The sequence below is a fragment of the Ovis aries genome, chromosome 12 (genome assembly GCF_016772045.2).
Source record: "Ovis aries strain OAR_USU_Benz2616 breed Rambouillet chromosome 12, ARS-UI_Ramb_v3.0, whole genome shotgun sequence".
NCBI lineage: Eukaryota > Metazoa > Chordata > Mammalia > Artiodactyla > Bovidae > Ovis > Ovis aries.
Genome location: NC_056065.1, coordinates 44,845,819 through 44,967,714, shown reverse-complemented (window position 1 = coordinate 44,967,714; position 121,896 = coordinate 44,845,819). Strand labels below are relative to the sequence as shown.

The 121,896-nt window shown below is 42.9% G+C and overlaps 2 protein-coding genes across 30 annotated transcripts; one reads left to right on the top strand and one right to left on the bottom strand.

Annotated features, from left to right (window-relative positions):
- The first annotated feature begins 315 nt into the window (after positions 1–315).
- PER3 (period circadian regulator 3) lies at positions 316–71,607 on the top strand. Of its 29 annotated transcripts, none has more exons than XR_009595711.1 (23): positions 316–369; positions 1,440–1,585; positions 2,619–2,734; positions 4,679–4,880; positions 11,284–11,335; positions 15,893–16,035; positions 21,541–21,619; positions 24,135–24,241; positions 24,715–24,871; positions 32,852–32,957; positions 34,583–34,711; positions 35,281–35,407; positions 45,214–45,346; positions 45,800–45,924; positions 46,506–46,673; positions 52,801–53,046; positions 53,720–54,375; positions 55,754–55,862; positions 66,216–66,399; positions 66,976–67,126; positions 68,556–68,916; positions 69,922–69,984; positions 70,302–71,607. XR_009595711.1 is itself a non-coding variant. In XM_060396123.1 (21 exons), the coding sequence occupies exons 1-21, from the start codon at positions 835–837 to the stop codon at positions 68,706–68,708; spliced, it is 3,468 nt and encodes a 1,155-aa protein (XP_060252106.1). In that variant the 5' UTR covers positions 316–834; the 3' UTR covers positions 68,709–71,607. The 29 variants fall into 29 exon arrangements, 3 of the variants coding, with proteins under 3 accessions (XP_060252106.1, XP_060252108.1, XP_060252107.1); XR_009595709.1 differs by adding an exon at positions 627–1,013 and having other exon boundaries at positions 32,852–32,894; positions 52,804–53,046; positions 68,556–69,984; XR_009595707.1 differs by adding an exon at positions 627–1,013 and having other exon boundaries at positions 32,852–32,894; positions 68,556–69,984.
- Positions 71,608–74,982: 3,375 nt separating this feature from the next.
- On the bottom strand, positions 74,983–81,121 carry UTS2 (urotensin 2). The gene is made up of 4 exons (XM_015099238.4): positions 80,869–81,121; positions 77,952–78,059; positions 77,129–77,170; positions 74,983–75,210 (listed from the first exon to the last, which is right to left on the bottom strand). The coding sequence occupies exons 1-4, from the start codon at positions 80,969–80,971 to the stop codon at positions 75,089–75,091; spliced, it is 375 nt and encodes a 124-aa protein (XP_014954724.2). The 5' UTR covers positions 80,972–81,121; the 3' UTR covers positions 74,983–75,088.
- Positions 81,122–121,896: the final 40,775 nt, after the last annotated feature.

The window sequence follows — 121,896 nt, the reverse complement described above, 5'->3', positions numbered from 1 at the left end:
GACGCCATAAAGGGGCGGGGACTAGGGCCTCCTCAGGGTCCCTCCGCCCCCTGTGTACACGCCGACCAGTAGGATTAGTCATGTGCAGTCCTCAGGCTGAATCTCCGACGTTACGTAACGGACTCTGGGGCCTTTGCCCTCGCTCCCTCCCCTCCCCTTATGTAACCCGGGCGCCCGGCGCGGACCCCGCCCCCGGGCCAATGGGGACCCGTAGAGCTGGCGGCGGCGGCCAATCGCGCGCCCCGGGGGCGGAGCCGTGTCACGTGGCGCGCGGGGGGCGTGGTGCCGGCGGTCGCCTGGCACGCGGCTGACCTCGAGACCGCGCGGGGTCCGGTCCTCTGGGCTGAGCAGCGCCGGCGGCGGCGGCGGGTGAGTGCTCGTCCCGGGCAGGGTGGGCTCGGAGCCCGCCGCCCGCGGTCGCCTCAAGCCTGTACTGCGCTGTGGGAACTTTGTGCTTCAAGTGGCTTCTTGCTCGGTCCTGTTCCTGGGTGCGCCGCGATCACTGGGGCTGCCGGGGCCGGGGTCTCCCCCAGGGCTGCCCACCACAGGAGCCACAGCCGGGCTTCCGCAATCGAATTGTGTTTCTCTTGACACTTGTCACTTTTATTTCTACCCTCCCCCTTCAGGGTGGATCTCCGGTGAGCGGAGACATCCCAAATTGCAGGGAAATACTGGGGAGAAAAGTCCCCCCGGAGGAGCAGGGTCAGTAATTGTCCGCTAATGATGACTGACATGTGTAAGGCGTTGGCATGGACCACAATGAGAAATACGGTTCGGTCGCCGATTACAAAGTAGCAAAGAGCAGGCGACTGACTGAGGGCTGCTGGGCGAAAGATGGATCCCTGTGAAGATGTAGAAAGGTCCAGTGGTAAATCTGAGAACCCCAGGGGGAACCAGCGTCATGAACTTGAAGGACAACAGGCCAGTGGTCCTGAGGCCCCCGAGAATGATGCTGCTGAGATATGGAGCCAGAAATGCGAGCTGCGGAGCAAATTTGTGCAGACCAGCAACAGGTGAAATGACCTGATGTGTTTGTTGTTCTTTGCTGGGGCAGTAGAAGGGAAAGACGGGCTTCCATCTTTTTGCATTTTGTTTATAAGCCTAGGAAAAAGTTTACTGGGAGTTTCCAGCAGCTTGGAATGAAATACCCTGGAGACACTGAAGGAAATTAACCATATAAGTAGGTAAAAAGTGGTTAGGGAATTGCTGACTCTAGGCTGAAGTGGGAATCAAACAGTAGAAAAGGTTTGATGTTTACCAGTTTCTTGACCTGTGATACCCCACATGTAAAAAGGGGTTAATAAATCTATGAACTGAATGACCTGATTCATGTTAAGTGCTCAGAAAGCAGGCATGGCCCGGAAATACACCGTTCAATGAAAGTTGACCTATTGTAATCGAAAATGTGAATTTAGAATTTTTTTTTTTAAATCTTACAGTGAACAGCAGAATCGAAACAGAGTTTCTGATGAACTTATAACGGTTGTCCAAGAAATGAAAAAATACTTCCCATCGGAAAGACATGGTAAACCAAACACACTGGATGCCCTTAACTATGCCCTTCTCTGCGTACACAGTGTACAAGGTAAATGGTGCCCAGAAAATACAGTCTTGCACACACATCACTGCTCGTAAACGGCAGCCAGGCCAGAAGCATTGTCTGCCTGGTTTTAGGCACAGAAATGTTCTCCGTTTTTTATGTTGTTCTATGTGAGATGAGTAAATCTACACTGATGCCATTGGCATCTTAGTTTTTCAAATTAGCACTGTGTGCATGCGCTTCAGTCGTGTCTGATTCTTTGCAATTCCTAGTGCCTCTGCCAGGCGCCTCTGTCCATGTGATTCTCTAGGCAAGAATACTGGATTGGGTTGCCGTGCCCATCTCCAGGGAATCTTCCCAACCCACGCATCGAATCTGCGTCTCGTGCTTGGCAGGTGGATTCTTTACCACAGAGCCATCTAGAAAGCCCTATTTGTGTAATAGTTTAGTATTTTTGTTGCAATATTTTGCACGTTTATTTCGGGAGAGTAAGAGTTTGGCATACCACATTTTGGAGATTCACTTTTTAAAGGAATATTGTCTTCTATGATTATTGGTGGGGGGAATAGTTGGACTAGATACATTTATATTTCCCTGTCATAGACATACTTTTAAAATGCCATCATGTCATGTCAGGAATTTACCAAATTAAAATGGAATGGGTGTAAACACTTTCTTTTGACAACTTTCTTCTCAAAGGATTTTAAAAGTGCACATTCTGCAGCACAAACCTCTGTGGCTTCATAGATGATATATAATTCCTGAATACTGGAGTAATGTTTCTGCTATACAAATCCCCTCTGTGTTTGTTGAGAATTTTTGGTCTCGGTACCTTGTTTTGGTACTTTAAATTTATCTCGTTCCCTATGAACGAGAACATGCCAATTTCATAAATTCAAAATCTTAAGTATATACAACTGTCAGTGTTTTAGGTGAAAGAAAAAACTGATCTTTCAAGGAAAATATTCCGAGGTGTCCTTATCCTAAAAAAATTAGCCAACTGTAATCGTGATGAAAATGACTTCCTAAAGATACTGTTGTGAAACAGACTACCTATCTATTTTCCTGTGTTTCTTAGCAAACAATGAGTCTTTCCAGATTCTCAGTCAGAATGGAGCACCTCAAGGTGATGTGACCTTGTGCAGTCTGGAGGAGCTGGCCACTATTGCTTCAGGTCACACTTCCAAAACCACAGTAAGAATTCACCGATTTTGCCATATCAGCCGGGGTGGTTCTTCTTAGGGACCTTATCTTGATGTAGATTCTTAAAAGTGACAACTGAGCATTTCAGTAACCACAGTTTGAGGTAAACAACTAGAGAAAACTGCTAATGAGGCATCTTGAGTTTCTCCTGCCCTTGACAAAGAAAACATCTGAAAACAGGAAGCAGCACATGAGTGTTAGTCGGCTTTGCTTTGGTTCTGGGGTACCTCTCTCTCCTAGCAACCCTGAGTTCTCCCAAATTAAGAAAAAGAAAAAAAAGCAACACTGCAGAGTAATTTCCTGCATCGAATTCTAATCTCCAAATGTTGATTTCTATTTATATCATTCTTAGTTCCAATACCTACTACTCCAGGTTGTAACAACTTGATTTTATAGAGCAGGTGAGTTGAGATGATGTCATCTTTTGTAAAATTTTGAAAGACTTATTTAGTATTTATCTTTTCTTCATGTGGACAGAATAATTGAGGTTCATGTTTTGCTGACATGATGGAGATTACTTAATTTATGTGTAGTGCATGCATGCTAAGTCGCTTCAGTCCGACTCTTTGTGACCCGATGGATTATAGCCCACCAGGCTCCTCTACCCATGGGGATCTCCAGTCAAGAATGCTGGAGTGGATTGCCATGCCCTTCACCAGGGAATCTTCCTGATCCAGGGACTGAACCTGCATCTCTTATGTCTCTTGCGTTGGCCATCAGGTTCTTTACCACTGGCACCATCTGGGAAGCCCAGTTTTTGTGTAGACCTCAACATAATCAGTCCTGAATACTCATTGGAAGGACCAATGCTGAAGCACCAATACTTTGGCCACCTGATGTGAAGAACTGACTCACTGGAAAAGACCCTGATTCTGAGAAGGACTGAGGGTAGGAGGAAAAGGGGACAACAGAGGATGAGATGGTTGTATGGCATCACCGAGTAGATGGAACAAGACTTTGAACAAGCTCTGGGTGTTGTTGATGGACAGGGAAGCCTGGCGTGCTGCAGCCCATGGGGTTGCAAAGAGTTGGACACAACTGAGCGACCGAACTAAACAACATAATTGTAACTTAAAGATTTTATAATACTGGAGAACGAGATATCCCTAATGTTACATGCTTGTTTTACTATTAATAACTAGGGTGTTTACAGTATTGTAGTAAGTGCTATGGAGATTTAAGAAAAAAAGCTTTAGAAAAACATTTTCCTTTTAAGATCTTCAAATTAACACTAGAGAGGAAAACATATGCCAGTGCTAGACAGTACGAACCGTGACTGATTATAAGTAGATTATGTTTATGTCTGATGAAACGAATTAGAGAAATGATTCTTACGAGGTATGTCAAAGACAGCATCTTGGAACGAGTAAATCTAGAGCTTGATCTTGAAGCCTAGATATGTACAGACAAAGGGAAGACCGTCCTGTGAGGTATACAGCACAGTTTGCGAAGAAGGAATCAAGTGAACACAGTCTGTAGTGTGAAAGTGAAACTGTTAGTCACTCTCAGTCATGTCCAACTCTTTCTGACCCCATGGACTGTAGCCCGCTAGGAATTCTCCATGGAATTCTCCAAGCAAGAATACTGGAGTGGGTGGCCATTCCCTTTTCCAGGGGATCTTCCTGACCCAAGGATTGAACTCAGGTCTCCTGCATTGCAGACAGACTCTTTACCGTCTGAGCCACCAGGGATTCGCTGTTTAATAGGTATAGAATGAGCTGGTGTATCGTTTGGCAGAGCTTACTTCAGAAGGAAAAATTCCGGTTTTACAGTGATAACTAAGAAGTATGTTGGAGAGTTTTGTTACCTTTGCCAGATGTATGTGTGTGTACGTTTTAAGTTATTGATCATAATAGACATCTAGATGAAATTTATTCAGGAAATGTTGCTAGTCATATCTGAAAACTGTGCATTTATTTTGCATGTTTTTCATAGGGTACCTTTGTGGCAGTGTTTTCATTTCTCTCTGGAAGGTTAGTGCACATTTCTGAACAGGCTCCTTCGATCCTGAATTGTCAGAAAGAGTTCTTGGAGTCTTGTCATTTTGTTGAACTGCTTGCCCCCCAAGACATGAGGGTGTTCTACACGCACGCTGCCCATGCTCAGCTTCTGTTCTGGAACAACTGGACACAAAGAGGTAATGGGACCAATATTCAGATGTTTATCTCGCCTGGTTAAGATCAGTTTCATTCTACCAGAAATAGTACACAAGTGAATGCATTACTCAGCGATGCAAATTATATGGTTTTTCTTATTTATTTTTAAAAGGCAAAGTGTGATGAAAATCACATTTTAAATGCTTCTAATGACATAAAGGTCCAATAAATTTGCTTTCATTCAGTCAACTTAATTTCACAGATTATATGCTATAAATATGGTTCGATTACAGCATGCTATATAGCAGGTTAATTGCTACAAAGGCTCTGTTTCCTTCACGTGAATACAGTTGTGTTTTTCCTCTTACACTGACTTCATTATCTCTCTCTCTAGAGATGAGCTTCTCAAAGTTAGATCCCTTTCCAGTTTTTCTTCTCCTTAAAAGTTTTGATTCCCATCATTTTGTTTTCCTTTGGAAATGCTGCTTTGCCTGAACTGGGGGATGGGGGATGGATTCCTACTCGAAATTTTCTTTGTGATCTTCTATCCCATGTCATGAATATTCCATGTATTCATTCATCCTTTCTCAGTTAGGTAGTTCAGTCACTCCATCATGTCTGACTCTCTGTGACCCCATGGACTGCAGCACGCCAGACTTCCCTGTCCTTCACTGTCTCCCAGAGCATGCTCAAACTTATGTCCATCAAGTCAGTGATGCCATCCAACCATCTCATCCTGTGTTCTCCCCTTCTCCTCCTGCCTTCAGTCTTTCCCAGCATCAGGGTCTTTTCCAGTGAGTCAGTTCTTCACATCAGGTGCCCAAAATATTGGGACTTTAGCTTCACATTAGTTTTTGAATGTTGAGTTTTAAGCCAGCTTTTTCACTCTCCTCTTTCACTTTCATCAAGAGGCTCTTCAGTTCCTCTTCTCTTTCTGCCATAAGGGTGGTGTCATCTGCATATCTTGAGGTTACAGACACTTCTCCCAGCAGTCTTGATTCCAGCTTGTGCTTCATCCGGCCCAGTATTTCGCATGTTGTATTCTGCATATAACTTACATAAGCAGAGTGACAATATACATCTGGTTCTAACTGTTGCTTCTTGATCTGCATGCAGATTTCTCAGGAGGGAGGTAAGTTCAGTTCAGTCGCTCAGTCATGTTCGACTCTCTGTGACCCCATGGACTGCAGCACACCGGGCTTCCCTGTCCATCACCAATTCCCAGAGCTTGTTCAAGCTCATGTCCATCAAGTCGGTGATGCTATCCAACCATCTCATCCTGTGTTCTCCCCTTCTCCTCCTGCCCTCAGTCTTTCCCAGCATCAGGGTCTTTTCCAATGAGTCAGTTCTTTGCATTAGGTGGTCAAAGTATTGGAGTTTCAGCTTCAGCGTTAGTCCTTCCAATGAATATTCAGGACTGATTTCCTTTAGGATTGACTGGCTTGATCTCCTTGCAGTCCAAGGGACTCTCAAGAGGCAGGTAAGGTGGTCTGGAATTCCTATCTCTTGAAGAATTTCCCACAGTTTTTTGTGATCCACGCAGTCAAAGGCTTTGGCATAGTCAATAAAGCAGAAGTAGATGTTTTTTCTGGAACTGACAGAAATCCTTTCTCAAGTTACCCTTTATATCTTATTTCATATTTTTCATAAAACATCTTTTAAAAATTTTAGTATAGATCAGTTTTCTTTTTGATCCCAAACCCTTTTCTCTCGTTTTGATTATTTTATTATGGTAAAAAAAAAAACACATTCACAAAATTTACCATCATAAGAGCTGACTCATTAGGAAAGACCCTAATGGCTAGAAAAGATTGAAGTCAGGAGGAGAAGTGGGTGGCAGAGAATGAGACGGTTGGATGGCATCACTGACTTTATGGACATGAGTTTGAACAAACTCCAGGAGATGGTAAGGACAGGGAAGCCTGGCATGCTGCAGTCCATGGAATTGCAGAGTCAGACATGACTTAACAACTGAACAACAGCCATTTTGAGTGTACGGTTCAGCAGCGTGAAGTCCGTTCACACTGTTGTGAGGTGGATCCCCAGAACTTCATCCTGCAGATCCAGATTTCTGTACTTTTTTTCTGGTTTTCAGTCCACTGCCCAGCCCAGTGAAGATCAGTTTTACGGGCTTTTTTTTTTTTTTTTAACCACAGACCCTCTCTCTGTCCTCTGTACACGTTTTGTAGACGCTTCGGAAAAGACACCTGTCACTCCTGCTTTTCTTCCAGCTCCTCTCCTGTTTTGTTGTTGTTCATTCGCTCAGTCACATACTACTGTTTGTTACTACATGGACTGCAGCATGCCAGGCTTCCCTGTCCTTGACGATATCCCAGAGTTTGCTCAAACTAATGTCCATTGAGTCATTGATGCCATCCAACCATGTCATCCTCTGTCGTCCCCTTCTCCTCCTACCTTCAATCTTTCCCAGCAACAGGATCTTTTCCAATGAATCAGCTCTTCACATTAGGTGCCCGAAGTATTGGAGCTTCAGCATCAGTCCTTCCAGTGACTGTTCAGGGTTGATTTCCTTTAGGATTGACTGGTGTGATCGCCTTGCAGTCTAAGGGACTCTTAAGAGTCTTCTCCAGCACCACAATTCAAACTCATCAGTTCTTCAGCACTCAGCTTCTTTATGGTCCAACTCTCACATCCGTACGTGACTGGAAAAACCATAGCTTTGAATATATAGACCTTTGTGGGAAAAGTGATGTCTCTGCTTTTTAGTATTGCTCTCTGGATTTGTCATAGCTTTCCTTCTTTCCCCTTCTCCTCATTCAAAAACACTGATTTCATTTTTCTTCCTCTTTCCTAAATATGTGTTGTCAAACTTTAACTGTCCATATTTGTTTTTCTGCTTTTGTTTGCCGTGTATTCATCCTGGGGACATTTATGCAGCTGTCTCTGTGTGCTGAGAGCTGTTCTAGATGCTGAGGTACAACTGTGGACAGAACACACACGTGGGACTGTTCACCAGCTCTTTTCTCATTTACCTTTCAGTATCGCCCTACCGTCTCTGTCTGATTTTTTCACCTTCTTATCTTTGCTAATTATTTAATATTTTCCCTACTTGCAAAAACATACTAGTCTCTGAAATTGTTGTCTTTCAGACCTAAACGTTAACTTGCTCCACAAAGTCAGTGTCCATCTCGTTCACTCCTAACACTGTACTTTTGCCTTAGGAACCCCAAGGATCCAGATTCTCCCCAAGAGCCATTTTTTAGCCCCCACACTGTTCCTGGCTTATGCACGTGTTACCTCCTTCTGTGCCTTCCTTTGAGTTCAGAGAACATTAAGAGGACACAGGAAGCTGTATAAACTCAGTGGTTGTCAGGTCTGGCCCAGAGTTAGAGCACGTTTCCACTTAGGTTTGTCATACAGACCTCTGAGAAGGAGCTGACCACTCTTTCTTTAGAACACAGCTTCAGCAACAAGAACTTGCACACTCTAGCCCAGGTGTGGAAGTGACTGTGGGCACCCATCTACTGTTTGAGATCCCATAGGCTGACGTTCTGTGTTTGCGGACTCCTGGGGAATGCAGCTGAATTCAGATGCCTGATGTGTAAATAGTGCAGGCGCGTTCACCTTACAGTAGAGTTGCAGTATCTTTTATGTGCAAGGAATTTTAGGCCTGGAATCTGAAGGTCTGAATTTCAAATTGAATTATGTCCCTTTGTGAACCTTGGACTCTTTCAAAATCCTTTGGGCTACAAGGAAGTCAAACCAGTCAACCTTAAAGGAAATCAGTCCTGAATATGCACTGGAAGGACTAATGCTGAAGCTGAAGCTCCAATACTTTGGCCACCTGATACGAAGAGCCGACTCATTGGAAAAGACCTTGATCTTGGGAAAGATTGAAGGCAGAAGGAGAAGGGGGTGACAGAGGACTAGATGGTTGGATGGCATCGCCGACTCAATGGACATGAATTTGAGCACACTCTGGGATATGGTGAAGGACAGGGAAGCCTGGCATGCTGCAGCTCATGGGGTCGCAAAGAGGCGACCTAGCGACCGAACACGTGAACCTTGGAGGCCACCTGGCTTCTCATCATAAAATGAGAATCTTAGTTTCTGATGTGCCTGTTAATACAGGGTTGCCGAGAGGACCTAGCAGTCAGTGGGTAAGTGAAGCCCTGGGGGTGTTTGGAGCATCCACAGCATAAAGGCTTATCTTTACTGCTATCATCTATTGAGTGGTTACTGGTTGTCAGGATCCCTTCTTGATGCTTTAGTGGAGTAACCCAGTTAACCTTCACAAAGACTTCTCCGGTGGACCGACACAGTAACTGTGTTGATTTAGGTCTGCTTAGAAGCAGGGCACTTATGATTATGGAGTAGGGGTTGAGAGGAGCTCTCAACCCCCATCATGGGCCTGGCCAAAAGGAGCACGGCCAAAGGAGGGCTGGGGGCAGGAGCTTGGGCTGCAGCGCAGCTTAGAGAGCTGGGCCAGGCACCTAAAGGGGGTCCAAGCTCCACATGCTAGAGGATCCTGGCATCTGGATGAAGTGGTCCTATCTTAGAGCCCCTCAGTGCACGATCTGGGGATTTGGGTGGCAATCAGGTCCCCCACAGTCAAGAGCTGAGCTGTTTCTGAGCTGCCACGGTCACAGAGGTGCCAGTGTCACACTGCCTGTCAGTATGGAGCTGGCCTTCACCTTGGCAACGTGAATCCAGAGCCCCTTCGACAGCTTGGCTGCTGGGACTGCACCTGAAAGCAGGAAGCCTCGCCCCAGACAAAGCTAAGCACTTGAAAGTGGCTCCATGGGATGGCTCCCATCTGAGCCTGGCTCCCCCCATCTGATCTGAAAGTCAGATCAGAAAACTAAGGATGTTTTTGAAACATCCTTCTCTTGCCTTAATTCCTCCATGATTTATATGAGCCTTGAGTGAAACAGTTTTTATGTTGAGACAACAGGACATCTTAGAGAAATGAATTTCTTTACCTTATTATTTTCACTTCTTTTTCTCGCTGTGCTCAGTTGTGTCCGACTCTGTGACACTTTTAACTGTTCCCCGCCAGGTTCCTCTGTTCATGGAATTCTCCAGGCAGGAATACTGGAGTGGGTAGCCATTCCCTTCTCCAGGGGATCTTCCCGACCCAGGGATCGAATCCGCGTCTTGTCTTCTGCATCACAGGCAGATTCTTTACCTCTGAGCCATCCGGGCAGCTCACTTTGTCAAGTTCTTTCATTTATTTCTCATGGATATTCTGTAACAACTTCTGGTTTCAGAATTCTGGGACTGCAACTCTTATAGTTTCATGAATTATGATAGTTTGGTCATCGGTCCATTTACTTTTAAACTGGAGGTTTTTTTAAAAGTCATAAACATTTTTCTTGATTATTCGGAAGTCCAGTTTCTGACTCTGGCTAATGATCCTTCCCTCAGGGATATAAATGCCTGGACTATATTTGGTATTTTGGGTCTTTAGAATTCTCATTGTAAATGCTCCTTCAGTGTATTAAAAAAAAAAAAAAACATTTCCTTGGTTCTGTAACTGGGGACTGTTCAGTGAACAGATGTTCAAGATAGATAACTAGGGAGACTCACCAGGCAAAAGCAATCAGAAATACTTGAGAATAGACTGAGTGTCCTACTGTGTCCTAAGGTGGGCAAGTTTACCCCCTTGTAAATCAGGAAAACAAAGGCAAAAGTTTATAAAACTGAAGCAGCACCTTTGGCATGAGAGTTGTGAGGGAAAAAATTTCTTTCTTTCTTTCCATCATGCTGGGTCCTCGTTATGGCTCGAAGGCTCTCTAGTCCAGAGCACAGGCTCTAAAGCACATGGGCTCAGTATTTGCAGCGAATAGAATCCTATTTCCCTGACCAGGGATCAAACCCAACTCCCCTGCATTGGAAACTGGATTCTCAACCCCTGGATCACCAGGGAAATCCCGAGAAAATGTTATTAATGACACTGAATTGGTACCACTTTCCGGAACTTAGCTTGCCAACATATTATGAGAGTCATGAAATGATCATATCGCTTAGGTACACAGCTCTGGGAAATTTATCCAAGGAAAGAAAACACAATGAAAAAAAAATGTATTATATATCCTACACCCAAAGGCTCTATGTAGTCTAAATTCCAAGTTTTTGAGATGTGTCCAAACTGTTAGCATGGCATGGAATATCACCAGCAAAATACTTGTGTCACAGGGTGACTATGTTGACGTTTAAAGCAGTGAGTGCAGGCAGGTGTAGAAACACAGAACTGCAGGAGATGACAGGGAAAGGCCATCATCAGTGGCTCTCAGGGCCTCTCCTGAGGGCTGCTGATCAGCAGGAAAGCCCGGGTAAATCCTGGATGGGATGAGATCTTGGTAAAGGGGAGAGGAGTCCCATTTTGAGTAGCTCTGTCTCTTAAGAGTGTCCTGTTTGGTTAGTGATGCTTTGAGGGGGAGCCACCCAGGGCAGGACACTGATGGGCGTCTTTGTTTCTAGAGGCCTCACAGTACGAATTGGCACCAGTGAAGTCCTTCTTCTGCAGGATCGGGTGAGTATGGAGGCTCCCCGAGGCCAGGAGCAGTGGGTTAGGCTCTGATTATATTTTAATTTTTTCTTGACATATAGCTTGTCCCTGGGTTGGGAAGATTGCCTGGAGTAGGAAATGGCAACCCACTCCAGTATTCTTGCCTGGAGAATCCCATGGACAGAGGAGCCTGGTGGGCTACATACAATCCATGGCATCACAAAGACATGAGCACGCACATGAAAAAACGATAGCTGATTTACAGTATTTCAGGTGTGCAGCAAAGTGACTCAGTTATATACATGCATACTAAGTCACTTCAGTTGTGTCAGACTCTTTGCAACCCTGTGGACTGTAGCCCTTCAGGCTCCTCCCTCCATGGATTCTCCAGGCAAGGATAACTGGAGTGGGTTGCCATGCCGTCCTCTAGGGGATCTTCTGACCCAGGGACCAAACTCATGTCTCTTAGATCTCCTGCATTGGCAGGTGAGTGCTTTACCCCTTGTGCCATCGTTCACATGTGCATGCTGGTGCTAAGTCGCTCCAGTCGTGTTTGACTTTCTGCAACCCTAACTGTAGCCCGCCAGGCTCCTCTGTCCATGGGGTTCCCCAGACAAGAATTCTGGAGTGGGTTGCCATGCCTTCCTCCCGAGATCTCCCCCACCCAAGGATCCAACCCCCATCTCCTGTGTCTCCTGCCTTGGCAGTCGGTTTCTTTACCACTAGCGCCACTGTTCACATATATATTCTTTTCCAGGTTCTTTTTCAGTACTGGTTATTACATGATAATTGAATATAGCTCCTCGTGCTGTGTAGGAGGTCTTTGTTGTTTATCTGTTTTATATATAGTCGTCTGTATCTGTTAATCCCAAATTCCAAGTTTACCCCTCTGATTTTATTTAGCACTTATTTTGATTCTTCTGTATTCAGCTAGGACTTCCATGGATACAAAAGATAAGACCTGGTTCTTGCTACAAGGAGTTCTTATGTTTTGACTGAGAAGATACATGTGCCTGTGAGAAAAGTAGATAGTAATGCAATAGGAGAAAAGACCGGAAAGATCACTCGGGTCTGAAGCCCACTGTTGTCTGGGGCTTTTTTGGTTTGGTTTGGTTTTTGGTTTTCAGTCACATTTAAAATTAATTTTTGCAACTTTGAACAACCTTAAAGTAAGATAGGTATATTTATGAGAAGACTTAAAGACTTCCCTAGTGGCTCAGCTGATAAAGAGTCCACCTACAATGCAGGAGACCTGGGTTCGATCCCTGGGTTGGGAAGATCTCTTGGAGTACGGAACAGCTACCCCACTCCAGGATTCTGGCCTGGAGAATTCCATAGACTGTATAGTCCGTGGGGTCACAAAGAGTCAGACACGACTGAGCGACTTTCACTAAAAGGTCCAGAGACAGAGAACTAGGAAAAAAAGAGATCAAAAGTTTAATTGTAATTGATTTCTAGTGGAATTTATTACTGATATTTTTTCTGCTTTAAGTTTACTATGACATGTTGATGTTTGTTGTTGTTTGATGAGAGTTGTGTCTGACTCTCTTGCCACCCCATGGACTGCAGCCTGCCAGCTCTTCTGTCTGTGGGATTTTCCAGGCAAGAATACTGGGGTGGGTTGCCATTTCCTCCTGCAGGGCATCTTCCCTTCCCAGGGATCAAACCCGTGTCTCCTGCATTGGCAGGCAGATTCTTTACCACTGAGCCGCTGGGAGAGCCCTTCATAGTAAAATAAAAAAAATTTTAAAATGACATTGCGATCACCAACATTAGTGTTGAAGTTACTATTAATAATTAGCCTTGATATTTAGATAAGAGAAATCCTTGTAATAGATCATTCAGACACTCCATGGACTTGTGGGGAGACCTGAGCTAATAGTATTTGCATGTTTGGGGTGGGATAACCTGGAATGGTGTAGGAGAGAAGGCCCATGCCGGTTCCTTTTGTCACTCACCGCTGAGTTGTTCATGAAGATCTGAGAGCGGTGCCTGCCAAATAGTAAGCATTGTACGTGTTTGTTACTCTAGTAAAAGACAGGTGCCTTTCAGGTGGTTTTTCTGAGCTGAGCACTGTGGTGCTAGGATCAAAACAAAGTTCTGCCCTCATGGACTTTGTGTTCTATAGGGATGGGGGCTAATAGTAAACAGCTGTGTAAATAGACATGTGTCAGCTGTATTAAGTTCCGTGTAGAAGCGTGAGCTGAGTAAGGGGGTTCCGGGCAGTGGAGAGGTTGCCAGTGTATCCACGGTGGTCAAGGAACTCTTCTCTAGTTCGAAGCCTAGCTGGCCAGAGCCCTGAAGGAGGTGAGGAAGCAGCATGTTTGAGAGAAGACGTTCTGGGCGAGTGCAGAGGCCCTGGGCAGAGCACGCCTGGCTCCGGGGAAGATAGGGATGGGGAGGGTGGAGAAGACAGGGAAGCAGGGGCAGAGACCATAGGGCACGCTGACTGCTGGATGAAACGTTTGTTCAGGGAAGCCACTTAATTATTTTTAAAACTCCAAGAATTTTCAAAATAATATAAAAACTAGTATAATGAACTGATATGTACTGATCATTTGGCATAAATAACTTTAACTGTGGCCAGGCCTGTGTCATCTGTTCCACCTCATGCCCCTCTCCCTGTTATTTTGAACCAAATCTCAGCTCTCTTTGTCCTTTCCTTCATTGTTATTTCAGAGTCTCATCCTAACAGTAAGGTACGTGTCAAGCCTCCAGGTGTTCCTGCTGTTCCTCTGTGGCCCGCAGGAGCTGCTGGTTAACTAGGCTAAGGAAGTTAGCTCCTGGCCTGGCGAGTCCCCAGTGGTTTTGACACTTCCTTTTTGGCAGACTTGTCATCCCAGGCTCAGCAGAGATGATTGCTCTCCAGATCCAGGTCCTTGGGCAGTGGCTGCTACAGGGTCACCAGTGCTTCAGGAATGTCCAGTGGGTAGAGACAGGGCATTTTCATTTCTTAGAAGGAAATATTGTTGATGGTATGAAAGGCTTGTGATAGGTGCTGTGCTGGGTGGGGGTTGGAGCAGGGGGTTTGCAGAAGTGGTATAGCCAGGAGGTGGTGGGTCCCGGACCAGGCAGTGCGGGTAGACGTGGAGATACTGTGGATCTCCTGGATGTTTCTGTAGGGGAGGCTTACAGAAACAGTGTATGCTGATGGGTTAGTTTGGGGTGTGAGACAGAGAGTTAAGGAGATGTGGGGGTCTTTGGCTCAGAGTGCCGTGTATGAGGTGGAAGAAATTGCAGGATGAGCAGCTGCCTGGAGAGTTGGAGCGGGGGGAACATGTGATGAGTTGTGGATGAGTGTGTAATGTCGACCAGAAATCTGCCCTGTGATGCTGCCAAGGTGTCAGTCCAGGAGCCCAGGATTCAGGGGGCTAGAGACGGATGCACAGGTCATCGATGGATCACTGGTGATGAGAAGCCCAGGACCAGATGACCCCGGAAAAGCGCTCACGGAAGGAGAGCCACGTGCAGAAGTACGGGTGCTGGCAGGTCCGTGTCAGCAGAGGGCGCTCTTCTGAGCGGTGACCTAGGAAGCAGGGTCACGACTGAGTAGAGAGGTGGCAGGAGATGCTGGAGTTTGAGGAGAGCGGAGCGCACGAGAGGGGGTGGGTCTGCTGGGCGAGCAGATACCCCGCCTGAGCATCCGGGCTCATGATGGTCAGAGAGGAGAGGCATGATGACAAACAGCATGAACCTCAGTCTGGGATGTTTGGTCAGAACCAGGTGGAAACCCCTTCCCGGTAGCTGGGCAATCAAACCGGATGGACCTCTCGGGGGCTGTTGTAGAGCCTCCCCGCCCTCAGGAGCCTCCGTGCTGGGTGGCGGAGGGGGTTGTGCTGTCACCCGCCAGGCACTGTGGGTGTTGCTGAGCCGAATCCCAGGCCTGCACCCGTCAGGGGAGCAACTTTAAGTGGTGCTGCTGGATCTGTCCTTTGAACAAGAATGTAGAAAGGAGGGGGTTCCTGGGGGCTGGCTTGGGGGCACTGGTCCCAAGGGACCCTGTTAAATGATGCTTGGTTTAGACACATGAAATGAGATGGGCAGCTCTGCCTGTCCCTCTTCCCAGCATTAGTGGACAGTCACGCTGGAATCAGTGACCAGTTCACGCTCAGAGTGATGAGCCAGGTCTCCAGAAAACCTCTTACTCATCAAATAACAAACAAGTATCATTGCCTTGGGTACTAAACATTTAAACTAACATTTCCCTTCTTTTAAAAATAAATACGTTTAACACTGCTGTGTTTATAATGGATATACCAAGAAGGTCCTACTGTATAGAACAGGGAGCGCTGCTCAATGTTGTGTGGCAGCCTGGATGGGAGAGGAGTCTGGGGAAGAATGGATACATGTATGTGTGTGGCCAAGTCCCTTTGCTGTTCACGTGAAACTGTCTGTCACAACATTGTTAATCAGCTATACCCGACTACAAAATAAAAGTTTTAAAAAGTAAATAAATATGTTTAGACGTTTTAGACTTGGACGTGTCTCCCTTGAAAATTTCTGAACATTTTCCCCGGCCTTGTTTCACCTTAGACTAAGTGACGCTTCATGACCAGCACTAACCACTTTTTTCTTCTTCAGCGGAGGTGAAGCCGGGGAGCTACAGCGGCCTTACTGCCCATTCCGGATCACCCCCAACTTGATTCACGTGCACAGCTCGGCCCTCATGGAGCCTGAGCCCTGCTGTCTCTTGCTGGCGGAGAAGATTCACTCGGGTTACCAAGGTAAGTCGGGAGTATCTGCGTTCAGCTCAGATGTGACGCGTCCGTGCATCAGAAAGGAGCCCGTGAAAGCCCGCCTCTTCCCTGAGCCCGGTCTCCCTGACATCTCTGTCTGCCGGCCTTGACTTCTGGTGCTGGTGTCTCCTTCAAGGACAGCAGGGCCACCGGGTCCAAGCATAGACTTGGCCACAGATGCACAGACTTGTGTCCTTTCTCTGCTGATGACCATCCTGTGGACTTTCGCTTCTGTCTTGTGTGGCATAGGAGCACTGAAACTGTTGCACAGAGAAGTCACAAGAATGAGTTTAGGTTTTTTAAGTGTTTTGAAAGCCCCCCCCCCCACCCCGAGTAAACAGTGTAGTTTGTTTTCTGATGGCGTAATTACATTGATAAATTCACATATCAGCATAGAAGCAGCTTCCGTTCATTACATTTTGAAATTATGGTTGATTCTGCTTGTAACGTGACACATGCTTTTTGGAATTTATCATCCTGTGCAAAAAAATTCACACAAATCACAGGACTTAGGGAAAAGTCCTATGAGTTTAGGGGCACAACACTCAACACATTAAAAATTTAAAAACAAAATACGATGGGAGTCTCATAAGATGATAACACAGCGTTACATAATAAATGACTAACAAATGCACAGATGTCACGGTAAATGCAGCTCTTCACCATGGAAGAGCCTTGCAGTTTGCTGTGGACACAGGTGTTGCAAGGGCCACAGCTTGTGCATTACCATGAGTGCTGGAATGGAAGTCATCTGAAATCAGACGGAGAGTTCCATCACCAGGTTGGACAGGCATGGCTCAAGGCATACCTGGTGCACAGAGGCAGCAGCTAGATACTTCAAGTGTGTGCATGTTTCTCTGTGTTCCTAAATGACTCCATTCAACTAGGTGCTGTTTTCTACATTCACTCTGTGTTCCTTAAAAATGAAACTGTGCCTAAGCACATGCAGATTGCGGCATGCCCAAATCATTCCCTAATGTTTTACCACTGCATTTTCCAAGAGGGCAATAGCAGAACTGACCACGCCAACTTTATTACAGATTAAAAATATCCATGTTGTACTGATATCTTGATAACTTATGGTTAGCAATGTCAGATTTGTGATCTCCAAAGAAGATTTTGCTTCAGGATCAGGGACCAGGCTTTTGTGTAGCAGGGATCAGGAACTTTTATGTAGCAGAAGCTTTGTTACAGTGAAAAGGACAGAGAAAGCTTCTGACATAGACATCAGAAGAGATGACGTAATCAGAGAGTGCTCCACTTGCTAGACTTACCGAGGCCTTAAGTGCTTTTACCAGACCCAATCCCACAGCATACATCTTAAATTAATAAGATCAGAACAATAGAAAGGTCTTACCAGACCCACTCATACAACATACATCTTAAGATAACAAGATTAGTCAAAAGGTGCTTGTTAAGAAGGAGGAACATGTCATGGAGCAAGACACATTGTTGTTATATAATCATTAGTACAGAATTTAAGGAAAGACCTACCCATGAGCAAGACGAGTTGTTTTGTTGTGTAATCAATAGCTCTGGGCTTGAGGAAAGTTAGTCTTAAAGACTGTTGTCATAACAACTCAGAATTTAAGAAAAAACATCTTATGTGACTAAGACAAAGCAGTGTAGAGAAAAATGTTTGTCCCTTTCTCTTCTTCAAGGGCCCTGGACTCCTTTCTCGTGCTGGGGGCTGGGGAGAGGCAGACTCCTTGTCAATCTACCTAAGAATTAACTCTCTCAATCTACATCCTATTTGTTGGCTTAGTTACATGCAACCTCTCAGTTCAGTCGCTCAGTCATGTCCGACTCTCTGTAACCCCATGGACAGCAGCACGCCAGGCCTCCCTGTCCATCACCAACTCCTGGAGTTTACCCAAACTCATATCCATTGAGTCGGTGATGCCATCCAACCATCTCATCCTCTGTCGTCCCCTTCTCCTCCTGCCTTCAATCTTTCCCAACATCAAGGTCTTTTCAGATGAGTCACCTCTTCGCATCAGGTGGCCACAATATTGGAGTCTCAGCTTCAACATCAGTCCTTCCAATGAACACCCAGAACTGATCTCCTTTAGGATGGACTGGCTGGATCTCCTTGCAGTCCAAGGGACTCTCAAGAGTCTTCTCCAATACCACAGTTCAAAAGCATCAATTCTTTGGCGCTAAGCTTTCTTTATAGTCCAACTCTCACATCCATACATGACTATTGGAAAACCATAGCCTTGACTAGATGGACCTTGTTGACAAAGTAATGTCTCTGCTTTTGAATATGCTATCTAGGTTGGTCATAACTTTCCTTCCAAGGAGTAAGCGTCTTTTAATTTCATGGCTGCAATCACCATCTGCAGTGATTTTGTAGCCCCCCAAGATAAAGTCAGCTACTGTTTCCCCATCTATTTGCTATGAAGTGATGGGACTGGATGCCATGATCTTAGTTTTCTGAATGTTGAGCTTTAAGCCAACTTTTTCACTCTCCTCTTTCACTTTCATCAAGAGGCTCTTGAGTTCTTCACTTTCTGCCAGAAGGGTGTCATCTGCATATCTGAGGTTATTGATATTTCTCCTGGCAATCTTGATTCCAGCCTGTGCTTCCTTCAGCCCAGCATTGCTCATGATGTACTCTGCATATAAGTTAAATAAGCAGGGTGACAATATGCAGCCTTGACGTACTCCTTTTCCTGTTTGGAACCAGTCAGTTGTTCCATGTCCAGTTCTAACTGTTGCTTCCTGACCTGCATACAGATTTCTCAGGAGGCAGGTCAGGTGGTCTGGGATTCCCATCTCTTTCAGAATTTTCCACAGTTATTATGATCCACGCAGTCAAAGAAAGCAGAAATAGATGTTTGGCATAGTCAAGAAAGCAGAAATAGATGTTTTTCTGGAACTCTCTTGCTTTTTCCATGATCCGGCAGCTGTTGGCAATTTGATCTCCAGTTCCTCTGCCTTTTCTAAAACCAGCTTGAACATCTGCAAGTTCATGGTTCATATATTGCTGAAGGCTGGCTTGGAGAATTTTGAGCATTACTTTACTAGCATGTGAGATGTGTGCAATTGTGTGGTAGAATTGAGCATTCTTGGCATTGCCTTTCTTTGGGATTGGAATGAAAACTGACCTTTTCCAGTCCTGTGGCCACTGCTGAGTTTTCCAAATTTGCTGACATATTGAGTGCAGCACTTTCACAACATCATCTTTTAGGATTTGAAATAGCTCAACTGGAATTCCATCACCTCCACTAGCTTTGTTCGTCGTGATACTTCCTAAGGCCCACTTGACTTCACATTCTAGGATGTCTGGCTCTAGGTGAGTGATCACACCATCGTGATTATCTGGGTTGTGAAGATCTTTTCTGTACAGTTCTTCTGTGTATTCTTGCCACTTCTTCTTAATATCTTCTGCTTCTGTTAGGTCCATACCATTTCTGTCCTTTATTGAGCCCATCTTTGTGTGAAATCTTCCCTTGATATCTCTAATTTTCTTGAAGAGATCTCTAGTCTGTCCCAACCTATAGTTTTCCTCTATTTCTTTGCATTGATCGCTGAGGAAGGCTTTCTTATCTCTCCTTGCTGTTCTTTGGAACTCTGCATTCCAATGCTTATATCTTTCCTTTTCTCCTTTGCTTTTCACTTCTCTTCTTTTCACAGCCATTTGTAAGGCCTCCTCAGACAGCCATTTTGCTTTTTTGCATTTCTTTTCCATGGGGATGGTCTTGATCCCTGTCTCCTGTACAGTGTCATGAACCTCCATCCATAGTTCATCAGGCACTCTATCACATCTAGTCCCTTAAATCTATTTCTCACTTCCACTGTATAATCATAAGGAATTTGATTTAGGTCATACCTGAATGGTCTAGTGGTTTTCCCTACTTTCTTCAATTTAAGTCTGAATTTGGCAATAAGGAGTTCATGATCTGAGCCACAGTCAGCTGCTGGTCTTGTTTTTACTGACATAGAGCTTCTCCATCTTTGGCTGCAAAGAATATAATCAATCTGATTTCAGTGTTGGCCATCTGGTGATGTCCATATGTAGAATCTTCTCTTGGGTTGTTGGAAGAGGGTGTTTGCTGTGACCAGTGCATTCTCTTGGCAAGACTCTATTAGCCTTTGCCCTGCTTCATTCTGTACTCCAAGGCCAAATTTGCCTGTTACTCCAGGTGTTTCTTGACTTCCTCCTTTTACATTCCAGTCCCCTATAACGGAAAGGACATCTTTTTTGGGTGTTAGTTCTAAAAGATCTTGTAGGTGTTCATAGAACCATTCAACTTCAGCTTCTTCAGTGTTATTGGTCGGGGCATAGACTTGGATTACTGTGATATTGAATGGTTTGCCTTGGAAACGAACAGAGATCATTCTGTCATTTTTGAGATTGCATCCAAGTACTGCATTTTGGACTCTTCTCGTTGACTATGATGGCTACTCCATTTCTTCTAAGGGATTCCTGCCCACAGTAGTAGATATAATGATCATCTGAGTTAAATTCACCCATTCCAGTCTGTTTTAGTTTGCTGATTCCTAGAATGTCAGTGTTCACTCCTGCCATCTTCTGTTTGACCACTTCCAATTTGCCTTGATTCACGGACCTAACATTCCAGGTTCCTATGCAATATTACAGCATTGGACCTTGCCTCTATCACCAGTCTCAAGCACAACTGGGTGTTGTTTTTGCTTTGACTCCATCTCTTCATTCTTTCTGGAGTTATTTCTCCACTGATCTCCAGTAGCATATCGGGCATCTTCCGACCTGAGGAGTTCATCTTTCAGTGTCCTATCTTTTTGCTTTTTTATGCTGTTCATGGGGTTCTCAAGGCAAGAATACTGAAGTGATTTGCCATTCCCTTCTCCAGTGGACCACATTTTGTAACCTCTAAGTATAATAAAACATTTCCATCCTGAATTCTAAATTACTCTGGGTTTGACTATTGGATTGCTTGGGATGAATAAAGTAGTCAGTGTACACAGACTTTCTCTGTATTTAACTTGAGTAGGTATTACTTTTTAAAAATCATTATTTTTGGCTTCACTGGGTCTCTGTTGCTGTGAGGGCTTTCTCTGGTTTTGGCAAGTGGGGCTCCTCTCTAGTTGCGGTGAGAGGGCTTCTCATTCTGGTGGTTTCTTGCTGCAGAACATAGGCTCCAGGTGAGTGGGCTTCAGCAGTTGTAGCACATGGACTGGCTCTCAATTGAGGGCTCAGTAGTTATGGCTCCTGGGTTTAGTTGCTCTGAAGCATATGGGCTCTTCCTGGACCAGCGGTTAAACCCATGTCCCCTGAACTTAAGGCAGATTCGCAACCTCTGGGCCATCAGAGAAGCCCATGGGTTTTACCTTTTGACCTAATTAAAATGTAGTTAATAATGGAAAGTATTAGATTTGGCTGCTCAAAGGCCTGCCCCTTAAGTGAGATTTCTGCCATATCATATAGAGTTTGTTGCCTTTTTAATATGTTAAGTGGATAATTAATTAGATATTTGCCTCTAAAACGAGTCTTTCTATTCTTCATAGCTCCTCAAATCCCAGCAGATAAAAGAATTTTTACCACAACACATACTCCTGGTTGTATTTTTCTTGAAATAGATGAAAGGTAAGCACTTTTTTAAGCCTAAAAGAAATTTGTTTTGGAAAATACATTGAAATATTTAAAACTTTATGTTTAACATAACATCTACATAATGACATCTGTCCATTAGCCCATTTGATGTTTGTTAGTTTGAAATTTGTGTTGTCTAAAATTTTATCGTATCTTGCTTGTTACACTTCTAAGATTTACAGGTTATCGTGTTTTATTTCAAAGCTTTAGGTAGGTCAGAAATTATTTTTCTGTGCTGCTCAAGAGGACAGTGAACCTTGGACACACAGTATATCAGTGTTAGTCCCCGAATTGTGTCCAACTCTTTGCAATCTCATGGACTATATATAGCCCGCCAGGCTCCACTGTCAGTGGGATTCTCCAGGCAAGAATATTGAAGTGGGTAGCCATTCCCTTCTCCTGGGGATCTTCTTGACCCAGGGATTGAAGCCGGGTCTCCTGCATTGTATTTACCATCTGCGGCACCAGGGAAGCCCCCATAGTGTATAATTATGGTCAAAATGAGACCTAGACACTGGCCTCTGAGTCCTGTGCCCATGCATTGCCTGCTCTAGGCAAGTGCTTCCCAGTTTATGATGAATTTTTATTCGTTTGAAGTGAAGGGGGAAAGGAGCAAGAAAAATAAGGCAGATTTCTTTTTTTTAAAAGCTAAGTTTATTTAAAGAATTGTTACTTGTTTTGAACTTATGTCCTACCTACTTTTTTTAGTTATCAAAATAGTCTTTGTTATTCAACAAGTAGTGATAGTAGATAGTCATCATTGCTTATTGTTGTTTTTTTTAATACCTTTATTTGGAAAAATGAAACATTGTTATCCCCTGATTGTACCCTTCCTCTTCCCCCATGCTTGTGTAAAAATTTTACTTTATTTGTGAAATCTGAAAATCTGAGAACTAATACATCAATCATATTATAGGTGAGCATAAAGCAAAAATGTGAAAAAATCTGACACAGTTATGATAGGTATTAATTTTGGTTTTTTAAATTTTTTTAACATCCAGGGAATTCCCTGGTGATCCAGTGGTTAGGACTCAGTACTTCCACTGCTGAGAGCCTATGTTCAATCTCTGATCAGGAAACTAAGATCCCACAAACTGTGCATTGAGGCCAAAAAAAAGAAAGCTTTAAAAAAGGTTTTTTTAACATCCGGAAATGGATTTATTACTCATTTATTACCATTTAGTTATCATGAAACTAAACAGTAATAGTGAGTTACTTTGCATAATATAATCTGTACAAGGTAAGAAAATTTAGCTAAAGATATTCTAAAAATAGCTTAAGTTTATTGCATTAGAAAGTATGGTTAAAACTCCAGGCTTCCACTGCAGGGAGTGTGGATTCAATCCCTGGATGAGAAACTTTAGATCCTGAATATCATGAGGATGTGGCAAAAAATAACAAAGATTATATATACATGAGCTTCCCTGGTAGTTCAGACGGTAAAGCGTCTGCCTGCAATGCCGAAGACCTGGGTTCGATCCTTGGGTCAGGAAGATCCCTTGGAAAAGGAAATGGCAACCTACTCCAGTACTCTTGCCTGGAAAATCCCATGGATGGAGGAGCCTGGCAGGGTACAGTCCATGGGGTTGCAAAGAGTTGAACATGACTGAGCAACTTCATTTTCTTTCTTTCTTATATATACGTGAAAAAAAGAAACTATTTGTGAATTTGTACACATAGAAAATGTTTTACAGAGTCAGTTTTTTTCCTAAGTCATCTTGAATGTCTGGTCATTAGAATTTTCTTACGAACATTTATCCTACAAATGTCTTTGTGACTGGTCCTCTATTTGATACTACTGTTTGAGAGACATTGTTTTTGTATATTTTTAAATACTCTGTATAAATTTGTAGCCTGCTTTTTTCATTTAACACCATAAGCATTCTTCTTGTTATAATATGATCTTTGTAGACTTTTTAAAAGGCAGTGCAATTGAGGGCCTCAAGAGACCACTGAAAAAATGAAAAATGTTAGTTGCTCAGTCGTGTCTGACTCTTTGTGACCCCACGGACTGTAGCCCGCCACTCCTCTGTCCATGGGGATTCTCCAGGCAAGAATACCAGAGTGGGCTGCCATTCCCTTCTTCAGGGGATCTTCCTGACCCAGGGACCAAACCCAGTTCTCCTGCGTTGCAGGCAGGTTCTTTACTGTCTGACCACCAGGGAAGCCCTCTGAGACCTCTACAGAACTTGGGAAAAGTATAGACTCCTAGTCTTTCCCAGAAACGCTGATTTAGGAAGCGGTGAGCCTGCAAATCTGGCCTTTGGAAGTTTGGCAGGTGATTCTGATGCAACACCTCCAGTGACCAACGCGTCTTAGATTATGTTAACTCTTTCCCCACAGTGAAGGCACTCGGGTTGCTTGCTGCTTTTATAAATGCTGTAATGAACATCTCTGCATACCTTTTCTTCATATTTAGAGTTTATCTGAAAAGTACTGTTGAGAGTGTGTGAGGTGCAACAGGCACTCGGTGCGAGTGATGTGCTGCCTGTGCTGTGTCTGTGCTCAGGGCCGTGCCTTTCCTGGGTTACCTACCTCAGGACCTGATCGGGACATCCATCCTAGCATACCTACACCCAGAAGATCGCCCTCTGATGCTTGCCATGCACCAAAAAGGTAAGCACCTGCTTCTTTACAGGAGGGCTTTTCTTTTCTTTTTTTCACTGATCTTCTTAAATTTTTCACTTCATTTCTCACTAGAGCTTCTCTCAAGCTGTAATCATTGGAAGTGCTCAGTCACTCCACCCTGTGCAGCCCCTGGACTGCAGCCCACCCCCATGGAATTTTTCCAGGCAGGAATGCTGGAGTGGGTTGCCGTTTCCTCCCCCAGGGGATCCCCCAGGTGATCTTCCTGACCCAGGAATCGAACCCATCTCTCGTGCACTGGCAAGCAGTGCTGCTAGTGCCACCCGGGAAGCCCCTTAATCATTAGAGTGTTACCTTTAATCAAGAAAGTAGTGCATTCAAACCATTGAAACAATATTTTTTTCTATTTTGATATTTTAAAACATTTACAAATAAGTGCCTTAAGAGAGGCGTTTGTAATAAACATTCATGTTAAATAAATTCTGTCTTATTGCTTTGTGTAGTCTTGAAGTATGCAGGCCATCCTCCCTTTGAGCACCTGCCCATTAGATTTTGTTGTCAAAATGGGGATTACGTCATACTGGACTCCAGTTGGTCCAGCTTCATGAACCCATGGAGCCGGAAGGTTTCTTTCATCATTGGTCGCCATAAAGTGCGAACGTAAGTCAATCAGTTTTCATATTTTCTAAAACATGTTTTTTCAAATAATATTCTCAGGCCCATTGACACCCCTTTGAATCAGTTGATACATGAACTCAACAAAAAATAGGTTTTTGACAGTGCTTCTGGAAGACAGTTTGGCCTTTAAATATTAAGAGCCTTATAATATTTCTACTTCTACTTCCTTGGCCTAGTAACTCTATTATGGGAGTATTCTAAAGAAATGTCTAAATACAGAGAGCTTTATAAAAAAAGACAGATTCTGCAATGTTATTTAATTGTAATAGCTTATTGTTGTTCAGTGCCTAAGTCATGTCAGATACTTCTTGATCCCGTGGATTGCAACACACCAGGCTTTTCTGTCCTTCACTGCCTCCTAGAATTTGCTCACACTCCTGTCCATTGAGTCAATGATGCTATCTAATCATCTCATCCTCTGCTTTCCCCTCCTCCTTCTGCCTTTAGTCTTTCCTAGCATCAGCATCTTTTCCAGTGAGTCAGCTCTTTGCATCAGGTGGCCAAAATATTGGAGCTTCAGCTTTACATTAGTCCTTCCAATGAATATTCAGGGTTGATTTCCTTTAGGATTGACTAATACTAGCTTTAATGTCATCATTAAGGAAGTTCTGAAATATTTGTTTGACATGTTATTATATTGATCCAATGAAAATTTGTATAGAAAGTATGTATCATGGGAAATTGATATATTAGGTGATAGGAAAAGCAGCCTGCAGAATTTTTTTACAGCCTAATTATGTTTAAAACAAACACTATGAAATAGGAAAAAGAAGATTAGAAAGAAATAAAATATAAATTTTGATTATGTGTGGATAGTGGATTTGGAGTAAGGGGTTTTTTTTCTCTTCTTTTCCTTTTCTCAACTTAACATTCTCTTTAATGAGCCTATAAGATTTTTTTTTCTTTTTTCTATTTTTTTTCTTTTCTTCTACTGTCGAATTCCACTTATTTGTCTCAATTTTGTTACATCTTTATTTTTTTTAAATAGATTATTTCATATTTATTTGCCTGCCGGCACTTCTAATTCAAGCCTGCTTCATTATTGTTTCCTGTCTGTGTAGCAACCTTACAAATGAATCCCAAGCAACCTGGACCATTGTTCTTATAGTCTGATATCCTGTTGGTCTCTGGGCTTTGTGGTCCATATAAAATTGACCTGAAGGTTTCTCAGCCAGCCCATAAGTTTCCCTTTGATGTCTGTTTCTATTAGGAATGGGAATTATATCTAACTCTTAAGTATTAAATTGAAGAAAGTGGGGAAAACCACTAGACCATTCAGGTATGACCTAAATCAAATTCCTTATGATTATACAGTGGAAGTGAGCAATAGATTTAAGGGACTAGATCTGATAGACAGAGTGCCTGATGAACTATGGATGGAGGTTCATGACATTGTATAGGAGACAGGGATCAAGATCATCCCCAAGAAAAAGAAATGCAAAAAAGCAAAATGGCTGTCTGAGGAGGCTTTACAAATGGCTGTGAAAAGAAGAGAAGCAAAAAGCAAAGGAGAAAAGGAAAGATGTAAGCATCTGAATGCAGAGTTCCAAAGAATAGCAAGAAGAGATAAGAAAGCCTTCCTCAGTGATCAATGCAAAGAAATAGAGGAAAGCAATAGGATGGGAAAGACTAGAGATCTCTTCAAGAAAATTAGAGATACCAAGGGAACATTTTATGCAAAGATGGGCTCAATAAAGGACAGAAATGGAATAGACCTAACAGAAGCAGAAGATACTAAGAAGAGGTGGCAAGAATACACAAAAGAATTATACAAAAAAGATCTTCATGACCCTGATAATCATGATGGTGTGATCACTGGCCTAGAGCCAGACATCCTGGAATGCAAAGTCAAGTGGGCCTTAAGAAGCATCACTATGAACAAAGCTAGTGGAGGTGATGGAATTCCAGTTGAGCTATTTCAAATCCTAAAAGATGATGTTGTGAAAATGTTGCACTCAATATGTCAGCAAATTGGGAAAATTCAGCAGTGGCCATGGGACTGGAAAAGGTCAGTTTTCATTCCAATCCCAAAGAAAGGTGATGCCAAAGAATGCTCAAAGTGAAGTGAAGTGAAGTCGCTCAGTCATGTCTGACTCTTTGTGACCCCATGGGATTTTCTAGGCAAGAATACTGGAGTGGGTTGCCGTTTCCTTCTCCAGGGGATCTTCCCCACCCAGGGATTGAAACCGGGTCTCCCGCATTGTAGGCAGATGCTCTACTGTCTGAGCCACCAGGGAAGTTCCACACAATTGCATTCATCTCACACACTAGTAAAGTAATACTCAAAATTCTCCAAGCCAGCCTTCAGCAATACTTGAACCATGAACATCAAGCATCAACATCAAGCATGCGTTTTCTTTTTAGAAAAGGCAGAGGAACTGGAGATCAAATTGCCAACATCTGCTGCATCATCGAAAAAGCGAGAGAGTTCCAGAAAAACGTCTATTTCTGCTTTCTTGACTATGCCAAAGCCTTTGACTGTGTGGATCACAATAAACTGTGGAAAATTCTGAAAGAGATGGGAATACCAGACCACCTGACCTGCCTTTTGAGAAACCTGTATGCAGGTCAGGAAGCAACAGTTAGAACTGGACATGGAACAACACACTGGTTCAGAATAAGAAAAGGAGTACGTCACGGCTGCATATTGTCACCCTGCTTATTTAACTTATATGCAGAGTACATCATGAGAAACACTGGGCTGGAGGAAGCATAAGCTGGAATTAAGATTGCCAGGAGAAATATCAATAACCTCAGATATGCAGATGACACCACCCTTATGGCAGAAAGTGAAGAACTCAAGAGCCTCTTGATGAAAGTGAAAGAGGAGAGCGAAAAAGTTGGCTTAAAGCTCAACATTCAGAAAACTAAGATCATGGCATCCAGTCCCATCACTTCATAGCAAATAGATGGGGAAACAGTGGAAACAATGGCTGACTTTATCTTTGGGTGCTCCAAAATCACTACAGATGGTGATTGCAGCCATGAAATTAAAAGATACTTACTCCTTGGAAGGAAAGTTATGAATAACCTAGACAGCATATTAAAAAGCAGAGACATTACTTTGCTAACAAAGGTCTGTCTAGTCAAGGCTATGGTTTTCCAGTAGTCATGTATGGATGTGAGAGTTGGACTATAAGGAAAGCTTAGCGCCAAAGAATTGATGCTTTTGAACTGTGGTATTGGAGAAGACTCTTGAGAGTCCCTTGGACTTCAAGGAGATCCAACCAGTCCATCCTAAAGGAGATCAGTCCTGGGTGTTCATTGGAAGGACTGATGTTGAAGCTGAAACTCCAATATTGTGGCCACCTGATGCGAAGAGGTGACTCATTGGAAAAGACCCTGATGCTGGGAAAAATTGAGGGCAGGAGGAGAAGGGACGACAGAGGATGAGATGGTTGGATGGCATCACTGACTCAGTGGATATGAGTTTGGGTAAACTCCGGGAGTTGGTGATGGACAGGGAGGCCTGGCGTGCTGTGGGTCATGGGGTTACAAAGTCAGACAGGACTGAGCAACTGAACTGAACTTCAGTATTATGCTGCTGCTGTTGTTCTTTTTCAGCTGCTAAATTGTATCCAATTCTTAGCAACCCCGTGGACTACAGCAGGCCAGACTTCTGTGTCTTCCACTTTCTCCCAGGGTTTGTCAGTTTCTGTTGAGATGGCCATTCTATCTAATAATCTCATCCTCTGCAATCCCCTTCTCGTTTTGCCTTCAGTTTTTCCCAGTATCAGCTTCATTTCCAATGAGTGAGCTCTTTGCATCAGTTGGCCAAAGTATTGGAGCTTCAGCTTCAGTATCAGTCCTTCCAATGGCTATTCAGGGTTGATTTCCTTTAGGATTGACTGGTTTGATTTCCTTGCGGTCCAAGGGACTCTCGAAAGTCTTCTCCAACACCACAGTTCGAAAGCATCAGGTCAAAAACACTCAGCCCTCCTTATGGTCTAACTCTCACATCTGTACACGAACACTGGAAAAAACATAGGTTGATAAATTGTCTTTTGTATTTTTTTGTGCAACTAAGAACAGTAGATCTCCCAGTCAGGCTTATTCTATCCTGTGTTAATATTGTGCTGGAGTGATGCTGGACCATGGTGAGATAGGCCTCAGGTTGCTCTGACCTGACTGTGCTCCAGGGTTCAGCCTCTCAGCAGAGTCTGCAGCCTTAGTGGAAGCATGAGGCTCCCTGCAGCCCTGACTCATAAGACTGATTTGTGGTAGAAGACTAATCTGATAATTAAGGTAGCTAATATGACTGCCAAAGAAGAGCTATTCATGTTGATCAGCCCAATAGGGAAACCTGTTGGAAAATGAAGATAAAATTAGATGGTTGCTTAGAAAGAATATAGGAAACTCCACTTCCTCTGATGAGGTGTCCATCTGGGTGTCTGTTGACTGGTCTGAGCACCTCTCCATCAGCACCAGAGGAACGTCCTAGATTTTTTCTCCAACTGTCTCTGTTCTTTGATTTTAAAATGTATGGAATAGGGGCTTTCAATGGCTAATAAGTCAAAAATCTCTCTTGGTATATGTCACATTGCACTTGAAAATATGTGAGTTATTTTCAAATATCTTTTGATACGGATTTCTAGCATAGTTCCAAAGTGATAAGAGAACAGACTTTGCAGGCTTTCAGTACCTTTAGACCATGAAATTTTTGCACCTTGTTTCATGTCCCTGGATATGTTCCAGTGTCTCCTAGTTTAGACTCTGTGGGAGCTTGAATAGAATTTGGATCCTACTGTTGCGTGAAAACTGTATAAATCTTAATTATGTTGAATTGGTTCACAGTGCTTCTCGGGTTTACTATATCCTTCTACTTCTCTGTATATTCATTCCACTAATTTTTGAGAGTTTGATATTGAGTGTGTGTATGTTAGTCACTCAGTTGTGCCTGGCGCTTTGTGACCCCCATGGACTATAGGTAGCTAGGCTCCTCAGTCCATGAAATTCTTCAGGCAAGAATATTGGAGTGGGTAGCCATTTCCTTCTCCAGAGGATCTTCCCAACCCAGGAATCGAACCCAGGTCTCCTGCACTGTAGGCAGGTTCTTTACCATCTGAGCCACCAGAGAAACCCTTTGATATTGAAACCTCAACTAAGAATCTTAATTTATCTACTTAAAAAAATTATATATATATATATATATAGTGGAGCTATATGTAACTCTCCTCTATTTTCCAAGTCTTCTGTAAATACCATACTTTCATAATTTATAAAAAGGAAAGAGGAAAGAATTACTTTAAAAATATATATATGGAGTAGGGACTTCCCTGGTGGTCCAGTGGTTAAAAATTTGAGTTCCATTGCAGAGGGTGCAGGTGTGATCCCCGGTTGGGTAGCTAAGACCCCACATACATTGAGGCTAAAAAGCCAACACATAAAACAGAAACAGTATTGTAACAAATTCAATAAAGACGTTGAAAATGGTCCACATTAAAAAAAATCTTAAAAATATGTGGAATAAATTGACATATTAATACTTAGTGTTTTCAGTGTTTTTTCAAGATTATACCAATATTTGCATCTCCACATGCAGGATTATGTGAGGGAAAGCATTTAGAGTCTAGTAGGTAGTGTTCTTGGAGAAGGCAATGGCACCCCACTCCAGTACTCTTGCCTGGAAAATCCCATGGACGGAGGGACCTGGTGGGCTGCAGTCCATGAGGTCGCTAAGAGTCAGACACGACTGAGCGACTTCACTTTCACTTCTCACTTTCATGCACTGGAGGAGGAAATGGCACCCCACTCCAGTGTTCTTGCCTGGAGAATCCCAGGGACGGGGGAGCCTGGTGGGCTGTCGTCTGTGGGGTCGCACAGAGTCGGACACGACTGAAGCAACTTAGCAGCAGCAGCAGCAGGTAGCGTTCTTGCCTGGAGAATCCCAGGGACAGGGGAGCCTGGTGGGGAGCAGAGTCGGACACGACTGAAGCGACTCAGCAGCAGCAGCAGCAGGTAATAATAATCATCTGTTACGTTTGTGTAGTTACTTTAATGCATCTATTCCTTCAATAAGTATTAATGAAGTACCTGCTGAGTCAGGCGTTGTGCTGGACCCTGAGGATGAGGTTGTAAACAGAACAGACATTCTCTTTGCCTCCATGTAGCCCAGCACGCACGGGAAAACAGAAACTACTCATGTGCTGTGACACAAGAGTAGAGTTTTGGAAAGGTGACTGTTGAGGTGGGAGGGGGGCCGTGAGAGTGTTCAGTGAGGGACCCTAACCTTAATTATCTCTTTGATATTAAGCAGCTCTGTGGGCAGGAAGGCTAGGTGCTTGTTACCTCTCACATTACAGAAGGAAAAAAAATCCGCATTTGGTGAAAGAGTCACTTTCTCAGCGATCTCTGAGGGTGGAAGTTGCAAAAAGGAGATGAAAACCAAATTTCCTTCCTTAGCCCTCAACCAATTTCCTGATGAGCACCACAGCCGACTCTTCTTGCTGAATTGATAGCATTTGTTGAAAGTGGTGTCACTCTTGCGATGTGAATATTTTTTTTTTGGCTGAGTGATGCAGTTTGTGGTATTTTAGTTGATCTTAGTTCCTTACAGGTGCATGCTCAGTCATATCTGCCTCTTGGCGATCCTATGGATTGTAGCCCACCAGGCTCCTCTGTCCGTGGGATTCTCCAGGCAAGAATACTGGAGTGGGTTGCATTCCCTTCTCCAGGGGATCTTCCCATCCCAGGGGTCAAACCTGAATCTCCTGCATCTCTTACACTGCAGACAGATTCTTTGCCACTGAGCCACCGAGGAAGCCTTAGTTCCTTGACCAGGGGTTGAACCTGAGCTCTTGGCGGTGAAAGCTCTGAGTCCTCATGGCTAGACCAGCAGGGAATCCTCTCATGTAAATCCTTTGAGTGATGTAATTGGTGATTAAATGTACAACTCCGTTTTGTAGAAAGGGTCCCACCGGGAATATCCCAGTCTCATTGCACAAAGCTGGGTGTCCTATTTTCACTCGAACTTGCACTTGACCAGCAGCCCAGACACCTCTGGATGACACTCAGGCTCATGGTGCATGGGGCAGGGGGAGGGGGACGTGGTGGAGCAGTTGAAATGGTGCTCACATATTGTGAGAGTTTAGAAAATGAGGCTTATTCTTGATGTATGTCTTGAAGCAAGGCTACTTCCTGTCACATAGAGGGTCCTGAGTCATTGTCAGTTCCTTCTCTTTGTTGATATTCAGCTAGTAGATTTCAGATGCTCTAGAATTTGAATATGAAGAAGACTGAAGGTTTTGTGACAGCCGCATGTTCACCATGAGGATGGGAGCAGAGTCATCTTTATTACGTAGCTCAAGTGATTAGATACATTAAGCATTGAATATTGTTTGACAAACTTAAGGTCTTAAAATTTCTTAGAAAAAAAGTGAAAAGTGAAATTGTTAGTTACTCAGTCGTATCTGACTCTGCGACTCCATGGACTGTAGCCCACCAGGCTCCTCTGTTCATGGGATTCTCCAGGCAAGAATACTGGAGTGGGTTGCCATTTCCTCCTCAAGGGAATCTTCCTGACGCAGGGATCAAATCCAGGTCTCTTTCATTGAAGGCGGATTCTTTACTGTCTGAACCACCAAGGAAGGCCTCAGTTTCAGAACCAGTAGGTTACTCAGTTCAGGTTAAATTTTGAGACCAGTAGTTGTTGAACATGCTTCAGTAGCTGAGGAGGTTACTTGTCACTGTTTTAAATTTATACAGATACAGTGCTGAAATGATTATGGAAAGATCAGAGCTATGAAGAGACTAAACTAAAATCTGTTAACGTCTCCCCTGTTTCTTAGAATTTTCTCTGCTTCCATAAATAGAATATGAGCTTTATATTTTCTGTATTTGGAGTTGAAGAGTTACTTTGTAAAGATATAGCTTTATTGTTTGAATATTCTATTAAAGATCACTTTAGACTTCATTGAATGAATCTTAAATTGCTTGACTCAGTCTTTCCCTTGGCATTTGTAGGAGTCCACTAAACAAGGATGTTTTTGCCACCAGAGTGAAAAAGGTGAGCAATGATGACAAAGACACCACAGAATTACAAGAACAGATTCAAAAACTTCTCTTACAGGTAAAGTGAGAGATAAAAAAAAACAAAACACAAAATTCTCACAGTTGTGTTTAATTTTAACATTCAGTCTTAGTAAAGTCATTTCACAGAAATAAACTGCCAGCCTTACCCTCTACATTCCAGAAATTTTTGTCTTCTTCTTTTTGTTTTTAAGTTAAATTTCATTAATCTTGTTTTCCTTTATCTGTGTTAAATACACAGGACATTTTTGTAAGAAACTTTTTGAAGACAGCATAAGGAGTCACAGGAAGCAATTAGACAAAGAAGTTATTTCTAAACGGGAGAATTCTTGTCTTTCAAACGCTGCCAGTGTTTTAGCTTTGCTATTCTTTGAAATAATTAATTTTAAAAGTTGAGGGAGGAGTGGCGGGTCTCACTATCTCTAATCATTATGAGGCATAAATATGAAAAACAACTACCTGTTGAAAACAAGTACCAAAAGGATTTCTCCTAGAGATTCAATTAGTAACCTTGTTGAGTGTTTATTGATGGTGAAAGAGGAGAGGAGCAGGTTGCCCTCACTGGACTGACTCCATTTTTAAAAGAAAAGGAACTCCATCTTACAGTCTTGGTGAACTTTTGGACTGTATATCTAGGAGGCCATGAAGATAAAATACCAGCAGCCGAGTAGGCCTCCCGGGCGGATAAAAACCAGGCCAGGCAGACCCCATACCTAGCTAGACCCCCCAGAGCCAGAAGGAATGCAGTGTCCCCTATGTAATTAATCACTATCTATAATCTTAATAATACCTATTGCTGTTGGCCAAGCTGTATGTCCAGATAGCTTTAGAATGTGAATTTATGGCTGTAACCTGATTGTATCTTTTAATAACATTGTCCAGAGTGGGTTTTAAAGAATTTGGGGATACGGGCTTGGGTACCTACACTTTGGATATAAAAGGTTGTCACAAAAATCGGTCAGAGCCTCTGGGTCAAGAGGAAACTCTGCCTTGGACCCGCTGATGTAATAAACTGCGCTCCACTATTTACACTGTCCTTCTGAGTGAGTTAGCTTCCCGGAGCGTTTGGCCACAACAGTGGTACCACTAAAACTGTTGGTCAGTAATTTTCAAAAGGTTGTTCATAAAATCTCTGTTGTTCAGTTGCTGAGTCGTGTCCGACTCTTTGCAACCCCATGGACTACAGCATACCAGGCTTCCTTGTCCTTCACTGTCTTCCAGACTTTGCTCCAACTCATGTCCTTTGAGTCAATGAAGCTATCCAGCCATCTCTAGGGTTCATGAAGTATCTGTTAGGTTTGGGGGATAGTATGGTATGTATTGGTATTTTGTTTGTTCTGCCTGTTTTAAACTCAGCATCAAGAGCTAGAGTTTATTTTCATGTTGTGTTAAATTTATTAACCACAGCTTTTAAAAAAATCGCTGTACTCTAAATACCGCCCCCCCGCCAGACTAGAAAAGTAAACTCTGCCCTTGAGAATTACTGAGATGAGAGAGAAATGTCCTCTATGTCAGCATCACCCTTCACATGCCGCCATTAGGATTCCAAAATTTTTCGCTTTAATTTAGTGATTACTGCAGGTGAGCACAGGGCCAGGTAACGCAGGTCTCCCCTCTAACTTGCCGTGTAACCCGAGGCTGCATGGGCCTCCCTCTCTCTCACAGCCTGTTCACGGGAGCAAGTCCAGCGGCTACGGGAGCCTGGGGAGCAGCGGGTCACAGGAGCCTCAGGTCAGCCTTGCGTCCTCCAGTGAGTCCAGCGGGCACAGCGTGGATGAGGTGCCGGAGGCACCGGTGAGCAGGCACGAGTGCACTTCTGAGCCCATGGCCTTTTCTCCATGTGTTGCTACCCATGACGCGTCAGTGCCGGTTCTGAACCTCGACGTGTGTGGCTTCTCAGTATATGCTCTTGACTTGAAGACCTCATTTGGTCGTAGACTTTCTGATCTACTTAAAGAAAATACCACCTTTAAGAAGGTGGCATTTGGGCTACTTGTGTGCTTTCTAAAAATTAGCCTGGGGGCTTCCCTGGCAGTCCAGTGGTTAAGACTCAGCACTTTCACTGCAGAGGGCATGGGTTCAATCCCTGGTTTGGGAACTAAGGTCCCACAGGCCACAGGGTACAGCCAAAAAAATAAATAAATAAAATTAAAATAAAAACTAGCATGTTGTGGACAGGTTGATGCAAAGCCTCCTTGGTACCCCTGTGCTGTGGCTCCGAGGAAGACTGAACTAATGCTGTTAATGGTGATTTCAGTTATTCTATCCTCAGAGAACCAAAAGTTCCATGTATTTGGTTTATGTATCTCTTGATGCGCATTGTTACAATCTTTGAAACACTGGTCATCACTCTTTGCCCTAAGTTGACTTTGCAGCAGATCTGTGCCAGTATGAACAAGATCAAGAATCTAGGTCAGCAGCTCTACGTCGAGTCAAGGGCCAAGTCAGCAAACAAGCCAGTGTCGGGAACCCGCTCAGGACGGCCTGGGGGTGAGTCATCACGGCAGTTCCCCACTCTTGTGAAGCCATGACCCCTGGGTGTTGCTATTCAGGTTTACATACCCAGATGACAGAAGTAATAGTAATCATAATAATGACAACAGCAGCAGCACATGCTATCCTGAAAGCTAAATGGTGGCAGAATGTAGTCACAGAATACTTCTACTAAAGAATTGACTTTTCTGCTAATTCCAACTGATTTGTTGATTTCCTCTATATGCTGTTCAGTCTCTAAATCACATCTGACTCTTTGTGACCTCATGGACTGCACTCTGGTGATACCACCCAACTATTTGTCCGTCTCGTCCCCTTCTTCTCCTGCCATCAATCTTCACCAGCATCAGGGTCTTTTCCAGTGAGTTGTCTCATTACACCAGGTGTCCAAAGTATTGGAGCTTCAGCTTCAACATCAGTCCTTACAATGAACACTCGGGGTTGATTTCCTTTAAGATTCACTGGTTTGATCTCCTTGAATCCAAGGGTCTCTCCAGCACCACAGTTCCTCTGTATGAGCAATTTATAAACCAAACTTGTTAATTTTAGAATGGATTTCAGATAATCAAATATTATTAAAATGATAATCCCTTCCTATCATTTCAAACAAATGGAGAATGTCAGTGACCTAAATTGAATGAAAAACTTGGTCTTGTTCTTGCTTACATGCTTTTCTTTTCTCAATACGAGGTAAGGAGCATTTCAGAAGAATTGGATCAGTCATGATAGTTGACATTATTTTGAGAAGTTAGTCTGTATGCGTTATAGGTCCACTGGAGGAGGGAATGGCAAATCACTTCAGTATTCTTGCCTTAAGAACCCCATGAGCAGTATGAAAAGGCAAAAAGATAGGACACTGAAAGATGAACTCCCCAGATCCACAGGTGCCCAGTATGCTACTGGAGATCAGTGGAGAAATAACTCCAGAAAGAATGAAGAGATGGAGCCAGAGCAAAAACAACACTCAGCTGTGCTTGTGACTGGTGATAGAAGCAAGGTCCGATGCTGTAAAGAGCAATATTGCATAGGAACCTGGAATGTCAGGTCCATGAATCACGGCAAATTGGAAGTGATCAAACAGGAGATGGCAAGAGTGAATGTTGACATTCTAGAAATCAGAAAACTAAAATGGACCAGAATGGGTGAATTTAACTCAGATGACCATTATATCTACTACTGTGGGCAAGAATCCCTTAGAAGAAATGGAGTAGCCATCATAGTCAACAAAAGAGTCCAAAATGCAGTATTTGGATGCAATCTCAAAAACGACAGAATGATCTCTGTTCATTTCCAAGGCAATCCATTCAATATCACAGTAATCCAAGTCTATGCCCTGACCAGTAATGCTGGAAAAGCTGACGTTGAACGTTTTCTATGAAGACCTACAAGACCTTCTGGAACTAACACCCAAAAAAAGATGTCCTTTTCATTATAGGGGACTGGAATGCAAAAGTAAGAAGTCAAGAAACATCTGGGGTAACAGGCAAATTTGGCCTTGGAATACGGAATGAAGCAGGGCAAAGGCTAATAGAGTTTTGCCAAGAGAACGCACTGGTCACAGCAAACACCCTCTTCCAACAACACAAGAGAAGACTCTACACATGGACATAACCAGATGGTCAACACCGAAATCAGATTGATTATATTCTTTGCAGCCAAAGATGGAGAAGCTCTATACAGTCAGCAAAAACAAGACTGGGAGCTGACTGTGGCTCAAATCATAATCTCCTTATTGCCAAATTCAGACTTAAGTTGAAGAAAGTGGAGAAAACCACTAGACCATTCAGGTATGACCTAAATCAAATCCCTTATGATTATACAGTGGCAGTGAGAAATAGATTTAAGGGACTAGATCTGATAGACAGAGTGCCTGATGAACTATGGATGAAAGTTCGTGACATTATACAGGAGACAGGGATCAAGATCATCCTCAAGAAAAAGAAATGCAAAAAGGCAAAGTGGCTGTCTGAGGAGGCCTTACAAATGGCTGTGAAAAGAAGAGAAGTGAAAAGCAAAGGAGAAAAGGAAAGACATAAGCATTGGAATGCAGAGTTCCAAAGAACAGCAAGGAGAGATAAGAAAGCCTTCCTCAGCGATCAATGCAAAGAAATAGAGGAAAACAATAGGATGGGAAAGACTAGAGATCTCTTCAATAAAATTAGAGATACCAAGCAAACATTTCACGCAAAGATGGGCTCAATAAAGGACAGAAATGGAATGGACCTAACAGAAGCAGAAGATATTAAGAAGAGGTGGCAAGAATACACAAAAGAACTGTACAAAAAAGATCTTCACAACCCAAATAATCACAATGGTGTGATCACTCACCTAGAGCCAGACATCCTGGAATGTGAAGTCAAGTGGGCCTTAGGAAGCATCACTATGAACAAAGCTGGTGGAGGTGATGAAATTCCAGTTGAGCTATTTCAAATCCTAAAAGATGATGTTGTGAAAGTGCTGCACTCAATATGTCAGCAAATTTGGAAAACTCAGCAGTGGCCACAGGACTGGAAAAGGTCAGTTTTCATTCCAGTCCCAAAGAAAGGCAATGCCAAAGAATGCTCAAACTACCGCACAATTGCACTCATCTCACGCTAGTAAAGTAGTGCTCAAAATTCTCCAAGCCAGGCTTCAGCAATATGTGAACATGAACTCCCTGATGTTCAAGCTGGTTTTAGAAAAGGCAGAGGAACTGGAGATCAAATTGCCAACATCCACTGAATCATCAAAAATGCAAAAGAGTTCCAGAAAAACACCTATTTCTGCTTTCTTGACTATGCCAAAGCCTTTGTACAGGAGGCTTTGTACAGGATCATAATAACTGTGGAAAATTCTGAAAGAGATGGGAATACAGACCACCTGACCTGCCTCTTGAGAAACCTATATGCAGGTCAGGAAGCAACAGTTAGAACTGGACGTGGAACAACAGACTGGTTCCAAATAGGAAAAGGAGTCTGTCAAGGCTGTATATTGTCACCCTGCTTATTTAACTTATATGCAGAGTACATCATGAGAAGAGCTGAGCTGGAGGAAGCACAAGCTGGAATGAAGATTGCTGGGAGAAATATCAATAACCTCAGATATGCAGATGACACCACCCTTATGGCAGAAAGTGAAGAGGAGCTAAAAAGCCTCTTGATGAAAGTGAAAGAGGAGAGTGAAAAAGTTGTCTTAAAGCTCAGCGTTCAGAAAACTAAGACCATGGCATCTGGTCCCATCACTTCATAGCAAATAGACGGAAAAACAGTAGCTGACTTTATTTTGGGGGGCTCCAAAATCACTGCAGATGTTGACTGCAGCCATGAAATTAGAAGATGCTTACTCCTTGGAAGGAAAGTTATGACCAACCTGAAAGTGAAAGTGAAGTCGCTCAGTCGTGTCCGACTCGTAGTGACCCCGTGGACTGTAGCCCATCAGGCTCCTCCATCCATGGGATTTTCCAGGCAAGAATACTGGAGTGGGTTGCCATTTCCTTCTCCAGGGGATCTTCCCATCCTAGGGATCGAACCCTGGTCTCCTGCGTTTTAGGTAGACGCTTTACCGCCTGAGCCACCAGGGAAATCCAACCTAGACAGCATATTAAAAAGCAGAGACATTACTTTGTAAACAGAGGTCTGTCTAGTCAAGGCTATGGTTTTTCAGTAGTCATGTATGGATGTGAGAGTTGGACTATAAAGAAAGTTAAGTGCCAAAGAATTGATGTTTTTGAACTGTGGTGTTGGAGAAGACTCTTGAGAATCCCTTGGACTGCAAGGAGATTCAACCAGTCCATCCTAAAAGAGATCAGTCCTGGGTGTTCATTGGAAGGACTGATGTTGAAGCTGAGACTCCAATACTTTGTCCACCTGACACAAAGAGCCGACTCATTTGAAAAGACCCTGATGCTGGGAAAGATTGAGGGCAGGAAGAGAAGAGGATGACGGGATGAGATGATTGGATGGCATCACCGATCAATGGACATGAGTTTGGGTGAACTCCGGGAGTTGGTGATGGACAAGGAGGCCTGGCATGCTACAGTTCATTGGGTTGCAAAGAGTCAGACATGACTGAGCAACTCACCCGAAACTGATATATCTATACACACAGAGACACACACACACAAGCTTCCCTGGTGGCTCAGATGGTAAAGAATCTGGGAGACTTGGGTTCGAACCCTGGGCTGGAAAGATCCCCTGGAGGAGGGAACAGCTACCCACTCCAGTATTCTGGCCTGGAGAATATCATGGATGGAAGAGCCTGGCAGGCTACAGTCCATGTGGTCACAAAAAATCAGATATAACTGAGTGACTTTCACTTCACCTCACTTCACATATATATGTTTCATAACTTCTTTACTTACATAAATTTCTCTTCTAATTTTTCTCCCCAAATATTAATATAATGTTGGAAGCAATTGTAGATTTGGGTCACCTAAATGTTACTGACGGTCTCTACCATTGTCAAATGGGTGTTTTACACAATAGGGTGAAATCTTACCTAAAGTCAGTAATAATAAAGTAGCTGTGTTTTTTGGGACTTGACATGATTTCCACAAGAAAAATATCAAACTGTGGCTCCTACTAGTGGTATCACTGGGAGCCCATAGGATGCCCTCTGGATACAGAAAGTCCTTTACTTTGGGTTTTTGTACTTTTTCTTCACCTGGACAGAAGGATTCATGTTTCTGTGTGTTTCTTTTGCTGTAGACGTAAGGGCACAAGATAGAAATGACAACACTTTTTGTCGCTTGAGACCACCCGATCTCCTCCACAAAAGGATTTATCTTAAATATCTTTTTTGCTCTTTATCATTATTCCATGTCTTGGCAGATAAAAATTCTTTGGGGAGATTTTAAATCTAAAATCTCTAAATATTTTCTTCATTGTCTGATCCAGGTAGTGCTACCTGCTGCTGCCTTGACCTCTGATCTCATGTTCATGAGATTTTTGTGTCCTGACCTCTGGAATTTCTTCTCAGAGTAGAAATTCTTTCTAAGCTTCTGCTTTATCCAGTTTCTTATTATCTACCATTGGTCTGGCAATACCACCAGTACTGTTGTTTGAAGCTGTATATCTAAGCAGACATCAGTACTTTGTTCACCATTTTATAAAATTTAAGCTATAGGTAACTCTGTGTACTTATGCTGCTATTAGAAACTTACGTTTTCTAACATATGTGTTATATTTAGTGAGCACACCTGGGATGTGACTCTGGGGAAAAATCTGTTGCCATTTGGAATAACCTCAGAGAACTGATATTACTTGGGCACCTTGATTTTATTAACATTTTAAGACCTACAAGTTTAAAGAGCTAGTTAAAAAAAATATCTTTATTACTCAAGAGAACAGGGATACAACTTAAAGATGGAAAATGTTATAGTTTCAGTATTAGAAATTGAGTAGAAACATACACCAATGAAAAGGAAAATAATGGTCATTGTATACATGTTTTGTAGACAGGGTGCTGCAGCACACAAGAACACAAGGTTTTAAGTATACATGTTGACCCTTTTTGTAAAGGCAGGTCATGCTTTAGAAAAGAATAAGAAAGAATAATAGGGCATCCCAGGTGGCACAGTGGTAAAGAATCCACCTGCCCATGAAGGAGACACAAGAGACATGGGTTCAATCCCTGGGAGAAGGAAGGTCCCCTGAAGAAGGAAATGGCAATCCACTCTACCATTCTTGCCTGGGAAACCCCATGGACAGGGGAGCCTGGTGGGCTACAGTCCATGGGGTAGCAGAGTCAGACGCAACTGAGCACTCAGACACACTTAAGAAGGGAAACTTTTAAGTGTATTATGACAGGACAAAGAACAACAGAGACACGTAAAGTCCCTTCATCAGCTGTACATACTGATCAATAACCTGCTGCCAGACAATTGGGGAAATTAGGGGAACTTGAATGTTCCGCTGCAGGGGTGACACAAAGCCCAGGTAAAAGATGACTCATAAACTGAACTAACTCATTCCAAACTTAACAGGGAAAAAGCCCAGACAGGCATTAAGTTCATGATCTTTCTTGAACCCATCAGAGTGCTGAGGGTATAGGACAGCCAGCAGACCTGTAATCTGAGGAGAGGCACACGCTTACATGAAGTGGACTAAGTGCTAGATCCTGTAACCGACTGAATCTTGTCACCTGCAAGAGGCGGGCCTTCTCCGAGGCACAGTGTTAAGGGAAGCCCAAGACTGAAAGTGGAGCAGACGTTGGAAAAGAGGAGCTCTCAGGAGACCAGCCACCACCTGAGGCAGAGTGACACTGGAGGGGTCTGAAAGCTGCCATACACTGAATGAGATCACAGCAACAGCAGACCTTTAGCCTGGCCTAAAGCTTAATTAGATTGACTCTGATGTAGTGGAAGGGAAGCCATGCCCAGTCCCTGCTGTCTTATATGATATGTTCAGTTCTCAGCAAATTGTGAAACATATGAAAAGCAAGGAAAAAAACCTCCTAAGAGACAAAACAGTCATCGGAACAAGAGTCAGGCAGGACACAGACATTGGAAATAACTGAATAATGAATACAGGCTCCAAAGGATAAGGTAGGCAACATGCAAAACCACATAAGGAATCGCAGCATAGAGAGGCGATATAAAAGGAAGGATCAAGTGCAGATGCTAGCAACGCTGGAGGTAAGTGAATGCCATTGATGGGCACTCAACTAAGAAGAGAATCAGTGAACTTGAAGGTGGATAAATGAAAATTACGCAAGCTGAAACAGAAAGAGAACAGGACATACAGGGTAGAACCTCTGAAGAATTTAGGTGTACTTCCTGGCTGCCCAGCGGTCGACTCCAGTGCAGCAGGTGTGGGCTCAATCCTTGATTGAGGAACTAAGATCCTGCATGCCATGTGGCTCAGCCAAAAAAAAAAAAAAGAATTTGAGGACAGGATTAAATGATCTAGTAGGAGTAATTGGAATCCCAGGAAGAATACTTGAAATAATGGCTGAGATTTTCCACATTCAAAGAACATCAAGTAGCATAGATACCCAAAAAAAAAAAAAAATCACAAAATAAAAATGCTTGGGCATATCATATTCAAACCAAAATAAAACCAAGAGAATATATTGAAGGTAGCCAAAAGAAAAAGATGATAAACAGAGAAAGAAGGATAAGAATAAAAATTACAGTATACATTTCTTCAGAAACCATGAATGTTAGAAGACAGTAAAATCTTCAAAGGAGCAGACCATAAATGCAGAATTATATACCTAGCGGGAAGTATCTTTCAGAAATGGAGATACAAAGATTTTTCTCAAACAAAAGCTACAGGAATTTACTGCCAGCAGTAAATTTGTTCTGTAAGAGTCCTGAAGGAATTTGTAAAGGAAGAAGGAATATGATGCCAGACATAAAACTTGGATCCACACGAAGATGAAGAGCTCTGGAAATGGAATAAAGTAAGATGAAATGCCCAGGGCTTCCCTGGTAGCTCAAATGGTTAAGAATCTGCCTGCAATGCAGGAGACCCGGGTTCAATCCCTGTGTCAGAATGATCCCCTGGAGAAGGGAATGGCTACCCACTCTAGCATTTTTGCCTGGAGAAGTCCGTGGATGGAGGAGCCTGGCTGGTTACAGTCCATGGGGTCACAAAGAGTCAGATATGGGTGGCTAATACTTATGCACTTAAGATAAAATACATATTATTTTTCACTTATTTTTAGTTACTCTAAAAGGTAACTGACTAAAGCAAAAAGAATATTTTGCATTTATAATGTGTCTAAAAAATACTGCAAAGAACAGGAGCTAGGTATTAGGAATATACTGTTGTAAAATTCCTCCCAAATTTTATTATTTGGAGTATATTGATGAGATAGAAACTGACTTCTTACAATATGTGTATAAACTTCAGGATAATTGTAAGTAAAAATTTTTAAAGAAGTATAAATAATGTCAGTAGACTTGGTAAAATGTAATTTAAAACACTTAACCCAAGTGAGACAGAAAAGGAAGAAAAAAGAAACAAACCAAAAAACCCAGATGGAACAAATGGAAAACAACTAGCAAGAGGTATGGCAAAAAAAATCACAATATTATAATTATCCTCCTAAAATTTTTGAAAAGGGGTACATTTTAATCCAACAGCATTGGTCACATCATATGTGAGTGATCTCAATATACCAGTGAAAAGACAAATTGTCAAATTGGATGGAAAAGCGAGATGCAACTGTATATTGTCAACAAAACCCATTTTGAATATTAAAGGTTAGAAAAGATATGCCATGCTAACAGGAGTCAAAAGAAAACTGTAAGGCACTGTACTAAGGTCAGACACAGTAGCCTTTAGAACGAGGCTTTCAGAGCAGTATTGCATAAAGACTAAGAAGTTGATTTTCTGAGAACAAACCAAGCCTGTTGATGCACCTAATGCCAGAGCTTCAAAATATGTACTATGAAGCAAAAATTGATAAAAACTTCAAGGAGAAATAAACAAATCCACAGCTATAGTTGGAGACCACAGCATATCGAAACCACAATGAAATGTCACCTCACACCCATCAGAATGGCCATCAAAAGGACAAGAAATAGCAAGTGTTGGTGAGGACCTGGAGGAAAGGGAACCCTTTTATACTATTGATGGGAATGTAAATTGGTACAGCCACTGTGGAAAAAAGTATGGCGGTTCCTCAAAAAATTAAAAATGAATCTACCATATAATCCAGCAGTCTCATTTATGAGTATTTATCTGAAGAAAATGAAAACACTAATTTAAAAAGATACATGCATCACTATGTTCATTGCAGAATTATTTCCAATAACCAAGACATTGAAACAACCTAAGTGTGTATCCATGGATGAATGGATAAAGGAACTGGTATATATAGAGAATAGAATACTACTTGGCCATAAAAAGAATGAAATTCTTCCCTTGTGACAGCAAAAGGACTGTAGGAGAACTGCTGTGCTGTGTGAAATAAGTCAGAGTAGCAGCAGCCACATTTTGCAATTTAAATACAAATAAGTTACAAATAAAACGTAAAAGGTAGTTCCTCTTTTGCTGTAGCCACCCTTCAAGTGCTTGGTTGCTGGATGTGGTGTTAATGGCTACCAGGTTGGACAGTATAGATAAAATACAATTCTGTCATCATAGAATGTTCTGTTGGATACCAATTCAGCACAGGCAGTGCCATGCACTTTCTGTCACCACACATAAGAATGCACTATGTCTGTCACCCCCTGCTTAGTGATACCAGGATCCATCAGTTGTACAGGTAGTAACACTGTAAAAGTCCCCATCAGCCTTTCACCTTTCACGTGTTTGTTCCTTGATAATCTTTGCCTGAAACATTTGTTTCACTCCTTTTTTAAAAGGTACAAATGGGATTGTTCATGTAACTGTTCTGTGTGGTATCTTTCTATATCAGCTCATTTAAATCTGAGCTCAGTTTTAATAGCTATATAATATTGATCGTGTCTATTCTGAAGTACCATATCAGTTCAGTTCAGTCGCTCAGCCGTGTCCAACTCTTTGCGACCCCATGAATCGCAGCACGCCAGGCCTCCCTGTCCCCGCCACCTCCCAGAGTTCACTCAGACTCACGTCCATCGAATCAGTGATGCCATCCAGCCATCTCATCCTCTGTCGTCCCCTTCTCCTCCTGCCCCCAATCCCTCCCAGCGTCAGAGTCTTTTCCAATGAGTCAACTCTTCGCATGAGGTGGCCAAAGTACTAGAGTTTCAGCTTTAGCATCATTCCTTCCAAAGAAATCCCAGGACTGATTTCCTTCAGAATCCCAAAATATCATGATTTAATTTTGCTAAATAAGTACATGTTCTCAAGAATATATTTTTAACTGGACATCCTTTCATTCTATTTCAGATGAGCAGAAGACCTCCTCTTCCTTCCAGACAGTGAAAAATAATAGCATGTACACTGAGTCCTGTGAGGATTTGAGAAAGTTTCAGCGTAGCCCATCCTATCAGCAGATAAACTGTATTGATAGTGTTACCAGGTATGAGACACAAGCTTTGATAACGTGTTAGTTTTTCCAGAAGTGTGTGTTGTCACTATGGAGGCTTTATATAATTTTTAATAGCTGTTGCCTTGATTTTTCACCAGCTATTGTCTTGATTTTTCACTATAGGTCAGTAGATACATGCCACCTACAATGCATAATAAATTGAACAGTTCAGGGGATCCAGAAAGTGAGAAGATGCTTCCCTTCTTTGAATATAGTTGAGAAGACAAGACCTGTGCTCATAAGAATTAAGTTGTGAAAACCAGTGCAGGACCATAGAAGGGAATATATAAGAATCCCTTGATGGGGGCCCAGATGGTCAGGGAAGACTTCACCCAAGAAGACAGTGAAATATCCCAAACAGAAATGGCATAAGGAAAGCAGAGAGGTGAGAGGTGCCCACATTGGGGGCAGGTAGGAATACATGGCCAAATTATTAATATGCAGGTACCTGAAGAGCTACCATATCCCAGTTTTGAAGAGGAAGTGTATCTCCTCTACAAATACAACTTCCTCATCCTCAGAAGAGGACAGACAAAGCCACAGAGCAGATGACATCCAGGCACTGCAAGGTGAGAGGGGTGTCTTCCATAGTTGGATCAAGAGAGCCACCCCTCTCTGTTTCTCTTTCGTCTTTTTTGGGGGGGTGCATTTTAAATAATGTATTTGTTTTACTACTTTAGGCTGCACTGGGTCTTCACTGCACGTGAGCTTTCTCTAGCTGCGGCGAGTAGGGGCCTTTGTTGCAGAGCTTGGGCTTCTCATTGCAGTGGTTTCTCTTGCTGCGGAGCACAGGCCCCAGGCACATCGGCTTCAGTAGTTGCAGCTCATGGGCTCTAGAGCTCGCAGGCTCAGTAGTTGTGGCTCACAGGCTTAGCTGCTCTGCAGCATGTGGGATCTTCCCAGACCAGGGATTGAACCCGTGTCCCCTGCATTGGTAGGTAGATTCTTAACCACAGAGCCACCAGGGAAGCCCTGTTTTTCTTTCATCTTTTGCCTGTAATAATTTCATTGTAATCACAAACAATCCTAGTTTCATATTGCCTCTACATAGCCAATAGGTTTCAACTTACTGGTTATAAATGTCTGTAAACTGTTCAGGTTTTTAATATGAATTTCCTGTTGAGAATTTTTCCTTTCACTATTACATCAGCTGTTTCTCAGATCCCAGCTGTACCTGCATCAGAAATGCCCACTAAGGGACAGTCCACAGATGCTGAAGGAGGAGCTCCGTGGACCCTGAGCACAGTGACTCTGAGCCTGGACACCAGCCAGTGCAGCTCCAGCAGTGTCCTTGTCGACATCCCACCACCAGACTCAGGTACCCTGGTAGCCTTTACTTTAGAATACACTCACCGTGAAGTACAACCATTGTAAGAACCAGTCTTTAATACCATTTACTTAGTAAAGATGTTTAGGATGGATATTTTATTCCAGGTAAAGTATTTTTGGAAATATCATCACATTTATAATGGTCAGCATATTTTGGACTGTATCTGCTGGTTAGGTCATTTGCCAGTCATCTCTTCTGACACACGTGAAGCACCTGGGATGGTACCTGGTATACAGTAGTAAGCCATCAATTAGTCTTCACCATTATTAATGCAATTATTGTTGAGACTGCCTTGGGTCACTTTGTTGCTGACCTTGAAAGAGTGTGTTCATTTTGAACTTGGACTGCAATGGTGACTAGGTGGATTATACATATAAACACATTCAGATTTCTGTATTGGTCTTATAAATGAGGAGTGTATGTTTGAAGCTCTCTTTCTTCCTTTAACATAGTGACTTAGTAAATTATTCTGATGTCTCCTTTTTACTCCGTTTTGCTCTCACCTGCCCTTTTGACTTTTGCATTCTTCATAAGGATTTGGTAGGTAAGGAAATGGTGATAAACATGTTCAATCAGGTTTTCAGATTGTGTCTAACTTATCTTTACTAGTCTTCAGTGGAATATAAGTGAACATGTGCTGAGCTGTTACTGTATACCATCCCCTGCCCTTAGTTCTTCATATAAATTAATTCTCTTAATCCTCATGCCACCCTTTGAGATGCAGAGCATTATATTGACAAGTGGACTGTGGATGGTGGGAAAAGACCAGAAAAAGACACAGCTATTGCGAGATTAGTTTATTTCTACATATTTTTCTATTATTTCTAATTAGCCACAGGCAGACTTTTATTGGAATTGAACTAGTCCCTCAGGATGAGAGCAGATGCGTATCTTTTAGTGTACGCGTTCTTAATGCTTCGGACACCCATGTGGGTATGGAGCAGTCAGTGACACAGTCAGTCCATGCATGGTGGGGTCTTACCTGACACAGAAACCTCTTTTTTTGACTGCGCCAAAAAAAGACTGTATATTTTGGTCTTAATACTGCTTTGAAAGAATTCATACTGAAATCTGTATGCTTTCATTTAAGGAATAAGCAGTATTTACTGATAAGCATTTCTCCTGATCTTACACCAGTCTTAGCTGCAGGTCCACCTCTTTATTCTAAGGAGGGAAAGCAGAATCAGAGCCCAGGTGGTCTTAAGCTGCATCTGTCTTTTGCTTTCTGGGAAGCCCATATTCCTGGGGTTTACACCATATCCTGATGATGAGTTGGGACACCCAGTGCAGCCAAATTTTAAAAAATGAAGCAGAAGAAAGAGAATAATAACGATCAGAGTAAAAAATTTTTAAGTAGAAAACAGAAAACTAATAGACAAAAATAATAAAATTTTAAGCTGGTTCTTTGCAAAGAGCAATGAAATTGATCAAACTCTAGTAAGCCTGATCAGGGAAAAAAAAAAGGGGGGGGGAAGATATAAGTTATCAATTTCAGAAATGATAGAGGAAACATCCCTAGAGATCCTACCATCGTTAGATATCCAAAGAATAACAACTTAACATTATAAACAAGTTTTCCCAATAAACTTGACAACTTGGACAAAATTGACCAATTGTTTGAGAGATATACACTAAAATCACTCAAGAGGTAGAAAGCCTGAATAGCCTCATATCTATTTTAAAAACTGAAGTTGTTGATAAAAACTTCTCCAACAAGAAAACTCCAAGCCCAAATGGCTTTACTAGTGAGTTTGAGCAAACATTTAAGGAAAAAATAATATCAATTCTGTGGTTCCCTGACCAGGGATTGACCCAGGCCTCTTGCATTGGGTGTGCAGAGTCTTAACCACTGGACCACCAGGGAAATTCCTGCTTATTTTTGTTTTACCTTACTTTTGTTTTTTGAGTTTCTTAAGATGGAAGCTGAAGTCATTGATTTCAGACATTTTTCTTCCTTAGTGGATTTGAGTATAAGCTTTCCTTTTACTCTCAGCTGCATTTCACACATTTTGATGTATTGTGTTTCATTTTCATCATGTTCAAATGCTGCCCAATATTCCTTTTAATATTTTCTTTGAGATATTTTATATTTTCATATGTATCATCATATATTATTTAGGAAGCATTTAGAGATATTCCATACTTCTTTATTGATTTCTAATTTAATCCCATTGTGGTCAGAGAAAATACGAAACTTGAACTCCTAAATTTATTGAGACTAGTTTTATGGTCTGTAATATGGTCTGTCTTGGTAAATGTTGTGTATTCACTTGAAAAGGATGTTTATTTTGCCTCTGTTGGGTTGAATATTCTATCAGTGTGTAAACTAGGTCAGGTTGGTTGATAGTTTGTTCAGTTATTCTCTGTCCACTGATTTTCTGAATACTTGTATCTCAGAGGGGGTGTTGAAGCCTCTGGACGTAATTGTGGGTTTGTCTGTTTCTCATTGCTGTTTTATTGGTTTTTGCTTTGTGCATTTTGAAGCTGTCTTAATTTGTGCATGTTGCTGTTGTTTAGTCGCTAAGCTGTGTCTGACTCTTTGCTATGTGACCCCATGGACTGCAGCACGCCAGGCTTCCCTATCCTCCACCATCTCCCAGAGTTTGCTCAAACTCATGTCTGTTGAGTCAGTGGTGCCATCCAACCATCTCATCCTCTGTCACCCCCTTCTCCTCCTGCCCTCAATCTTTCCCAGCATCAGGGTCTTGTTTAGAATTGTTTTGTCCTTTTGATTAATTGATCCTTTTATCACTGTGAAATGTCTTTCTTTATCCCTTGTATTTTCTTTCCTCTAAAATATACTTTGTCTGTATTAATATATTCACTCTAGCTTTTTTTAAAATTAATCTTATATCATTTTCTAACCTTTTACTTTTAAAAGTGGTGTTTATTTTAGTTGTTGCTTTAGAGTTTATGGTGTATGCATTTAATTTTTCACAGTCTGTCTTCTAGAGATATTATACTGCTTCATGTATAAAAAAACTTAAAATACTATACTCCCATTTACCCACCTTGGTCTTTGTCTATTGGCATATATTTCTACATGTGTTAGAAATCCCACCCTATGTTGTTATTATTTTTGTGTAATTATTATCTTTTAAAGAAATTCAAGTGTTTATCCCTTTACTCATCTCTCAGTGTTTTTCATTCCTTGATGTAGATTTATCTGGTATCATGCTTCTTCTGCCTAAGGCGTTCCTTTTATCTCTTGTAGTACAGGTCTACCAGTGATGAATCCTTTACATTTTTGTGCATCTGAAAGTGTCTTTATTTCAGGTTCATGTTTTAAACACATCTTAACAGATCATAGGATTCTAGGGTGACAGTGTTTATCTTTCAGTACCTTTGAGATGCTGTTCTCCTGAATCCTCATTTGCATTGTTTCTGACAGGAAATCTTCTGTCATCTGTATTGTTTGCATAATATTATATGCAACGTCTGGCTGCATGTGAGATTTTCTACTCATCATTTATTTCGACAGTCTGATTTTAATGTTCCAGGATGTAGTGTTCTTCATGTTTTTTATACTTGGAGTTTATTTGGCTTCTTGGATTTGTAGTTTTCTTGTTTCCATCAAACTGAAGAAACTTCTTCCCTCATTTTTAAAATATTTTTTCTGTTTCCCCTTTTTCTGGGACTCAAGTTCTATGTATATAGGCTGCTTGAAGTTGTGTCGCAGTCCACTGATGCTCTGTTCATTTAAACCTTTTCATTTTTTTAGGTCTTTGTTTCATTTTGGGACAGTCTCTATTGCTGTGTCTTCAGGTTCACTAGTGTTTTCTATTGTAAAATCTGTCGTTATTTCCATTCAGTACCTTTTCCATCTCACATATGATAGTTTTCATTTCTAGAAGTTCTATTTGAGTCTTTTTAATATCTTGCATGTGCTTATATAGCATAATTAAAATATCTTCCCTGTGACTGTGTGAAATACAGTATAACTGTTAACGTTCTGTCTTCCAGTTCTAGTTCTCTCGCCGCCCCGGGTTGGTTTTTCATGATTGATTTTTCTCCTTTTTGTGGGCTGTGTCTTCCTGCTTCTTTGCATGCCAAGTAGTCTTTGATGGGATTGCAGATGCTGTGAATGGGTGCCAAATACTCCTATTAACATTGTTGAGCTTTATTCTGGGACCCAGTTTAGCTTCATGGAAACAGATGGATCTTCTCAGGCTTTGCTTTTAAAATTGCTTAGACAGGAACAGAGCAGTGTAGGGAGGTCTAGTTCTTCTCTACTACTGAGGCAAGGCCCTTGAGCGTATTCTACCCAGTGCATATGGGTTATGAGATCTTCTAGTCTGGCTGTGGGGCCGAGCCCTGTTCTCCACCTGCTGTGAGCTTCAGTCTGATCCTTTCAGGTGATTTTTTTTTCCTCCCATGAACGAACTGCTGAGGACTTGGGGGTTCTCTACAGCTGTCTGGAGGCCTCTCATGTGGCTGTCCCCTCCACTCATCTTCCTGATCTCCAGCCACTCCCCATACTCTCAGCTCCTGAGGTTCACCTTGTTTTCAATCCCTTAGGATGTTTTGTGTCTTCGAAATTATTGTTTCACATATTTTGTCCCTTCCTAGTTATTTCAGGTGAGAAGATCAGTCCAGTCCCTGTTCCTCCATCGTGGCCAGAATCTAAAGCCCTCTGTCCGGTGTGTTGACTTAAATCAGTCAGAGCCTGTTTCTGGAAGTGGAGTGGGACCAAGCCTACCCACACCTCAGTACCACACCACAGAGGAGAGGGGGAATGGAGGCTGGGAGGACCCACCAGTGTCTGCTGTAAAATCTTTTGTACCTGGAAGAAGTAATGTTTAGAAGCAACCTAGCGTTTGTCTACAGGTGGTTATGGGCATCCCTGTGGCTCATCAGTAAAGAATCCCCCTGCCAGTGCAGGAGACATGGGTTTGATCCCTGGGTTGGGAAGTTCCCCTGGAGAAGGATATGGCAATAGACTCCAGTATTCTTGACTGGGAATCCTATGGACAGAGGAGGCTGGCAGGCCACAGTCCATGGGGTCGCAAAAAGTCAGACACAACTGAAGCAACTTAGCATGTGGCATGCATGCACACAAAGTGGAATCCTATGTGATGCACTGATAAAAGGGATATTGTTAAATGAAGAGACACACTGCAGGTTAGTGTACAAGATTATATGCCTTTTGGGTATATAGGAAGAGGGATAAGAATCTTTATCTGTACTTATTTACAGATGCTTAAAGAAAGTAGATAAATAAGCAAATAAAAGGATTTCCGTGGGAAGAATAAATGAGAACTAGGCAGTACTCTTGCCTGAAAAATCCCATGGACGGAGGAGCCTGGTAGGCTGCAGTCCATGGAGTTGCGAAGAGTTGGACCCGACTGAGCGACTTCACTTTCACTTTTCACTTTCATGCATTGGAGAAGGAAATGGCAACCCACTCCAGTGTTCTTGCCTGGAGAATCCCAGGAATGGGGGAGCCTAGTGGGCTGCAGTCTGTGGGGTCGCACAGAGTCAGACACGACTGAAGCGACTTAGCAGCAGCAGCAGCAGGCAGGTGTTAGGGTTGGGGAGAAGCTACTAAATGTCTAACGCATGTTAATTTTTGGACCACATATTTATATTACACATTAAAAGATTAATCCAGAGATAATTTTTCAAAGAATTCATGGAGATAAAAAATATTTACAGTGAAAGCAGGATCTAAATAAATGTGTGCACATTGAGCATTACAACTCTAAAATGTATGTAAGTAAGTAAGTGAAAGTTGCTCAGTCATGTCCAACTTTTTGTGACCCCCATGGACTGTACAGTCCATGGAATTCTCCAGGCCAGAATATTGGAGTGGGTAGCCGTTCCCTTCTTCAGCGGTTCTTTCCAATACAGGATCAAACCCAAGTCTCCCACACTGCAGGCAGATTCTTTACCAGCTGAGCCATAAGGGAAGCCCAAAATGTATATATAAGTTTGCAAAGAGTGTAAAACAAGGCCGAAAAATAAAAATGTACCTGCTGGATTGATGGAGGTTTTATGTTCCAGCCATTGTAATGACTGTAAACATTTATTGGGAAAGGGAGTTAAATTAGTGAAAGTAAATAAATGCAAAATAACCCGTTCGAGTTAAAATTAAATCTGTCTTCTTCCACTTCAGCAGAATTGACTCCAGCAGAGCACGTACCGCTGGCCTTCGAGCCCTGGACTCTCAGCACACACCCAGCTCCACTGGCCGCAGAAGCGTTTAAACACTCAGGGCTCGCAAAGGCTGTGCTGTCAGCCCACGCACAGAAGGAAGAGCAGAGCTATGTAGATAAATTCCAGGAGAAGATTCTGTCGTCACCCTGTAGCTCCTATCTTCAGCAGGAAAGCAGAAGCAAAGCTAAATATTTGTATGTTCAAGGTAGTTAAATTTTAAAAAATATATTCCATATAAACCTGGAAAATGGTACTGATAAACCTATTTGCAGGGCAGCAGTACAGATGAAGACATACAGACTTGTAGACATGGGATGGAGGAAGGAAGGGAGAGACAAACCGAGAGAGTAGCGTTGAAACACCACCATGTGTAAAACAGACAGCTAGTGGGAAGCTCAGCCTAGTGCTCTGTGTCAGCCTAGAAGGGTGGTGTGGGAGTGTGTGGGAGGGGGTTCAAGAACAAGGGGATATACATATGCTTATGGCTGATTTGCATTGTTTTACAGCAGATACCAATGCAACACTGTAAAGCAATTATCCTCTAATTACAAATAAATTAAAAATATATATATATTCCATTTATTAACAGAGTTATCAAGTTTAGGAATCATACATGAGTCCTGGAAGATGTGGCATGAAGTGTAGGAGGTTTGCTTGTAAGGAAATGGCTGAGAGATGCTGAAATGGGCTTTACTTTATAGCAACAGCTTGTATCCAGGATCTCGTCCATCTTTCTAGGTCTACTTTCTGTCATTCCTGCAGTGGACATGGTTATTATTGACCAATGTTTATTGCTTGTAATGTGCTTGCTACCTGTCAATGGAGTCTTTCTGTTCTGGGTTAGTTTTCTGTAACTCGTCTCCCTCTTTATCCCGCAGGAGGTTCTGCTTCCAGGCTGGCACGATCAGCTGGTTGCAGAAAGGGGAAACACAAGCGTAAGAAGCCTCTCGTGTGGTCGGATGGCAGGAGCGCCAAGGATCACTTCTGTCCCCACCAAGATGGACAGCCCTGGTGCCCCTCGTCCGCCTCCTGTCCCCATGCCTCTGGCCCCTCGCTCCCAGCTACAGTGATGGTTCCCAGCCCAGCCCCTTGCCTCGTCCCAGCTCTTCGCCTCCCAGCCACGACCTCCCTTGGCAGAGAACATGAAGCCTTGATAACTGTACTGCCAAGGCTGCCTGAGCCACCTTTGCCTAGCAGCCTGCAGTATTTCCCAGCTCTGCCTTCTGCTTACTTCAACACTTTTGTGAACCTCTTCCTGCATGACCCCTCTCTCTCTCCCCTCTCGTCACTGTCATTCTCCCCATATCCCTTCTTGGGAGCAGCACCCTCTTCCGAAATACTCTCTTCGGTATCAGCAGTGGCTCCAAACCCAGGCCCACTGTCTTCAACCATCAACCCAAGGAGCAGAGAGGAGAAGTGGGAGACACGGAATGAAGGACACCCCCTCATCAACTCAGGGAGCAGCTCCATGCTCCAGCTTGGCCTCCTGCAGGGGGACAGGCCCCGATCCTGTGCATCCCCAGAAACTGTGTGTGTAAGTGATGCTAACTTCCAACACACGAACGAGAAAGTAACTGTGCATCCTCTTATTAAAATTAAGGTTTTTGTGCTGAAGCTCAAGATGAATGACCTAGTCTGCATTACAGCTGAGGGTAACCTTCATTACAGCTGAGGTTAAGACTTTGTTCCACGGAAACACACGGTATTCCCTCCTGACTCCATTTAAAAAGCTGCAGTGAAAGGATTTTCTATGTCCTGAATTCTTACATACTTTGCTAGGTTTTCCCCCATGTGCTATCTTTCAGACTTTATTTGTGAATTGGATTTCCCCTCTGCTATAAAATGTGATATCTAGGTATTAAACTTAAATGTTCGTTACCTAGAAAAAATGTAACTGGGGTTATGGACTATTTAGATTAGGAGCAAGCCGTACGGACAAGACATAAATTTAACAGTTTTACTTTTTCAGACATAATTATGGGATAGCAGGTGTGTATGGGGAGAGCTCCTTTCTGTCATTATTTATCAGTAAAATAGTTTATAGTTTTATACTGATACATACCAATTTTATATGAAAAAATTTCTGTCACTTTTCACCTCTTTATGTAAAAAGGCCTTCTCAGATTTGTCAGTTTAAACTGCGGGGCAAGACTTTCCTATATTTAGATATAGGATCCAAGACAAGCATAAGTATTTCCACTAAGGTTTTCTTCAGTCCTCACTTCAAGATATAACCATTTTTAACAAATGTTCAGAATCTGATGACCTAGATCAAGAATCTAGATCAAGATCTCTTCCCAAGCCAGGGATTGAACCCGGGTCTTCTGCATTGCAGGCAGATTCTTTACTATCTGAGACACCACAGAAGCCCTGGAATGTGCTCAGAAAGCAGTAGTGAACTTCCCTGGTGGCCAAGAGGCTAAGATTCCATGCTTCTATTACAGGAGGTCTGGGTTCGATCCTTGGTCAGTGAGCTAGATCCCCTTCCCTGGTGGCTCAGACAGTAAAGCGTCTGCTTATAATGCGGGAGACCCAGGTTCAATCCCTGGGTTGGGAAGATCCCCTGGAGAAGGAAATGGCAACCCACTCCAGTATTCTTGCCTGGAAAATCCCATGGATGGAGGAGCCTGCTAGGCTACAGTCCATGGGGTCGCAAAGAATCGGACACGACTGAGCGATTTCACTTTTTCATACATACACACACACACACAAGCCATATGTTTAACATTATATGCAAAGGAACTTTGACCATATTCTTGGGGACAGGCTAAAAATGTTTTGCTTCTCGGTTTATGTGTTGATATGTACTTTTTTTTTTCTGTTTAACATGTGAGTTGAAGATCTGCCAGTTATTCTGTAATATGACGCTTGAGATGTTCAGTCTCTTTCCTTGTGTTCTTACTTTCTGGCAGGGTGTCCGTGGCAGCAGTGGGACTGAGATAGATGGTTTTACTATCAAGAAACCATCCATAGCATCACTGCACTCGGTGTCTCCACCAGGAACGGGCCCTGCAGCATCAGGTAGTAGCTCAAAATGACATAGTCCTCATACCCCATGGTCAGGAGGGCACTGTTTAACGGGCTTTCAGGTGTTGGCCCTGGGGTGAAAGTAAAGTAAAGCTTTTTCTAAGCTGTATTGGGGTATATTTATATACGATACATTCACCACATTTAGGGGTACAAAATAAGAGTTCTGACAAGGATTTACAGCAGTGTAACCACCACCACAGTCACCATACAGAAGTTTCCACCACCTGGAAACGTTCTTTGATTCATTGCAGTCAGAGCCCGTCCCTGATCCTCTGGCTCTTGGCAGGCACTGATCCACTTCCTGTCACTGTAACGCTGCTCTTTCTGTAATTTCACATAGATCGAATCATCTAGTGTGCAGTCTTTTGTGTCAGGGTTCTCTTGAGTTAGCAGAGAGCTGTTGAGATTCATTCATCTTGTGCATATCAGTAATTTGCTCCTTTCTATTGCCGAGTGGAATTGCATTGTATGAATAGCCATTCACCAGTTGATGGTTTATTCAGTTGTTTCCAGTTTGGGGCTATTAAGAAGAACATTGCTGTGAACATGTAAGTGTGAGTCTTCTTGTGGACACATGTTGTCATTTTTCTTGGTTAAATACCTAGGAATGAAATTGCTAGGTCACATGGTAAGTTTATAGTTAACTTTATAAGAAACTGCAGACTGTTTTCCAAAGAGGCTATACCGTTTGCATCACTGTCAGCCACATATAAAAACTCCAGTTTACAACACATCCTGGCCAACACCAGACATTGTCCATCATTTAAATTTTAGCCATTCAAGTAGATGTGTACTGAAAAAGTCACTGTGGTTTTAGTTTTCATTTGACTATTGATTCGTGCTGTTGGCTGCCTTCTTGTCTATTCATTTGCCATCCAGATGTGTTCATATCTGTTGCCCATTTGAGGGGGGCTTGTTGTTTTTTTTATTGAGTAGTAAGATTTCTGTGTGTATTTTGGATACAAGTCTGTTATCAAACACTCATTTCTCTTCCCTGTGTGTGGCTTGTCTTTTTGTTCAATTTTTTATCTTTATCTTCATTTTAAAGAGCAAATGTTTTGATGAAGTTCAGTTCATCAACTTTTTCTTTCATAGGCTGTGCTTTTTGTATCCTTTTTAAAGAAGTTCATGCCTAACTTGAAGTCACTAAGATGGCCTCCTGTTTTCTCTTGGAAATTCTATAGGTTAAGCTTTTATAGCTAAGTCTGTGGTCCATTTTTAGTTACTTTTTATGTATGAGGTGAGCTCACCTCCTTCCACAGGCAAACTAAAATTGCAGCTGTTTCCAGAACACCTATCAATAAAAAAGATCAGAACCTACATCTTCTGTTGGACGTCTCTGGTGGTCCAGAGATGAATCAATCCACCTGCCAACCTGTATGGGACACAGGTTCGATCCGTGGTCCAGGAAGATTCCACATGCCGAGGGGCAGCTGAGTCCGGGAGCCACAGCTGCTGAGCCTATGCTCTAGAGCCCGCGAGCTGCTACTGCTGAGCCCACATGCCCTGTAGAGCCTGAGCTCTGCAACAAGAGAAGCCTGTGTGCCATAACTGGAGCCTAGCCCCATTGTCAGCAGCTAGAGGAAGCCCGCATGCAGCAGTGAAGACCTATCGCAGCCAAAAAATTTTTTTCAAAAAAATAAAGATCTTCAACAACTAATGATACCATTTCTGTCCTTTATCGAGCCCATGTTTGCATGAAATATTCCCTTGGTATCTCTTAATTTTCTTGAAGAGATCTCTAGTCTTTCCCATTCTGTTGTTTTCCTCTATTTCTTTGCATTGGTTGCTGAAGAAGGCTTTCTTATCTCTTCTTGCTATTCTTTGGAACTCTGCATTCAGATGCTTAGATAAAGGACAGAAATGGTATGGACCTAACAGAAGCAGAAGATATTAAGAAGAGGTGGCAAGAATACACGGAAGAACTGCACAAAAAAGATCTTCACGACCCAGATAATCATGATGATGTGATCACTCATCTAGAGCCAGACATCTTGGAATGTGAAGTCAAGTGGGCCTTAGAAAGCATCACTACGAACAAAGCTAGTGGAGGTGATGGAATTCCAGTTGAGCTATTTCAAATCCTGAAAGATGATGCTGTTAAAGTGCTGCACTCAATATGCCAGCAAATTTGGAAAACTCAGCAGTGGCCACAGGACTGGAAAAGGTCAGTTTTCATTCCAATCCCAAAGAAAGGCAATGCCAAAGAATGCTCAAACTACCGCACAATTGCATTCATCTCACATGCTAGTAAAGTAATGCTCAAAATTCTCCAAGCCAGGCTTCAGCAATATGTGAACCATGAACTCCCTGATGTTCAAGCTGGTTTTAGAAAAGGCAGAGGAGCCAGAGATCAAATTGCCAACGTCCGCTGGATCATGGAAAAAGCAAGAGAGTTCTTGAAAAACATCTATTTCTGCTTTCTTGACTATGCCAAAGCCTTTGACTGTGTGGATCACAATAAACTGTGGAAAATTCTGAAAGAGATGGGAATACCAGACCACCTAACCTGCCTCTTGAGAAATCTGTATGGAGGTCAGGAAGCAACAGTTAGAACTGGACATGGAACAACAGACTGGTTCCAAATAGGAAAAGGAGTACATCAAGGCTGTATATTGTCACTCTGCTTATTTAACTTATATGCAGAGTACATCATGAGAAACACTGGGCTGGAGGAAGCACAAGCTGGAATGAAGATTGCCGGGAGAAATATCAATAACCTCAGATATGCAGATGACACCACCCTTATGGCAGAAAGTGAAGAGGAGCTAAAAAGCTTCTTGATGAAAGTGAAAGAGGAGAGCGAAAAAGTTGGCCTAAAGCTCAACATTCAGAAAACGAAGATCATGGCATCCGGTCCCATCACTTCATGGGAAATAAATGGGGAGACAGTGTCAGACTTTATTTTCTGGGGCTCCAGAATCACTGCAGATGGTGACTGCAGCCATGAAATTAAAAGATGCTTACTCCTTGGAAGTAAAGTTATGACCAACCTAGATAGCATATTCAAAAGTAGAGACATTACTTTGCCGACTAAGGTCTGTCTAGTCAAGGCTATGGTTTTTCCCGTGGTCATGTATGGATGTGAGAGTTGGACTGTGAAGAAGGCTGAGTGCCGAAGAATTGATACTTTTGAACTGTGGTGTTGGAAAAGACTCTTGAGAGTCCCTTGGACTGCAAGGAGATCAAACCAGTCCATTCTGAAGGAGATCAACCCTGGGATTTCTTTGGACGGAATGATGCTAAAGCTGAAACTCCAGTACTTTGGCCACCTCATGTGATGAGTTGACTCATTGGAAAAGACTCTGATGCTGGGAGGGATTGGGGGCAGGAGGAGAAGGAGACGACCGAGGATGAGATGGCTGGATGGCATCACGAACTCAATGGACGTGAGTCTGAGTGAACTCTGGGAGATGGTGATGAACAGGGAGGCCTGGCGTGCTGCAATTCATGGGGTTGCAAAGAGTCCGACACGACTGAGCGACTGAACTGAACTGAACAACTAATGATATAAAGAAGGGACCATGAGACGGGTAGGTGGTGGGAGTCACAGTATAGTCAAGATGCATATTCCCCAGTGGGTGACCGATGAATGAAAGAGTAATCGCAATTGCAAGGCTGTCCCCAGTGAGCATGGGGTCTGATCCCCATGTTGGTCCCCATAGCCTTGGCATCCTTCTCCAGGAAGATGAGTTCTCAGAATGTTTGACTTTGAAGCCCAGCAGGGTTTACTTTGGGGAGAGTCAGAGGGGTGTGGGAAAGAGAGACCTCACTCTTAAAAGGTGCACACAGACTCTCACATGCTATAGGACCCAGGGAAGAAGCAATAATCAGAAAGGAGCCTGGATCAGACCCACAGGCTGAAGTTGGAGAGTCCCCTAGGAAGTCAGTTCCTTCTCTAGGGGATCTCCCTGACCTAGGGATCAAACTCAGATTCCCTGCATTGTTGGCAGATTCTGGACAATCTGAGCCACCAGGAAGCTCCCCAGAGGCAGGAGCCAGTTAAAGGGAGCTCGCCCTCAAGGATGTAAACACTGGTGGCAGCCACTTGGGGGCACTCATTCTACCACATGGACTGCCTTGCTGGCTAGTGCCTTTTTAGAATCTTCCCTCCAGCTTATTAGCCTCCAAACCCAGCCTCAACCATATCCAATGGCCTTAGGCACCAGTGCTGGGACATTTCAGGCCAAGCAACTAACTAGGCAGGGACACAGCCCCACCCAGGAGCAGACAGTCTGCCTTAAGACCCCTAAGTTCACACCTTTCCCTGGACATGACTGCCCACCGAGGGGCCAAGGGCCAGGCCCCACGCACCCATGTGCAGGCACTAGACCTGGGACACCCAGGACCCTAAACACACAGACTCTGGGATCCAGCTCCTCCCACCACCAGCAGGTACCAGACCCAGAACCTCCTGCCTCAGCCACCAGCAGGCCTGCTGTAGCTGCAGGCCCAGCCTCACCCACCAGCAGACAAGCACCAGTGCAGGAGAGAGGCAGTCCTGCAGCCTGTGGACCTAGCTCTCATGTGAGCAGGCCAGCACCAACATTAGGACCAGCTGGGCCCTGGCCCTGTCCACCAACAGGCCAGCACAAGCTTCAAGATACCCTGGACCCTGCAGCCAGCTGTGTCAGGTACCAGCCCCACCCACTGGCAGTATGACATCAGCTCTGGGACCCCTGGGTCCTACAGCCAGACTCCAGGACACATCTCTGCCTGCCAGCGGGCTGGCAGGATCTCCTGGACACTGACTCCACCCACCAGTGAGTCAGTACTCACCCCAGTGCACCCATCTCAGCCCCTGGGTGCTGCCCCCAGGTGCCTTGTGGTCCTTGCAGCCTTGGCAAAAGAGAAGGCCTAGGAACCAACCAGATGGGGGGATAAGCAATCCTACCAGACCACCCGTGGTAGCTAGCCTACCACAACAGAAGGATCCCAGCAGCTCACCTAGGGGTCAGTCCTAGAGCAAGCATACAGCTCTCATGACCAGAGGGGAGTGAGCTTCTGAGACACTAGGACATCTCCTACAAAAGGCCACATCTCCAAGATCAGGAAACGTAACCAACCTACCAGATACATAGACATGAAAACAGCAATTTCGGCAAAATGAGGCGACATAGAAACATGCTCCAAGCAAAGGAACAAGATTTAAACCCCAGAAGAGCTAAGAGAAGTGGAGATAGTCAATCTGCCCAAGAGAAAGTTCAAAGTAATGATTGTAAAGATGATCAGAGAACTGAAAGAAGAATGGATAAACAGAAAAATTCAAAGTTTTTAACAAAGAATTAGAAAATATAAAGAACAACCAAACAAAGATGAAGAATATAATAACTGAAATGAAAAATACACCAGAAGGACTCAATAGTAAACCAGGTGAGACAGGGGACGTGGCCAGTGAGCTGGAAGACAGAGTAGCGGTAATCGCCGAAGCTGAACAGAAAACAGAATAAAAAGACGTGAGGACAGTTTGAGACATCTGAGACATCTCCCAGGTGTACTAATATTCCCATTACAGAGGTTCCAGAGGAAAAGGGAGAGAAAAAGGATCACAGAATATACTTTAGGACATAATGGCTGAAAATAGCCCATTTTAACCTCGTCCCAGGTTACTGGGAAAGGAAACATATACTAGTCCAGGAAGAAAAGAGTCCCAAACAGAATCTACCTAAAAAGAACCATACCAAGGTACATTGCAATTAAAACGGCAAAAATTAATGATAAATAGAGAATATAAAGAAATAATAGCTGGGGACTTCCCAAACATGGGAGAGGAACTGAATATATTAATAAAAGTCCATGAAGCTAAGAGAATACCTAATTACTTCAATGGAAAAATACTTTCTTTTCCAAGACACATTATATTAAAACTGTCAAAAGTCAATGGCAAAGAATTTTAAAGGCAACCAATGGGCAAAGGATAATAACCTACAAAGAAACCCCCATTTGGCGATCAGCAGTTTTCTCAACAGAAACTCTGTAGGCCAAGAGGAAGTGGAATGACATTCTCAAAATACTGAAATGTAAGAACTGTCAGCCAAGAATATCCAGCAAAGCTGTCCTTCAGATATGAAAGAGAAATACTTTCCCAGACAAACAAAAGTTGAGGAAGTTTATCACCGCTAGACCTGCCTTACAAGAAATGTTCAAAGAAGCTCTTCTGCCTGAAATGAAAAGGCCAAAGTACACAAAACCTTGAGTGAGGCATAAATAGAATCAGAAAATCCCAACTCAGTCAGAATAGATTTTTAGACACACTGTTGGAGCATGAAAGTTAAAAGGAGAGAAAGCAGTAAAAACAACTAAAGCTACTTCAGTTTGGTAACAGACTCATAACATGAAAGGGCATCATTTAAGACAACTAGAACATGACAGGGGAGGAGGAAAAGGACAGACCTGTACGGGTAAGTGAAGGTAAGACGCTATCAGCATGCAAAGGGCTATTTTATTTATGAGGTATTTTATGCAGACCTCATGGTAACCACAAAACTCCAGAGCAGAAATCTGAAACCAAAAAGAAAAAGAGGAAATTAAGAAAAACATTATAGAAAACCACCGAACCAAAATGGCAGACAGAAACACAAGGAAAAAGAAACAATGGGGGAAGAGAGCACGCAGAAAACAAAAGATTAAAAGGCAGTACTAAATCCGCATTTGCCAGTAATCACCATATGGGTAAATGAACTTGTCAATCAAAAGACGCAGCGTGGTTGGAGTACTACAAAGCCAGGCTCAACTATGTGCTGCCTCCAAGAGACCTGTCTCAGCTCAACAGAAAAACAGACGCAAAAGAAAGGACAGAAAATGGTCCTCCAAGCAGATGGCACCCAAAAGAAAGTTGTGCGGCCATACCTGTATCGGACAAAGTATACTTCAACTGGAAAAACGTAATGAGGTCAAAGATGGACGTTATATAATGATAAAGGGGACAAGTCATCAGGAAGACATAACAGTTGTTAATAGGAGCACTCTTTGCGACCCCATGGACTGTAGCCCACCAGGCTCCTCTGTCCATGGGATTCGTCAGTCAAGATTACTGGAGTGGGTAGCCATTTCCTTCTCCAAGGGATCTTCCCAACCCAGGGATCAAACCTGGGTTTCCTGTATTGCAGGCATATTCTTTACCATTTGAGCTACCAGGGGGACTTTAAAACTCCACTTACATCAATGAATAGATCATCCAGACAGCAGGGATATATTGATGGATGTATGTGGTCAATTCAAATGCAGTAGAATACTCATTCTTCTCAAGTCCATATAGAACTTTCTCAGGGATAGTTCAAGTCACAAGGCATTAAAGAAGATGGAAATCATATCATGCCTTTTTCTCCCAGTTACAGTGCTATGAAAGTAGAAATTAACTATGAGAAGAAAGCTGAAAAACTCACAAATATGCAGAGACTGAGGTGGCTCAGCAGGTAAAGAATCTCCCCGCAGTGCAGGAGATGCTGGCAGACACAGGTTTGATCCCTGGGTCCGAAGATCCCCTGGAGGAGGAAATGGCAACCCACTCCAGTGTTCTTGCCTGGAGAATCCCATGGACAGAGGAGCCTGGTGGTCTGCAGTCCATAGGGTTGCAAAGAGTCAGACATAACTGAGTGACTTGAGCACAAACAACATGTTACTGAACAATTATTGAGTCAAGAAATCAAAGAAGACATTAAAAATTACCTGAAGAGAAGTGAAAATATATCAAAACCTGTGGGATGCAGGAAAAACAATACTAAGAGGACAGTTTATAGCAATCCAAGCCTACCTCAGGAAACAAGAAAAATATCAAACAGTCTATACCCAAAAGAACTAGAAAAAGAAGACTAAATGAAGCCCAAAGTCACTAGGAGGAACAACATAAAGATCAGAGAGGGAATAAATGAAATTGAGATAAAATTGACAAACCTTTAGCTAGGCTCACTAAGAAGAAAAAATGACAAAGCTCTGATAAATAAAACCAGAAGTGAAAGAAGAGAAATACAGTGATACTACAGAAATACAAAGGATTAGAGGAGAATATTATGAACAGCTATATGCCAGTTACCTGGACAGCCTGGAATAAATGGAGAAATTCTTAGAATCACATAACCTGCTAGCACTAACTCATGAAGAGATGGTGACCCACTGCCATCAGACCAGTCAGATGGACCAGTCACTAGTAGAGAGAGTAAAACAGGCATCAAAGATGTCCCAAAAAACAGAAGTTGAGGACCAGACAGCTTCTCAGGTGAATTCTATGCCATGCATTCAAAGAAGGTTTAATACCTCTACTTTTCAAACTCTTCCAAAGAATTGAAGAGGGGGAAGCAGTTTCCAGCTCATTTTACAAGATTGTCATCACCTGATGCCAAAACCAGACAAGGACAGCACACACACACAAAGAAGATGACAGGCCAGCTACCTCTGATGAACATTAATCCTCAAGTGTGGAAGTCGCTCAGTCATGTCTGACTCTTTGTGACCCCGTGGACATACATGGGAATTCTCCAGACCAGAATACTGGAGTGGGTAGCCTTTTCCTTCTCCAGGGGAACTTCCCAACCCAGGGATCTAACCCAGGTCTCCTGCCCTGCAGGCAGATTCTTTACCAGCTGAGCCACATATTAGCGAATACATTTAAAGTATCATACATTATGATCACTCCCGTATTCTGGCAGGCTACACAGTCCATGGGGTCCCAAGAGTCGGACACGACTTAGTCACTAAACCACCACCACCACCACATTATGACCAAGTGGGATTTATTCCAAGGAAGGAAAGATGTTTCAGCATCCATAGATCAATCAGGGTGAAATAATGTGGCTAACAGGATGAAGGATAATAATCGTCTCAATAGATGTGGTAAAGGCATTTGACAAGATTCAATATCTGTGATTTTAAAAACTCTAAAATGGGTATAGAAGGAACGTGAAAGTGTTAGTCACTCAGTCACACCAGTTCTTTATGACCCCATGGAGTGTAGCCCGTCAGGCACCTCTGTCCATGGAATTCTCCAGGCAAGAATGCTGGCGTGGGTAGCCATTCCCTCTCCAGGGGATTTTCCCAACTCAGGGATCAAACCTGGGTCTCCTGCATTACAGGCGGATTCTTTACCATCTCAGCCACCAGGGAAGCCCCAAAGCTCCATTTTCTCTCCATTGTTGACTTCTCAGCTATTCTTTTTTGTTGTTGTTTTTTTCCTTTTTAAAAAAATTATTTTAGTCATTGCTGTAGGATTTATACATATGTCTTCTACTTATCACAGTTTACACTGTTCTTTCACTTTTTGTCTTAGAACTTTAAAACAGACTATTTCCATTTCGTCCGCTTGTCTTTTGTGCTAAGTAAAATGTGTCATACATTTTATTTCAACATGTATTACAAGTCCCACAGTAAAAATGTTGCTGTTTTTGGCTTTAAATAATTACCTTTCAAAGAGATTTTCTTCTAATGAGGAAAAATGTCTTTTATATTTACCCATATGCTTATTTTTTTTTTAATTAGGTACTTTGTTTTAATTGTTCCAAAGTAAACGAGGAGGACCTGGAAGAATTAGATGCAGGACAGGAAAGGAATGATCTATGAGGCTCTGTAGCAGCTGTAAAGGGATGGGCCTTGGCATGGATGGATGGCTTCTCTGTTTTAATAGGAGGGCAATGAAGAGAGAATGCACGTATCAGTAAATTTGTGTTTGGCATCAGGGTAATGAATTTCTTTTCTCATAGCTTCCTTTTCTTTCCTTATGTGTGAGACTGAGGAAGGAAATAGGGATCAGAAGATAATCCTGCTGGAAATAGTGCACTGACCAGAGAACTGTACCAGGATTACAGGCTTTCTGATGGTCCTTTGGTGATGATGAATTTACTGCAGAACCAACGTACCCTGTTCCATGTGACTTTCTCTATGCTTTTGGCAACTTGGATTCGGATAAGAATGGAATTAATAAGTGGCTTAATCAGAGTTGACATTTTGATATTGTGGGAAATGAAAGGGGAAAAGACTCAGGAATGGCAGAGTGTTACTGAGTGACAGGCTTTGGGCTCTAAGCAGAATGGCTAAAGCTCTGTTCCAGATTCGTAGTTGGAGCAACCGAACAAGCAGGGGAGAAAGTGGAGCTGAGATGCAGCTGTTATGGGTGATGATGAGAAAGGCGGTATGACCTTGAGGAGCAGATAGTTCAGGAAGACTGAGAAGGAGATCTTGGAAAGATGGAGGAACGGGAAGGCTGAGGTGACCTGTGATGACGCTGGGCTGGGTGGTGAAGGACACTACCAGCTAGTCTCCCAGGTCTGTGAAGAATGAGGACCAGCTTGGCAGATCAGCCCCTGACGGGTATTTTCTAATTTGGCTTTCTTTGTTGTTGCTGATTTTTGATAGGAAGCAGTGGCAGCAGTATAAACTTTGCTCCTAGTGATGATTCTTCAGAAATCTCTGAAAATGGGCAGCAATCTCAGGACATACAGAAAAAAGGAACATTTCCTAAGTTAGCTGAAGAGTCCATCTGGAGAATGATAAAGCAGACACCTGACCGCATTCTCATGACGTATCAGGTGCCTGAGAGGTAAGAAGCACGTTAGAGGACCCACCTTTATACAAGTGTTCTGTGGTTTCTTGTGTTTTTTAATACAAAGTGATTTTAACATTTTTATACATATCCTCAGAGATATGTATTTTCAGATTCATTGATTTGAAGTCAAATGGTGAATGATTTCTTAAAACAATGGTTGTGGTGGAAGTGGATACGAATGTTATATGTCATAAGGTGAAAACAAAGAGAGGCAGTGCTTTCCAAGATGGCTCACCGGTACCTGAACTATTATTAGAGTCTGGACTTTTTTTTTTTTCTCATTCTAAAAGAAGAGCAGACCTGAAGGACACCTGTTTCTTCCATATGACTCATTAAAACTCTATGCAGGTGTTTTCCATCAAGAAAAAGAGGTCTAGCTTTACCAACTTGACAAAGAAATGAGTCAGGTTTTTTTTTTTTTTTTCAGTGTGAGATATGAAGTCATACTTTAATGAGAGATTTGAAGTATGTTACAAACCAAAATGAATGTTGGTCTTGGATGACAAGATAAGAACCCTGTGCCTTGTTTAGGACGGTGAAGCGCTTGTTTGTCTACTTGTTTGTTTTCAGGGTTAAAGAAATTGTACTGAAAGAAGACCTAGAGAAGCTGGAAAGCATGAGACGGCAGCAGCCACAGTTTTCTCGAGGGCAAAGGGAGGAGATAGCCAAGGTGCATTCTTGGATTCACAGCCGGGCGATCCCTCGGGAAATAGACACCCAGGTAAGCACAGTAATAACAGCTGTTGTGTGCTGACGGCTTTGTGCCGGGCAGTGTTCTGGGCTCTGGCTGTACCCTTGTCCCTTGGTTTCTGCAGGGGATTGGTTTCAGGGCTCCCGGCGGCTTCTAAAATCCACGAATGTTTAAGCACCTCATGTTAAACAGCATAGTATGTGCATGTAACCTGTGCACGTCCCCCTTGGGGCTTCCCTGGTGACTCAGACAGTAAAGAATCCCCCTGCAGTGCAGAAGATCTGGGTTCAGTCCCTGGATCAGGAAGAGCCCCTAGAGAAGGGAATGGCTACCCACTCCAGTTTTCTTGCCTGGAGAATTCCATGGACAGAGGAGCCTGGTGGGCTGCAGTTCCTGGGGTCACAGAGAGTCAGACACAACTGGGCGACCGACACTTTCACTTTACTTCACTATGCAATCCTCCCATACATCCTAAATCATCTGCAGATTACTTAGAATACCTAATCCAGTATAAATGCTGTTTAAATAGTTGTAAATTCAATGTGCATGCTATGTAAATAGTTGCCAGTGCATGGCAAATTCAAGTTTTGCCTTTTAGAACTTTTTGGAATTTTCATCCCCAAATGTTCTGGATCTGTGGTTGGTCGAATCTATGGATGTGGAGCATGCAGATACAGAAGGCCCACCATGCACTGCATTTTTCCACTGGAAACCTTACTTCTCACAACTTCCTCTGTGGGATGTGTTATTACCCCAACTTTACCAATAGCAACAAAGTGAGGCCTTGTATATCATGGATCAAATTTCAGTCCCAGGAAGGATGTGGAACCCTTGAGTGCTGACTGGACTATGTCATTTTATGTAAGGATGTGAGCATCCATAGATTTTCATAGCCTCAGGGTTCTGGAGCCAAGCCCCCTGCACAAACTGAGCCACAACTGTGTAAGTTCACAGAGTTCATCAGATTTTAAATACAGGTCTTTTTGACTCCAAGTGGTTTTTTCTTCCACCCGTTGGAATGTTATGGGCCAGTTAGGAATAAACACACCTGGTTTGATCCATGCTTGACTGGAGAGGAGAGTATAAGATTTGCATGTCAAATACACATGCATGTTTGAGAAGAGTTCAAACTCAAGATGTTAGATTCACACCAGAGGTAGGATTTCTGTGGGTAGAGTATGTGAAGAATGAGCCCCAGAACAATTCAAGCAAAAGTATTTAAATGATTACCATCATTTACCTTCTAATAATGAAGAATGAAGTATAATAGTCTTATTAGATAAATATAGTGAAATTATATAAATTAGTTAAATAAATATAAATAAATAAATGATAGTCTTATTAAATAAATTATGTGGGGGAATTAGACATAGGTTGCTAGGCCAGCACTTTACTGACTTTAGAACTTTGCAGATGACTTGACATCAACTAACCTACCTACTCTTGTTCCCCTTTGGAGGGCTGTGTCACCTGCGGACACAGGGACTCAGCTGGTGATGCTGCAGACCCCACGGTCCGGATCCAACAGAAGCAGCAGCCGAGTGACTCTGAAGGACCTGCACTGCCTCTCCAGACCTGCTGGACTGCTCCTCCTCCCTGTGATTCTCTCTGAACCCTTGCAGCTTAAGTGACCAGGAAGCTGTCATTGAATGTTAAGGCTTTCCCTTCTTGATTTTTTTAGCAGACATCTTTTTCCTGAAGCAGACATTGTATATAGATTCTTTCACTCCTCTTTTTTCCCAGTGTATTTAAACTGGTGAATAGACTCTTTTTCTAGTTTATTAGCTGTCCTCTAATGAGACTGGATGGCCTCTAAAGAGGTATGTGAACAGCCAAACTTCATTTCAGGTGTCAGCCCAAATAAATTGTAGTTCGGAGTATAGCAAGAAAAAGCCCAAACGTTAGCCTCATTGGTTTTGTTCTGTTGTTACGTGAATCATTTCCTGCCCCACAGTAGAGACTTGAAGAAATCCCCACTAGAGGTCACGCACCTTTCCCGACAGTCTCCATAACCGTGTTGCCCTTGCCTGGTCATTGCACGGTGACACGTGCCTCCACAGTTAAGCTCCAACATTCCAGAGTTCTCACAACACAGGTCACTCCAGCATTTACCAGTATGAAAACGTATTGCTCACTGGTATCCTGGAAATTCCTGGTTTTTAGGGTTGAACTTTGACATTCATTCTTATAGATGCTTTTCTTTTTGATTTTCTGCCTTCCACTGAGATCCCAGAAGTCTTCTCTTAAACGTAGATGAGCTTGGGCTTCCCTGGTGGCTCAGTGGTAAAGAATCCACCTGCCAGTGCAGGAGACATGGGTTTGATCCCTGATCCGGGAAGACCCCACATGCTGTGGAGCAACTAAGCTCGTGCGCCACAACTACTGAGCCTGTGCTCTAGAGCCCGGCAGCCACAGCTACTGAAGCCCACATGCCCCAGGGCCTGTGCTGTGCACCCAGAGAAGCCACCACAATGAGAAACCCATGCACGCAGCTAGAGAGTAGCCCCCGCTCACCATGACTAGAGAGGAGCCCGAGCAGCAACCAAGACCCCACACAGCCATAAATAAATGAATATATGTACATTCTGAAAAACCGGTCAGCTTACAGTGGGCTGATTCCTTGAAGGGTGTAAATTAGGTTTTGCATGTGTAATGTTAAAAACAAAAGAGCTTCTGGCTGAATCAGCTTCTGACTCATCTCTTTTTACATTTTTAAATGATGATTGTAAACATTTTTAAAGTTATGTAAGTTCTTATGCGTGTGTTTAAATGTCCTATCAAAACTAACAATTCACTCTTTCTTTTTCAACCAATTTATGCAAAAGGAGGTCTCTCCGTCCCTGCCAGAGGTCTGATGGCCACTGTCTTCTCTCTGCCCCTGAATAAAGGTGAGTGTTGCCCTAAAGTAGGGGTGAGAGGTCTCTGGGAGGGCCCTAGCCGAGGGGGGTGCCAAGTCTGCCACAAATCAGGGCTTCCTGGGCCTGTTATAGTCGTTCTCCTGAGTAGCACATGAGTTGTTCACTTGATAAGTCAGCCCTCCTCTTAGAGAGCTGATGATTCCTTCTCAACCCTGAAATGGTATCTAATTCACACCCGTGCAGGTCAGAACCAGGAATAGAAGAAAATGAAGACCCCAGTAACATTTTCTCGTTTAAATAATATGCAACAAACTAACTTACTTTTCTTCTTTTGTTGTGTTTTTTAGGAAAATGCTTCTACCTTTCAAGTTTTATAGCTTTTTATAAAATGCTATAATCATATGATCATAATCAGGAGAATCGACCTTTCTATCCATGATGCTGCTGGACCCTGACCTGAGACTCAAGCCCTCAGCTTAGATTTACTTTCTAAAGTAGAACAGTTGGCCCTTGGTATCTTGCAGGGAGTTGGCTACAGGACCCCTGCAGATACTAAAATCCAGGGACACTCAACGTCCCTTCTGTAACAGGAAAGTTCACCAGCCCTCTGTACCTGTGGGTTCTGCATCCAGAGTTCTCTACCCTCCCCAACTCTTCCCACCTCGATCACAGGGGCCGGCAGTAGTTTCCAGAATGTACTTCTTTCTTATAACTGTCGGAACCACTTTGAAACGATGACTGTGACTTTTCTAGAATTTTCTCACTTGAAGCCATTCCATGCCCATATTCCTATCTTAGGCTTAGAGAACTCTCCTGTTCTGATCCATCTTGATGGTTAAATGATCTCTGAAGCCCTCATTGCTTTGGTCAAGTTGTGTGATATTTTTGCCCTTGGTGAAAAATCAAATTTTAAACAGTGAACCAGCCTGGATATTGTCATGGATAGAATCATTGCAGCCTTCTGTGCTGATGACCGTTTAAATCTGTGTGAATCAGAAATGACACGGAGCCATCAGAGCACCATTCTGCATGTCCGTATGCACTTTTTAAACATGACCTTCTCTAGTACAAGCCCTCTTTCAGATTTCTTTCTGGATGTTTGTTTTATTGACATTTAACTGTTTCTTTGCGTTACTACACATTTAGGTGCAAAATTGGTGCTTGTTGTAAGCAGATCTATAAGACCAGTTATAGTTTTGGTGTTTTGGTAAATAGCTGAGCTGGTATATTTAGAAATGACCATAATGCTTCTGCTTCTGGGGATGAGCAGAGAAGGCTCAACAGTGCTGGCTTCTCCCCACCACAGGGGCTCCACCCAACTATAAACCGTCATTCAAGTTTAGTAACTTTCTGTATTGATGCCTATAGAAATCAGTAATAAAAATGTGTACTACAGGTTTCTGTGTTTACATAAATGTTACCAAAAGGCTGTGTTTTTTTGGATAAGAGGTCAGAATTTATGAACAGATGCTGTGTGAATGGAATCATTTTACAGTTAAGTGCAACTTCATCATAACTCGAAAGGTAAATTTAATCCAAATGGAAATTTTGTACCAGCTAAGTTTATCATTTTGTGGATTTCCCTGTTTTTAATGGTTATTAATATTTTAATCGGGTATCTTTTTTAAAAACAATAAACAGTGAACATGTAAAGCTTGAGAAGTTTTCTTGCACTGCATGAACAAACCTTTGCCCCGAATACGTAAATCACTTATATCATTGAGAAGTATTTCCTGAGATTGAAACACACTGCAGGGTGCTCATGTTAGGGTCATTCTGTACACATGTCTGTGTCGTCACTGCATCTGAGCTCCTTCCCAGTGATAACACGACACTCGGCCTTCCCTTCAGAACTGGGCTTTCACTATCTCCTGGAATTTGCTCATACTCATGTCCATCGAGTCAGTGATGCCATCCAACCATCTTATCCTCTGTCACCTGCTTCCCCTCCTGCCCTCAGTCTTTCCCAGCATCAGGGTCTTTTCCAGTGAGTCGGCTGTTTGCATCAGGTCGCCAAAGTATTGATGCTTCATCTTCAGCATCAGCTTTCCAATGAATGTTCAGGGTTGAATTTCCTTTAGGGTTGACTGTTTTGATCTCCTTGCTGTCCAAGGGACTCTCAAGAGTCATCTCCAGCACCACAGTTCAAAAGCATCAATTCTTTGGCACTCAGCCTTCTTTATGGTCCAACTCTCACATCCATACATGACTACTGGAAAGCCATAGCTTTCACTCCATGGACTTTGGCAGCAAAGTGATGTCTCTGCTTTTTATACAGTATCAAGATTTGTCATAGCTTTCCTTCCAAGGAGCAAGTATCTTTTAATTTCTTGGCTGTAGTCACTGTCCACAGTGTTTTGGAGCCCAATAAAAGAAAATCTCTCACTGCTTCCACGTTTTCCCCTTCTATTTGCCATGAAGTGATGAGACTAAGACTTAGTTTTTTGAATGTTGAGCTTTAAGCCAGCTTTTTCACTCTGCTCTTTCATCTTTATCAGGAGGCTCTTTAGTTTCTCTTCACATTCTGCCATTAGAGTGGTATCATCTGCATATTGGAGGTTGTTGATCTTTCTCCCACAACCTTGGTTCCAGTTTGTGATTCACTGAGGCCAGCATTTCACATGACGCACTCTGCATATAAGTTAAATAAGCAGGGTGACAAAATACAGCCTTGACATACTCCTTTCCCAACTTTGAACCAGTCTGTTGTTCCATGTTCAGTTCTAACTGTTGCTTTTTGACAGGTGGTCAGCAGATAGGTAAGGTGACTTGGTAGTCCCATCTCTAATAATTTTCCTCAATTTGTTGTGATCCACACAGTCAAAGGCTTTAGCATAGGCAGTGAAACAGAAGTAGATGTTTTTCTGGAATCCCTTTGCTTTCTCTTTCTTCCAACAAGTGTTGGCAATTTGATCTCTGGTTCCTCTATTTTTTCTAAATCCAGCTTGTACATCTGGAAGTTTTTGGTTCACATTCTGCTGACACCTAGCTTGAAAGATTTTGAGCACTACCTTGCTAGCATGTTAAATGAGTGCATTTGTATTTAAATGCCTAATTTATAAAATTTAGCTATCAAAGTTATTCTTTCAGATTCTGTAGAGTGAACCTGTGTTTCACAAAATCTGACTGTGGAACCCCGGCAGCAACAGTCTCGGAATTAAAATATGAATTGGGATCCTGAAGCCAACAGGATTCGTTAAACATCAACCCTTTCAAACCACCTGCATCTCCAGTCACAAAAAAAAAAAAAAAAAAAACAGGAAGGGAAGAGAGCTCAGTGTTGATGGAGTGTGTGCTCTCCCACAGGGACTGTTCTGGTGCTTCCCTGTGAATTATCTCATTTAATGTTCACAACCACCCATGAAATACACAGTGTCACTGCTCGCATTTGATGGAGAAGGACCCGGGGGTCGTGGGGGTTGGATGACCTGCTTGAGAGCTCACAGCTGTGTGGCCACAGGGACCTGACTCCAGAGCCTAGGCAGTAAAAGCAGTTGCCATGTGTCTGCCACAAAACAGGAGGGGTTTCAGGTTCTACTGCAGTGATGAAATCCATCCTGACCTCTTCCTGGCATCATAAACTTCTTGTAGCCTGTGGTGCCAGAGTGCTTTTTTAGGGGATTGAATTCAGTTGAACTTCAGTATCAAGAGATGCTACAGCAATCCTCCCAGCCAGCCTGGTCCTGAGATGACACACATCCATCCTTCAAGTTGAAAACAACCTGCCCTGCCAATATGTTCTTGATGCCTTAAATAAGGAAAGATTTTATCTGACCTGCATTCAAAAGAGATTCTGGATGGCTGTTGGTAAGATCAGTACTGACTATGTGTCTATTTGGCGCAGACCTGACCCTTCGTTCCTTGTGAGTTGGGCGTATGGTTGGCAGAGCATAGGAGGGGAACCCCAGTTTCCCAGGAGAAGCACTCCTCCCATGGGCATGGGCATGGGCATGCTCCATACTCTATACAGAGATGAGCTACGTCAGTGTATTAAGAGGATATAATGTATTAAGAGGATAAGTTAGTATGTGCATACACATACATGGTTTTAAAAATTTAGCAAATCAGGCTATTTCTTCCATTCCACAATTTAAATCCCACCTCTGCTTTCTTCTCTAAGGAACAGATTATGAAGGTATTTTTCCCAGTATTGTGATCCTTGAGCTCACAGCAACTGAGATTGAACAGACTTCAGTGTCCAGAGATTAAAGTTTTCACGAGTTCAATACTCAGGCCAGCTAAGGAGAGGGGATCTGAGCATGTGGACATTTTCCATCAGAAACTAAGGAGAATTCAGACTGTTTCCAGCCCTTGTCTTTCAGCATCCTTTACTGTAGAGCTTTTTCCAAGCTTAGAATGGATTTTTTTAAAGTGATAACACTGTTATTTGTAAGGGTTGAGAGGACATCATTGCTAAGATAATGTAGTTTAAATGACTTGCAGTTTTACTATGTTAAGTAAAATCTGCAGTTAATGACTTTTTCCTCTTAGTATTTGCTTCTGTTCATTTATTCATTTACTTTTAAACTTTTGGATAATTCTTTAAGGATAAATCGATAGAAAAAAATATAGGGGCTTCCCTGGTAGCTCAGTGGTAAAGAATTCACCTGCCTGTGCAGGGGACATGGGATTGATCCCTGATCCAGGAAGATCCCTCATACTGCGGAGAAGCTAAGCCTATGTGCCACAACCACTGAACCTGTGCTCTAGAGCCCGGGAGCTGCAGCTGAAGCCCGCGTGCCCCCGAGTCCGTGTTCTGCAACAAGAGAAGCCACCACAATGACAAGCCTGTGCACCACAACTAGAGAGCAGCCCCCGCTCACGCCAGCTGGAGAAAAGCCTGCACAGTGGTGAAGACCCAGGACAGCCGGAATAAATACGATTATTTCAAAAAAGAAAAAGTGTAGATTTTCAGGGTACTTTTTTGTTTGTTTGCTTCTTTTTCAGGATACATTTTTAAGTTAAACAACCACTCATAGTATCTGCAAAACATAGAGGATTTATTTTCCAAATAATAATGAACAGGGTCTAGCTTGCCTAGTTTTTCATCTATACTGCTTTCAAATCAAGCATTTTTATTTTACATTTTCTCAGATGGTCGTCTTGGAGGTGACTAGTAGATGGTCATTTTGCTTCAGACACAGTATTTCCAGAAGCATTCAGAGGAAGGTCCACGTTTCTTAGATTGTTTCCTGATTCTGGACAAAAGGTCACTCAGGAAAAGCTTAGGATCTTGCCCGGAAAAAGCCTGAAATTAAAAAAATAGATTATTAATTAATTGAGTGCTACACACACACAAATGAACCTTACTCAGATACAGGACCTTTAAAAGGGTTGTTTGGTTTTTTTTGTTTTTTTTTTTTTTTTTTTGCTGTTTCATGGGATAGAATTGCAATGAACACCCAGTATGTAGACTCTGAAAGGTCTCTTTGTGCCCGGCCTGTGGTCCATCCAGTCTATTTAGCCTTGTGACTGCCATGAATTTTCCTAAACCTCCATTTACCTATTTCTGTTTCATCTCTCAGTAACATGTTCTGTACATTTAATGTCTTCTGTGTAAATCAGGTCTTTTCTTTGTCTTGAAATTAACTTTAATCATGGACCTTTAGTTTTCTTTTTACTCTAGGATTTTATGAGCATTTCTACTAATCACCTTTATGATTTTAGAGTCCTTCACCATAATCTTTCTACTCAGAAGAATATAAATATCTGACTGATAACTTTTAATGTAATGGAAGCCAGACCCTCCCCTTTTGTGTGGTCTACCCCACCTGGGAACCTCAGGCAGTGTATGTCATCTTCAGAATTGAGGGCTTTCAGAATATATTTTTACAAGGAGGTTAGGGGGCACTACACCAAAAGAAGATGTTTCTGGTCAAAATATTTGGGAAATTCTTGATTAAAATTAAATACATTTACCTCATTTTCTAGAGGCTTTATACACAAAATATTGCCAGGACAGGAGAGGGGTTAGAATGCAGGGCAGCCCTGTAGACTGGCTCTGTGGGACTGATATTCACAGAAAATCCTTTGGTGGTTTAGTCGCTAAGTCGTGTCTGACTCTTGCGACCCCATAGACTGTAGCCTGCCAGGCTCTTCTACCCATGGGATTCTCTAGGCAAGAATACTGAAGTGGGTTGCCATTTTCTTCTCCAGGGGATCTTTCTGACCCAGGAATCGAACCCAGGTCTCCTGTATTGCAGGCAGATTCTTTACCAGAAGAGCTACCAGGCATTCAAAGGACCTTACAGAAAATCCTGTAGGAAACACTAACTTAGCTTTAGGACTTCCCTGGTGGCTTTCCAGGTGGGGCTAGTGGTAAAAAATTCACTTGCCAGTCCAGGAAACCCAAGCGACGCAGGTTTGATCCTTAAGTCAGGAAGATTCCCTGGAAAAGGAAATGGTACCCCACTCCAGTATTCTTGCCTGGGAAATCCCATGGACAGACGAGCCTGGCGGGCTACAGTTCATGGGGTTCCAAAGAGTCAGACATGACTGAACGACTGAGCTCAGTCTAGTCTGAGGGGCTGATAATGATCAAAACAGATTTCTCTTTTAGCGGTTAAGGTCCTCCATTAATTGTGCACCATTTCTAACCATTGAATATTTTCATTAATCATGTCCTACTGTAGTCTGTCTCCTGCACCCAAAATTATCCCCTTCATATTCTCCTTTCCCACAAAGATTCCCTCTCAGTGTTTTGACCATGTCTTTCTTCCATTTAGATATTATATGACAGTGCTTTTCGAACTTTACTGTGCATACAAACCATGCGGGGGAGTCCTGTTAAGATGCAGACTTTGATTCAGTAGGTGCTGAGGGTGGGGCAAGTCTGCATCTCTCACAAGCTTCCAAGTGACCCCAGTACTGCTGGTCCTGAAGATAACCAATGACACAGCCCAAGTGGATGACAGACTTGAGGGCAAGGACTTATCTATTTCTGATTCTCTAAAACTTGTTATGATCATTTATCAGAGATGAACTAGGTAAGTTCTTGTTGTATCCACATTTTACATGGATCAAAATTTGGAAAAAAATAATGCCTTGTAATAATACTGGGTGTTAAGATTTGTACTGAGAAGGCTTGACTGGTTCGTATTGAGGCTCCTCGAAAGTCAAGGCATAGAAATGTTCACCTTTTTTAACCTAGCTCTCATATAGGACCTACTTACCTTTCTCATGTTTCCTCTTGGGTAAAAAATGTTGGTAATGGGATCTGGAAAACAGTATTTTGAAACCATTCATTATCAGATCTATTATTTTCATTTTATCCTTGTCGTATTTAAAACACACAAAATAGAATATTACTAAATCATGTCTAGTTCCTGGTTTTCCTTTCTTCACACTGCAATGATATTTATTTGAAGGAGGATAGGCAAGCACTTGGCTCTCTTCTAGCCTCCAGAGTTCACAAAGGGCACTGCATCTTCCTCAGTGAGTTAGCAGTTCGGTAGCTGTCAACAATACTTTATTACAAATGAATTTCTTTCTACAAAACCAAAGCTATTAAAAGACTCCAGAACATTCTGAGCAGTTGTATCTGTGCTAGGAGGAATGCTGTCACTGAGAAAACAGTAAAAGCTGACATTTTATGGGTTATTTTGTTTGTGATGAACATTTTACTTGCATTTCCTCATCGAATCTTCTCAATAATCCCATGAGATGGGGATTTTGTTTCTTTAATCATTCCTGTATACTGGTTTAAGAAACTGAGATACAGATAGATTAACTAACCTAAGTGGGAAGTAAATTGTAAATTGTACTTATTGAAAACTGGGATAATGCTCTTCTTCCCTCCCCTTGCAGCCCCCTCCCCAAATCATACAGAGAACAAATATGCTGAGGGGCCAAGCAGAGAAGGATGCTTGCAAGGAGTTGCTGAGAAAAAGGAGACAGAAGATGGCAGAGGAAGACTATGCAGGAGGGGAGAGTGTGACCACTCAGAGTAAATCCAGTAGCAAAGAAATCAGACAGCCTGTAAGCACGAGTCATTTTACCTGCGTTCCTAAGACCCTCTCCTGTCTCTGCGCCTGACATCTCTGGCAGCATCTGCAGAAGAGACGCTCTTTCCAGCTCATCCAGAGTTGATCTGACATCTTCAGGTGCTACACAGAGCAATGATTGATATTAGTGTCAGCTCCTGCTTCAGTTCTTTAGGGAGTACAGAACCATTGTCTTTAGGGAGGTACCAGGGACAGGGAGGGGCTTCCAGGGGGCTCAGTGGTTAAGAATTTGCCTGTAATGCAGGAGACACAGGTTCTGTCTCTGGGTTGGGAAGATCCCCTGGAGGAGGAAATGACAACCCACTCCAGTGTTGTTGCCTGGGAAATCCCATGGACAGAGGAGGCTGGTGGGCTATAGCTCATGGGGTCACAAAGAGTGGGACACAACTGAGTGACTGAGCATGAGCATGCACCAGGAACAGGAAGCTAATACTAGACAGATCCTGAGTTCATGGTTTGTCATTAGCAGTATTTGAACAGCGAAGTGGAAACGCTACAGTCCAGTTTGCAAGCCAGAAGAACAGGAAATCAGGAGGTGCGGGTCTCATTCTGACTCCTCCTGCCTGCACAGCCTTGCTAGACGCTCACCACCCTGAATAAGAAGGTAGGGCTGGGACTGCCCTGGTGGTCCAGTGGTTAAGACTTCGCACTTCCACTGCAGGGGGTGTGGGTTCAATGCCTGGTCAGGGAACTAAGATCCCACATAATCCAAAAAGTAAAGAAATTAAAAATTTTAAAAATTAAAAAAAAAAAGAGTGGATTAGGCTGAGCCACAGGATGAGTGAAAAAACATTCCCACTTACAAAGTGATTCTTCTTCATCTCTGTTTACCTACTGCTATCATTTGCCTTTTGCTTTTAGATATAGAGGTGGCAAAATTGGAGTTAGAGGAAAAGTAAAGGAGTGGTTTTCTAAAAGACTGGCTTTTTATGTTCTTCCGACCTGGTGATTCAGACAGTAAAGAATCTGTCTGCAATGCGGAAGACCCAGGTTTGATCCCTGGGTCAGGAAGATCCCCTGGAGAAGGGAATAGCAACCACTCCAGTGTTCTTGCCTGGAGAATCCCATGGACAGAGGAGACTGGTGGGCTAATACCCATGGTGTTGACAAACAGTTGGACACAACTGAGTGACTCACTCACACACACCTAAAGTAAATAGGATAACATCACCTCTTATCTGGCCTCTAAGATTTAGATACAATGATCAGAAACAAGCCAGCTTTACAATTTTCTTTGAAGAAGTTGATAGCAACATTTTCAGTGAGTAATTTGGTCAGCTTGGTAGCATAGAAGATACATGGTAAGTTTGTGTCAGGTGTGCAAAAGGTGAGTGTGAGGGCTGGTGAGTAATACTGAGTCCAGATTGTTCTCTTGGCCAGTTTCTGCCATGAGGTGACCAGAACCCCCAGGGAGTCCTGTAAAATCTGCCTGCTTCACTAAGGCTTTCAAATCCTCAGCTCCAACCTTGATTGGAGAATAAAAAGCAAACCATCATGAAGGCTTCATGGTACTTCTGAAGAATGTTAATGAAAGCCTACAAAGTTTGGCTGCATATCAATATTTTTGTCATGAAGGATCATTTGTTTTGTTGTTGTTTGTTTACAGTTGCCAAGTCATGTCCGACTCTTCTGCGACCCACCAGACTCCTCTGTCCATGGAATTTTTCAAGCAAGAATACTGGAGCAGGTTACCGTTTCTTTCTCCAGGGGACCTTCCCAACCCAGGGACTGAGCCAGAGTCTCTTGCATTGCTCAGCTGCCAGGGAAGGATCATTTATGGAGAAACAAGTAGGTAGGAAAAAAGTCAGGCAAAAATGCTAAGGTAAGCTGCCACCTATTAAGAATTGGAAAGAGGATGCTACACTCACTCAAGTTTTTAAAAAATCATAATAATGACATGTAATTTTTTGAGGATGTCAGTAATATCTGAATATTCATTCTTCATTTCACCTTATGCTTTTCAAAGTTTTTTTTTTTTTAATAGCAGAGATTCGATAAAGTTAATGCTCATTTTAACCATTAAGATGACTGCCACTTCTGAGTTCAGTGACTCTGGAAAGTGATTAATAGTGCACGAATTAGTGCTTGACTATTATCAGAAAGCTGCTTGGGAGAAACTTATGGACTAGAAATTATAAAATTACTGGTTTACCAGAGTTTTATTTCCTTTTTTAAAAAAATGTCTGAAAGTACCCACAATTAAAGACAAATTAAAATCCAGTTAAAATGTTTATGAACACAATCCCCAAACATCAACTTTTTCTTTTCTTTTTTCCCGAACCTTTTCATTTCTTAAATTAAATGAAGAGCTAAAAGCACAATAAGTATGTCCTTGACTGATACACTTTAAAAAATTCAACTTAGAATTGAACTGAATGAAATATAAACCAAAAGGAAAAGATAAATGAACTTGGAAATCTGTGTCTACCCTAGTCCCAGCTGGTTACTTTTTTATATTTTAAAAAACATTTTTGTTTCATGTAACACATGTCAGATGATTGCCTTTTAACTTAAAATAATATAAGATAAAATCAAAATACTTTAATCTATAATTGGAGCAACCAGTTCTGCATTCAACCAGTTCACTTAAAATAAAGACTAAAAGCAATGATGTTTTAAATTTAGTGCCATTTTCAAAACAGAAAAAAAAAGACTGACCAAAATAACTCAGAATTACAGAAGTGACGTTAAATAAGCAATGTTCCCCTTCTACTTTTATATTTTAGAAAGGAAAAAACTGTATCCATTCTTGACTCTGAGACATGCCTTAAGAATCCTCAGAATTTTTTTCATAGCTGGGACTATTAACAAGACTCGTTTAAGAGAGAATTTTCATTTCATCTTTAACTTTGCATTTAAGACCCTTGAAGACTTGTTCAAGACTAACATAAGGGAAAAAAAATCATCTTACCTAAGAACTGCAGGGACTCTTGCCTGGAGTCAAGGACAGGAAGAGACAGGAGCGGATTTAAGGATCCTATGAAAAGCAAACAGCAGGAGACCAGCTTATACATGGTTGGCAGGAGATAGGCGTCTTCCTTCTTAGCTTCTTTCAACTTGCTCCTTCTCAGGGGTAGAGTCCAGTGTTAGAGCAGTTGCCTGCAACTTGCTTCTTCTAATTCTGTGATCGGCGATTATATATATTATCCTATGACCTCATATCATCCCCTACAAAAAAAAAAAGAAATGAATTTATTGGCTAGGAAGGCTGAAAAGCAATCACTTTGCATTGATGTAATTTTTCAAAGTAGCAACTCATAGACAATAAATTTACTGTCTTGTTGCCTAGTGTACAAAATAGGTATTAAATAAAGAACAGTTACGTTTATAAATCTGGCAAAAAGGAGTAATTGAGAGCAATAAATCTTGAGTTAAAGAAAGGATCAGACATGAGTTGAAGTGTCCGAGACAGGGACGTGGATTTATGAGTCCTACCCAGCAGAAGTATTGTGGAGCACTGCGTGAAATGTGTTGATTTCCTTTTTTAATCTTTTGTGAATGAATAGATGAACTGTCATATTTTCTTTGGGGCTGCCATGCCTGAAGATTTCCTAAAGGAAATCAGCCCTAAATATTCATTGGGAGGACTGATGCTGAAGCTGAAGCTCCAATACTTTGGCCACCTGATGCAAATAGCCACCTCATTGGAAAAGACCCTGATGCTAGGAAAGATTGAGGGCAAGAGGAGAAGGGGGCGACAGAGGATGAGATGGTTGGATGGCATCACTGACTCAACGGACATGAGTTTGAGCAAACTCAGGGAGATAATGAAGGACCAGGATGCCTGGTGTACTGCAATCCACAGGGCTGCAAAGAGTCTGACACAACTTAGTGACTGAACAACAATGCCTGAAGAATGACAATGCATGAAATTAAAGTCAAAACAAGTTATTTACTTTTAAAAAATGAAGATAAATTCACAGCAAAAATTCAATCTCAAGGCAATACACTTGGCCATACACTTGGCCTCATGTAAAACTACAAGCACAGGGGTCTTCAGAGAAGGGAAATAACTTTCCTTAAAGTCGGATATTATTCATTAAGGAAGATGAAGAACAAGCCTGAAAACCTCGCTTATATTCCCAGTATTTCATTGTAGCCCCACTTTCCCTGGCTGTTCTCAGCTTGAATCATCGCAGTATCCTCCTTGCTAACGTCCTCAAGGCTAAATTCAGCCCACCAGTCTCATCTCAAAGCAGCTCAATGATGCTATTAACACATACATTATGTCATACCAACTCTTTGCTCAAAACTCTGTACTGGGGACTTCCCTGGGGTCTAGTAGCTAAGACTTGGAGCTCCCAATGCAGGGGGCCCATGTCTGATCCCTGGTCAGGGAACTAGACCCCACATGTTGCAACAAAGATCACAGATCCCATGTTTCACAACAAAGACCCAGCACAGCCAAATAAATAAAAAAAATTTTTAAAGCCCCAAACCCTATATTGACCTGAACATAAGGTTAAAACTAAGGAATTATTAGAGAAAAGAACACATGAGCACCTTCACAAACTGAAGGCAGGTAAATATTTCCTAGACATGACACCAGCCATATTAGAAAAAAAAAAAATGGATGAATTGGACATCATCAAAATTAGAAACATCTGCTCTTTGAAAGATACTGTTAAGAAAATGAAAATGCCAGCCACAGCTGCAAGAACATATTCACAAAACCTATGCCAGACCAAAGACTTCTCCCAGATGGTATAAACAACCACAACTCAATAAGCCAGCAACCCAAATAAAAGAATAATCAAAATGAACAGATTCTTCACATGAGAAGATATTCTGTTCAGGCTGCTAATTAGGACTTGAAAAAAGCAGCATCATTAGTTATAAGAGAAATGCAAATTAAAATCACAATGAGATGCAACTACATACCAACCACAACTCCTGCAATCGAAAAGATTAATAATTCCAAGTGTTGCAAAGGTACAGAGCATGGGCCTCTCATATAAGGGACTGGAATGTAAAATGGTGCAATCTCTCGGAAAACAACTTGAGACTTTGTGAAGTCAAACATGGACTACACTATGAAACAAGGCTTTTCAGGTGGTGGAATAATCCACTTGGTAAATAATCCACCTGCCTGTGCAGGAAGACTCAAGAGACTCTGGTTCAATCCCTGGGTTGGGAAGATCCCCTGGAGGAGGAAATGGCAACTCACTCCAGTGTTCTTGCCTGGAGAATTCCATGGACAGAGGAGTCTGGTGGGCTGCAGTCCATGGGGTCACACAGAGTCAACATAACTGAGTGGCTGAACACAAACTATGCAACACAGAAATCCCTGTCCCAGGTGTATACCTAAGTGACATGAAAACATACATTCTACAGACACTTGCATACGAGTGTTCACTGCTGTTAATACCTGTAAATAACCCAGATGTCCATCAACAGGAGCCTGGTTAAATAAACTATACCACATCACACAGTCTGCTTCCCTGATGGCTCAGACGGCTAAGAATCCACCTGCAATGCAGGAGACGTGGGTTCAATCCCTGGGTGAGGAAGATCCCCTGGAGGAGAAAATGGCAACCCACTCCAGTATTTTGGCCTAGAAAATTCCATGAACAGAGGAACCTGGTGGGCTACAGTCTATGGGATTGCAGAGTCAGCCACGACTGAGACAACAGCAGCATCACACGATGGACTGCCACTCAGCAATGCAAAGGAACTACTGCTAAGGACAAGGCGGATGAATCGCAAAAACTTCATGCCCAGTGAAACAGGCCAGACCCAGAAGAGCACATGTTGCATGATTCCATTTAAATGAAGTTCTAGGTCAGGTAAAAACAAATCCGTGGCATCAAAAAATAGGTATACTTATAGTTGATTCTGCTTTTGTACAGCAGAAACCAACACAACATTGTAAAGCAATTATCCTCTAATTAAAAATAAATTTAAAAAACAGGAATTTGACCAACAGATTAGTTTTTAAAACAAAACAAAAAAGAGTTCAGTGGGAGATGGAGGATGGACTTAGGGAGACAAGGGAACTTCTGGGGGCTATGACACTGTTCTGTATCTTGATCAAGGCAATGGTTATGTGGATACATACATTGGTCTAAACTCATCAAACTGTACACTTAAAATGGGCACATTTCAGGGTCTTCCTGGAGAAGGCAATGGCACCAGTACTCTTGCCTGGAAAATCCCATGGATGGAGGAACCTGGTAGGCTGCAGCCCATGGGATCGCTAAGAGTCGGACACGACTAAACAACTTCACTTTCACATTTCACTTTCCTGCATTGGAGAAGGAAATGGCAACCCACTCCAGTGTTCTTGCCTGGAGAATCCCAGGGACGGGGGAGCCTGGTGGACTGCCGTCTATGGGGTCGCACAGAGTCGGACATGACTGAAGTGACTTAGCAGCAGCAGCAGGGTCTTCCCTGGTGATCCAGAAGCTAAGACTCCATGCTCCCAATGCAGGGGGCCCAGGTTTGACCCCTGGTCAGGGAACTAAATTCCACATGCCACAACTAAGAGTTTGCATGCCGAAACTAAAGATTCTACATGCTGCTACCAAGGCCCAGCATAACTAAATAAATGAATAAAGTATTTTTAAAAAGAAACTGACATGCAGAATGGGGCCACCAGAAACCACTTAGATCCAGCTTAAGAAAATAAAGTGTATTTGGAAGTCACAGGGTAGCTTCCAGAATGAGAAAGAACTTTGCAGTAGCAGGAAGCAGAATCTCCCTGGGTGGGGGACGGTGGGAAAGCCGGGCTTTTGCTGAGCTCCCTTACAGGAGAGGATCTAAGACAGTTATTCCCAAAAGAGAGGACTGTGACCTCAACAGACATCCCAAATGGAGTATATTATAGCAAGAGTAAAAATGTGTTTGTACCCATGAAGCTTGTTTCAGAGATACAGCCTAAGGAAATAATACAGCAGAAGCAAACGATTGCCTAGAGTGGGAAAGAGATTAAACCAAAGGCTGCAAACTCGAGTGCATCCAGGAATCAAGACGTGATCATGTAGATGAGTGATGCTGGCTTGGAGAATGACTACAGGGAGTGGTGGTATCCGTAACAAGGTGGAGAACAGGTGTTCTCTCTAAAGGAGGGTGGACTGCAGCTGCTAGGGACCAAGCTTAAATGTTATAAATCTGATTTTAAGGGTGATCCATGATTTCCCCTTGGCAACTAATTAAAATCTTAAAAAAAAAAATCAAGAACTACAACAAAATCATAGCTAATGCTAGGACTTTTGTTTGCTTTTTCAAAGCAAACATATCCACAGCATAACTCAACCTGTTGTTGTTCAGTCACTAAGTCATGTCCGACTCTTTTGCAACCCTATGGACTGTAGCCCTCCAGGCTTCTCAGGGAGCCATGGGATCTCCCAGGTAAGAAGACTGGAGTGAGTTGCCATCTCCTCTTCCAGATGATCTTCCCAGGAATCGAATCTGCTTCTCCTGTGTTGGCAGGTGGGTTCTCGACCACTGAGCCAGCAGGGAAGCCCCATAACTCAAACTGCATGACCCCATTTCTGGCCCAAATGCCCAACACAAGTGACTGAGTTAGTAGCTGAAAGAGGTTATAAACATGAGATTTTAGTAATCACTAAAATAGTAACTAAAAGATTATAGGACTTGGGCAATACAATAATATTGTTGTTCAGTCGCTCAGTTGTGTCCGACTCTTTGTCCAGGCTTCCCTGTGCATCACCAACTCCCGGAGCTTGATCAAACTCATGTCTGTTGAGTAGATGATGCCATCCAACCATTTCATCCTCTGTCATCCCCTTCTCCTCCTGCCTTCAATCTTTCCCCGCAATCGGGATCTTTCCCAGTGAGTCAGTTCTTTGCATCAGGTGGCCAAAGTATTGGAGCTACAGCTTCAGCATCAGTCCTTCTAATGAATATTTCAGGACTGATTTCCTTTAGGATTGACTGGTTGGATCTCCTTGCAGTCCAAGGGACTCTCAAGAGTCTTCTCCAACACCACAGTCAAAAGCATCAATTCTTTGGTGTTCAGCTTTCTTTATGGTCCAACTCTCACATCCATACATGACTACTGGAATAACCAAAGCTTTGACTAGGCAGACCTTTGTCGGCCAAGTAATGTCTCTATTTTTTAATATGCTGTCTAGGTTTGTGAGCTTCCTTTGTGGCTCAGCTGGTAAAGAATCTGCCTGAAATATGGGAGACCTGGGTTTGATCCCTGGGTTGGGAAGATCCCCTAGAGAAGGGAAAGATTACCCACTCCAGTATTCTGGCCTAGAGAATTCCATGGCCTGTATAGTTCATGGGGTCACAAACAGTCAGACACGACTAAGCCTCTGAGTCTAGGTTTGTCATAACTTTTCTTCCAAGGAGCAAGCATCTTTTAATTTCATGGCTGCAGTCACCATCTGCAGTGATTTTGGAGCCCAGGAAAATAAAGTCTGTCACTGTTTCCCCCAATCTACTTGCCATGAAGTGATGAGACCAGATGCCATGATATTCAGTTTTTGAATGCTGAGTTTTAAGCCAGCTTTTTCACTTTCCTCTTTGACCTTCATCAAGAGGCTCTTTAGTTCTCTTTTGCTTTCTGTCATAAGGGTGGTGTCATCGGTATATCTGAAGTTATTGATATTTCTCCCAGCAATCTTGATTCCAGCTACTGCTTCATCCAGCTTGGCATTTTGCATGATATACTCTGCCTATACGTTAAATAAGCAGGGTGACAAAATACAGCCTTGATGTTCTCCTTTCCCAGTTTAAAGAATTAGAATATAAGATGACTGACACTATGTAAAAAAGGTGACTCTGGATAAGAACTGTTATGTATATAAAAATATATAATATAAAATTGAAAGTAGTTGTGTGAGGGTACAAGATTTTTTTTCTTTTCTTAAAATGCTATTTTGCACATAGATGTAAAATATATTTGTAAAAAGTATATATAGTATATATATATTACATAGTATATGTGTATTACACAGTATATATGTGTGACGTGTGTGTGCTTACATGCGTGTGTGCATATATGTAGGAACTCATGAAGTAAATTCCTTTCAAGAGACGAGAAGCATTCAAGCTGAGACTAGGGCCTTGCTGGCACCCCCTGAGGGCTTTTAGAGAGGGGGAGATACCAGACTGTTCCTCTCCTCTGTGGAGGAGGCCGTCTGCCAAGTCTGTCATTCTCTGGTGACTCAGGGGTACTTCTGACAGTTATTAGTGATGATTTTTACAGCCTGGCCTAATTAAGTTACTACTCAAGCTTAAGCTTAAAAGAAAATTAGCCTCTTTCCTTCAACAGACTGTCAATGACAATGTCACCTTGTCCCAGAAATGTCCCAAGTGCGTCATTCAGTCCTAACAGTCCCTGTGCTAGGCATCACGACTTCACATTCATGAACACGTATAAACAACGACCACCTTTCATAACCCATGTTGTTGTTGTTCAGTTGCTAAGTTGTGACCTCATGGACTGCAGCACACCAGGCTTTCCTGTCCTCCATTATCTCCCAGAGCTCACTCAAACTCATGTCCATTGAGTCAGTGAAACCTTCCAACCATCTCATCCTATGTCACTCCCTTCTCCTTCTGTCCTCAATCTTTCCTAGCATCGGGGTCTTTTCCAATGAGTCAGCTCTTCACATCAAGTGGCCAAAGTATTGGAGCTTCCATTTCAGCATCAGTCCTTCCAATGAATATTCAGGGTTGATTTCCTTTAGGATGGACTGGTTTGATCATCACCAGTGGGACTGCTTCTGTTAGTTGCAAATCCCCTTTATTAAACAGAAGGATGTTGCTTTTGTGTCACGTAGGAGCAAACAGTTAACAGGACATGTTTTGGGTGACTTGGGCCCATGGAGCACCAAGTCAAAAACCTCCTTTTAGTCCTTGTTTTGAAGCTGATCTAAGTTCACCCTCTCTGCTCCATCTTTACCTTTTTATAATGTGAGCAGAACTTTTGAATGTAGTATTTATAGCGACTGTCCCCAGTTGTGAGAGCTCGATGAGGAGAAATTGATGGGAAGTGACTTTGCCAAAAGTTTCAAGCCTGTTCAGTTCTTTCTTGGCGATGACTAACTCCTAATTTAGGATGATCCAATAGGAATGTGCTTGTGCCCTTCAAATACTGCTATATCATGCTGTTTTTTGGGCCTATGTTGGTTTGTGGAAGTTCAGAATCAGACATCCATCTGATGTTTCAGATGTCACAGGGTCCACTCTTATTTCTATTTATGTACAAATCATATGTCAGGGCTTGCCTGGTTGTCCAGCAGTTATGATGGCATGCTTCCAATGCAGGGGCATGGGCTCAATCTCCGGCTGGGGAACTAAAATCCTATATGCCTCGAGGTGCAGCCAAATAATAATAATAAAGACAGCAAGAAAAAGTTAAAAAAAAATGTGTCATATGCTCAGAGATAGATTAATTTTATTCTAATTAAAATTCTATATTTACCCTCATCTATGTTAGTTGTAGGTTTAATCTGTATCTCTGACTCAGTGGACATGAATTTGAGCAAACTCCAGGAGATAGTGAAAGACAGGGAAGCCTGATGTGCTGCAGTCCATGGGATTGCAGAGTCAGACATGATTTAGTGACTGAACATCAGCAACAACAATTTATATTCCCAAGTGGCATGGTGGTAAAGAATCTGCCAGCCAATGCAGGAGATGCAAGAGATGCAGGTTCTGTCCCTGGTGGGGAAATCTCCTGGAGGAGGAAATGGCAAAACACTCCAGTATTCCTGCCTGTTAAAAGCAAAAAATCCCATGTACAGAGGAGCCGGGCAGGCTATAGTCCATGGGGCCGCAAAGAGCAAGGCACAACTGAGCGACTGAGCACAGATGCATGCAGGCAACCATTTCTTATAAACAGTTACTGAATGCCTCCCTTGTCAATTCCACAACAATAACCTGTGGGAATCAAAGGCCTCCCAGGGGAATCAGGAGGGCTTTGCAGGAGAGGTGAGCAAGGCACAGGTGAGAGACCAGCCTAAACCAGGGCCTAGAGGATGTGCCTCACATGTTTTCAAAACCTGGACACAGCTAGCAAAGACCAGAGAGATCAACAGGATGGATCACATCACCACATCAATGAATTTGGATTATCCTTTAGTAATCCTGATAGCTCAGTTGATAAAAAAAAAATCCTCCTGCAACGCGGGAGACCCTGGTTTGATTCCTGGGTTGGGAAGATCTGCTGGAGAAGGGATAGGCTACCCACTCCAGCACTCTTGGTCTTTCTTTGTTGCTCAACTGGTAAAGAATCCACCTGCAATGCGGGAGGCCTGGGTTCAATCCCTGGGTTAGGAAGATCCCCTGGAGAAGGGAACGGTTACCCACTCCAGTATTCTGGCCTAGAGAATTCTATGGACTGTATAACCCATAGGGTCACAAAGAGTCAGACAGGATTGAGTGACTTTCACTTCACTTCACTTCAATAACCATGAGGACACAATGAGGGCTTTAAACAAGGGAGTCATGTCATTCCCTTGTTCATTCAATAATATTTATTGAGCACCTAGGATGTGCCAGGTACTGGTCAAGATACTGGTGATATAAAAATAAACAAAGCCTCAGTTTACACCAGGTGATGACAAGTGCCATCAAAAAGGAAGTATGCTTTGGAGGGTGATGTTGACTACATATAGATGTACTCCACACAGGTAGTCAGCATAGAAGGCATGAGCCACATATCATGTGGCCATCTGAGAACAAGAATGTTCCAGGCCATGGGAATAGCAAGGGTAAAGGCCCTGGGGTAGGACTGGGCTATGCCTGTTTGAGCCACATGCAAGAATTCAGTGCTCAAGCCGAGTGGTCAAGGGGGAGAAAGTGCGAGTTGAGGACAGAAGGATCGTAGGACAGATCTAGGCTCTTCAAGACTTGCTGTTTTAAAGTGAGTGAAAGTGTTTAGTTTTCAGTTGTGTCCTACTGCTTTCGACCCCATGGACTGTAGCCTACCAGGCTGCTCTGTCCATGGGATTCTCCAGGCAAGAATACTGGAGTGGTAGCCATTCCGTTCTCTGGGGATCTTCCCAACCCAGGGATCAAATCTCGGTCTCCTGCATTTTTACCATCTGAGCCACCAGGGAAGCCCCACTTAGAGTGAGTAGAACAGGAAACTCATTTGGAGCAAAAATGTGGCACAATGTAATTATTTTGTTTATTTATTTGGCTGCATCGGGTCTTAGTTGCGGCACACAGGCAGGGTCTTTGTTGCATCATGCAAGACCTTCTGAGGCAGTGCTCTGATTCTCTAGTTGTGGCAGGTAGATTTATTCGCTCAGCCACATGTCGAATCTGAGTCCCCCGAGTAAGGACTGAACCCTCATCTCCTGTACTGCAAGGCAGATTCTTAACCACAGTACCACCAGGGGAGTCCCTGTGAATTCCTTTTTAAAGGCTTACTCTGGCCACTGTGTGGGAGGGAGACTGCAAGGGGGCAGGGTAAAAGTGTGTGGGGACCACTCAGTAGAGATGGGAACTAGGGATGGTGAGAAAGAACAGACTCTGCAACTATTTGGAAGGAAGAGCCAACAAGATTTGCTGGTGAAGTGGAGGTGAGAGGATACGTCGAGGATGACCCCAAAGTTATTGGCTTGAGAACCTGGAAGGGTGATGTCACCTGCAATTAAAATGCAAGAGCAGGTCTGCAGGGGATGTCCAGAGTGATTTGGATATGTTAATTTGAGGGTACTTCTTAGACTCCCAGAGAAGAGGACAGGAGGGTGTCTGGATGCATGTGGGGTCCAGGAGGAAGACCTGGGCTGCAGGTAAAATATGGGGGTCATCAGATGGTATCTAAAGGCGTCAGGTGCATGAATCACCGAGGAAGTGAAGGTGGAGAAAAGAGAGGAAGATGCACGGCCAGGAGCCCCGCGGGGAGACTGGAGGAGCTAGCAGAGGGTCCATGGAGGGCAGGGGGAGTGAGAGAGAAGAGATCAAGGAAGAGGCCTGATGAAGTCAATGTTTCTAGGAGGAGGGAGGATTAGACCACATCAAAGATCGCATATGAGGAATGACTAGGGGATCGAGGGAGTAACACAGAGGTCTAGCAAATTTGGCTGGAGCAGTTTTGGTGGCTTATAGCGCTGAAACGGCAATAGGAGTGGGTTCAAGTAAGAATGAGGGAAAGAAGCAGAGCCCATGAATGAGGAGCTCTTTGAAGGAATCTTGCTGTGGGGGCGGGGCGAGGGGGTGGAGGGCCGGGCAGAGAAACGGCAGCAGCAGCTGATAAGGTCCCAAGGTCAGGAGACAAATGGTTAGAGAAGGGGGGGTGTCACAGGTGGTTTTCTTGGTGACAATGACCTCACATGGGGTCTTCACATGGTGACCTAGGCTGCAAAGCAGAGCACCTGGTGCCTGACCACTGCCCCATCCCACCTCTACTGGCCACCCAAAGCCCCCTTCCTGGGGAACGGGATAGAATCAGGAGGACCCACAGGCGTGACTGTGCACAGCTCCTAGCAGGTGAGTGATTTTGACAGCAAGAAGAATTGTTCACTTCTTCTTGGTGGTAAGCAGCCAGTTCTGGACTTCAGGCTTCCCTTGGGTCTCACTCACCCACATACTGGTTTATTATTATTAAAAAAAAAACACTCCATTCTGAGAAAAGTCTTCACAGTGGCTCAGTGGGCCATCCCTCCTCGCCTATGGTCCTCTCTCTGCCTTGCTCGCTGTCCTTCAAGCAGGCTTCCACCTCAGGGACTTGGCACTGGCTGCTCCCTCTGCCTGGAAGGCTCACCCCAGATATCTACATGGCCAGCTCATTCATCAAGGTTGAGTCTCTGGGACTTCCCTCGTGGTCCAGTTGTTAAGTACCCGCCTTGCAAAGCAAGCGATGTGAGTTTGATCATTGCTTGGGGAACTAAGATTCCACATGCCAAAACTGAGACCCCACACAGCCAAATAAATATTTTTTTAAAAAATAGAGGACTTCCCTGGTGGCTCAGTGGATAAGAATTTGCCTGCCAATGCCAGGGACACGCGTTCCATCCCTGATCCAGGAAGATCCCACATGCAACTAAACTGACGCACCACAGCTATTGAGCCTGTGCCCTAGAGCTAGGGAACCACAACTGCTGAACCCGTGTGCCCTAGAGCCCGTGATCCACAACGAGAAAAAACCACCACAATGAGAAGCCCGCACTCTGCAACTAGAGCAGCCCCTGTTCGCTACAACTAGAGCAAAGCCTGTGCAGCAATGAAGACCCTGCCCAGCCAAAAATAAACAGAATAATAACAGCTCTTTAAAAAAGGAAGAGCATTTTTTTCAAAACAGAAGAAAGAAAACAGCTCCTATGCCTGATTAAAAAGATATTATTAAAAAAATTTGGACTTCTGGTACTCTTGCCTGGAAAATCCCATGGACAGAGGAGCCTGGTAGGCTGCAGTCCATGGGGTCGCTAAGAGTTGGACATGACTGAGCGACTTCATTTTGACTTTTCACTTTCATGCATTGGAGAAGGAAATGGCAATCCATTCCAGTGTTCTTGCCTAGAGAATCCCAGGGCTGGGGGAACCTGGTGGGCTGCCGTCTATGGGGTCACACAAAGTCGGACATGACTGAAGCGACTTAGCAGCAGCAGCAGCAGCAGTGGTCCAGAGGTTGAGAATCTGCCTGCCAATGCAGGGAACATGGGTTCAATCTCTAGTCCATGGGAAGATTCCACATGCCACAGGCAACTAAGCCCGTGGGCCACAATCACTGAGCCCCTCCATCTAGAGGCCATGAGCTGCAACTACTGAGCCCTTGAACCTTAACTAGACAGTAACCCTGCTTGCTGCAACTAGAGAAAACCTGTGCACAGCCAAAAAAAAAAAAAAAAACTTTGCCTCTGCTCATGGGTCCTGCTTGACAATCTTTGTTTAAAATGAAACCCTGCCATTTCCTCCCCCTGTGTCTCCTATCCCCTTACCAAGGCTCTTTAATGTGTTTTCACTAATCATATCTTATTTACTTATTCTATTTATTAGCAATATTATGAAGGCAAGGACTCTGTTTTGCTCACCAATGTATCCCAAGTCCCTAGAACAGAGGCTGGCACACACTGAGTCTCAAACACAATTTGCTAAATGAGTGAATTTTTGGAAATCCTTTCACCTGGTGCATGAGTTCTGTGTTTATTATCCCAGCTGAAGCTTATTGTCTCAGTCGTTTGTTACTGTGCAAGAAATCACCCCAAAATTTAACTTAAGACAACGCCATTAGCTTAAGACAACACCATTTTATTGGCTCCTGAGTATGGGGGTCAGCAATTTGGACTGCATTGTTCACAGAGGGTAAGGAATCTGCTGGTGTTGTTCTGGTCACTCCCATTGCCCTGGCTTCTAAGAGGACCTCACCCACCTGGCTGGGGGCTGGTACTGGCTGGCAGCCAGGCCTCCCTCTCCACGTGCTCATCCTGAAGCCTTTACACAGTGTCTCAGGGCAGTATGAGGTGTCTCAGGGCAGCACAAGGGCAAGAGTGAAAGCTTTGGGGCTCTTGAGACCTCGACCTAACTTGGAAGCCCTTAAGGTCACTTACACCAAATTCCTTTCATCTAAGCCTAGCCAGCCTAGCTTCAAAGGGTCCTGTAATAGTTTGCTGGGGTGTTTACACAACAGAAATTTATTGTTTCACAGTCCTGGAGGCTGGAAGTTCAAGTTGTCCACAGAGATGGTTATGTCTGAGGCCTCCCTCCTTGGCATGTAGATATCTGCCTTCTTCCTGTGTCTTCACAAGGCCTTTCCTCTGTGTGGGTCTGTGTCCTAAACTCTTCTTGTAAGGACACACATCCCACTGAATTCGAACCCACCCATATGATCTCATTTAACCAACTCTTTAAAGTCTCTGGCTCCAAATACATCACATTCTAAGGTCCTGGATTTAAGACTTCAACTTATAAATATGGGGGTGGGGTGGCACATAATTCAACCTGTAACAAGAGCAGAGAGAAACCCCACTTCTCAATAGAGGAACTTTTGCAGTCTACCCACTTACCACGCTGGCCACCGTCTGCTTGCCCAATGTAGAAGACATCTGCCTCCAGAGCCCTTCTCAGCTCAGAGTGGACAGGAAATCAGACTTGGGGCTGGTTTGGAAGTGCTTCCACTCAGCCCCCCAGGAGGAATTTCTGGCCATAGTGGAGCACCAGGAGCAAAGGAACAGAATCAGAAAGCCAAATGCTTGTGGGATAGGGCTCTCAGGAGAAAGTCCACACCTTCCCTTCCAAGGGAGGCTCCAGCCCGCTCCTAATCTGGTTTTCCCCCAACTCTTGGGACCACCTCCCCACAGCGTGAGCTCCTTAGGACCGACCTCTGGATGGACACCCTCCCGTGTCTCTGAAGTTTCTTCTTTGCTCATGATGCTCTTTGCTTTGTAGACATCGAACTCATCCCTAAGACCCAGCCTGAAGGCTCCCTGTGCTTGCTCCCCTCCTTGGGGAGCCCAGGGGAAAAAGATGTATCAAGTAATGTACCCACCTATGACATGAACACTTGTGCCCCCCAAATCCATATTTTGAAGCCCTAACCTCCAAGGTGATGGTGTTGGGAGGTGGGACCTTTTGGGGAGGTGATTAGGTCATTAGGATGGAGCTCTCGTGAATCCAATTAGTGCCCTTCTGAAAAGAAACATGAGAGAGATGATCTCTCTCTATCATGTAAGGACACAGCAAGAAGGTGGCTGCCTGCAAATCAGGAAAAGAGCCCTCATCTGAACCTGGCCAAACTGGCATCCTTCTTAAATTTCCAGCCTCCAGTACTGTAAATAAGCATCTGTTGTTTAAACAACCCAGTCCAGGGCATCCTAGACATGTATGGAAGATATTGGTCAACCATGCCAGGCACTTGCCAGAGCTTTCATGTGTCATCCCATTGAATCCCACAGATTATCTTCATCTTCAGGGCTGACCACAGTGCCAGACTCAGAATCAGAGTTCTGGCAGCAATGATCAGATGAAGTTCAAAACACATCATCAATTCTTGTTGTGAAAAAATGGGGAGACCCTTAAAATATGAAGAACTTAACACAAGTGGATATTGGTTGATTATAGGAAAGATGTATTGAATCATACCCAGGAAAAAAATTTAGAAGAGAAATTAACACAAAATAACCCAGCTGTCCAAAATTTTGCTTCTTCCCAGTACAATAGCTTCCACGATCTGAAAACAAACTTATTAGACCTGCCAACTAGTCTCCTAAGAGTAATCTTCCTCATGCTTTTTTGAGTTCTAGTGGGTTTATTAACAAAGCGGTCTTCTAGACTGGGGCTTCCCCAATAGCTCAGTGGTAAAGAATCTGCCTGAAATGCAGGAATTGTGAGTTTGCTCCCTGGATCAGGAAGATCCCCTGGAGGAGGGCATGACAACCCACTCCAGTATTCCTGCCAGGAGAATTCCATGGACAGAGGAGCCTGGTGGGCTACAGTCCATGGGGTCACAAAGAGTTGGACACAATTGGAGCGACTGCACACACATGCACGCTTCTGATTGAGCATCACCTAATGTGTACCCATCTCTACTTTGACAGAAGACTGAGTATGTTAATACCCTCAACTGAGTTATTGCAGATGGGGAGCTGGTTCTCCCTTGTGGGCACACATTTTATCAGGCCCAGGAATGAAGCCCCATCCAGTTGCAGGAGGATTATATTGAACTTTGTACATCTAATTTCCAGACTCAGAGGACGCAATCTTACGTTATTCCACCAGCATCTGTTGAAGCAGCATGTGAGTGTCTGGCCCCATCATGGGAGTGTGGACATTGCTCTGGGGGAAGCCAGGGCCTAGCCAGACAAGCAGAGTCCCCAGGCTTGGGGACAAGCCTCCCAGTGACAGTCAGCAAGCCCACATCTCCGCGAACAGACTAGGGAAGCTTGGCACTTTCTCTATAAGTGGGATAATAAAAATGATGCCAAGGTTTATGCTGATGCCCCAGGCTCTGAATTGTGGGCAGCACATGGCCAGGTGTCCAGGAAGGAGGTACTGAGCCACAGTGACACTCCTGCTTTTCATATAATGGAAGTAGGGCTGCCCAAGTTCCCAACGGGTCAGCACTGTGCCTGTCATGGGAACCCAGATCTGGCTGAGCTGGTTCTCTGTATGTAACACCCCTCGAATGTCCCACTCCCGACATTGCTGGAAGGTGGGGAGTATGTGGAGAATCTCTTTCTAAGGGAGCCCTGGGCCTCAGGAGTCCCTCCACTGCAGGGTACCCAAGAGAACTGGCTTAATGGAATTGGACTAGTATGACTTGCCCACCCCTACCCTGCAACGGGGGTGACTACATGAGAAAATGGCTATATTCCCAATGACAAGAGCACAATTCAACAGGCCTAGACGTTTTTGTAAAGTACTTTGAAAAACAAGTCCATGCATTTGCCTGAAAAATGATGAATTTCTGTGGGACCTTCTGGGCAGTGACAGATGGGCTGCTGCTTCTCTTTCAGGCATCATTTTTCTTTCAGAGACGTCCATCTCCAGCCTGTGACCTAGAAAACCATTTCTCAAAGAAGGATGAGCTGCCAAAGTTACAACACTCTGGGTCTGGATTTAATCCACGAGGGCATGCGTCACGCCCCACAAGTGATGGCGGAAGAGAGAGGGTGATGGATAAATATCCGCTCTATTTATTGATTTGATTCATCCAATTACACAAGAAGCTCATTTCAGAGAGGTTCAGGAGAATGACTCAAGTGTCACCTGAATGATGCCCAAAGGGCTTCCGCCAGCATTTTTGTCATATTTCTGATATTAGAGGAGAATTTCAGCTGGAGAATATTAATCATGACTGAGAGCAGGGTGTAAAGTTGAACGGAAATGAAAAGTTCAGAAAAGATTCACAGATGATGGATTGATGAAGAGAATTGGTGCTAAAGGAGCTGGGTCAACTGGGTGACTTTATTTAATGATTATTTTTACTTTCCATCCTTAACTCACATATAATAGAAGGCTAGCTATACTGTTCATACTTCCATTGCATTTCAAATCTGATCATTAAAACCAAATTTTGCACAAGTCATCAGAATCCCTGATTCACAGGGGTACTGGATTTTTCAGTCAAGAAAGCCCTCTTGTTCCCTGGAACAGTAACTGAACTTTGATTTCCAGAGTTCTCCTTGTGTTTCCTGGAGGCTTTTTCTGAAATCAGAGAATTTAGCTTATTAAGGTCCTCCAGTGTAAAAATGGTAGGGAGTGGGGGTCAGGAGAGGATCTCTCAAGTTTCAAAAACCACAGAATATTGAATTATTGTTTCAGTTCAAATAATTTCATTTTGATTGCTTCTTGACTGTCAATGTCTTCTTTCCAACAACCAACAAGAACACACCCGCAGCCAGAAAAGGTTGGGTTATTTTAGTTGTTCCATAGAACCCTACATCATGAGAAACAAGAGGAATTGGAAAGGACTTTAAGGATTTGAGTTGGGTGATGGGGAGGTGGCGTCCAAGGAGGCAAGGCTTTGCGTGGGGTTGGATGCTGTCAAGAAGCAGTGATGAATTTGTGTCTGGACATCTTTCTAATTACTTTACTTCTTTATTCTTGGCTGTTCTGGGTCTCCAGTGCTGAGCACAGGCTTTCTCTAGTTGCAGCGAGCGGAGGCTGCTCTTCCTTGCGGTGCGCAGGCTTCTCATTGTGGTGGCGCCTCTTGTTGTGGAGCACTGGCTCTTACAGCGCGCAGGCTTCAGTAGCTGTGGTGCGCAGGCTTAGCTGCTCCGAGGCTTGTGAGATCTTCCCAGACTAGGGATTGAACTGCTGTCCCCTGCATTGGAAGATGGATTCTTATCCACTGTACCACTGGGGAAATCCCGATGTTTTATTAATTCTTATCCAGAAGATTGGGAGACCAACTCATAACTGGAAAAGCAGCAGCCATCTATTATATTAGTCAGGATAAGAGACATCAGACCATTTTTGTGGTTCCCATAATATTCCTGCTTTTGTCTGAGGAGATGTGACTTTGGAGTGCTCTTGTTTTTGCTTTGGTCCAGCATGGACACAGGGTACCCTTGTCTGATGGTGTCCCATGAAATCATCAGTGTTCAGTGGAAGAACACCAGCGCCTAGCTGTGAGGGCCAGGCTACCCCATGGTGCATTTCTTCCTGCCATTCATCCATGTACTCGTTTCATCCAACATGTAATATGGTTGCTCTCTCTATAATGGACACTCAGTGGTTTACAAGCAGGAATGCATTTCAACAAAGGCTGCCTTAGGACCCTCCCTCACCTCCTGTGCCCGTCACCCCACAATGGCTGTTCTCCACAGCCCTCCAACAGGGGGCTTTATTCACTTCTGGTTTATTTAGTGTCTGTAAGCTCCATAAAAAGGCAGGGCTTTCTATTTTGTTCATTCCTGTATTCTCACTGCCTGGAACATAACAGGTGCTCAATAAATATTTGTTGGCCATTAGTTAAAGCACATATCTGTATGATAAAGACATGACTGGCCAAAACACGCCTTTTTTTCCCTAATGGTATGCTCCACTGATCCCTGGGGCCACTCTTCAAAAGACAATTAGGATATGACCCAGCAATCACACTCCTAGGCGTATACCCTGAGGAAACCAAAATTGAAAAAGACACATGTATCTCAATGTTCATTGCAGGACTAGTTACAATAGCTAGGACATGGAAGCAACCTAGATGTCCGTCGACACATGAGTGAATAAAGAAGTTGTGGTCCATATACACAATGGAATATTACTCAGTCATAAAAAGGAACGCATTTGAGTCAGTTCTAGTGAGGTGGATGAACCTAGAGCCTACTATACTGAGTGAAGTAAGTCAGAAAGAGAAAGATAAATATCATATACTAACACATATATATGGAATCTAGAACGATGGTACCAATGAATTTATTTGCATGGCAGCATGGAGAAAAGACTGATGGACATGGGGGACGGGGAGGAGAGGGTGAAATGTTTGGAGAGTAACTTGGAAACTTACATTACTGTGTAAAACAGACAGCCAATGGGAATTTGCTGTATGATGGAGGGAACTCAAACAGGGGCTCTGTATCAACCTGGAGGGGTGGGATGGGGAGGGAGATGGGAGGGAGGGTCAAGAGGGAAGGGACACATGTATACCTATGGTTGATTCATCTTGATGTTTGACAGACAACAACAAAATTCTATAAAGCAATTATCCTTCAATTAAAAATAAATAAAAAATTTAAAAAGACAATTAGGAATAGCTGCCATCCACCATCCATCCATCATCCATCCACCCATTAAACCATCAAACCATATACACTTCAAGCATTAATCCACCCACATACCCATCATCTATCCATTCATTTACCCACCCATTCATCCACTCACCCATCCATCTGCCATCCATCCACCCACCTACCCACCCATCCATCCATCTACCTCTCTATTCATCTTTCCATCCACCTACTCATCCAACATTCCAAACATATATCTACACTTCATCTATGTATCTCTTCACCATCCACTCATCCACCATCCACTCATCCACTATCCATTCATTTACCATCCACTCATCTACCATTCATCCATCCACTCACCCATTAATCCATCTATCCACCCACTCGCCATTCATTCATTCATCTACCTCATTTGAAATGGAGTCAGGAAGTCCTGAATGAAGAGCTCTCATATGGGTACCAACTCATGGCAAACCACATAACCAAAAGAAAGACAGAAGAAGAGTTATTTTGACAAGAAAGGACATTTTCACACAGGAATTTCATCTCTTGTTAAAGAAAAGGAAAGAAGATCCCTCCCTGCCCCAGTCCAATTGCAGCCAATGAGAAACCCTCACAATCTCAAATTTTTGTTTTTCTCCAGTGAAGTGTTTTTCAAAGCAAACCTCCACTGTTTCCTCCTAAAACCTAATAAAAGCTAACCTTCCTTTTGTCTCTTCAGACTGTTCCATGGCTCCACTTGCCATAGCTTGTTTGCCACCAATTGTAATTTTTCCACTTATTATTGTTGTTGTTGAGTCATTAAAACATGTCCAACTCTTTGCCCAGCAAGCCAGGCTTCCCCTATCCTTGACTATCTCCTGGAGTTCGTTCAGATTCATGTTCATTGAGTCAGTGATGTTATCTAATCATCTCATCCTCTGCTGCCCCTTTCTCCTTTTGCCTTCAGTCTTTCCTAGCATCAGGATCTTTTCTAATGCATTGACTCTTTTCATCAGGTGGCCAGTGTATTGGAGCTTCAGCATCAGTACTTCCAGTGAATATTCAGGGTTGATTTCCTATAGATGGACTCGTTTGATCTCCTTGCAGTCCTAGGGACTCTCAAGAGTCTTCTCCAGCACCACAATTTGAAAGCATCAATTCTTCGGGGCTCAGCCTTATGGTCCACCTCTCACATCTGTATGTCACTACTGGAAAAACATAGCTTTGACTATACAGACATTTGTTAGCAAAGTGATGTCTCTGCCTTTCAGTAGGGTGTCCAGGTTCGTCATAGTTTTTCTTTCAAGGAGCAAGCGTCTTTTAATTTTATGGCTGCAGTCACCATTCACAGGGATTTTGGAGAGCAAGAAAATAAAGTCTATCACTGTTTCCATTGTTTCCCCATCTATTTGCCATGAAGTGATGAGACTGGATGCCATGGTCTTTGTATTTTGAAGTTTGAGTTTTAAGCCATCTTTCTCACCCTCCTCTTTCACCCTCATCAAGAAGCTCTTTCTTAAAAACCACTACAATATTGTAATTAGCCTCCAATTAAAAATAAATAAATTTTTTAAAAGAGGCTTTTTCTTTAGTTCCTCTTGGCTTTCTGCCATTAAAGTGGTATCAGCTGCATATCCAAGGTTGTTAACATTTCTCTTGGCAATCTTGATTCCAGTTTGTGTTTCATTTGCCCAGCAATCCACATGATGTATTCTGCATGTAAATTAAATAAGCTGGGTGACAATATGCAGTCTTGATGTACTCCAGCCAGTTGTTCCATGTCAGGTTCTGTTTCTTCTTGACCCATATACAGGTTTCTAAGGAGACTATTCCCAATTAAATTTGAGTCTGCTTTAATAATTGGTCAGTTATTTTATTTAAGTTTCACATTTTCATCCAACCATCTACCATCAGCTTTTATGGGTTTGTACATCATTTTTATTTAGAAAGTGGATATCTTTGGAAAGTTTCCCAAAGGTAAGTTTTTCTTTCTGTTTCCTCCTTGTCCGTGTGTCCACATCCTGGGCAGGCCCTTTGTCAAGTGTTTGGTTAACACCTGGGCTGGGCCAGTGGGTCAGGGAAGCCGACACTGGTGGTGTGAGACTGGGTTTCCCTCAAGTCTTGCTAAGGACGAGGTCTTCTTGTCCTGGAAGTGCAGGAGAAGACCAGGCATAGAGCAACCTTGGGAGCAGAGCTGGGAAGGGAGACTCGGGTCCACAGGAGGGTGCTGCCACCTGCACCAGCAGCCAACGCCTTGGCACAGGAGTTCTGTAGGCCAGGGTGGGGAAGTGCCTGGAATGGGCCGGTCTGGAGGCGTGTCGATGTATGTGAGTGTAGTAGAGCCTGGCAAAACCTGGCCAAGTCTAGGTGGCATCTGGAGTGGTAGGCTCAGGGCAGTGACCCGACTGGGCCAAGAGGCCAAGGCTCAGCAGGATCTGTTAGTGGTGCATGGTGTGATGAGAGGCGTAGCCCAGGCGAAAAAGGTGGGGTCAATGCTGCAGTGCTCACAGGTCTGGAAAAGGTCAGTTTTCATTCCAATTCCAAAGAAAGGCAATGCCGAAGAATGCTCAAACTACCACACCATTGCACTCATCCCGCAGGCTAGAAAAGTACTGCTCAAAATTCTCCATGCAAGGCTTCAGCAGTACACGAACTGAGAACTTCCAGATATTCAAGTTGGATTTAGAAAAGGCAGAGGAACCAGAGGTAAAATTGCCAACATCCACTGGATCATGGAAAAAGCAAGAGAGTTCCAGAAAGACATCTACTTCTTTATTGACTACACCAAAGCCTTTGACTGTGTGGATCACAACAAACTGGAAAATTCTTAAAGAGATGGAGATTCCAGACCACATTCCCTACCTCCTGAGAAATCTGTATGCATGTCAAAAAGCAACAGTTAGAACTGAACACGGAACAACAGACTGTTTCCAAATTGGGAAAGGAGTAAGTCAAGGCTGTATACTATCACCCTGCTTATTTAACTTATATGCAGAGTACATCATGTGAAATGCTGGGCTGGATAAACACAAACCAGAATCAAGATTGCTGGGAGAAATATCAATAACCTCAGATATGCAGATGACACCACCCTTATGGCAGAAAGCGAACTAAAGAACCTCTTGATGAAAGTGAAAGAGGAGAGTGAAAAGGCTGGCTTAAAACTCAATATTCAAAAAAACCAAGATTGTGGCATTGGTCCCATCACTTCATGGCAAATAGATGGGGAAGCAATGGAAACAGTGAGAGAATTTATCTTCTTCGGCTCCAAAGTCACTTCAGATGGTGACTGCAGCCATGAAATGAAAAGATGCTTGCTCCTTGGAAGAAAAACTATGACAAATCTAGACAGCATATTAAAAAGCAGAGACATTACTTTACCAACACAGGTCCATCTAACCAAAGCTATGGTTTTTCCAGTAGTCGTGTATGGATGTAAGAGTTGGACTATAAAGAAAGCTGAGCACCGAAGAATTGATGCTTTAAGAACTGTGGTGTTGGAGAAGACCCTCGAGAGTCCCTGGATCTGCAAGATCAAACCAGTTCATCCTAAAGGAAATCAGTCCTGAGTATTCATTGGAAGGACTGATGCTGAAGCTGAAGCTCCAATAGTTTGGCCACCTGATGCAAAGAGCCAACTCACTAGAAAAGACTGTGATGCTGGGAAAGATTGAGGGCAGGAGGAGAAGGGGCTGACAGAGGAGGAGATGGTTGGATGGCATCACCGACTCGATGGATGTGAGTTTGAGCAAGCTTCTGGACTTGGTAATAGACAAGGAAGCCTGGACTGGAACTGCTGCAGTCCATGGGGTCACAAAGAGTCAGACATGACTGAGCGATTGAACTGAACTGAATGCAGGGCTGGAAGGGAGCATGGTCTTTGTGGTGGGAAGGAGCTAGGTGCACCAAGTCAAGGCTGGACAAGGCCTCCCAGGACTGTGAGGGCAGAAAAAGACTCCTGGTTAGGAACTCAGAGGGCTTGTCAGGCCTGAGCTGGGGATGATATGGTGAAATCACAGCCCCTGACTGGTGAGGCTGGATGGGCCCCAGCTTCACGTCCCATCCCTGAGATCAAGGGGTCTGTCTCCCGGGCCATCAGGAGTCACCTGCCCCACACCTATTCTGAGGCATAAGGTGCACAGGTGTTAAGTCTCTGTTTCTGCAGGCCAAGCTCCCCCTGTGCAGGTTTGACACTGAGTGCTTCATGCCCACGTTGGCTCTCTGGGAACCAGAGACTTTCAAGCTTCTACCCTTTCCTATGGTCCAAACTCATCTCTGAGTTCCTCCAGACTGAGGAAACAGATGACTGCAGCTACTGCTGCTGCTGCTGCTGCTGCTGCTAAGTCACTTCAGCCGTGTCCGACTCTGTGTGACCCCATAGACGGCAGCCCACCAGGCTCCCCCGTCCCTGGGATTCTCCAGGCAAGAACACTGGAGTGGGTTGCCATTTCCCTCTCCAACGCATGAAAGAGAAAAGCGAAAGTGAAGTCACTCAGTCGTGTCCTACTCTTCGCAACCCCATAGATTGCAGCCTACCAGGCTCCTCCATCCATGGATTTTCAAGCAAGAGTACTGGAGTGGGGTGCCATTGCCTTCTCTGAAACAGATGGCAGTTTGCCCCAAATAACACCAATTGCTGTGTGTGCATGCATGCTGTGTTGCTTCACTCATATATGACTCTTTGTGACTGTAGCCTGGGCTTCTCTGTCCATGGGCTTCTCCAGGCAAGAATACTGGAGTGGTTATCATGCCCTCCCTCCAGGGGATCTTCCTGACCCAGGGATCAAACCCACATCTCTAAATCTCCAGCATTGACAGGAGGCTTCTTTAACCACTAGTGCCACCTGTGACACCAATGGCTAATATTTATCAAATTGAAAAAAGAAAGGTTTTTTGCCCTTTCTAGGTAGCTGTATCCAACTCAGACAGAGATGCTCAAGATGCTTTCAAGCTAGTGTTAATTTTAAAGAAATGTATCAGAAATTATTTCCATGTTAATTCATAGGCTCCAAACCCAAGCTGCATCAGTCAATGCTGGATCAGATTGAGGGCTTTGAACAGACTTGTCATTTACAAGAACGCCCAAAATAAAAGAAATGGGTTCTAATACAGCTTCCTTATATCAGATTTTAAACAACTCCACAGTTTTATCACAAATAAACTTTTTTAAAGGAATTAAATCAGTATTATTTAGAAAGTTAATTCTGAAGCCCATTTCTGGATTTTGTAATAGAAGTTAAGTATGGTCATAAGCATACCCTATGGCTCCAGTAATTGAAGGTTAATAAAATGGATTAATTTCACAGTCTGAATTATAGGAAGATGTATTTTTACCTTATGAAAGAATTTTTAAACTTGATATTTAGTTGTGTTTTTGCACCTAATTAAGATTTTGAGTCACCACATGGGAATAAAAATTCTTTTTGAGAAATTGCTGAAGAAAATTGCATGGTTTTGTTTGGCATTGAAAAGACATTGTTATAACACATTTTAAAAAATATTCAGTACTTACAATGGAGAAGGACATGGCAACCCACTCCAGTATTCTTGCCTGGAAAATCCCAGGGCTGGAGGAGCCCGACGGGCTGCCGTCTGTGGAGTTGCGCTGAAGTGACTCGGCAGCAGCAGCAGCAGTACTTACAAATATTACCATTTACAAAGTATTGAGAAATATTTGTTCTTAATGTTCTGAGCCATGTAATGGGCTTATGTTTTCACACACAATCGGACACAGTTGCAGACCAGTTCATTGTCATTTCTGCTGGGAAGCCTTACATATAGGGCACTCCCCTGAAGAGATGCACATCAATCTAGTCTATAGTTTTCAAAACAAAATGCTGCTCCAACAACAGCATGACATTCAGAGAAAACAGCTAAAATATGCTTTGATGTGTTTTTCATTCCCTGCTGAAGATGGAGTTGTATGACAATAAGGAAATTTTATTTCTGCACTTGACCTATATTTTGCTTTTTATATTTTTATTTCAGGCACAGGGAATGAATGTAGAGATTTCAGTAGCCCTCCTGAAATTAAGGGAAAAAAAATGCCAGAATGATCCAAAGTTTTGTGCATTCTGGAGGGAGAAATCGATGATACGTGTTATTTGAGGAAACTTGACATCACTTTATTGGCCTCATGAATATTTTTCTCCTGAAAGGAAATATCCTATTTTATTCTGCCCTTTTTTTTTTTTTTTTTTTGGCCTCTCCAGGCAGAATGTGAAATCTTAGTTCCCCCACCAGGGATCAAACCCATGCCCCCTCCATTGGAAGCCTGCTGTTTTAACCAGGGAAGTCCCTATCCTCATCTTAAAAAAAATCCACTGACAGTTGTTGACTGTGTTGGTATTTTAATAATATGATACAGAACATTTATTTCCCTTCTTTATTTTATCAGAATAAAGCAATGATGAAAGGGAATTTTCTCCCATGTCCTTGTTGATTTACAACTTCTCTTTTGCAATCCCCACCATCTTTTGAAACTGGACTGATAGCTCAGATTGCACTCGGATAAATGTGAAGTTCTTTATATTTTTTCATTTCTCTGATTTTTAATTAGTATGCAGTGAACGATCTTTGCTATACAGTTCTATGAGATTTGACAATTTGATAGTTATGTAACCATGTAACCACCACAGTCAAGGTGCAGAATAGTTCTATCTACAGCTCAGGACCCTTTGTGGTCAGTGCTTCTTCCCACCCACATCTTGGAAATCCTTTTCCCATCCCTAAAGTGTGCCTTTGCACGAATGTCCGCTCAACAGAATCATGCAGTACAGAACTTTTCGGTTCTGGCTTCTTTCATTCAGCGTAAAGCATTTGAGATTCATCTGAGTCAATATTCCAGTTTTTTCATTATCTTGAAGTATTACATTAACTTGTGTTCCACAATTTGTTTATTCATCCGCTATTGGAAGAGCAGTCTCTGGTGATTATGAGTAACACTGCTGTGAATGCCAACATGCAGATTTTGTGCAGATCTAAATTTTTTCACTTGGGAGAAGGAGTGTATTAGTGGTGCTATAGAAATGACTCCGTGTGTGTGATTGCTATTTCATTTGTTTGTTGCGGGGAGAGCTGGGAGGTATTTGTTTCTTATTGAAGTATAACTGATGTACAGTGCTGTGCTGGTTTCAAGAGTACAGCAAAGTGATACAGGGCTTCCCTGGTGGATCAGTGGTAGAGAATCCACCTGCCAATGCAGAAGACACAGGTTCGATCCCTGGGTTGGGAAGACTCCATGGATAAGGAAATGGCAACCCACTCCAGTATTCTTGCCTGGAGAATCCCATGGACAGAGGAGCCTGGCAGTTTATAGTCAAAGGCGTCACAAAGAATCAGACATGACTTCATGAACGAACAGCAACTATATATATATATATATATTTATGTTCAAGGGAAAGCATTTATTCATACACAGACTTAGAAGATCCCTTCTCCAACTCTCTTCTCTCTCTGCTGATTCCCATGGGTCCCTTTCTCAGTCCTTCGGCTAGAAATCCAGCTGCTTTCCCTTGGCACTTTATAGGTCTGCTGCTGGGGTCTCAGGGCAGGGCCTGGAGAGAAAAAAGAGAGAGAGAGAAAGGAAAAACAAAACAGGAATTCTTCTATGCTGTGGTTCATACAGGCCCCTTTTCTTGGTTCTTTGACTCCCCCCCAAAAAGAGGGGACCTTTTCTGACCTATTCTGTGATTGGGGCTTCCCTTGGCCCAAAACCAGAAAGAAAAGGGGGGAAAATAAAACAGAAAATCTTCCACCTCTCATTCAAGTTTGATTTCCCTACCAGTTCATCTATCATTTACTTCTCAGAGGTCCCAAGTAGTTGCTCTTTATACTTTGATTTCTTCCCTTCCAGATGGGTTGCTATGGTTCAAAGGGATACAAGTACCCCAATGTTCATTACAGCGCTATTTACAGTAGCCGAGACATGGAAACAACCTAAATGTCAGTGGATAGAGGAATGGATAAAGAAGATGTGGTACAGATGTGCAATGGAATACTACCCAGCTATGAAAGAGAATGAAATAATGCCATTGGCAGCAATGTGAATGGACCTAGAGATGACCATACTGAGTGAAGTGAGTCAGAAAAAGGAAAAAACATGGGGAATCTAAAAAAAAAAAGATACAAATGAATTTATTTACAAAACAGGATCAGACTCACAGACTTAGAGAACACACTTAGGGTTATGGGCGGTGCGGGGAGGGCAGAGGGGTGGGGAAGAAGGGGAGGGATAGTTAGGTATTTTGGAATTGACCAATACACACTGCTACATTTAAAATAGATAACCAACAAAGACCTACTGTATAGCACAGAGAACTCTGCTCAATATTATGTAACAACCTAAATGGGAAAAGAATTTTAAAAAGAATGCTGCTGCTGCTGCTAAGTCACTTCTGCTGCTACTGCTAAGTCGCTTCAGTCATGTCTGACTCTGTGCGACCCCATAGATGGCAGCCCATCAGGCTCCTCCGTCCCTGGGATTCTCCAGGCAAGAACACTGGAGTGGGTTGCCATTTCCTTCTCCAATGCATGAAAGTTTAAAGTGAAAAGGAAATCGCTCAGTCGTGTCCAACTCTTAGCTACCCCATGGGCTGCAGCCCACCAGGCTCCTCCATCCATGGGAGTTTCCAGGCAAGAGTATTGGAGTGGGTTGCCAGTGCCTTCAGTCGTGTCCAACTCTGTGCAACCCCATGGAGGGCAACCCACCAGGCTCCTCTGTCCCGGGGATACTCCAGGTAAGAATACTGGAGTGGGTTGCCATTTCCTTCTCCTTTAAAAAGAATAGATGTATATGTAACTGAACCCCTGTAGACCGGAAACTAACACAACATTGTTAATCAATTATACTCCAATATAAAATGAAAAGATTTTTAAAGCAGGAGGACTTGTCACTGGAGTTGAAACTCTGACTAAATAATAACACAACTTAGGCTAAAGATTGTTCTTTTCCTTCTTTTTTCTTCATAGATGTCTCAATGTCACACTTTAGGCCAATCTTTAAATAGTAACATTTGCATTCAAAACACCAGGGAATACACCACCCAGAACTTCAACCTCTTTTGCTGAACTGTAGACCAGATTCAGGCCCTCAGTAGAAGCATGTTACGCGAACGGTTTTTAAAAACTAAGCCTGGAGGGCGTGTCTGTCGTTCTTTTGACCTTCACAAGGTTGATATCATGGTTGGTCTGTATCCTATACCCTTCATCTTGTTGGCTTAAATATATGGGGCAGTATAACTTAATCAGTGTGAACTGAATTGCATTTTAGAGAAAGCATTTTGCCAGCAGTAGAGTGTAATTACATTACAATGGGAGATTCCATTTTCATTAAATACAGCTTCTACTCTTTCGTGAGATCTGTCTTAAAGTCTCTACCACGTGAATGTTAGGATTGGAGGTTCACCCTCTGGATCTCTCTGTAGGTAGATTAGTTCTGTTAATTTGGGAAGGCCAAAGTTTTTAGAGGGAAAGTGATTTTCATTGATTTGAAAGGTTAGATTGTAGCTGAGGGAATTTGATGGTTTCTTTCCTAGTCAGTGAGACTGGAAGTTTCTCGGTGTCGGTAGGTCTTACAGTTCAAAGAATGTCCTTCAAACTGATTTATGACTGAATCTTTTTATATACATTTTACTGAAAGATGAGCTAAACCTGTTATGAAATTGATTATATTGGGCTTTATTCTCTCTCTTCCTCTTCTTTACCACTGTTAGTATGGCACACATTAATAAACTAGCGTTTATATTCTGAGACATTGTTTCTTTTTTTAAATTAATTGATCTGTTTGGTTGCGCTGGGTCTTCGTTGCTGCAGGCAGGCTTTCTCTATTTGTAAGGATGAAGGTCTCTAGCTGTGCGTGGGCTTCTCATTGTGGCGGCTTCTCTTGCTGTGGAGCAGGGGCTCTAGGGCACATGGGTTTAGTAGCTGTGGTACATGGGCTTAGTTGCCCTGTGGCATGTGGGAACTTCCTGGACCAGGGAATCGACCTGTGTCCCCTTCTTTGGCAGATAGATTCTTAACCACTGGATCACCAGGAAAGTCGAGACATTATTTCATTCTAAGAATCATGACTACCAGAACTTGTTTTACTTGGATTGAAAATATAGAATTCAATATAGAATTGTGGTAGCAGCTCAGGTTCTGGGGTCTGATGTATCTTGTGAGGGGGTGGGTGGTCCCTCTCATAAGCAGTTTTGGACAGGAGAGAGCTCTCTACAGGAAAGACTTCTCTGCAGAGGTCCCCTTTTGTCCTGTCACTTTGGCAAAATTATATTATCACTGACCTTAAACCAGGCATCCCCTTGCTCTACTCATCTCTGGTCCAAAACACAACTTTCAAATCTTTTGGTTAAGCAATAATCTTGCCTAACCCCTTGGTTCTCTCCCTAGATCAAAGCAGTAGAGATGAAGAATAAGTAGCTAAGAGATCACCAGATCCCTTCTTTAGCTTCCCCTTCAGTAATCTCAAGAGCCAACTGTATGAACAAACTGTGTGAACAAGATAGCATCTAGGGACTTCCCTGGTGGTACAGTGGTTAAGCCTCTGCATTCCCAATGCAGGGGGCCAGGGTTCAATCCCTGGCCTGGGAAAATGCCATGTGCCACATGGCAACTAAACCCATGAACCACAACTACTGCGCTAAAGCTCCGGAGCTGGGAAAACTCTAAGCCTAACCCTAACCCTAACCCTAACCCTACTACTGAGCCTGCATGCCCTGGAGCCTGCCTGCTTCTACTACGGAAGCCTGCGTGCCTGAAGTCTATGCTCTGAAACAGGAGAAGCCCGCATACCATAAGGAAGAATAACCCCACTCTCTGCAACTAGAGAAAGCCCATGCAAGCCCATCGAAGATCCATCCCAGACAAAAATAAATAATTTTTAAAAATTTTTAAAAGGAATGCTTTATTTAAAAAAACAAAAGCAAAAAATACTACTGGGATTTCCCTGAAACTCTGCACTCCCAGTGCAGGGGCCCAGGTTTGATCCCTGGTTGGGGAACTAAGATCCCATATGCTGCAGCGAAGCCCGCTTGCCACAACTGGAGAAGCCTGTGCACCGCAACAGAGACTCGGTGCATCCAAAATAAAACAAAACTCCTCCACCTTGTGACTTGCAACGGACGTAAGGTGGGGAAGAGACCCTGTGTGGTTTCTGCAGTTGGGTCATAAAAGGTAATCCTTCACTGGGACACTCACCTCTGGAGACCTAAGTCACTGTGTAAGCAGCTACCGCCCTGAAGCCACCGAATCATGAGAAACCCAGACCACAAGGAGAGCCATGCATAGGCATTCTCACTGATGGCCCCAGCTGGGTTTCCACAGACCACCAGGTGCCACCACGGCCTGGCAGTGAAGGTGATTCTGGGGTGAGTCTAACCCCAGCAATTGCGTTGCTTCCAGGCACCAGATCTCTCCAGCTATAGGTCAAGGCTTTGTGGAGCAGGGAGAAGCCACCCTTGTCTGAATTCCATAATCCATGAACATGTTATATTTTTTAACCCTCGAAAGACATTTAATGTGCTTAGAACAAACACTTTACAAAAAGCATGAACACTTTTTTTGTTTGTTTTGTTTTGCCAATGGGTATTTTTGCTTTTTTAAATTTTTATTTTTTATCTTTACTTAGAGGATAATTGTTGTTCCTGTTGTTCAGTTGCTCAGTCATGTCCAACTCTTTGCTACCCCATGGACTGCACCATGCCAGGTCCTTCACCATCTCTTGGAGACTGCTCAAACTCATATCCATTGAGTAGGTGATGCCATCCAACCATCTCATCCTCTGTCGTCACCTTCTCTTCCTTCTTCAGTCTTTCCCAGCATCAGGGTCTTTTCCAGTGAGGTGGCTCTTTGCATCAGGTGGCCAAAGTATTGGAGCTTCAGCTTCAGCATAAGTCCTTCCAATGAATATTCAGGACTGATTTCCTTTAGGACGGACTGGTTTGATTTCTCGGCATTCTAAGGGACTCCCAAGAGCCTTCTCCAACACCACAGTTCAAAAGCATCAATTCTTTGTCGCTCATCCTTCTTTATGGTCCAACTCTCACATCCACACATGACTACTGGAAAAACCATAGCTTTGACTAGACAGACCTTTGTCGGCAAAATAATGTCTCTGCTTTTTAACATGCTGTCTAGGTTGGTCATAGCTTTTCTTCCAAGGAGAAAGCATCTTTTCATTTCATGGCTGCAGTGATATTAGAGCCCAAGAAAATAAAGTCTGTCACTGTTTCCATTGTTCCCCCATCTATTTGCCATGAAATGATGGGACCAGATGCCATAATCTTCATTTTTTGAATATTGAGTTTTAAGCCAGCTTTTTCACTTCTCTTTCACCTTCATCAAGAGGCTCTTTAGTTCTTCACTTTCTGCCATAAGGGTGGTGTCATCTGCATATCTGAGGTTATTGACATTTCTCCCAGCAATCTTGATTCCAGCTTGTGCTTCATTCAGCCTGGCATTTCACATGATGTGCTCTGCATATAAGTTAAATAAGCAGGGTGACAATATACAGCCTTGACTTACTCCTTTCCCAATTTTGAGCCAGTCCATTGTTCCATGTCCAGTTCTAACTGTTGCTTCGTCACCTGCATACAGATTTCTCAGGAGACAGGTAAAGTGGTCTGCTTTCCCATCTCTTGAAGAGTTTTTCAGTTTGTTGTGATCCACACAGTCAAAGGCTTTAGCGTAGTCAATGAAGCAGAAGTAGATATTTTTCTAGTTTATATTGATATACAATATTTTTCTTTCTCTTTCTGACTTACTTCACTCTATTTAATTCATAATTTTTAATATTTATGACTGATTCACATTGTTGTATGGCAGAAACCAACACAACTTTGTTGTTGTTTAGTCGCTAAGTCATGTCAGACTCTTTTGCAACCCCATGGACTATAGCCTGCCAGGCTCCTCTGTCCATAGGATTTCCCATGCAGGAATAATGGAGTCGTTGCCATTTCCTTTTCATGGAAATGGAAATCCAGGAATCGAACCTGTGTCTCTTGCATCTCCTGCATTGGCAGGCGCATTTTTCACCACTGAGCCGCCAGGGAAACCGGGCATTTTTTCTTGCCCTTCTCTCACTTTGGGCTTCAGTTCAATGCATCAATACAGCCATTATATTACACAGTGACTCTTCTGCAGCTTTAAAGTCCAAATTTGGCCATTCTTACAGGCTGTATTTCAGCTTTTATTTCTTTCTCTCTGAACTGTCCCTGTTCTTGACTGCCAAGTAGCAGGTGGTATGATTCCATCAACATGACCATGGTAATGTCACAAAAATCACCATTCTGTTTTTTTCCAGTTCTTAAGAGATTCCATAATGGAATTAAATTGCTGGAGTGGCCTTTTCCATTTGTGGGGCCCTGCAGTGGCCTTTCATAATGGCAACACCCTAGAATGTGTTTCTCACCATATCGTGGGGTCTCACATAGTAGGGTGCCAATGTCCAGAAGGACTTCTACGTTACCTTTGGGACTGGGGACATACTTACAATCTGGTTGCTAAAGCAGAGACTGGGGAAGTAGAAGGACAAAATTCTTCTTCCTGATAATGAATATGATCACACATGGCATCAAGTTGAAGCATTAACTTTATCTGCAGCAAGAAACACATTACTTTAAAAATACCTGAAATTTAAAACAGATTAGATTAGAAGTGAACTTGGGATATTTGTTGGTGATTGTTTTTCTTTTAACATGAAACCATTTAGATTGACATTTTATAGGTTTGACTGCAGCTAGGCTCAAAAGCAGAAATGACCTGCCATGAGCAGCCTAAAGTGGACATGTAGAAAGAAGTTGCTGAGAATTCTTGCCCTGGCTTGAGCATAAGGGGCCTAGGAATTTAGGGGATCAATGAGGAAATGAGCACATTTAAAGACTTCAAATGTTAAACAGTTGCTTCTCTCCATCAAATGAAGGAAGAGCCCGAAACAGTCCTGACTCTTGGATTCATTCATTGCTTTGTCAGGCTAGCCTTGAAGTTTAATTTATACATCTGTATTTGTGATCCACATCTGTCTCTTTAATAACTTTTTTCACCTAAACCACACTCCCAGCTCACAGTTCCCTTTCACATAGACAACTTTCCTCTGAAATGCAGCAATTCCCGAAAAGCACTCAGCAGTCTCCACGGTCTTCTCCCCACCCTCCGGCAGGTTCTGTTCCCTGCCCCCACCCCCACCCATAGGGATCAGCCTTGCTTGGCCTTTGATGCATCATCTCTGAGTCACTGCTCTTCTGTTCTTTCAATAACGAGGTTGAGGTAGCTCTTCCCGAAAAAGGCTGTGCTCCTCTTTTCATTCCTTCTCCATTCTCAGCGCTGTCTCTACGCCAAGGTTTTCATCAGCTGCCAGAGCCAACAGGACAACCCGGCTGCTAAAAATCCCCCAGCCATCTCATCCAAGACTCAATGTCTAAGACGAAGGAGGTGAAAGTGCCGTGCTTCTGCCTCACTAGACCACTCGTTAAGTGAGAGATTTAGGCATGACTTTAAAAAAAATTAATTTATATATATTTAATTGGAGGCTAATTGCTTTACAATATTGTGGTGGTTTTTGCCATAGATTGACATGAATCAGTCACGGGTATACATGTGTCTCCCCATCCTGAACCCCCCCCCACTTCCCTCCCCACCCCATCCCTCTGGGTTGTCCCACAGCAACAACGTTGAGCACCCTGCTTCATAGGCATGACTTCTGACCAACTGAATGGTGTCCAGATGATGGCTGGGTGTCTGGGAATCACCTCTAGGATTGAGGAATAATTGAGGTGACAATTAGCTGGGGGAAGATTGAAGGGGCAGAGGCTCTATTTGCTAACATTTTGAGGTTTGATCCATGAGGCTCAGGGCAGACTTTCAGGAAGGTAATCCCACCTTGCCTCTGGACATTTTTCTTCCTTCTGCATCTCTGTTTCTTCATCGGCAAATTGGGGATGAGTACATTGCTTACCCCTAGGTTTGGTGTGGGGATTAAAAATGTTAATACAGCAATGTGCTCAACCAGTGTTAGGTGTGATAATGATGGTGGTGCCAATGGGTTTTTTTTTTTTTTTCAATTATAAAGAGGCACTTGAGGGGGAAAGAATTTACATACTATCCAAAGAAATCTACATATTTAATGTGATCTCTATCAAATTACCCGTGACATTTTTCACAGAGCCAGAAGAAATAGTTCTAAAATTCATATGGAACCATAAATGATCAGAATCACCAAAGCAATCCTGAAGAAAAAGAACAAAACAGGAGGGTTGGTTAAACAAGAATGAAATAATGCCATTAGCAGCAACATGGATGAATTTAGAGATTATCCTACTAAGTGAAATAAGTCAGAAAGAGAAAGGCAAATACCATTACTTATATGTAGAACCTAAACTGTGATACTAATTAACCTATCTATGAAAAAGAAACAGAATCATGGGCATAGAGAACAGACTAGTAGTTGCCAGTGAGGAGGGGTTTGGGGGAGCGATGAAGTGAGGTTGGGGTTAATAGAAGTAAGCTTTTGTATGCAGGATGGATAAACAAGGTCCTACTGTATAGGAAACTATAATCAATATCCAAGATAAACTGTAGTGGTTTATCATAATGGAAAAGAATATTTAAAAAGAATGTACATATATATATATATCTGAATCACTTTGTTATACAGCAGTAACTAACACAACATTGTAAATCAACTACACTTCAATTTAAAAATTTTTTTAAATAAAAAAATAAGAAGTGTATATATTCACTGACAATCTGTATTAGTTTCAGGTGTGCAGCAAACTGATTCATTTCCTCCTCCAGGGGATCTTCCTGACCCAGGGATCGAACCCAATTTGATCATTATATGTGTATATTTTTTCAGATTATTTTCCATTATAGGTTATTACACGATATTGAATATAGTTCCCTGTGCTGTGTAGTAGGTCCTGGTTGCTTATCTTTTTATGGTAGTATGTATATGTTAATCCCATACTCCTAATTTATCCCCCTCACCCCATTTTTTTGCTCTTTGGTAACCATAAGTTTGTTTTCTATGCCCATGAGTCTGTTTTGTTTTGTAAATAAATTTACTTGTATTATTTTTAATACTCTGAGTATAAGTGGTATCACATGGCGTTTGTCTTTCTCTGTCTGGCTTACTTCACTAGTAGGATAATCTCTAGGTCCATCCATGTTGCTGCAAATGGCATTATTTTGTTCTTTTTAAACCAACTCTCATTGATTATTCAAGAATCATTAGAGTTCGTTTTGTAACTGAACTAAGAGTTGAATGCACATCACAGGATGCTCTGTTTTTCTGGGCCAGTGCTTGAGATACTAAATCTCAGAGGCAGCAGAGATTTTTATATCAGTGCTTGAGTTAAATGACATTCTGTGTTTCTGTCATCCAGACAATAGGTGGAAAGTGAGGTGGGGGTGGGGAAATGCCATCTTTCCTTATTTCAGTTTATTCTGAGAACCCTTTCCAAGGGAAATATCACAAGTGCTGAGTGGAATCTTCTTCTATTTAATAAAGATATTAAATGAAGATATTTAAAGCCTTTAATTTATCAAATAAACTTGAACTTTAATGTGTGAATTAAGCCTCCAAATTGTGTTTTCACTTCATCTATAATTAGATATTTGAGTTTTCAAAAGTAATATTGCAGGCAATTTCCTGGTGGCCCAACGGCTGAGACTTCTCGCTTCCCATGCAGGAGTCCCAGGTTCAATCCCTGGTCAATCCCACACGCCACAGCTAAAGAGCCACACACCACGATGAAGATTTAAGATCCCATGCGCTGCTATGGAGACCTGGCATCTCTCCTAAAACAAGCAACACTGCAAGGAATTCCCTGGTGGTCTAGGGTTTACTCTGTTTTCTCACTGCTGAGGGCCCTGGAGTTCAATCCCTGACTGGGGAACAAGACCCCACAAGCTGAGTAGTGTGACAAAAAAAAAAACCAAACCACTTTGCAACTAATTGGGGAATTGCTGGTTATCCATTTGAAAGGCTTCCCTGGTAGCTCAGCTGGTAAAGAAACCGCCTGCAGTGCAGGAGACCCTGATTCCATTCCTGGGAATCTTGGGAAGATCCCCTGGAAAAGGGATGGGCTTCCCTGGTGGCTCAGACAGTAAAGAATCTGCCTGCAATGTGGGAGGTGGGTTCAATCCCTGGGTTGGGAAGATCCCCTAGAGGAGAGCATGGCAACCCACTCTAGTATTCTTGCCTGGAGAATCCCCATGGTCAAAGCAGCCTGGAGGGCTACAGTCCATGGGGTTGCAAAGAGTTGGACATGTCAGTGTGACTAAGCACACACACATTTAAAAGGAAAAATAAAACAGAATCCCTACCTCACATCAAACAAAAAAGTAAGTTCTAGGAGAAGGCAATGGCACCCCACTCCAGTACTCTTGCCTGGAAAATCCCATGGATGGGGGAGCATGGTGGGCTGCAGTCTGTGGGGTCGCTGAGGGTCAGACATGACTGAGCGACTTCACTTTCACTTTTCACTTTCCTGCATTGGAGAAGGAAATGGCAACCCACTCCAGTGTTCTTGCTTGGAGAATCCCAGGGACGGAGGACCCTGGTGGGCTGCCGTCTATGGGGTTGCACAGAGTCGGACACGACTGAAGTGACTTAGCAGTAGCAGATGAACTAAAACAGTAAAAACAGTAAAAAAAAAAAAACTTCATCAAATTAAACCGTAAATCTAGATGACTTTACCGGTATAATGCTATTCTCACCTTGCAGTCTCATTTTATGACAAAGTTCTATAGGTATACAGAATCAACCCTATTGATTACAGGCATGCGTGCATGCTCAGTCTCTCAGTCGTGTCCGACTCTTTGCGACCCCAAGGACTGTAATCCACCAGGCTCCATTGTCCATGAAATTTTCCAGACAAGAGTATTGGAGTGGGTTGCCATCTCCTCCTCCAGGGGACCTTCCCGACCCAGGGATCAAGCCTGCATCTCTTGTGGCTCCTGCATTGGCAGGCGGATTCTTTACCTCTGTGCCATCCAGGGAGCCCCATTACAGGCATACATAGGAGATACTGCAGTTTGGTTTGAGACCACTGTAAAACTATGAATATCCAAATAAAGTGGGTCACACAAGTTTTTTGGTTCCCTAATACATACAGTTTAGGCTTCCTAGTGCAACATAATGTAAAAGTTATGTTTACACTATCCTATAGTCTATTAAGTGTGCAATATAATTATGTCTGAAAAATAATGTAAATACTTTAATTATAAAAACACTTTCTTACTAAAACATGGGAACCATCATCTGAGTCTTTGGCAAGTTTTAATCTTTTTGCAATAGCAACATTAACGATCACTGATCAGAGAGCACCATAGTAAATATCATAATATTAATATTATTAATAATAATAAAGTTTAAAATATTGCAAGAATTACCAAAATGTGACTTGGAGATACAGAGTTAGCAGATGCTATTGGAAAAACAGCTTCAATAGACTTGCTAAACACAGGGTTGCCACCCACCTTCAATTTGAAAAATGCAATTATCTCTGCAGCCCAGTAAAGTGAAGCACAATAAAACGAAGTGTACCTGCGTCTGACCAAGTAATATAGATTACTTTAAACATCATGTGGACCATGGATGAGAGTCAAGCTGGAAGGTTGCTGCAATAACCCAGGCAAAAAAAAAATAATGACATGAATTAAGAAAGTGGTTGTCAGGATTGAATGAAGGGACTGGATTCTGGATGCACACACTGGGATTTTTTGATGCGTTCAATATAAACGGTGAAAGATAAGCAACATCTAGGAATGCTTATCTGTTATCTAGCTTGGGAAAGGAAGTGAGAGGAGCTGGTTTATGGAGAAAGATGCTATTGCTTTTGAACTGTGGTGCTGGAGAAGACTCTTGAGAGTCCCCTGGACTGCAAGGAGATAAAACCAGCCAATCCTAAAGGAAATCATCCCTGAATATTCATTGTAAGGACTGATGCTGAAGCTCAAATACTTTGGCCACCTGATGCGAAGAGCTGACTCACTGGAAAAGACCCTGATGCTGGGAAGGACTGATGTCAACAGGAGAAGGGGGCAGCAGAGGTTGAGATGATTAGATAGCATCACTAACTCAATGGATGTGAATCTGAGCAAACTCCAGGAGATAGTGAAAGACAGAGGAGCCTGGTGTGCTGCAGTCTAGGGTGTTGCAAACAGTCAGACATGACTTAGCCACTAAACAACAGTAACATCATGCTATAATTTACTGTGAAGTTTGCCATTCATTGGGGTATCGGGTTGGCCAAAAAGTTCATTCAGGTTTTCTTTAACATGTTACAGAAAAACCTGAATGAATTTTTTGACTAACCGAATGTATTCCATGGATCAGGCCCTGTGCTAATGATTTAGATGTAAAATTTCATTTAAATCCTCACAAAAAGCCTGTAATGTAGGTGCTATTGTCTTCATTTTATAAATGAGGGAACAGACCCAGAGAAGCTAAGTAACTTTTCAGCCATCATAGTGGAAGAACCAGGGTCAATACAGGGCAGTCACACACAAAGCAAGAATGCATGATGAGGTTGGAATATTGTGAGCATGACCGATCTGTGAGGACCCATGTAATGGGTGACACGTCCAGCAGGTAATGGAATGTATGAGGCTGAGCCTTTGGGGGTTAGGTCTGGTTGAAAAGCATTCCAGGCAGAACAAACAGCAAATTCAAGTGCCCTAAAGCAGGAAAGAGTTGAGTGGGTTCAAGGAACAGAAAGTCAGTGACCCTAGGGCAGAGGGGATGAGAGGAAGAAGTGAGAGATGAGATGGGAGAGACCTGGGGAGGGGGGTGGGAGCAAGGCTATGGGGCTCTGTCTTTTGGGTTGAGAGGACTGCAGATGGCAGCCGTCCTCCACCTGGTCCAACAGCTGCAGCTGGGATCAGGCTGGGAGCCTTTGTGTCTCACGCTCTCACTGTTTCCCTCCATATGGGGGTTATAAAGACCTGACTTTTTCATGTAAGCTTTGTCCTGATAGAACTAACATGTGCCCCTACCCCACTCTTACCAGTGCTTTTTTATTGAAAGAAAGTATCTTCCAGTCTCCTGGGGCTCCAGGTTAGGTGCTCCTTTTCTGAAGGGGTCCAGCCAACTGCTTAGGGAAGAGGGTTTTTGCTGGAGGTAGGGGTGTGTGCTAAGTCACTTCAGTCATGTCCAACTCTTAGTGATTACAGCCCGCCAAGCTCCTCTGTCCATGGGATTCTCCAGGCATAAATACTGGGGAGGGTTGCCATGGGGAGGGTCCCCATCCAGGGGATCTTCCCTACCCAAGAATCAAACCCACATCTCCTGTGTCTCCTGTATTGGCAGGCGGGAAGCCTGGAGCTAGGGGTAAGTCCCAGTAATTTTACCCCTTTGGTAAAGGCCCTGGAAATCATTTCTATTAACATTAGGTCATATGTGCCCTAAAATGGCCTTGGTCAGCGTTGTTTTTCCTCTATTCTTATATCCTGTCCATGAGCATACATTTTCTTTCTTCTGGTGAGTTGTACACAATCATTAGACTAAATTATTGGAGAAGAGTATCCCTAATAAGTTACCTCCTATCTCATTCCCTGGTGGCTCAGATGGTAAAGAATCTGCCTTCATTGCAGGAAACCTGGGTTCGATCCTGGATTGGGAAGATTCCCTGGAGGAGGGGATGGCAATCCACTCCAACATTCTTGCCTGGAGAATCCCATGGACAGAGGAGCCTGGCGGGCTACAGTCCATGGCATTGCAGAGTCGAACACAACTGAGCAACTATCACACACACACTAACACTATTTCATTCTCATTCATTCAATTTGAAATAACACTATTTCATTCAATTTAGGGGCCTGGCAACCTCTGAGGTTAACAGACTATGGCAATTAGCTCCATGGTCTCAAACAAGCCAGCTTCTTTTCATCCACAGAAGGAGAGGCAGCAATTCAATGATCTTTTCTCTTTTTTAGTTTATTTATTTTTTAATATTAACTTATTTATTTTAATTGGAGGTTAATTACTTCACAATATTGTATTGGTTTTGCCATACATCAACATGAATCCGCCACAGGTATATCCGTGTTCCCCATCCTGATCCTTTCCCATCCTGCACTCTTTGAGCACACGCCAGACTTCTGCATCGAGTGATATTTACTGCCCTCTGGTGGTAGAGGGATTTTGCTCTTTCCAGTTGATTGACTTTTTTTTAGACGAAATCTAAAAGATCAAGTGTTGCAAGAACACAGGCTTACATGTTATCATATTTATATTTGGGTGACATCCTTAGTGTAGAAAGAGAAGAGGGAGAAGGGAGGGAGAAAAGGAAGAAAACAGGACGGAGGGAGGGAGCGAGGGGGGAGGGGGAAAACGAGCCACAGCCTTTTAGAATATGAGTAGGCTGATCTCTGACCCAAGAACCAAAAAAAAACCTCCAAACAAACTTATTCCTTATTCTCCTTGACTAGTACCCCAAATTTGGATTTGTAAAATGAACCATGTGTTTTATTATCCATTTGACATACTTTTCACACAAGAGTTAGGTAAAAAAAAGTCTGTTGCCCACAAACTACTGAAGATAGAATTTTGGGGTTTTGTGATTTTTTTTGTTTTTACTTTTTAAAAATACATCTTAATTTACTTTTAATTGGAGGACAATTGCTTTACAATGCTGTGCTGGTTTCTGCCATACATCAACATAAATCAGCCTTAGGTATACATCTGTCCCCTCCCTCTTGAAGCTCCTTCCCACCTCCCACCACATCCCACCCCTCTAGGTTGTCACAGAGGACGGTCTGAGCTCCAAGAGTCATATAGCAAATTCCCACTGGCCATCTATTTCACATATGGTAGTGTACACGTTCCCATGCTGCTCTCTCCATTCGTCCCACCTTCTCCTCCCCCCAGCGTGTCCACAAGGCTGTTTTCTATGTCTGCATCTCCTCTGCTGCCCTGCAAATAGGTTCATCAGTACATCTTTCTAGGTTCCATATACATGCATTAGTATACTATATTTGTTTTACTCTTTATGATTTATTTCACTCTGTGTAATAGGCTCTAAGTTTCTGTGATTTTTAAAGTTCAAATCTTGGAGTAAAACTTCCCCTAAATTTATATTAGAATCTGTTTGGATCAATTTCATTATAATTTAAACTTTATGGTTCTGTAGAAATTTTTATATTCGGCTTTTTAGGGCATGTGTTTAATGTGTAATTGTTTTTATTCTATTACTTTAAGAATGCCTTCTTATTATTGCTATTTACTACTTACTCTTAAATTTCTATATGCAGTATTTGCTGGGCTGTGCTTAGTTGCTCAGTCGTATCCGACTCTCTGGGACCCCATGGATGGCAGCCATGACTCCTCTGTCCATGGGGATTCTCCAGACAAGAATACTGGAGTGGGTTGCCATGCCTTCCTCCAGGGGATCTTCCCAATCCAGAGATCAAGCTTAGGTTTCCCCCATTGCTGGTGGATTCTTTACCTCTGAGCCACCAGGGAAGGCCATGCAGTATTTAAGATATAGAAAAATGGTTTAAAGAACAATTTGATAAATACCTGTGTTTTTCTACCACCTAGTTTAGGAAATAAACATGGCCAACACGTTTCAGTACCTCTCTGATAGTCAACTTTATATGCCGGTTTGGTAAGGCTCTTGTAACCAGGCTTTGGTCAGACCCCAATCTAGATGTGCTATGAAAGGTTTTTTTTTTTTTTAAGCAAGTGATTAACATTAAAATCAGAAGACTTTGAGTAAAGCCTATTATCTGCCATCATGTAGTTTGCTGTTGTTGTTCAGTTGCTAAGTTGTGTCCAAGCCTTTGTGACCCCATGAACTGCAGCACACAGGCGCCCCTGTCCTTCACTATCTCCAGAAGTTTGCTCAGATTCGTGTCTG

Coding starts and splice junctions, on each gene's coding strand:
- UTS2 (XM_015099238.4), bottom strand. CDS start 80,971: ATGTATAAGCTGGTCTCCTGCTGTTTGCTTTTCATAGGATCCTTAAAT. Junction 77,171..77,951: donor AGAGGGTCTTAGGAACGCAG/GTAAAATGACTC, acceptor ACTGTTTTCCAG/ATCCCATTACCAACATTTTT. Junction 75,211..77,128: donor CCCAAGAGGAAACATGAGAA/AGGTAAGTAGGT, acceptor ATCTATTTTTTT/AATTTCAGGCTTTTTCCGGG.
- PER3 (XM_060396123.1), top strand. CDS start 835: ATGGATCCCTGTGAAGATGTAGAAAGGTCCAGTGGTAAATCTGAGAAC. Junction 24,242..24,714: donor GCTTGCCATGCACCAAAAAG/GTAAGCACCTGC, acceptor TGCTTTGTGTAG/TCTTGAAGTATGCAGGCCAT. Junction 45,925..46,505: donor TGACATCCAGGCACTGCAAG/GTGAGAGGGGTG, acceptor CTATTACATCAG/CTGTTTCTCAGATCCCAGCT.